The sequence below is a fragment of the Haematobia irritans genome, chromosome 3, assembly GCF_050003625.1.
Source record: "Haematobia irritans isolate KBUSLIRL chromosome 3, ASM5000362v1, whole genome shotgun sequence".
NCBI lineage: Eukaryota > Metazoa > Arthropoda > Insecta > Diptera > Muscidae > Haematobia > Haematobia irritans.
In genome coordinates, this window is record NC_134399.1 from 73,560,463 (window position 1) to 73,704,641 (window position 144,179).

Consider the following 144,179-nt stretch of genomic DNA (forward strand, 5'->3'; position numbering starts at 1 on the left):
CGTGACCACTTCTTTTGCCCATATCTCCTTAAATATGCGTCCTAGTGCGAAAAGGACTTTAATTCGTGACCACCCCCAAAAAATTGAAAAGTCCACTCAAAACCTAAAAAAATTTAAATTTTTATATGAAAAACTTCTTTTGCCCATATCTCCTTAAATATGCGTCCTAGAGCGAAAAGGACTTTAATTCGTGACCACCCTCAAAAAATTGAAAAATCCACCCAAAACCAAAAAAAATTGAAATTTTTATATGAAAAACTTCTTTTGGCTATATCTCCTTAAATATGCGTCCTAGAGCGAAAAGGTCTTTAATTCGTGACCACTTCTTTTGCCCATATCTCCTTAAATATGCGTCCTAGAGCGAAAAGGACTTTAATTCGTGCCCACCCAAAAAAATTGAAAAATCCACCCAAAACCTAAAAAAATTTAAATTTTTATATGAAAAACTTATTTTGCCCATATCTCCTTAAATATGCGTCCTAGAGCGAAAAGGACTTTAATTCGTGACCACCCTCAAAAAATTCAAAAATCCACCCAAAACCTAGAAAAATTTAAATTTTTATATGAAAAACTTCTTTTGAACATATCTCCTTAAATATGCGTCCTAGAGCGAAAAGGACTTTAATTCGCGACCACCCTCAAAAAATTCAAAAATCCACCCAAAACCTAAAAAAATTTAAATTTTTCTATGAAAAACTTCTTTTGCCCATATCTCCTTAAATATGCGTCCTAGAGCAAAAAGGACTTTAATTCGTGACCACCCCAAAAAAATTGAAAAATCCACCCAAAACCTAGAAAAATTTAAATTTGTATATGAAAAACTTCTTTTGCCCATATCTCCTTAAATATGCGTCCTAGAGCGAAAAGGTCTTTAATTCGTGACCACCCCAAAAAACTTTAAAAATCCACCCAAAACCTAAAAAATTGAAATTTTTATATGAAAAACTTCTTTTGCCCATATCTCCTTAAATATGCGTCCTAGAGCGAAAAGGACTTTAATTCGTGACCACCCCCAAAAAATTTGAAAAATCCACCCAAAACCTAAAAAAATTAAATTTTTATATGAAAAACTTCCTTTGGCTATATCTCCTTAAATATGCGTCCTAGAGCGAAAAGGACTTTAATTCGTGACCACCCACAAAAAATTGAAAAATCCGCCCAAAACCTAAAAAAAATTAAATTTTTATATGAAAAACTTCTTTTGGCCATATCTCCTTAAATATGCGTCCTAGAGCGAAAAGGACTTTAATTCGTGACCACCCCCAAAAAATTGAAAAGTCCACACAAAACCTAAAAAAATTTAAATTTTTATATGAAAAACTTCTTTTGCCCATATCTCCTTAAATATGCGTCCTAGAGCGAAAAGGACTTTAATTCGTGACCACACTCAAAAAATTGAAAAATCCACCCAAAACCAAAAAAAATTGAAATTTGTATATGAAAAACTTCTTTTGGCTATATCTCCTTAAATATGCGTCCTAGAGCGAAAAGGACTTTAATTCGTGACCACCCTCAAAAAATTAAAAAATCCACCCAAAACCTAAAAAAATTGAAATGTTTATATGAAAAACTTATTTTGCCCATATCTCCTTAAATATGCGTCCTAGAGCGAAAAGGACTTTAATTCGTGACCACCCTCAAAAAATTGAAAAATCCACCCAAAACCTAACAAAATTGAAATTTTTATATGAAAAACTTCTTTTGCCCATATCTCCTTAAATATGCGTCCTAGAGCGAAAAAGGACTTTACTTCGTGACCACCCTCAAAAAATTCAAAAATCCACCCAAAACCTAAAAAAATTGAAATTTTTATATGAAAAACTTCTTTTGCCCATATCTCCTAAACTAAGCGCCCTAGAGCGAAAAGGACTTTAATTCGTGACCACCCTCAAAAAATTTAAAAATCCAACCAAAACCTAGAAAAATTTAAATTTTTATATGAAAAACTTCTTTTGTCCATATCTCCTTAAATATGCGTCCTAGAGCGAAAAGGACTTTAATTCGTGACCACCCTCAAAAAATTAAAAAATCCACCCAAAACCTAAAAAAATGAAATTTTTATATGAAAAACTTCTTTTGCCCATATCTCCTTAAATATGCGTCCTAGAGCGAAAAGGACTTTAATTCGTGACCACCCACAAAAAATTGAAAAATCCGCCCAAAACCTAAAAAAAATTAAATTTTTATATGAAAAACTTCTTTTGGCCATATCTCCTTAAATATGCGTCCTAGAGCGAAAAGGACTTTAATTCGTGATCACCCCCAAAAAATTGAAAAGTCCACACAAAACCTAAAAAAATTTAAATTTTTATATGAAAAACTTCTTTTGCCCATATCTCCTTAAATATGCGTCCTAGAGCGAAAAGGACTTTAATTCGTGACCACACTCAAAAAATTGAAAAATCCACCCAAAACCAAAAAAAATTGAAATTTGTATATGAAAAACTTCTTTTGGCTATATCTCCTTAAATATGCGTCCTAGAGCGAAAAGGTCTTTAATTCGTGACCACCCTCAAAAAATTCAAAAATCCACCCAAAACCTAGAAAAATTTAAATTTTTATATGAAAAACTTCTTTTGCCCATATCTACTTAAATATGCGTCCTAGAGCGAAAGGGACTTTAATTCGTGACCACCCCAAAAAATTGAAAAATCCACCCAAAACCTAAAAAAATTTAAATTTTTATATGAAAAACTTCTTTTGCCCATATCTCCTAAACTAAGCTTCCTAGAGCGAAAAGGACTTTAATTCGTGACCACCCCAAAAAAATTGAAAAATCCACCCAAAACCTTAAAAAATTGAAATTTTTATATGAAAAACTTCTTTTGCCCATATCTCCTTAAATATTTGTCCTAGAGCGAAAAGGACTTTAATTCGTGACCACACCAAAAAAATTGAAAAATCCACCCAAAACCAAAAAAAAATTGAAATTTTTATATGAAAAACTTCTTTTGGCTATATCTCCTTAAATATGCGTCCTAGAGCGAAAAGGACTTTAATTCGTGACCACCCTCAAAAAATTGAAAAGTCCACTCAAAACCTAAAAAAATTTAAATTTTTATATGAAAAACTTCTTTTGCCCATATCTCCTTAAATATGCGTCCTAGAGCGAAAAGGACTTTAATTCGTGACCACACTCAAAAAATTGAAAAATCCACCCAAAACCTAAAAAAATTGAAATTTTTATATGAAAAACTTCTTTTGCCCATATCTCCTAAACTAAGCGTCCTAGAGCGAAAAGGACTTTAATTCGTGACCACCCCAAAAAAATTGAAAAATCCACCCAAAACCTTAAAAAATTTAAATTTTTATATGAAAAACTTCTTTTGCCCATATCTCCTTAAATATGCGTCCTAGAGCGAAAAGGACTTTAATTCGTGACCACCCTCAAAAAATTGAAAAATCCACCCAAAACCTAAAAAAATTGAAATTTTTATATGAAAAACTTCTTTTGGCTATATCTCCTTAAATATGCGTCCTAAAGCGAAAAGGATGGTAATTCGTGACCACCCTCAAAAAATTTAAAAATCCACCAAAAACCTAAAAAAATTGAAATTTTTATATGAAAAACTTCTTTTGGCCATATCTCCTTAAATATGCATCCTAGAGCGAAAAGGACTTTAATTCGTGACCACCCTCAAAAAATTGCAAAATCCACCCAAAACCTAAAAAAATTGAACTTTTTGTATGAAAAACTTCTTTTGCCCATATCTCCTAAACTATGCGTCCTAGAGCGAAAAGGACTTTATTTCGTGACCACACCAAAAAAATTGAAAAATCCACCCAAAACCTAAAAAAAAATTTTATATGAAAAACTTCTTTTGCCCATATCTCCTTAAATATGCGTCCTAGAGCGAAAAGGACATTAATTCGTGACCACCCCAAAAAAATTGAAAAATCCACCCAAAACCTAAAAAAAATGAAATTTTTATATGAAAAACTTCTTTTGCCCATATCTCCTAAACTATGCGTCCTAGAGCGAAAAGGAATTTATTTCGTGACCAGCCCAAAAAAAATTGAAAAATCCACTCAAAACCTAAAAAAATTGAAATTTTTATATGAAAAACTTCTTTTGCCCATATCTCCTTAAATATGCGTCCTAGAGCGAAAAGGACTTTAATTCGTGACCACCCTAAAAAAAATTGAAAAATCCACCCAAAACCTAAAAAAATTTAAATTTTTATATGAAAAACTTCTTTTGCCCATATCTCCTTAAATATGCGTCCTAGAGCGAAAAGGACTTTAATTCGTGACCACCCTCAAAAAATTGAAAAATCCACCCAAAACCTAAAAAAATTGAAATTTTTATATGAAAAACTTCTTTTGCCCATATCTCCTAAACTAAGCGTTCTAGAGCGAAAAGGACTTTAATTCGTGACTACCCCAAAAAAATTGAAAAATCCACCCAAAACCTAAAAAAATTGAAATTTTTATATGAAAAACTTCTTTTGTCCATATCTCCTTAAATATGCGTCCTAGAGCGAAAAGGACTTTAATTCGTGACCACCCTCAAAAAATTGAAAAGTCCACTCAAAACCTAAAAAAATTTAAATTTTTATATGAAAAACTTCTTTTGCCCATATCTCCTTAAATATGCGTCCTAGAGCGAAAAGGACTTTAATTCGTGACCACCCTCAAAAAATTGAAAAATCCACCCAAAACCTAAAAAACTTGAAATTTTTATATGAAAAACTTCTTTTGCCCATATCTCCTAAACTATGCGTCCTAAAGCGAAAAGGACTTTATTTCGTGACCACCCTCAAAAAATTGAAAAATCCACCCAAAACCTAAAAAAATTGAAATTTTTATATGAAAAACTTCTTTTGCCCATATCTCCTTAAATATGCGTCCTAGAGCGAAAAGGACTTTAATTCGTGACCACCCCCGAAAAATTGAAAAATCCACTCAAAACCTAAAAAAATTTAAATTTTTATATGAAAAACTTCTTTTGCCCATATCTCCTTAAATATGCGTCCTTGAGCGATAAGGACTTTAATTCGTGACCAACCTCAAAAAATTTAAAAATCCACCCAAAACCTAAAAAAATTGAAATTTTTATATGAAAAACTTCTTTTGGCTATATCTCCTTAAATATGCGTCCTAGAACGAAAAGGACTTTAATTCGTGACCACCCTCAAAAAATTGAAAAATCCACCCAAAACCTAGAAAAATTTAAATTTTTATATGAAAAACTTCTTTTGTCCATATCTCCTTAAATATGCGTCCTAGAGCGAAAAGGATGGTAATTCGTGAGCACCTTCACAAAATTAAAAAATTCACCCAAAACCTAAAAAAATTGTCATTTTTATATGAAAAACTAATTTTGCCCACCCAAAACCTAAAAAAAATTAAATTTTTATATGAAAAACTTCTTTTGCCCATATCTCCTTAAATATGCGTCCTAGAGCGAAAAGGACTTTAATTCGTGACCACCCTCAAAAAATTGAAAAATCCACCCAAAACCTAAAAAAATTGAAATTTTTATATGAAAAACTTCTTTTGCCCATATCTCCTAAACTAAGCGTCCTAGAGCGAAAAGTACTTTAATTCGTGACCGCCCCAAAAAAATTGAAAAATCCACCCAAAACCTAAAAAAATTGAAATTTTTATATGAAAAACTTATTTTGCCCATATCTCCTTAAATATGCGTCCTAGAGCGAAAAGGACTTTAATTCGTGACCACCCTCAAAAAATTGAAAAATCCACCCAAAACCTAAAAAAAATTAAATTTTTATATGAAAAACTTCTTTTGGCTATATCTCCTTAAATATGCGTCCTAGAGCGAAAAGGACTTTAATTCGTGACCACCCTCAAAAAATTTAAAAATCCACCCAAAACCTAAAAAAATTGAAATTTTTATATGAAAAACTTCTTTTGGCTATATCTCCTTAAATATGCGTCCTAGAGCGAAAAGGTCTTTAATTCGTGACCACCCTCAAAAAATTGAAAAATCCACCCAAAACATAGAAAAAATTAAATTTTTATATGAAAAACTTCTTTTGCCCATATCTCCTAGAGCGAAAAGGACTTTAATTCGTGACCACCCTCAAAAAATTGAAAAATCCACCCAAAACCTAAAAAAAATTAAATTTTTATATGAAAAACTTCTTTTGCCCATATCTCCTTAAATATGCGTCCTAGAGCGAAAAGGACTTTAATTCGTGACCACCCTCAAAAAATTCAAAAATCCACCCAAAACCTAAAAAAATTTAAATTTTTATATGAAAAACTTCTTTTGCCCATATCTCCTTAAATATGCGTCCTAGAGCGAAAATGACTTTAATTCGTGACCACCCTCAAAAAATTGAAAAATCCACCCAAAACCTAAAAAAATGAAATTTTTATATGAAAAACTTCTTTTGCCCATATCTCCTTAAATATGCGTCCTAGAGCGAAAAGGACTTTAATTCGTGACCACCCTCAAAAAATTGGAAAATCCACCCAAAACCTAAAAAAATGAAATTTTTATATGAAAAACTTCTTTTGCCCATATCTCCTAAACTATGCGTCCTAGAGCGAAAAGGACTTTAATTCGTGACCACCCTCAAAAAATTGAAAAATCCACCCAAAACCTAAACAAATTTAAATTTTTATATGAAAAACTTCTGTTGCCCATATCTCCTTAAATATGCGTCCTAGAGCGAAAAGGACTTTAATTCGTGACCACCCTCAAAAAATTCAAAAATCCACCCAAAACCTAAAAAAATTGAAATTTTTATATGAAAAACTTCTTTTGCCCATATCTCCTTAAATATGCGTCCTAGAGCGAAAAGGACTTTAATTCGTGACCACCCTCAAAAAATTCAAAAATCCACCCAAAACCTAAAAAAATTTAAATTTTTATATGAAAAACTTCTTTTGGCTATATCTCCTTAAATATGCGTCCTAGAGCGAAAGGGCGATGATTCGTGACCACCCTCAAAAAATTGAAAAATCCACCAAAAACCTAACAAATTTGAAATGTTTATATGAAAAACTTCTTTTTGCCATATCTCCTTAAATATGCGTCCTAGTGCGAAAAGGACTTTAATTCGTGACCACCCCCAAAAAATTGAAAAGTCCACTCTAAACCTAAAAAAATTGAAATTTGTATATGAAAAACTTCTTTTGCCCATATCTCCTTAAATATGCGTCCTAGAGCGAAAAGGACTTTAATTCATGACCACCTTCAAAAAAAATGAAAAATCACCCAAAACCTAAAAAAATTGAAATTTTTATATGAAAAACTTCTTTTGCCCATATCTCCTAAACTATGCGTCCTAGAGCGAAAAGGACTTTAATTCGTGACCACCCCCAAAAAGTTGAAAAATCCACCCAAAACCTAAAAAAATTGAAATTTTTATATGAAAAACTTGTTTTGGCTATATCTCCTTAAATATGCGTCCTAGAGCGAAAAGGACTTTAATTCGTGACCACCCTCAAAAAATTAACAAATCCACCCAAAACCTAAAAAAATTGAAATTTTTATATGAAAAACTTCTTTTGCCCATATCTCCTTAAATATGCGTCCTAGAGCGAAAAGGACTTTATTTCGTGACCACCCCAAAAAAATTGAAAAATCCACCCAAAACCTAAAAAAATTGAAATTTTTATATGAAAAACTTCTTTTGCCCATATCTCCTTAAATATGCGTCCTAGAGCGAAAAGGACTTTAATTCGTGACCACCCTCCAAAAATTGAAAAATCCACCCAAAACCTAAAAAATTGAAATTTTTATATGAAAAACTTCTTTTGGCCATATATCCTTAAATATGCGTCCTAGAGCGAAAAGGACTTTAATTCGTGACCACCATAAAAAAATTGAAAAGTCCACTCAAAACCTAAAAAAAATTAAATTTTTATATGAAAAACTTCTTTTGCCCATATCTCCTTCGCTCTAACAAATTTGAAATGTTTATATGAAAAACTTCTTTTTGCCATATCTCCTTAAATATGCGTCCTAGTGCGAAAAGGACTTTAATTCGTGACCACCCCCAAAAAATTGAAAAGTCCACTCAAAACCTAAAAAAATTGAAATTTGTATATGAAAAACTTCTTTTGCCCATATCTCCTTAAATATGCGTCCTAGAGCGAAAAGGACTTTAATTCATGACCACCTTCAAAAAATTGAAAAATCCACCCAAAACCCAAAAAAAATTGAAATTTTTATATGAAAAACTTCTTTTGCCCATATCTCCTAAACTATGCGTCCTAGAGCGAAAAGGACTTTATTTCGTGACCACCCCAAAAAAAATGAAAAATCACCCAAAACCTAAAAAAATTGAAATTTTTATATGAAAAACTTCTTTTGCCCATATCTCCTAAACTATGCGTCCTAGAGCGAAAAGGACTTTAATTCGTGACCACCCCCAAAAAGTTGAAAAATCCACCCAAAACCTAAAAAAATTGAAATTTTTATATGAAAAACTTGTTTTGGCTATATCTCCTTAAATATGCGTCCTAGAGCGAAAAGGACTTTAATTCGTGACCACCCTCAAAAAATTAAGAAATCCACCCAAAACCTAAAAAAATTTAAATTTTTATATGAAAAACTTCTTTTGTCCATATCTCCTTAAATATGCGTCCTAGAGCGAAAAGTACTTTATTTCGTGACCACCCCAAAAAAATTGAAAAATCCACCCAAAACCTAAAAAAATTTAAATTTTTATATGAAAAATTTCTTTTGTCCATATCTCCTTAAATATGCGTCCTAGAGCGAAAAGGATGGTAATTCGTGAGCACCCTCACAAAATTAAAAAATCCACCCAAAACCTAAAAGAATTGTAATTTTTATATAACAAACTACTTTTGCCCACCCAAAACCTAAAAAAAATTTAATTTTTATATGAAAAACTTCTTTTGTCCATATCTCCTTAAATATGCGTCCTAGAGCGAAAAGGATGGTAATTCGTGAGCACCTTCACAAAATTAAAAAATTCACCCAAAACCTAAAAAAATTGTCATTTTTATATGAAAAACTACTTTTGCCCACCCAAAACCTAAAAAAAATTAAATTTTTATATGAAAAACTTCTTTTGCCCATATCTCCTTAAATATGCGTCCTAGAGCGAAAAGGACTTTAATTCGTGACCACCCTCAAAAAATTGAAAAATCCACCCAAAACCTAAAAAAATTGAAATTTTTATATGAAAAACTTCTTTTGCCCATATCTCCTAAACTAAGCGTCCTAGAGCGAAAAGGACTTTAATTCGTGACCGCCCCAAAAAAATTGAAAAATCCACCCAAAACCTAAAAAAATTGAAATTTTTATATGAAAAACTTATTTTGCCCATATCTCCTTAAATATGCGTCCTAGAGCGAAAAGGACTTTAATTCGTGACCACCCTCAAAAAATTGAAAAATCCACCCAAAACCTAAAAAAAATTAAATTTTTATATGAAAAACTTCTTTTGGCTATATCTCCTTAAATATGCGTCCTAGAGCGAAAAGGACTTTAATTCGTGACCACCCTCAAAAAATTTAAAAATCCACCCAAAACCTAAAAAAATTGAAATTTTTATATGAAAAACTTCTTTTGGCTATATCTCCTTAAATATGCGTCCTAGAGCGAAAAGGTCTTTAATTCGTGACCACCCTCAAAAAATTGAAAAATCCACCCAAAACCTAAAAAAAATTAAATTTTTATATGAAAAACTTCTTTTGGCTATATCTCCTTAAATATGCGTCCTAGAGCGAAAAGGACTTTAATTCGTGACCACCCTCAAAAAATTGAAAAATCCACCCAAAACCTAAAAAAAATTAAATTTTTATATGAAAAACTTCTTTTGCCCATATCTCCTTAAATATGCGTCCTAGAGCGAAAAGGACTTTAATTCGTGACCACCCTCAAAAAATTCAAAAATCCACCCAAAACCTAAAAAAAATTAAATTTTTATATGAAAAACTTCTTTTGCCCATATCTCCTTAAATATGCGTCCTAGAGCGAAAATGACTTTAATTCGTGACCACCCTCAAAAAATTGAAAAATCCACCCAAAACCTAAAAAAATGAAATTTTTATATGAAAAACTTCTTTTGCCCATATCTCCTTAAATATGCGTCCTAGAGCGAAAAGGACTTTAATTCGTGACCACCCTCAAAAAATTGAAAAATCCACCCAAAACCTAAAAAAATGAAATTTTTATATGAAAAACTTCTTTTGCCCATATCTCCTAAACTATGCGTCCTAGAGCGAAAAGGACTTTAATTCGTGACCACCCTCAAAAAATTGAAAAATCCACCCAAAACCTAAACAAATTTAAATTTTTATATGAAAAACTTCTGTTGCCCATATCTCCTTAAATATGCGTCCTAGAGCGAAAAGGACTTTAATTCGTGACCACCCTCAAAAAATTCAAAAATCCACCCAAAACCTAAAAAAATTGAAATTTTTATATGAAAAACTTCTTTTGTCCATATCTCCTTAAATATGCGTCCTAGAGCGGAAAGGACTTTAATTCGTGACCACCCTCAAAAAATTCAAAAATCCACCCAAAACCTAAAAAAATTTAAATTTTTATATGAAAAACTTCTTTTGGCTATATCTCCTTAAATATGCGTCCTAGAGCGAAAGGGCGATGATTCGTGACCACCCTCAAAAAATTGAAAAATCCACCAAAAACCTAACAAATTTGAAATGTTTATATGAAAAACTTCTTTTTGCCATATCTCCTTAAATATGCGTCCTAGTGCGAAAAGGACTTTAATTCGTGACCACCCCCAAAAAATTGAAAAGTCCACTCAAAACCTAAAAAAATTGAAATTTGTATATGAAAAACTTCTTTTGCCCATATCTCCTTAAATATGCGTCCTAGAGCGAAAAGGACTTTAATTCATGACCACCTTCAAAAAATTGAAAAATCCACCCAAAACCCAAAAAAAAAATTGAAATTTTTGTATGAAAAACTTCTTTTGCCCATATCTCCTAAACTATGCGTCCTAGAGCGAAAAGGACTTTATTTCGTGACCACCCCAAAAAAAATGAAAAATCACCCAAAACCTAAAAAAATTGAAATTTTTATATGAAAAACTTCTTTTGCCCATATCTCCTAAACTATGCGTCCTAGAGCGAAAAGGACTTTAATTCGTGACCACCCCCAAAAAGTTGAAAAATCCACCCAAAACCTAAAAAAATTGAAATTTTTATATGAAAAACTTGTTTTGGCTATATCTCCTTAAATATGCGTCATAGAGCGAAAAGGACTTTAATTCGTGACCACCCTCAAAAAATTAACAAATCCACCCAAAACCTAAAAAAATTGAAATTTTTATATGAAAAACTTCTTTTGCCCATATCTCCTTAAATATGCGTCCTAGAGCGAAAAGGACTTTATTTCGTGACCACCCCAAAAAAATTGAAAAATCCACCCAAAACCTAAAAAAATTGAAATTTTTATATGAAAAACTTCTTTTGCCCATATCTCCTTAAATATGCGTCCTAGAGCGAAAAGGACTTTAATTCGTGACCACCCTCCAAAAATTGAAAAATCCACCCAAAACCTAAAAAATTGAAATTTTTATATGAAAAACTTCTTTTGGCCATATATCCTTAAATATGCGTCCTAGAGCGAAAAGGACTTTAATTCGTGACCACCATAAAAAAATTGAAAAGTCCACTCAAAACCTAAAAAAAATTAAATTTTTATATGAAAAACTTCTTTTGCCCATATCTCCTTCGCTCTAACAAATTTGAAATGTTTATATGAAAAACTTCTTTTTGCCATATCTCCTTAAATATGCGTCCTAGTGCGAAAAGGACTTTAATTCGTGACCACCCCCAAAAAATTGAAAAGTCCACTCAAAACCTAAAAAAATTGAAATTTGTATATGAAAAACTTCTTTTGCCCATATCTCCTTAAATATGCGTCCTAGAGCGAAAAGGACTTTAATTCATGACCACCTTCAAAAAATTGAAAAATCCACCCAAAACCCAAAAAAAATTGAAATTTTTATATGAAAAACTTCTTTTGCCCATATCTCCTAAACTATGCGTCCTAGAGCGAAAAGGACTTTATTTCGTGACCACCCCAAAAAAAATGAAAAATCACCCAAAACCTAAAAAAATTGAAATTTTTATATGAAAAACTTCTTTTGCCCATATCTCCTAAACTATGCGTCCTAGAGCGAAAAGGACTTTAATTCGTGACCACCCTCAAAAAATTAAGAAATCCACCCAAAACCTAAAAAAATTTAAATTTTTATATGAAAAACTTATTTTGCCCATATCTCCTTAAATATGCGTCCTAGAGCGAAAAGTACTTTATTTCGTGACCACCCCAAAAAAATTGAAAAATCCACCCAAAACCTAAAAAAATTTAAATTTTTATATGAAAAATTTCTTTTGTCCATATCTCCTTAAATATGCGTCCTAGAGCGAAAAGGATGGTAATTCGTGAGCACCCTCACAAAATTAAAAAATCCACCCAAAACCTAAAAAAATTGTAATTTTTATATAACAAACTACTTTTGCCCACCCAAAACCTAAAAAAAATTTAATTTTTATATGAAAAACTTCTTTTGCCCATATCTCCTTAAATATGCGTCCTAGAGCGAAAAGGACTTTAATTCGTGACCACCCTCAAAAAATTGAAAAATCCACCCAAAACCTAACAAAATTGAAATTTTTATATGAAAAACTTCTTTTGCCCATATCTCCTAAACTAAGCGTCCTAGAGCGAAAAGGACTTTAATTCGTGACCGCCCCAAAAAAATTGAAAAATCCACCCAAAACCTAAAAAAATTGAAATTTTTATATGAAAAACTTATTTTGCCCATATCTCCTTAAATATGCGTCCTAGAGCGAAAAGGACTTTAATTCGTGACCACCCTCAAAAAATTGAAAAATCCACCCAAAACCTAAAAAAAATTGAAACTTTTATATGAAAAACTTCTTTTGGCTATATCTCCTTAAATATGCGTCCTAGAGCGAAAAGGACTTTAATTCGTGACTACCCTCAAAAAATTTAAAAATCCACTCAAAACCTAAAAAAATTGAAATTTTTATATGAAAAACTTATTTTGCCCATAAATATGCGTCCTAGAGCGAAAAGGACTTTAATTCGTGACCACCCTAAAAAAATTGAAAAATCCACCCAAAACCTAAAAAAATTTAAATTTTTATATGAAAAACTTCTTTTGCCCATATCTCCTTAAATATGCGTCCTAGAGCGAAAAGGACTTTAATTCGTGACCACCCTCAAAAAATTCAAAAATCCACCCAAAACCTAAAAAAATTTAAATTTTTATATGAAAAACTTCTTTTGCCCATATCTCCTTAAATATGCGTCCTAGAGCGAAAAGGACTTTAATTCGTGACCACCCTCAAAAAAATTGAAAAATCCACCCAAAACCTTAAAAATATGAAATTTTTATATGAAAAACTTCTTTTGCCTATATCTCCTAAACTAAGCGTCCTAGAGCGAAAAGGACTTTAATTCGTGACCACCCCAAAAAAATTGAAAAATCCAGCCAAAACCTAAAAAAATTGAAATTTTTATATGAAAAACTTCTTTTGCCCATATCTCCACCCAAAACCTAGAAAAATTTAAATTTGTATATGAAAAACTTCTTTTGTCCATATCTCCTTAAATATGCGTCCTAGCGCGAAAAGGATGGTAATTCATGACCACCCTCAAAAAATTAAAAAATCCACCCAAAACCTAAAAAAATTGAAATTTTTATATGAAAAACTTCTTTTGCCCATCCAAAACCTAAAAAAAATTAAATTTTTATATGAAAAACTTCTTTTGCCCATATCTCCTTAAATATGCGTCCTAGAGCGAAAAGGACTTTAATTCGTGACCACCCCCAAAAAATTTAAAAGTCCACCCAAAACCTAAAAAAATTTAAATTTTTATATGAAAAACTTCTTTTGGCCATATCTCCTTAAATATGCGTCCTAGAGCGAAAAGGACTTTAATTCGTGACCACACTCAAAAAATTGAAAAATCCACCCAAAACCAAAAAAAATTGAAATTTTTATATTAAAAACTTCTTTTGGCTATATCTCCTTAAATATGCGTCCTAGAGCGAAAAGGTCTTTAATTCGTGACCACCCTCAATCCTTAAATATGCGTCCTAGAGCGAAAAGGACTTTAATTCGTGACCACCCTCAAAAAAATTGAAAAATCCACCCAAAACCTAAAAAAATTGAAATTTTTATATGAAAAACTTCTTTTGCCCATATCTCCTAAACTAAGCGTCCTAGAGCGAAAAGGACTTTAATTCGTGACCACACTCAAAAAATTGAAAAATCCACCCAAAACCTACAAAAATTGAAATTTTTATACGAAAAACTTCTTTTGGCTATATCTCCTTAAATATGCGTCCTAGAGCGAAAACGATGGTAATTCGTGACCACCCTCAAAAAATTGAAAAATCCACCCAAAACCTAAAAAAATTAAAATTTTTATATGAAAAACTTCTTTTGGCCATATCTTCTTAAATATGCATCCTAGAGCGAAAAGGACTTTAATTCGTGACCACCCTCACAAAATTGAAAAATCCACCCAAAACCTAAAAAAATTGATATTTTTGTATGAAAAACTTCTTTTGCCCATATCTCCTAAACTATGCGTCCTAGAGCGAAAAGGACTTTAATTCGTGACCACCCTCAAAAAATTGAAAAATCCACCCAAAACCTAAAAAAATTGAAATTTTTATATGAAAAACTTCTTTTGCCCATATCTCCTTAAATATGCGTCCTAGAGCGAAAAGGACTTTAATTCGTGACCACCCTCCAAAAATTGAAAAATCCACCCAAAACCTAAAAAATTGAAATTTTTATATGAAAAACTTCTTTTGGCCATATATCCTTAAATATGCGTCCTAGAGCGAAAAGGACTTTAATTCGTGACCACCATAAAAAAATTGAAAAGTCCACTCAAAACCTAAAAAACTTTAAATTTTTATATGAAAAACTTCTTTTGCCCATATCTCCTAAACTATGCGTCCAAAAGCGAAAAGGACTTTATTTCGTGACCACCCCAAAAAAATTGAAAAATCCACCCAAAACCTAAAAAAATTGAAATATGAAAAACTTCTTTTGCCCATATCTCCTTAAGTATGCGTCCTAGAGCGAAAAGGACTTTAATTCGTGACCACCCCCAAAAAATTGAAAAATCCACTCAAAACCTAAAAAAATTGAAATTTTTATATGAAAAACTTCTTTTGCCCATATCTCCTTAAATATGCGTCCTTGAGCGACAAGGACTTTAATTCGTGACCAACCTCAAAAAATTTAAAAAGCCACCCAAAACCTAAAAAAATTGAAATTTTTATATGAGAAACTTCTTTTGGCTATATCTCCTTAAATATGCGTCCTAGAACGAAAAGGACTATAATTCGTGACCACCCTCAAAAAATTGAAAAATCCACCCAAAACCTAGAAAAATTTAAATTTTTATATGAAAAATTTCTTTTGTCCATATCTCCTTAAATATGCGTCCTAGAGCGAAAAGGATGGTAATTCGTGAGCACCCTCACAAAATTAAAAAATCCACCCAAAACCTAAAAAAATTGTAATTTTTATATGACAGACTATTTTGCCCACCCAAAACCTAAAAAAAATTAAATTTTTATATGAAAAACTTCTTTTGCCCATATCTCCTTAAATATGCGTCCTAGAGCGAAAAGGACTTTAATTCGTGACCACCCTCAAAAAATTGAAAAATCCACCCAAAACCTAAAAAAATTGAAATTTTTATATGAAAAACTTCTTTTGCCCATATCTCCTAAACTAAGCGTCCTAGAGCGAAAAGGACTTTAATTCGTGACCGCCCCAAAAAAATTGAAAAATCCACCCAAAACCTAAAAAAATTGAAATTTTTATATGAAAAACTTATTTTGCCCATATCTCCTTAAATATGCGTCCTAGAGCGAAAAGGACTTTAATTTGTGACCACCCTCAAAAAATTGAAAAAATCCACCCAAAACCTAAAAAAAATTGAAACTTTTATATGAAAAACTTCTTTTGGCTATATCTCCTTAAATATGCGTCCTAGAGCGAAAAGGACTTTAATTCGTGACTACCCTCAAAAAATTTAAAAATCCACTCAAAACCTAAAAAAATTGAAATTTTTATATGAAAAACTTATTGTGCCCATAAATATGCGTCCTAGAGCGAAAAGGACTTTAATTCGTGACCACCCTAAAAAAATTGAAAAATCCACCCAAAACCTAAAAAAATTTAAATTTTTATATGAAAAACTTCTTTTGCCCATATCTCCTTGAATATGCGTCCTAGAGCGAAAAGGACTTTAATTCGTGACCACCCTCAAAAAATTCAAAAATCCACCCAAAACCTAAAAAAATTTAAATTTTTATATGAAAAACTTCTTTTGCCCATATCTCCTTAAATATGCGTCCTAGAGCGAAAAGGACTTTAATTCGTGACCACCCTCAAAAAAATTGAAAAATCCACCCAAAACCTAAAAAAATTGAAATTTTTATATGAAAAACTTCTTTTGCCCATATCTCCTAAACTAAACGTCCTAGAGCGAAAAGGACTTTAATTCGTGACCACCCCAAAAAAATTGAAAAATCCACCCAAAACCTAAAAAAATTGAAATTTTTATATGAAAAACTTCTTTTGCCCATATCTCCTTAAATATGCGTCCTAGAGCGAAAAGGACTTTAATTCGTGACCACCCTCAAAAAATTGAAAAATCCACCCAAAACCTACAAAAATTGAAATTTTTATATGAAAAACTTCTTTTGGCTATATCTCCTTAAATATGCGTCCTAGAGCGAAAAGGATGGTAATTCGTGACCACCCTCAAAAAATTGAAAAATCCACCCAAAACCTAAAAAAATTAAAATTTTTATATGAAAAACTTCTTTTGGCCATATCTTCTTAAATATGCATCCTAGAGCGAAAAGGACTTTAATTCGTGACCACCCTCACAAAATTGAAAAATCCACCCAAAACCTAAAAAATTGAAATTTTTGTATGAAAAACTTCTTTTGCCCATATCTCCTAAACTATGCGTCCTAGAGCGAAAAGGACTTTAATTCGTGACCACCCTCAAAAAATTGAAAAATCCACCCAAAACCTAAAAAAATTGAAATTTTTATATGAAAAACTTCTTTTGCCCATATCTCCTTAAATATGCGTCCTAGAGCGAAAAGGACTTTAATTCGTGACCACCCTCCAAATATTGAAAAATCCACCCAAAACCTAAAAAATTGAAATTTTTATAAAGGGTGATTCTTTTGAGGTTAGGATTTTCATGCATTAGTATTTGACAGATCACGTGGGATTTCAGACATGGTGTCAAAGAGAAAGATGCTCAGTATGCTTTGACATTTCATCATGAATAAACGAACGATCTGCCACAACGTCGAATTTTCAGTGAATGGGCCCTAGAAAAGTTGGCAGAAAATCCGCTTTTTTATCGACAAATTTTGTTCAGCGATGAGGCTCATTTCTGGTTGAATGGCTACGTAAATAAGCAAAATTGCCGCATTTGGAGTGAAGAGCAACCAGAAGCCGTTCAAGAACTGCCCATGCATCCCGAAAAATGCACTGTTTGGTGTGGTTTGTACGCTGGTGGAATCATTGGACCGTATTTTTTCAAAGATGCTGTTGGACGCAACGTTACGGTGAATGGCGATCGCTATCGTTCGATGCTAACAAACTTTTTGTTGCCAAAAATGGAAGAACTGAACTTGGTTGACATGTGGTTTCAACAAGATGGCGCTACATGCCACACAGCTCGCGATTCTATGGCCATTTTGAGGGAAAACTTCGGAGAACAATTCATCTCAAGAAATGGACCGGTAAGTTGGCCACCAAGATCATGCGATTTGACGCCTTTAGACTATTTTTTGTGGGGCTACGTCAAGTCTAAAGTCTACAAAAATAAGCCAGCAACTATTCCAGCTTTGGAAGACAACATTTCCGAAGAAATTCGGGCTATTCCGGCAGAAATGCTCGAAAAAGTTGCCCAAAATTGGACTTTCCGAATGGACCACCTAAGACGCAGCCGCGGTCAACATTTAAATGAAATTATCTTCAAAAAGTAAATGTCATGGACCAATCTAACGTTTCAAATAAAGAACCGATGAGATTTTGCAAATTTTATGCGTTTTTTTTTAAAAAAAAAGTTATCAAGCTCTTAACAAATCACCCTTTATGAAAAACTTCTTTTGGCCATATATCCTTAAATATGCGTCCTAGAGCGAAAAGGACTTTAATTCGTGACCACCCTCACAAAATTGAAAAATCCACCCAAAACCTAAAAAATTGAAATTTTTGTATGAAAAACTTCTTTTGCCCATATCTCCTAAACTATGCGTCCTAGAGCGAAAAGGACTTTAATTCGTGACCACCCTCAAAAAATTGAAAAATCCACCCAAAACCTAAAAAAATTGAAATTTTTATATGAAAAACTTCTTTTGCCCATATCTCCTAAACTATGCGTCCTAAAGCGAAAAGGACTTTATTTCGTGACCACCCCAAAAAAATTGAAAAATCCACCCAAAACCTAAAAAAATTGAAATATGAAAAACTTCTTTTGCCCATATCTCCTTAAATATGCGTCCTAGAGCGAAAAGGACTTTAATTCGTGACCACCCCCAAAAAATTGAAAAATCTACTCAAAACCTAAAAATATTGAAATTTTATATGAAAAACTTCTTTTGCCCATATCTCCTTAAATATGCGTCCTTGAGCGACAAGGACTTTAATTCGTGACCAACCTCAAAAAATTTAAAAAGCCACCCAAAACCTAAAAAAATTGAAATTTTTATATGAGAAACTTCTTTTGGCTATATCTCCTTAAATATGCGTCCTAGAACGAAAAGGACTATAATTCGTGACCACCCTCAAAAAATTGAAAAATCCAGCCAAAACCTAGAAAAATTTAAATTTTTATATGAAAAATTTCTTTTGTCCATATCTCCTAAATATGCGTCCTAGAGCGAAAAGGATGGTAATTCGTGTAATTTTTATATGACAAACTACTTTTGCCCACCCAAAACCTAAAAAAAAAATTAAATTTTTATATGAAAAACTTCTTTTGGCCATATCTCCTTAAATATGCGTCCTAGAGCGAAAAGGACTTTAATTCGTGACCACCCTCAAAAAATTGAGAAATCCACCCAAAACCTAAAAAAATTTAAATTTTTATATGAAAAACTTCTTTTGCCCATATCTCCTAAACTAAGCGTCCTAGAGCGAAAAGGACTTTAATTCGTGACCGCCCCAAAAAATTGAAAAATCCACCCAAAACCTAAAAAAATTGAAATTTTTATATGAAAAACTTATTTTGTCCATATCTCCTTAAATATGCGTCCTAGAGCGAAAAGGATTTTAATTCGTGACCACCCTCAAAAAATTGAAAAATCCACCCAAAACCTAAAAAAAATTGAAACTTTTATATGAAAAACTTCTTTTGGCTATATCTCCTTAAATATGCGTCCTAGAGCGAAAAGGACTTTAATTCGTGACTACCCTCAAAAAATTGAAAAATCCACTCAAAACCTAAAAAAATTGAAACTTTTATATGAAAAACTTATTTTGCCCATAAATATGCGTCCTAGAGCGAAAAGGACTTTAATTCGTGACCACCCTCAAAAAATTGAAAAAACCACCCAAAACATAAAAAAATTTAAATTATTATATGAAAAACCTATTTTGCCCATATCTCCTTAAATATGCCTCCTAGAGCGAAAAGGACTTTAATTCGTGACCACCCTCAAAAAATTCAAAAATCCACCCAAAACCTAAAAAAAGTGAAATTTTTTATGAAAAACTTCTTTTGCCCATATCTCCTTAAATATGCGTCCTAGAGCGAAAAGGACTTTAATTCGTGACCACCCTAAAAAAAATGAAAAATCCACCCAAAACCTAAAAAAATTGAAATTTTTATATGAAAAACTTCTTTTGCCCATATCTCCTTAAATATGCGTCCTAGAACGAAAAGGACTTTAATTCGTGATCACCCTCAAAAAATTGAAAAATCCACCCAAAACCTAAAAAAATTGAAATTTTTATATGAAAAACTTCTTTTGGCTATATCTCCTTAAATATGCGTCCTAGAGCGAAAAGGACGATAATTCGTGACCACCCTCAAAAAATTGAAAAATCCACCAAAAACCTAAAAAAATTGAAATGTTTATATGAAAAACTTCTTTTGGCCATATCTCCTTAAATATGCGTCCTAGAGCGAAAAGGACTTTAATTCGTGACCACCCCCAAAAAATTGAAAAGTCCACTCAAAACCTAAAAAAATTGAAATTTTTATATGAAAAACTTATTTTGCCCATAAATATGCGTCCTAGAGCGAAAAGGACTTTAATTCGTGACCACCCTAAAAAAATTGAAAAATCCACCCAAAACCTAAAAAAATTTAAATTTTTATATGAAAAACTTCTTTTGCCCATATCTCCTTAAATATGCGTCCTAGAGCGAAAAGGACTTTAATTCGTGACCACTCTCAAAAAATTCAAAAATCCACCCAAAACCTAAAAAAATTTAAATTTTATATGAAAAACTTCCTTAAATATGCGTCCTAGAGCGAAAATGACTTTAATTCGTGACCACCCTCAAGAAATTGAAAAATCCACCCAAAACCTAAAAAAATTGAAATTTTTATATGAAAAACTTCTTTTGCCCATATCTCCTTAAATATGCGTCCTAGAGCGAAAAGGACTTTAATTCGTGACCACCCCAAAAAAATTGAAAAATCCACCCAAAACCTAAAAAAATTGAAATTTTTATATGAAAAACTTCTTTTGCCCATATCTCCTTAAATATGCGTCCTAGAGCGAAAAGGACTTTAATTCGTGACCACCCTCAAAAAATTGAAAAATCCACCCAAAACCTAAAAAAATTGAAATTTTTATATGAAAAACTTCTTTTGCCCATATCTCCTTAAATATGCGTCCTATAGCGAAAAGGATGGTAATTCGTAACCACCCTCAAAAAATTGAAAAATCCACCCAAAACCTAAAAAAATTGAAATTTTTATATGAAAAACTTCTTTTGGCCATATCTCCTTAAATATGCGTCCTAGAGCGAAAAGGACTTTAATTCGTGACCACCCTCAAAAAATTGAAAAATCCACCCAAAACCTAAAAAAATTGAAAATTTTATATGAAAAACTTCTTTTGCCCATATCTCCTAAACTATGCTTCCTAGAGCGAAAAGGATGGTAATTCGTGACCACCCTCAAAAAATTGAAAAATCCACCCAAAACCTAAAAAAATTGAAATTTTTATATGAAAAACTTCTTTTGCCCATATCTCCTTAAATATGCGTCCTAGAGCGAAAAGGACTTTAATTCGTGACCACCCTCAAAAAATTGAAAAAACCACCCAAAACCTAAAAAAATTGAAAATTTTATATGAAAAACTTATTTTGCCCATATCTCCTAAACTATGCTTCCTAGAGCGAAAAGGATGGTAATTCGTGACCACCCTCAAAAAATTGAAAAATCCACCCAAAACTTAAAAAAATTGAAATTTTTATATGAAAAACTTCTTTTGCCCATATCTCCTTAAATATGCGTCCTAGAGCGAAAAGGACTTTAATTCGTGACCACCCTCAAAAAATTGAAAAAACCACCCAAAACATAAAAAAATTTAAATTATTATATGAAAAACCTATTTTGCCCATATCTCCTTAAATATGCCTCCTAGAGCGAAAAGGACTTTAATTCGTGACCACCCTCAAAAAATTCAAAAATCCACCCAAATCCTAAAAAAAGTGAAATTTTTTATGAAAAACTTCTTTTGCCCATATCTCCTTAAATATGCGTCCTAGAACGAAAAGGACTTTAATTCGTGATCACCCTCAAAAAATTGAAAAATCCACCCAAAACCTAAAAAAATTGAAATTTTTATATGAAAAACTTCTCTTTTGGCTATATCTCCTTAAATATGCGTCCTAGAGCGAAAAGGACGATAATTCGTGACCACCCTCCAAAAATTGAAAAATCCACCAAAAACCTAAAAAAATTGAAATGTTTATATGAAAAACTTCTTTTGGCCATATCTCCTTAAATATGCGTCCTAGAGCGAAAAGGACTTTAATCGTGACCACCCCCAAAAAATTGAAAAGTCCACTCAAAACTTAAAAAAATTTAAATTTTTATATGAAAAACTTCTTTTGCCCATATCTCCTTAAATATGCGTCCTAGAGCGAAAAGGACTTTAATTCGTGACCACCTTCAAAAAATTGAAAAATCCACCCAAAACCTAAAAAAATTTAAATTTTTATATGAAAAACTCCTTTTGCCCATATCTCCTTAAATATGCGCCCTAGAGCGAAAAGGATGGTAATTCGTGAGCACCCTCACAAAATTAAAAAATCCACCCAAAACCTAAAAAAATTGTAATTTTTATATGAAAAACTACTTTTGCCCACCCAAAACCTAAAAAAAATTAAATTTTTATATGAAAAACTTCTTTTGCCCATATCTCCTTAAATATGCGTCCTAGAGCGAAAAGGACTTTAATTCGTGACCACCCTCAAAAAATTGAAAAATCCACCCAAAACCTAAAAAAATTGAAATTTTTATATGAAAAACTTATTTTGCCCATATCTCCTTAAATATGCGTCCTAGAGCGAAAAGGACTTTAATTCGTGACCACCCTCAAAAAATTGAAAAATCCACCCAAAACCTAAAAAAATTAAATTTTTATATGAAAAACTTCTTTTGGCTATATCTCCTTAAATATGCGTCCTAGAGCGAAAAGGACTTTAATTCGTGACTACCCTCAAAAAATTGAAAAATCCACCCAAAACCTAAAAAAGTTGAAATTTTTATATGAAAAACTTCTTTTGCCCATATCTCCTTAAATATGCGTCCTAGAGCGAAAAGGACTTTAATTCATGACCACCCTAAAAAAATTGAAAAATCCACCCAAAACCTAAAAAAATTGAAATTTTTATATGAAAAACTTCTTTTGCCCATATCTCCTTAAATATGCGTCCTAGAGCGAAAAGGACTTTAATTCGTGACCACCCTCAAAAAATTCAAAAATTCACCCAAAACCTAAAAAAATTGAAATTTTTATATGAAAAACTTCTTTTGCCCATATCTCCTTAAATATGCGTCCTAGAGCGAAAATGACTTTAATTCGTGACCACCCTCAAAAAATTGAAAAATCCACCCAAAACCTAAAAAAATTGAAATTTTTATATGAAAAACTTCTTTTGCCCATATCTCCTTAAATATGCGTCCTAGAGCGAAAAGGACTTTAATTCGTGACCACCCCAAAAAAAATTGAAAAATCCACCCAAAACCTAAAAAAATTGAAATTTTTATATGAAAAACTTTATTCTTCTCCTTAAATATGCGTCCTAGAGCGAAAAGGACTTTAATTCGTGACCACCCTCAAAAAATTGAAAAATCCACCCAAAACCTAAAAAAATTGAAATTTTTATATGAAAAACTTCTTTTGCCCATATCTCCTTAAATATGCGTCCTAGAGCGAAAAGGACTTTAATTCGTGACCACCCTAAAAAAATTGAAAATTCCACCCAAAACCTAAAAAAATTGAAATTTTTATATGAAAAACTTCTTTTGCCCATATCTCCTTAAATATGCGTCCTAGAGCGAAAAGGACTTTAATTCGTGACCACCCTCAAAAAATTGAAAAATTCACCCAAAACCTAAAAAAATTGAAATTTTTATATGAAAAACTTCTTTTGCCCATATCTCCTTAAATATGCGTCCTATAGCGAAAAGGATGGTAATTCGTAACCACCCTCAAAAAATTGAAAAGTCCACTCAAAACTTAAAAAAATTTAAATTTTTATATGAAAAACTTCTTTTGCCCATATCTCCTTAAATATGCGTCCTAGAGCGAAAAGGACTTTAATTCGTGACCACCTTCAAAAAATTGAAAAATCCACCCAAAACCTAAAAAAATTTAAATTTTTATATGAAAAACTCCTTTTGCCCATATCTCCTTAAATATGCGCCCTAGAGCGAAAAGGATGGTAATTCGTGAGCACCCTCACAAAATTAAAAAATCCACCCAAAACCTAAAAAAATTGTAATTTTTATATGAAAAACTACTTTTGCCCACCCAAAACCTAAAAAAAATTAAATTTTTATATGAAAAACTTCTTTTGCCCATATCTCCTTAAATATGCGTCCTAGAGCGAAAAGGACTTTAATTCGTGACCACCCTCAAAAAATTGAAAAATCCACCCAAAACCTAAAAAAATTGAAATTTTTATATGAAAAACTTATTTTGCCCATATCTCCTTAAATATGCGTCCTAGAGCGAAAAGGACTTTAATTCGTGACCACCCTCAAAAAATTGAAAAATCCACCCAAAACCTAAAAAAATTAAATTTTTATATGAAAAACTTCTTTTGGCTATATCTCCTTAAATATGCGTCCTAGAGCGAAAAGGACTTTAATTCGTGACTACCCTCAAAAAATTGAAAAATCCACCCAAAACCTAAAAAAGTTGAAATTTTTATATGAAAAACTTCTTTTGCCCATATCTCCTTAAATATGCGTCCTAGAGCGAAAAGGACTTTAATTCATGACCACCCTAAAAAAATTGAAAAATCCACCCAAAACCTAAAAAAATTGAAATTTTTATATGAAAAACTTCTTTTGCCCATATCTCCTTAAATATGCGTCCTAGAGCGAAAAGGACTTTAATTCGTGACCACCCTTAAAAAATTCAAAAATTCACCCAAAACCTAAAAAAATTGAAATTTTTATATGAAAAACTTCTTTTGCCCATATCTCCTTAAATATGCGTCCTAGAGCGAAAATGACTTTAATTCGTGACCACCCTCAAAAAATTGAAAAATCCACCCAAAACCTAAAAAAATTGAAATTTTTATATGAAAAACTTCTTTTGCCCATATCTCCTTAAATATGCGTCCTAGAGCGAAAAGGACTTTAATTCGTGACCACCCCAAAAAAAATTGAAAAATCCACCCAAAACCTAAAAAAATTGAAATTTTTATATGAAAAACTTTATTCTTCTCCTTAAATATGCGTCCTAGAGCGAAAAGGACTTTAATTCGTGACCACCCTCAAAAAATTGAAAAATCCACCCAAAACCTAAAAAAATTGAAATTTTTATATGAAAAACTTCTTTTGCCCATATCTCCTTAAATATGCGTCCTAGAGCGAAAAGGACTTTAATTCGTGACCACCCTAAAAAAATTGAAAATTCCACCCAAAACCTAAAAAAATTGAAATTTTTATATGAAAAACTTCTTTTGCCCATATCTCCTTAAATATGCGTCCTAGAGCGAAAAGGACTTTAATTCGTGACCACCCTCAAAAAATTGAAAAATTCACCCAAAACCTAAAAAAATTGAAATTTTTATATGAAAAACTTCTTTTGCCCATATCTCCTTAAATATGCGTCCTATAGCGAAAAGGATGGTAATTCGTAACCACCCTCAAAAAATTGAAAAATCCACCCAAAACCTAAAAAATTGAAATTTTTATATGAAAAACTTCTTTTGGCCATATCTCCTTAAATATGCGTCCTAGAGCGAAAAGGACTTTAATTCGTGACCACCCTCAAAAAATTGAAAAATCCACCCAAAACCTAAAAAAATTGAAATTTTTATATGAAAAACTTCTTTTGCCCATATCTCCTAAACTATGCGTCCTAGAGCGAAAAGGATGGTAATTCGTGACCACCCTCAAAAAATTGAAAAATCCACCCAAAACCTAAAAAAAATGAAATTTTTATATGAAAAACTTCTTTTGCCCATATCTCCTTAAATATGCGTCCTAGAGCGAAAAGGACTTTAATTCGTGACCACCCTCAAAAAATTGAAAAAACCACCCAAAACATAAAAAAATTTAAATTATTATATGAAAAACCTATTTTGCCCATATCTCCTTAAATATGCCTCCTAGAGCGAAAAGGACTTTAATTCGTGACCACCCTCAAAAAATTCAAAAATCCACCCAAAATATGCGTCCTAGAACGAAAAGGACTTTAATTCGTGATCACCCTCAAAAAATTGAAAAATCCACCCAAAACCTAAAAAAATTGAAATTTTTATATGAACAACTTCTTTTGGCTATATCTCCTTAAATATGCGTCCTAGAGCGAAAAGGACGATAATTCGTGACCACCCTCAAAAAATTGAAAAATCCACCAAAAACCTAAAAAAATTGAAATGTTTATATGAAAAACTTCTTTTGGCCATATCTCCTTAAATATGCGTCCTAGAGCGAATAGGACTTTAATTCGTGACCACCCCCAAAAAATTGAAAAGTCCACTCAAAACCTAAAAAAATTGAAATTTTTATATGAAAGACTTATTTTGCCCATAAATATGCGTCCTAGAGCGAAAAGGACTTTAATTCGTGACCACCCTAAAAAAATTGAAAAATCCACCCAAAACCTAAAAAAATTTAAATTTTTATATGAAAAACTTCTTTTGCCCATATCTCCTTAAATATGCGTCCTAGAGCAAAAAGGACTTTAATACGTGACCACTCTCAAAAAATTCAAAAATCCACCCAAAACCTAAAAAAATTTAAATTTTTATATGAAAAACTTCCTTAAATATGCGTCCTAGAGCGAAAAGGACTTTAATTCGTGACCACCCCAAAAAAATTGAAAAATCCACCCAAAACCTAAAAAAATTGAAATTTTTATATGAAAAACTTCTTTTGGCCATATCTCCTTAAATATGCGTCCTAGAGCGAAAAGGACTTTAATTCGTGACCACCCTCAAAAAATTGAAAATCCACCCAAAACCTAAAAAAATTGAAAATTTTATATGAAAAACTTCTTTTGCCCATATCTCCTAAACTATGCTTCCTAGAGCGAAAAGGATGGTAATTCGTGACCACCCTCAAAAAATTGAAAAATCCACCCAAAACCTAAAAAAATTGAAATTTTTATATGAAAAACTTCTTTTGCCCATATCTCCTTAAATATGCGTCCTAGAGCGAAAAGGACTTTAATTCGTGACCACCCTCAAAAAATTGAAAAAACCACCCAAAACATAAAAAAATTTAAATTATTATATGAAAAACCTATTTTGCCCATATCTCCTTAAATATGCCTCCTAGAGCGAAAAGGACTTTAATTCGTGACCACCCTCAAAAAATTCAAAAATCCACCCAAAACCTAAAAAAAGTGAAATTTTTTATGAAAAACTTCTTTTGCCCATATCTCCTTAAATATGCGTCCTAGAACGAAAAGGACTTTAATTCGTGATCACCCTCAAAAAATTGAAAAATCCACCCAAAACCTAAAAAAATTGAAATTTTTATATGAAAAACTTCTCTTTTGGCTATATCTCCTTAAATATGCGTCCTAGAGCGAAAAGGACGATAATTCGTGACCACCCTCAAAAAATTGAAAAATCCACCAAAAACCTAAAAAAATTGAAATGTTTATATGAAAAACTTCTTTTGGCCATATCTCCTTAAATATGCGTCCTAGAGCGAAAAGGACTTTAATTCGTGACCACCCCCAAAAAATTGAAAAGTCCACTCAAAACTTAAAAAAATTTAAATTTTTATATGAAAAACTTCTTTTGCCCATATCTCCTTAAATATGCGTCCTAGAGCGAAAAGGACTTTAATTCGTGACCACCTTCAAAAAATTGAAAAATCCACCCAAAACCTAAAAAAATTTAAATTTTTATATGAAAAACTTCTTTTGCCCATATCTCCTTAAATATGCGCCCTAGAGCGAAAAGGATGGTAATTCGTGAGCACCCTCACAAAATTAAAAAATCCACCCAAAACCTAAAAAAATTGTAATTTTTATATGAAAAACTATTTTTGCCCACCCAAAACCTAAAAAAAATTAAATTTTTATATGAAAAACTTCTTTTGCCCATATCTCCTTAAATATGCGTCCTAGAGCGAAAAGGACTTTAATTCGTGACCACCCTCAAAAAATTGAAAAATCCACCCAAAACCTAAAAAAATTGAAATTTTTATATGAAAAACTTATTTTGCCCATATCTCCTTAAATATGCGTCCTAGAGCGAAAAGGACTTTAATTCGTGACCACCCTCAAAAAATTGAAAAATCCACCCAAAACCTAAAAAAAATTAAATTTTTATATGAAAAACTTCTTTTGGCTATATCTCCTTAAATATGCGTCCTAGAGCGAAAAGGACTTTAATTCGTGACTACCCTCAAAAAATTGAAAAATCCACTCAAAACCTAAAAAAATTGAAATTTTTATATGAAAAACTTATTTTGCCCATAAATATGCGTCCTAGAGCGAAAAGGACTTTAATTCGTGACCACCCTAAAAAAATTGAAAAATCCACCCAAAACCTAAAAAAATTGAAATTTTTATATGAAAAACTTCTTTTGCCCATATCTCCTTAAATATGCGTCCTAGAGCGAAAAGGACTTTAATTCGTGACCACCCTCAAAAAATTCAAAAATCCACCCAAAACCTAAAAAAATTGAAATTTTTATATGAAAAACTTCTTTTGCCCATATCTCCTTAAATATGCGTCCTAGAGCGAAAATGACTTTAATTCGTGACCACCCTCAAAAAATTGAAAAATCCACCCAAAACCTAAAAAAATTGAAATTTTTATATGAAAAACTTCTTTTGCCCATATCTCCTTAAATATGCGTCCTAGAGCGAAAAGGACTTTAATTCGTGACCACCCCAAAAAAAATTGAAAAATCCACCCAAAACCTAAAAAAATTGAAATTTTTATATGAAAAACTTTATTCTTCTCCTTAAATATGCGTCCTAGAGCGAAAAGGACTTTAATTCGTGACCACCCTCAAAAAATTGAAAAATCCACCCAAAACCTAAAAAAATTGAAATTTTTATATGAAAAACTTCTTTTGCCCATATCTCCTTAAATATGCGTCCTATAGCGAAAAGGATGGTAATTCGTAACCACCCTCAAAAAATTGAAAAATCCACCCAAAACCTAAAAAAATTGAAATGTTTATATGAAAAACTTCTTTTGGCCATATCTCCTTAAATATGCGTCCTAGAGCGAAAAGGACTTTAATTCGTGACCACCCCCAAAAAATTGAAAAGTCCACTCAAAACTTAAAAAAATTTAAATTTTTATATGAAAAACTTCTTTTGCCCATATCTCCTTAAATATGCGTCCTAGAGCGAAAAGGACTTTAATTCGTGACCACCTTCAAAAAATTGAAAAATCCACCCAAAACCTAAAAAAATTTAAATTTTTATATGAAAAACTTCTTTTGCCCATATCTCCTTAAATATGCGCCCTAGAGCGAAAAGGATGGTAATTCGTGAGCACCCTCACAAAATTAAAAAATCCACCCAAAACCTAAAAAAATTGTAATTTTTATATGAAAAACTACTTTTGCCCACCCAAAACCTAAAAAAAATTAAATTTTTATATGAAAAACTTCTTTTGCCCATATCTCCTTAAATATGCGTCCTAGAGCGAAAAGGACTTTAATTCGTGACCACCCTCAAAAAATTGAAAAATCCACCCAAAACCTAAAAAAATTGAAATTTTTATATGAAAAACTTATTTTGCCCATATCTCCTTAAATATGCGTCCTAGAGCGAAAAGGACTTTAATTCGTGACCACCCTCAAAAAATTGAAAAATCCACCCAAAACCTAAAAAAAATTAAATTTTTATATGAAAAACTTCTTTTGGCTATATCTCCTTAAATATGCGTCCTAGAGCGAAAAGGACTTTAATTCGTGACTACCCTCAAAAAATTGAAAAATCCACTCAAAACCTAAAAAAATTGAAATTTTTATATGAAAAACTTATTTTGCCCATAAATATGCGTCCTAGAGCGAAAAGGACTTTAATTCGTGACCACCCTAAAAAAATTGAAAAATCCACCCAAAACCTAAAAAAATTGAAATTTTTATATGAAAAACTTCTTTTGCCCATATCTCCTTAAATATGCGTCCTAGAGCGAAAAGGACTTTAATTCGTGACCACCCTCAAAAAATTCAAAAATCCACCCAAAACCTAAAAAAATTGAAATTTTTATATGAAAAACTTCTTTTGCCCATATCTCCTTAAATATGCGTCCTAGAGCGAAAATGACTTTAATTCGTGACCACCCTCAAAAAATTGAAAAATCCACCCAAAACCTAAAAAAATTGAAATTTTTATATGAAAAACTTCTTTTGCCCATATCTCCTTAAATATGCGTCCTAGAGCGAAAAGGACTTTAATTCGTGACCACCCCAAAAAAAATTGAAAAATCCACCCAAAACCTAAAAAAATTGAAATTTTTATATGAAAAACTTTATTCTTCTCCTTAAATATGCGTCCTAGAGCGAAAAGGACTTTAATTCGTGACCACCCTCAAAAAATTGAAAAATCCACCCAAAACCTAAAAAAATTGAAATTTTTATATGAAAAACTTCTTTTGCCCATATCTCCTTAAATATGCGTCCTATAGCGAAAAGGATGGTAATTCGTAACCACCCTCAAAAAATTGAAAAATCCACCCAAAACCTAAAAAAATTGAAATTTTTATATGAAAAACTTCTTTTGGCCATATCTCCTTAAATATGCGTCCTAGAGCGAAAAGGACTTTAATTCGTGACCACCCTCAAAAAATTGAAAATCCACCCAAAACCTAAAAAAATTGAAAATTTTATATGAAAAACTTCTTTTGCCCATATCTCCTAAACTATGCTTCCTAGAGCGAAAAGGATGGTAATTCGTGACCACCCTCAAAAAATTGAAAAATCCACCCAAAACCTAAAAAAATTGAAATTTTTATATGAAAAACTTCTTTTGCCCATATCTCCTTAAATATGCGTCCTAGAGCGAAAAGGACTTTAATTCGTGACCACCCTCAAAAAATTGAAAAAACCACCCAAAACATAAAAAATTTAAATTATTATATGAAAAACCTATTTTGCCCATATCTCCTTAAATATGCCTCCTAGAGCGAAAAGGACTTTAATTCGTGACCACCCTCAAAAAATTCAAAAATCCACCCAAAACCTAAAAAAAGTGAAATTTTTTATGAAAAACTTCTTTTGCCCATATCTCCTTAAATATGCGTCCTAGAACGAAAAGGACTTTAATTCGTGATCACCCTCAAAAAATTGAAAAATCCACCCAAAACCTAAAAAAATTGAAATTTTTATATGAAAAACTTCTCTTTTGGCTATATCTCCTTAAATATGCGTCCTAGAGCGAAAAGGACGATAATTCGTGACCACCCTCAAAAAATTGAAAAATCCACCAAAAACCTAAAAAAATTGAAATGTTTATATGAAAAACTTCTTTTGGCCATATCTCCTTAAATATGCGTCCTAGAGCGAAAAGGACTTTAATTCGTGACCACCCCCAAAAAATTGAAAAGTCCACTCAAAACTTAAAAAAATTTAAATTTTTATATGAAAAACTTCTTTTGCCCATATCTCCTTAAATATGCGTCCTAGAGCGAAAAGGACTTTAATTCGTGACCACCTTCAAAAAATTGAAAAATCCACCCAAAACCTAAAAAAATTTAAATTTTTATATGAAAAACTTCTTTTGCCCATATCTCCTTAAATATGCGCCCTAGAGCGAAAAGGATGGTAATTCGTGAGCACCCTCACAAAATTAAAAAATCCACCCAAAACCTAAAAAAATTGTAATTTTTATATGAAAAACTACTTTTGCCCACCCAAAACCTAAAAAAAATTAAATTTTTATATGAAAAACTTCTTTTGCCCATATCTCCTTAAATATGCGTCCTAGAGCGAAAAGGACTTTAATTCGTGACCACCCTCAAAAAATTGAAAAATCCACCCAAAACCTAAAAAAATTGAAATTTTTATATGAAAAACTTATTTTGCCCATATCTCCTTAAATATGCGTCCTAGAGCGAAAAGGACTTTAATTCGTGACCACCCTCAAAAAATTGAAAAATCCACCCAAAACCTAAAAAAAATTAAATTTTTATATGAAAAACTTCTTTTGGCTATATCTCCTTAAATATGCGTCCTAGAGCGAAAAGGACTTTAATTCGTGACTACCCTCAAAAAATTGAAAAATCCACTCAAAACCTAAAAAAATTGAAATTTTTATATGAAAAACTTACTTTGCCCATAAATATGCGTCCTAGAGCGAAAAGGACTTTAATTCGTGACCACCCTAAAAAAATTGAAAAATCCACCCAAAACCTAAAAAAATTGAAATTTTTATATGAAAAACTTCTTTTGCCCATATCTCCTTAAATATGCGTCCTAGAGCGAAAAGGACTTTAATTCGTGACCACCCTCAAAAAATTCAAAAATCCACCCAAAACCTAAAAAAATTGAAATTTTTATATGAAAAACTTCTTTTGCCCATATCTCCTTAAATATGCGTCCTAGAGCGAAAATGACTTTAATTCGTGACCACCCTCAAAAAATTGAAAAATCCACCCAAAACCTAAAAAAATTGAAATTTTTATATGAAAAACTTCTTTTGCCCATATCTCCTTAAATATGCGTCCTAGAGCGAAAAGGACTTTAATTCGTGACCACCCCAAAAAAAATTGAAAAATCCACCCAAAACCTAAAAAAATTGAAATTTTTATATGAAAAACTTTATTCTTCTCCTTAAATATGCGTCCTAGAGCGAAAAGGACTTTAATTCGTGACCACCCTCAAAAAATTGAAAAATCCACCCAAAACCTAAAAAAATTGAAATTTTTATATGAAAAACTTCTTTTGCCCATATCTCCTTAAATATGCGTCCTATAGCGAAAAGGATGGTAATTCGTAACCACCCTCAAAAAATTGAAAAATCCACCCAAAACCTAAAAAAATTGAAATTTTTATATGAAAAACTTCTTTTGGCCATATCTCCTTAAATATGCGTCCTAGAGCGAAAAGGACTTTAATTCGTGACCACCCTCAAAAAATTGAAAAATCCACCCAAAACCTAAAAAAATTGAAATTTTTATATGAAAAACTTCTTTTGCCCATATCTCCTAAACTATGCCTCCTAGAGCGAAAAGGACTTTATTTCGTGACCACCCCAAAAAAATTGAAAAATCCACCCAAAACCTAAAAAAATTGAAATTTTTATATGAAAAACTTCTTTTGCCCATATCTCCTAAACTAAGCGTCCTAGAGCGAAAAGGACTTTAATTCGTGACCACCCTCAAAAAATTGAAAAATCCACCCAAAACCTAGAAAAATTGAAATTTTTATATGAAAAACTTCTTTTGTCCATATCTCCTTAAATATGCGTCCTAGAGCGAAAAGGACTTTAATTCGTGACCACCCTCAAAAAATTAAAAAAACCACCCAAAACATAAAAAATTTAAATTATTATATGAAAAACCTATTTTGCCCATATCTCCTTAAATATGCCTCCTAGAGCGAAAAGGACTTTAATTCGTGACCACCCTCAAAAAATTCAAAAATCCACCCAAAACCTAAAAAAAGTGAAATTTTTTATGAAAAACTTCTTTTGCCCATATCTCCTTAAATATGCGTCCTAGAGCGAAAAGGACTTTAATTCGTGACCACCCTAAAAAAAAATGAAAAATCCACCCAAAACCTAAAAAAATTGAAATTTTTATATGAAAAACTTCTTTTGCCCATATCTCCTTAAATATGCGTCCTAGAATGAAAAGGACTTTAATTCGTGATCACCCTCAAAAAATTGAAAAATCCACCCAAAATCTAAAAAAATTGAAATTTTTATATGAAAAACTTCTTTTGGCTATATCTCCTTAAATATGCGCCCTAGAACGAAAAGGACGATAATTCGTGACCACCCTCAAAAAATTGAAAAATCCACCCAAAACCTAAAAAAATTGAAATTTTTATATGAAAAACTTCTTTCGGCCATATCTCCTTAAATATGCGTCCTAGAGCGAAAAGGACTTTCATTCGTGACCACCCCCAAAAAATTGAAAAGTCCACTCAAAACCTAAAAAAATTTAAATTTTTATATGAAAAACTTCTTTTGCCCATATCTCCTTAAATATGCGTCCTAGAGCGAAAAGGACTTTAATTCGTGACCACCTTCAAAAAATTGAAAAATCCACCCAAAACCTAAAAAAATTGAAATTTTTATATGAAAAACTTCTTTTGCCCATATCTCCTTAAATATGCGCCCTAGAGCGAAAAGGACTTTAATTCGTGACCACCCTCAAAAAATTGAAAAATCCACCAAAAAGCTAAAAAAATTGAAATGTTTATATGAAAAACTTCTTTTGGCCATATCTCCTTAAATATGCGTCCTAGTGCGAAAAGGACTTTAATTCGTGACCACCCCCAAAAAATTGAAAAGTCCACTCAAAACCTAAAAAAATTTAAATTTTTATATGAAAAACTTCTTTTGCCCATATCTCCTTAAATATGTGTCCTAGAGCGAAAAGGACTTTAATTCGTGACCACCCTCAAAAAATTGAAAAATCAACCCAAAACCTAAAAAAATTGAAATTTTTATATGAAAAACTTCTTTTGCCCATATCTCCTAAACTATGCCTCCTAGAGCGAAAAGGACTTTATTTCGTGACCACCCCAAAAAAATTGAAAAATCCACCCAAAACCTAAAAAAATTGAAATTTTTATATGAAAAACTTCTTTTGCCCATATCTCCTAAACTAAGCGTCCTAGAGCGAAAAGGACTTTAATTCGTGACCACCCTCAAAAAATTGAAAAATCCACCCAAAACCTAGAAAAATTGAAATTTTTATATGAAAAACTTCTTTTGTCAATATCTCCTTAAATATGCGTCCTAGAGCGAAAAGGACTTTAATTCGTGACCACCCTCAAAAAATTAAAAAATCCACCCAAAACCTAAAAAAATTGAAATTTTTATATGAAAAACTTCTTTTGCCCATATCTCCTTAAATATGCGTCCTAGAGCGAAAAGGACTTTAATTCGTGACCACCCTCAAAAAATTGAAAAATCCACCCAAAACCTAAAAAAATTGAAATTTTTATATGAAAAACTTCTTTTGCCCATATCTCCTAAACTATGCCTCCTAGAGCGAAAAGGACTTTATTTCGTGACCACCCCAAAAAAATTGAAAAATCCACCCAAAACCTAAAAAAATTGAAATTTTTATATGAAAAACTTCTTTTGCCCATATCTCCTAAACTAAGCGTCCTAGAGCGAAAAGGACTTTAATTCGTGACCACCCTCAAAAAATTGAAAAATCCACCCAAAACCTAGAAAAATTGAAATTTTTATATGAAAAACTTCTTTTGTCCATATCTCCTTAAATATGCGTCCTAGAGCGAAAAGGACTTTAATTCGTGACCACCCTCAAAAAATTGAAAAATCAACCCAAAACCTAAAAAAATTGAAATTTTTATATGAAAAACTTCTTTTGCCCATATCTCCTAAACTATGCCTCCTAGAATGAAAAGGACTTTAATTCGTGACCACCCTCAAAAAATTGAAAAATCCACCCAAAACCTAGAAAAATTGAAATTTTTATATGAAAAACTTCTTTTGTCCATATCTCCTTAAATATGCGTCCTAGAGCGAAAAGGACTTTAATTCGTGACCACCCTCAAAAAATTGAAAAATCCACCCAAAACCTAAAAAAATTGAAATTTTTATATGAAAAACTTCTTTTGCCCATATCTCCTTAAATATGCGTCCTAGAGCGAAAAGGACTTTAATTCGTGACCACCCTCAAAAAATTGAAAAATCCACCCAAAACCTAAAAAAATTGAAATTTTTATATGAAAAACTTCTTTTACCCATATCTCCTAAACTAAGCGTCCTAGAGTAAAAAGGACTTTAATTCGTGACCACCCCAAAAAAATTGAAAAATCCACCCAAAACCTAAACAAATTGAAATTTTTATATAAAAAACTTATTTTGCCCATATCTCCTTAAATATGCGTCCTAGAGCGAAAAGGACTTTCATTGAAATTTTTATATGAAAAACTTCTTTTGCCCATATCTCCTTAAATATGCGTCCTAGAGCGAAAAGGACTTTAATTCGTGACCACCCTCAAAAAATTCAAAAATCCACCCAAAACCTAAAAAATTGAAATTTTTATATGAAAAACTTCTTTTGCCCATATCTCCTTAAATATGCGTCCTAGAGCGAAAAGGACTTTAATTCGTGACCACCCTAAAAAAATTGAAAAATCCACCCAAAACCTAAAAAAATTTAAATTTTTATATGAAAAACTTCTTTTGCCCATATCTCCTTAAATATGCGTCCTAGAGCGAAAAGGACTTTAATTCGTGACAACCCTCAAAAAATTGAAAAATCCACCCAAAACCTAAAAAAAATTGAAATTTTTATATGAAAAACTTCTTTTGCCCATATCTCCTAAACTAAGCGTCCTAGAGCGAAAAGGACTTTAATTCGTGACCACCCTCAAAAAATTGAAAAATCCACCCAAAACCTAGAAAAATTTAAACTTTTATATGAAAAACTTCTTTTGTCCATATCTCCTTAAATATGCGTCCTAGAGCGAAAAGGACTTTAATTCGTGACCTCCCTCAAAAAATTAAAAAATCCACCCAAAACCTAAAAAAATTGAAATTTTTATATGAAAAACTTCTTTTGCCCATATCTCCTTAAATATGCGTCCTAGAGCGAAAAGGACTTTAATTCGTGACCACCCTCAAAAAATTGAAAAATCCACCCAAAACCTAAAAAAATTGAAATTTTTATATGAAATACTTCTTTTGCCCATATCTCCTTAAATATGCGTCCTAGAGCGAAAAGGACTTTAATTCGTGACCACCCTCAAAAAATTGAAAAATCCACCCAAAACCTAAAAAAATTGAAATTTTTATATGAAAAACTTATTTTGCCCATAAATATGCGTCCTAGAGCGAAAAGGACTTTAATTCGTGACCACCCTAAAAAAATTGAAAAATCCACCCAAAACCTAAAAAAATTTAAATTTTTATATGAAAAACTTCTTTTGCCCATATCTCCTTAAATATGCGTCCTAGAGCGAAAAGGACTTTAATTCGTGACCACCCTCAAAAAATTGAAAAATCCACCCAAAACCTAAAAAAATTGAAATTTTTATATGAAAAACTTCTTTTGGCTATATCTCCTTAAACATGCGTCCTAGAGCGAAAAGGATGGTAATTCGTGACCACCCTCAAAAAATTGAAAAATCCACCCAAAACCTAAAAAAATTTTAATTTTTATATGAAAAACTTCTTTTGGCCATATCTCCTTAAATATGCGTCCTAGAGCGAAAAGGACTTTAATTCGTGACCACCCCAAAAAAATTGAAAAATCCACCCAAAACCTAAAAAAATTGAAATTTTTATATGAAAAACTTCTTTTGCCCATATCTCCTAAACTATGCGTCCTAGAGCGAAAAGGACTTTAATTCGTGACCACCCTCAATAAATTGAAAAATCCACCCAAAACCTAGAAAAATTTAAATTTGTATATGAAAAACTTCTTTTGTCCATATCTCCTTAAATAAGCGTCCTAGAGCGAAAAGGACATTTCATTTTCATTTTTCAAATTCTTCTTTATAAATTTGATTTTTAAATACAATTCATTTAATGAGATTTTATCACAGTAGATATTGCAACAAATGAGACACTGGCTGGCAATATAAGCTATGTTATTTAAGATACATATTATTAAAGGCAAAAACAGGTTAAAGACCTTTATATGAAATTAAACAAAAGTCAAATATTGTTGAAAATTAACATGCATGCAGAAGATTATCTAATTCAATAACCTAAAACAAACATATATTTTCAATTTGATAATTTAATAGTAAAATAAGAAATATTTTAATATACTCGCTCTACACAAGACCTTATCAAACAATAAGGGGAAGTTTCAATTTTGGAAAAATAATTTAAATTTATCCTTTTGATGAAATCACAAATTTTCTCATATCCAGTTTCATTATGAAGTAATGAAGTAGAGTATCTTCAATTCTTTCCATTGATAATTTTTAAACATTTATTTTGTACAATCTGTAACTTCTCCAAATGGGTCTTTGCAGCTTTGTACCAAACTGGACATGCATATGTTAAAATAGGTCTTATGATACCTTTGAACAGTAGATTCTTATTTTTATGATTCAGCAGAGACTTTCTACACAAAAGCGGCCACAACGCCCTTAACGATTTTAGCGATTTGTTACGGATCTCTTCTAAGTGTTTCCCATAAGTTAATTTTTTATCTAACGTGACCCCCAGATACTTGACACTATCAGCAACCGCAATCGTTTCATCTCCAAACTTAAGCCTTCGATTCGGCTTCCTTTTAGGGGATTTATTATAAGGAAAAATAATCGCCTGCGTTTTACTGGGATTTATTTTAATCTTCCATTTCGAAAAATACCTATTGCAAGACGCCAGTCCTTTTTCCATTTTCTTCAAAAGCGCTTTAGTTACCTTACTAGTAGTAATAAGCGCAGTATCATCTGCATAATAAGCAACTTGCATGTACGATGGAGGAGAGAAATCCGATGTGTATATTGAGCAAAGCAAAGGCGAGAGAACGGAACCTTGTGGCAAACCAGTAGAAAGAACTTTTTCGTCCGAGTTGATGTTGTTGACAGATACGATAAAAGATCTCCCATCAAGAAAATCAGAGATAGTTCTGCTGAGATAATTTGGCACGTTTCCTCGAATTAATTTATAAATAAGACCCTTATGCCATACAGTGTCAAAAGCTTTTTCTATATCAAGGAGGACAAGTCCTGTAGATTGTCTATTGCGTCTGTTGTTACCAATAATATTTCCAATTCTAGTGATTTGATGCACACAACTATGACCGCTTCTGAACCCAAACTGCTCATTACATAATATCGAATTGTCCTCCGCGAAACTGAAAAGCTGTGAATGGAGGGTTTTTTCGTATACTTTGGAAAGATTACTCAGTAAGCTGATGGGCCTATAATTTCTCGGGTCAGTTTTCGATTTATTTGGCTTATGAATGGCAATAACCTTAGCTTTTTTAAAACACTCAGGAAAATAATTTTGCGAAAGACAACTGTTGAAGAGCAATACCAAAAGTTTTAGTGCTTTTTCAGGCAACTGCTTTATCAATACATTTGATATGCCATCAAATCCAGGAGATTTAGACGCTTTAAGGCCAGAAATTATGCTCACAATTTCATTAAAAGTGATACGATCAATAGTATCAGGATTGACTTCTTCCTCAAATAGACTTTTAACACACGATTCCACTTCAGCATCAATAGAATGCCTATAACCTGAAGTAATATTATTTGCACTTATAAATGTATCCGCCAGCACTTGAGCCTTCTCCCGATCAGAAATTATTTTATTTGAAAAATCCACCCAAAACCTAAAAAAATTTAAATTTTTATATGAAAAACTTCTTTTGGCTATATCTCCTTAAATATGCGTCCTAGAGCGAAAAGGACTTTAATTCGTGACCACCCCAAAAAAAATTGAAAAATCCACCCAAAACCTAAAAAAATTGAAATTTTTATATGAAAAACTTCTTTTGCCCATATCTCCTTAAATATGCGTCCTAGAGCGAAAAGGACTTTAATTCGTGACCACCCTCAAAAAATTGAAAAATCCACCCAAAACCTAAAAAAATTGAAATTTTTATATGAAAAACTTCTTTTGCCCATATCTCCTAAACTAAGCGTCCTAGAGCCAAAAGGACTTTAATTCGTGACCACCCCAAAAAAATTGAAAAATCCACCCAAAACCTAAAAAAAATGAAATTTTTATATGAAAAACTTCTTTTGCCCATATCTCCTTAAATATGCGTCCTACAGCGAAAAGGACTTTAATTGAAATTTTTACATGAAAAACTTCTTTTGCCAATATCTCCTTAAATATGCGTCCTAGAGCGAAAAGGACTTTAATTCGTGACCACCCTCAAAAAATTCAAAAATCCACCCAAAACCTAAAAAAATTGAAATTTTTATATGAAAAACTTCTTTTGCCCATATCTCCTTAAATATGCGTCCTAGAGCGAAAAGGACTCTAATTCGTGACCACTCTAAAAAAATTGAAAAATCCACCCAAAACCTAAAAAAATTGAAATTTTTATATGAAAAACTTCTTTTGCCCATATCTCCTTAAATATGCGTCCTAGAGCGAAAAGGACTTTAATTCGTGACCACCCTCAAAAAATTGAAAAATCCACCCAAAACCTAAAAAAAATTGAAATTTTTATATGAAAAACTTCTTTTGCCCATATCTCCTAAACTAAGCGTCCTAGAGCGAAAAGGACTTTAATTCGTGACCACCCTCAAAAAATTGAAAAATCCACCCAAAACCTAGAAAAATTTAAACTTTTATATGAAAAACTTCTTTTGTCCATATCTCCTTAAATATGCGTCCTAGAGCGAAAAGGACTTTAATTCGTGACCACCCTCAAAAAATTAAAAAATCCACCCAAAACCTAAAAAAATTGAAATTTTTATATGAAAAACTTCTTTTGTCCATATCTCCTTAAATATGCGTCCTAGAGCGAAAAGGACTTTAATTCGTGACCACCCTCAAAAAATTGCAAAATCCACCCAAAACCTAAAAAAATTGAAATTTTTATATGAAATACTTCTTTTGCCCATATCTCCTTAAATATGCGTCCTAGAGCGAAAAGGACTTTAATTCGTGACCACCCTCAAAAAATTGAAAAATCCACCCAAAACCTAAAAAAATTGAAATTTTTATATGAAAAACTTCTTTTGCCCATATCTCCTTAAATATGCGTCCTACAGCGAAAAGGACTTTAATTCGTGACCACCCTCAAAAAATTGAAAAATCCACCCAAAACCTAAAAAAATTGAAATTTTTATACGAAAAACTTCTTTTGCCCATATCTCCTAAACTATGCGTCCTAGAGCGAAAAGGACTTTATTTCGTGACCACCCCAAAAAAGTGAAAAATCCACCCAAAACCTAAAAAAATTGAAATTTTTATATGAAAAACTTCTTTTGCCCATATCTCCTTAAATATGCGTCATAGAGCGAAAAGGACTTTAATTCGTGACCATTCCCAAAAAATTGAAAAATCCACTCAAAACCTAAAAAATTTGAAATTTTTATATGAAAAACTTCTTTTGCCCATATCTCCTTAAATATGCGTCCTAGAGCGAAAAGGACTTTAATTCGTGACCACCCCTCAAAAAATTGAAAAATCCACCCAAAACCTAAAAAAATTTAAATTTTTATATGAAAAACTTCTTTTGGCTATATCTCCTTAAATATGCGTCCTAGAGCGAAAAGAACTTTAATTCGTGACCACCCTCAAAAAATTCAAAAATCCACCCAAAACCTAAAAAAATTGAAATTTTTATATGAAAAACTTCTTTTGCCCATATGTCCTTAAATATGCGTCCTAGAGCGAAAAGGACTTTAATTCGTGACCACCCTCAAAAAATTCAAAAATCCACCCAAAACCTAAAAAAATTGAAATTTTTATATGAAAAACTTCTTTTGCCCATGTCTCCTAAACTATGCGTCCTAGAGCGAAAAGGACTTTAATTCGTGACCACCCTCAAAAAATTGAAAAATCCACCAAAAACCTAAAAATATTGAAATTTTTATATGAAAAACTTCTTTTGGCCATATCTCCTTATATATGCGTCCTAGAGCGAAAAGGACTTTAATTCGTGACCACCCTCAAAAAATTGAAAAATCCACCCAAAACCTAAAAAAATTTAAATTTTTATATGAAAAACTTCTTTTGCCCATATCTCCTAAACTAAGCGTCCTAGAGCCAAAAGGACTTTAATTCGTGACCACCCCAAAAAAATTGAAAAATCCACCCAAAACCTAAAAAAAATGAAATTTTTATATGAAAAACTTCTTTTGCCCATATCTCCTTAAATATGCGTCCTACAGCGAAAAGGACTTTAATTGAAATTTTTACATGAAAAACTTCTTTTGCCAATATCTCCTTAAATATGCGTCCTAGAGCGAAAAGGACTAAAATTCGTGACCACACTCAAAAAATTCAAAAATCCACCCAAAACCTAAAAAAATTGAAATTTTTATATGAAAAACTTCTTTTGCCCATATCTCCTTAAATATGCGTCCTAGAGCGAAAAGGACTCTAATTCGTGACCACTCTAAAAAAATTGAAAAATCCACCCAAAACCTAAAAAAATTTAAATTTTTATATGAAAAACTTCTTTTGCCCATATCTCCTTAAATATGCGTCCTAGAGCGAAAAGGACTTTAATTCGTGACCACCCTCAAAAAATTGAAAAATCCACCCAAAACCTAAAAAAAATTGAAATTTTTATATGAAAAACTTCTTTTGCCCATATCTCCTAAACTAAGCGTCCTAGAGCGAAAAGGACTTTAATTCGTGACCACCCTCAAAAAATTGAAAAATCCACCCAAAACCTAGAAAAATTTAAACTTTTATATGAAAAACTTCTTTTGTCCATATCTCCTTAAATATGCGTCCTAGAGCGAAAAGGACTTTAATTCGTGACCACCCTCAAAAAATTAAAAAATCCACCCAAAACCTAAAAAAATTGAAATTTTTATATGAAAAACTTCTTTTGTCCATATCTCCTTAAATATGCGTCCTAGAGCGAAAAGGACTTTAATTCGTGACCACCCTCAAAAAATTGCAAAGTCCACCCAAAACCTAAAAAAATTGAAATTTTTATATGAAAAACTTCTTTTGGCCATATCTCCTTATATATGCGTCCTAGAGCGAAAAGGACTTTAATTCGTGACCACCCTCAAAAAATTGAAAAATCCACCCAAAACCTAAAAAAATTGAAATTTTTATATGAAAAACTTCTTTTGCCCATATCTCCATAAATATGCGTCCTAGAGCGAAAAGGACTTTAATTCGTGACCACCCTCAAAAAATTCAAAAATCCACCCAAAACCTAAAAAAATTGAAATTTTTATATGAAAAACTTATTTTGCCCATATCTCCTTAAATATGAGTCCTAGAGCGAAAAGGACTTTAATTCGTGACCACCCTAAAAAATTGAAAAATCCACCCAAAACCTAAAAAAATTGAAATTTTTATATGAAAAACTTCTTTTGCCCATATCTCTTTAAATATGCGTCCTAGAGCGAAAAGGACTTTAATTCGTGACCACCCTCAAAAAATTGAAAAATCCACCCAAAACCTAAAAAAATTGAAATTTTTATATGAAAAACTTCTTTTGGCCATATTTCCTTAAATATGCGTCCTAGAGCGAAAAGGACTTTAAATCGTGACCACCCTAAAAAAATTGAAAAATCCACCCAAAACCTAAAAAATTTGAAATTTTTATATGAAAAACTTCTTTTGCCCATATCTCCTAAACTATGCGTCCTAGAGCGAAAAGGACTTTATTTCGTGACCACCCCAAAAAATTGAAAAATCCACCAAAAACCTAAAAAAATTGAAATTTTTATATGAAAAACTTCTTTTGCCCATATCTCCTAAACTATGCGTCCTAGAGCGAAAAGGACTTTAATTCGTGACCACCCTCAAAAAATTGAAAAATCCACCAAAAACCTAAAAAAATTGAAATTTTTATATGAAAAACTTCTTTTGGCCATATCTCCTTAAATATGCGTCCTAGAGCGAAAAGGACTTTAATTCGTGACCACCCCCAAAAAAATTGAAAAATCCACTCAAAACCTAAAAAAATTGAATTTTTATATGAAAAACTTCTTTTGCCCATATCTCCTTAAATATGCGTCCTAGAGCGAAAAGGACTTTAATTCGTGACCACCCTCAAAAAATTGAAAAATCCACCCAAAACCTAAAAAAATTGAAATTTTTATATGAAAAACTTCTTTTGGCTATATCTCCTTAAATATGCGTCCTAGAGCGAAAAGGACTTTAATTCGTGACCACCCTCAAAAAATTGAAAAATCCACCCAAAGCCTAGAAAAATTTAAATTTGTATATGAAAAACTTCTTTTGTCCATATCACCTTAAATATGCGTCCTAGAGCGAAAAGGACTTTAATTCGTGACCACCCTCAAAAAATTAAAAAATCTACCCAAAACCTTAAAAAATTGAAATTTTTATATGAAAAACTTCTTTTGCCCATATCTCCTTAAATATGCGTCCTAGAGCGAAAAGGACTTTAATTCGTGACCAACCTCAAAAAATTGAAAAATCCACCCAAAACCTAAAAAAATTTAAATTTTTATATGAAAAACTTCTTTTGCCCATATCTCCTTAAATATGCGTCCTAGAGCGAAAAGGACTTTAATTCGTGACCACCCTCAAAAAATTAAAAAATCCACCCAAAACCTAAAAAAATTTAAATTTTTATATGAAAAACTTCTTTTGCCCGTATCTCCTTAAATATGCGTCCTAGAGCGAAAAGGACTTTAATTCGTGACCACCCGCAAAAAATTGAAAAATCCACCTAAAACCTAAAAAAATTTAAATTTTTGTATGAAAAACTTCTTTTGCCCGTACCTCCTTAAATATGCGTCCTAGAGCAAAAAGGACTTTAATTCGTGACCACCCGCAAAAAATTTAAAAATCCACCCAAAACCTAAAAAAATTGAAATTTTTATATGAAAAACTTCTTTTGCCCATATCTCCTTAAATATGCGTCCTAAAGCGAAAAGGACTTTAATTCGTGACCACCCTCAAAAAATTAAAAAATCCACCCAAAACCTAAAAAAATTGAAATTTTTATATGAAAAACTTCTTTTGCCCATATCTCCTAAACTAAGCGTCCTAGAGCCAAAAGGACTTTAATTCGTGACCACCCCAAAAAAATTGAAAAATCCACCCAAAACCTAAAAAAATTGAAATTTTTATATGAAAAACTTCTTTTGCCCATATCTCCTTAAATATGCGTCCTAGAGCGAAAAGGACTTTAATTCGTGACCACCCTCAAAAAATGGAAAAATCCACCCAAAACCTAAAAAAATTGAAATTTTTATATGAAAAACTTCTTTTGCCCATATCTCCTAAACTAAGCGTCCTAGAGCAAAAAGGACTTTAATTCGTGACTACCCCAAAAAAATTGGAAAATCCACCCAAAACCTAAAAAAATTGAAATTTTTATATGAAAAACTTCTTTTGGCTATATCTCCTTAAATATGCGTCCTAGAGCGATAAGGACTTTAATTCGTGACCACCCTCAAAAAATTGAAAAATCCACCCAAAACCTAAAAAAATTGAAATTTTTATATGAAAAACTTCTTTTGGCCATATCTCCTAAAATATACGTCCTAGAGCGAAAAGGACTTTAATTCGTGACCACCCCCAAAAAATTAAAAAATCCACCCAAAACCTAAAAAAATTGAAATTTTTATATGAAAAACTTCTTTTGCCCATATCTCCTTAAATATGAGTCCTAGAGCGAAAAGGACTTTAATTCGTGACCACACTAAAAAAATTGAAAAATCCACCCAAAACCTAAAAAAAATTGAAATTTTTATATGAAAAACTTCTTTTGCCCATATCTCTTTAAATATGCGTCCTAGAGCGAAAAGGACTTTAATTCGTGACCACCCTCAAAAAATTGAAAAATCCACCCAAAACCTAAAAAAATTGAAATTTTTATATGAAAAACTTCTTTTGCCCATATCTCCTTAAATATGCGTCCTAAAGCGAAAAGGACTTTAATTCGTGACCACCCTCAAAAAATTGAAAAAACCACCCAAAACATAAAAAAATTTAAATTATTATATGAAAAACCTATTTTGCCCATATCTCCTAAACTAAGCGTCCTAGAGCCAAAAGGACTTTAATTCGTGACCACCCCAAAAAAATTGAAAAATCCACCCAAAACCTAAAAAAATTGAAATTTTTATATGAAAAACTTCTTTTGCCCATATCTCCTTAAATATGCGTCCTAGAGCGAAAAGGACTTTAATTCGTGACCACCCTCAAAAAATGGAAAAATCCACCCAAAACCTAAAAAAATTGAAATTTTTATATGAAAAACTTCTTTTGCCCATATCTCCCAAACTAAGCGTCCTAGAGCGAAAAGGACTTTAATTCGTGACTACCCCAAAAAAATTGGAAAATCCACCCAAAACCTAAAAAAATTGAAATTTTTATATGAAAAACTTCTTTTGGCTATATCTCCTTAAATATGCGTCCTAGAGCGATAAGGACTTTAATTCGTGACCACCCTCAAAAAATTCAAAAATCCACCCAAAACCTAAAAAAAGTGAAATTTTTTATGAAAAACTTCTTTTGCCCATATCTCCTTAAATATGCGTCCTAGAGCGAAAAGGACTTTAATTCGTGACCACCCTAAAAAAAAAATGAAAAATCCACCCAAAACCTAAAAAAATTGAAATTTTTATATGAAAAACTTCTTTTGCCCATATCTCCTTAAATATGAGTCCTAGAGCGAAAAGGACTTTAATTCGTGACCACCCTAAAAAAATTGAAAAATCCACCCAAAACCTAAAAAAATTGAAATTTTTATATGAAAAACTTCTTTTGCCCATATCTCTTTAAATATGCGTCCTAGAGCGAAAAGGACTTTAATTCGTGACCACCCTCAAAAAATTGAAAAATCCACCCAAAACCTAAAAAAATTGAAATTTTTATATGAAAAACTTCTTTTGCCCATATCTCCTTAAATATGCGTCCTAAAGCGAAAAGGACTTTAATTCGTGACCACCCTCAAAAAATTGAAAAAACCACCCAAAACATAAAAAAAATTAAATTATTATATGAAAAACCTATTTTGCCCATATCTCCTTAAATATGCCTCCTAGAGCGAAAAGGACTTTAATTCGTGACCACCCTCAAAAAATTCAAAAATCCACCCAAAACCTAAAAAAAGTGAAATTTTTTATGAAAAACTTCTTTTGCCCATATCTCCTTAAATATGCGTCCTAGAGCGAAAAGGACTTTAATTCGTGACCACCCTAAAAAAAAAAAATGAAAAATCCACCCAAAACCTAAAAAAATTGAAATTTTTATATGAAAAACTTCTTTTGCCCATATCTCCTTAAATATGCGTCCTAGAATGAAAAGGACTTTAATTCGTGATCACCCTCAAAAAATTGAAAAATCCACCCAAAACCTAAAAAAATTGAAATTTTTATATGAAAAACTTCTTTTGGCTATATCTCCTTAAATATGCGTCCTAGAACGAAAAGGACGATAATTCGTGACCACCCTCAAAAAATTGAAAAATCCACCAAAAACCTAAAAAAATTGAAATTTTTATATGAAAAACTTCTTTTGCCCATATCTCTTTAAATATGCGTCCTAGAGCGAAAAGGACTTTAATTCGTGACCACCCTCAAAAAATTGAAAAATCCACCCAAAACCTAAAAAAATTGAAATTTTTATATGAAAAACTTCTTTTGCCCATATCTCCTTAAATATGCGTCCTAAAGCGAAAAGGACTTTAATTCGTGACCACCCTCAAAAAATTGAAAAAACCACCCAAAACATAAAAAAATTTAAATTATTATATGAAAAACCTATTTTGCCCATATCTCCTAAACTAAGCGTCCTAGAGCCAAAAGGACTTTAATTCGTGACCACCCCAAAAAAATTGAAAAATCCACCCAAAACCTAGAAAAATTGAAATTTTTATATGAAAAACTTCTTTTGCCCATATCTCCTTAAATATGCGTCCTAGAGCGAAAAGGACTTTAATTCGTGACCACCCTCAAAAAATGGAAAAATCCACCCAAAACCTAAAAAAATTGAAATTTTTATATGAAAAACTTCTTTTGCCCATATCTCCTAAACTAAGCGTCCTAGAGCGAAAAGGACTTTAATTCGTGACTACCCCAAAAAAATTGGAAAATCCACCCAAAACCTAAAAAAATTGAAATTTTTATATGAAAAACTTCTTTTGGCTATATCTCCTTAAATATGCGTCCTAGAGCGATAAGGACTTTAATTCGTGACCACCCTCAAAAAATTCAAAAATCCACCCAAAACCTAAAAAAAGTGAAATTTTTTATGAAAAACTTCTTTTGCCCATATCTCCTTAAATATGCGTCCTAGAGCGAAAAGGACTTTAATTCGTGACCACCCTAAAAAAAAAAATGAAAAATCCACCCAAAACCTAAAAAAATTGAAATTTTTATATGAAAAACTTCTTTTGCCCATATCTCCTTAAATATGAGTCCTAGAGCGAAAAGGACTTTAATTCGTGACCACCCTAAAAAAATTGAAAAATCCACCCAAAACCTAAAAAAATTGAAATTTTTATATGAAAAACTTCTTTTGCCCATATCTCTTTAAATATGCGTCCTAGAGCGAAAAGGACTTTAATTCGTGACCACCCTCAAAAAATTGAAAAATCCACCCAAAACCTAAAAAAATTGAAATTTTTATATGAAAAACTTCTTTTGCCCATATCTCCTTAAATATGCGTCCTAAAGCGAAAAGGACTTTAATTCGTGACCACCCTCAAAAAATTGAAAAAACCACCCAAAACATAAAAAAATTTAAATTATTATATGAAAAACCTATTTTGCCCATATCTCCTTAAATATGCCTCCTAGAGCGAAAAGGACTTTAATTCGTGACCACCCTCAAAAAATTCAAAAATCCACCCAAAACCTAAAAAAGTGAAATTTTTTATGAAAAACTTCTTTTGCCCATATCTCCTTAAATATGCGTCCTAGAGCGAAAAGGACTTTAATTCGTGACCACCCTAAAAAAAAAAATGAAAAATCCACCCAAAACCTAAAAAAATTGAAATTTTTATATGAAAAACTTCTTTTGCCCATATCTCCTTAAATATGCGTCCTAGAATGAAAAGGACTTTAATTCGTGATCACCCTCAAAAAATTGAAAAATCCACCCAAAACCTAAAAAAATTGAAATTTTTATATGAAAAACTTCTTTTGGCTATATCTCCTTAAATATGCGTCCTAGAACGAAAAGGACGATAATTCGTGACCACCCTCAAAAAATTGAAAAATCCACCAAAAACCTAAAAAAATTGAAATGTTTATATGAAAAACTTCTTTCGGCCATATCTCCTTAAATATGCGTCCTAGAGCGAAAAGGACTTTAATTCGTGACCACCCCCAAAAAATTGAAAAGTCCACTCAAAACCTAAAAAAATTTAAATTTTTATATGAAAAACTTCTTTTGCCCATATCTCCTTAAATATGCGTCCTAGAGCGAAAAGGACTTTAATTCGTGACCACCTTAAAAAAATTGAAAAATCCACCCAAAACCTAAAAAAATTTAAATTTTTATATGAAAAACTTCTTTTGCCCATATCTCCTTAAATATGCGCCCTAGAGCGAAAAGGACTTTAATTCGTGACCACCCTCAAAAAATTGAAAAATCCACCAAAAAGCTAAAAAAATTGAAATGTTTATATGAAAAACTTCTTTTGGCCATATCTCCTTAAATATGCGTCCTAGAGCGAAAAGGACTTTAATTCGTGACCACCCCCAAAAAATTGAAAAGTCCACTCAAAACCTAAAAAAATTTAAATTTTTATATGAAAAACTTCTTTTGCCCATATCTCCTTAAATATGTGTCCTAGAGCGAAAAGGACTTTAATACGTGACCACCCTCAAAAAATTGAAAAATCAACCCAAAACCTAAAAAAATTGAAATTTTTATATGAAAAACTTCTTTTGCCCATATCTCCTAAACTATGCCTCCTAGAGCGAAAAGGACTTTATTTCGTGACCACCCCAAAAAAATTGAAAAATCCACCCAAAACCTAAAAAAATTGAAATTTTTATATGAAAAACTTCTTTTGCCCATATCTCCTAAACTAAGCGTCCTAGAGCGAAAAGGACTTTAATTCGTGACCACCCTCAAAAAATTGAAAAATCCACCCAAAACCTAGAAAAATTGAAATTTTTATATGAAAAACTTCTTTTGTCCATATCTCCTTAAATATGCGTCCTAGAGCGAAAAGGACTTTAATTCGTGACCACCCTCAAAAAATTAAAAAATCCACCCAAAACCTAAAAAAATGGAAATTTTTATATGAAAAACCTATTTTGCCCATATCTCCTTAAATATGCCTCCTAGAGCGAAAAGGACTTTAATTCGTGACCACCCTCAAAAAATTGAAAAATCCACCCAAAACCTAAAAAAATTGAAATTTTTATATGAAAAACTTCTTTTGCCCATATCTCCATAAATATGCGTCCTAGAGCGAAAAGGACTTTAATTCGTGACCACCCTAAAAAAAAAAAAATGAAAAATCCACCCAAAACCTAAAAAAATTGAAATTTTTATATGAAAAACTTCTTTTGCCCATATCTCCTTAAATATGCGTCCTAGAATGAAAAGGACTTTAATTCGTGACCACCCTCAAAAAATTGAAAAATCCACCCAAAACCTAAAAAAATTGAAATTTTTATATGAAAAACTTCTTTTGGCTATATCTCCTTAAATATGCGTCCTAGCACGAAAAGGACGATAATTCGTGACCACCCTCAAAAAATTGAAAAATCCACCAAAAACCTAAAAAAATTGAAATGTTTATATGAAAAACTTCTTTCGGCCATATCTCCTTAAATATGCGTCCTAGAGCGAAAATGACTTTAATTCGTGACCACCCCCAAAAAATTGAAAAGTCCACTCAAAACCTAAAAAAATTTAAATTTTTATATGAAAAACTTCTTTTGCCCATATCTCCTTAAATATGCGTCCTAGAGCGAAAAGGACTTTAATTCGTGACCACCTTAAAAAAATTGAAAAATCCACCCAAAACCTAAAAAAATTTAAATTTTTATATGAAAAACTTCTTTTGCCCATATCTCCTTAAATATGCGCCCTAGAGCGAAAAGGACTTTAATTCGTGACCACCCTCAAAAAATTGAAAAATCCACCAAAAAGCTAAAAAAATTGAAATGTTTATATGAAAAACTTCTTTTGGCCATATCTCCTTAAATATGCGTCCTAGAGCGAAAAGGACTTTAATTCGTGACCACCCCCAAAAAATTGAAAAGTCCACTCAAAACCTAAAAAAATTTAAATTTTTATATGAAAAACTTCTTTTGCCCATATCTCCTTAAATATGTGTCCTAGAGCGAAAAGGACTTTAATTCGTGACCACCCTCAAAAAATTGAAAAATCAACCCAAAACCTAAAAAAATTGAAATTTTTATATGAAAAACTTCTTTTGCCCATATCTCCTAAACTATGCCTCCTAGAGCGAAAAGGACTTTATTTCGTGACCACCCCAAAAAAATTGAAAAATCCACCCAAAACCTAAAAAAATTGAAATTTTTATATGAAAAACTTCTTTTGCCCATATCTCCTAAACTAAGCGTCCTAGAGCGAAAAGGACTTTAATTCGTGACCACCCTCAAAAAATTGAAAAATCCACCCAAAACCTAGAAAAATTGAAATTTTTATATGAAAAACTTCTTTTGTCCATATCTCCTTAAATATGCGTCCTAGAGCGAAAAGGACTTTAATTCGTGACCACCCTCAAAAAATTAAAAAATCCACCCAAAACCTAAAAAAATGGAAATTTTTATATGAAAAACTTCTTTTGCCCATATCTCCTTAAATATGCGTCCTAGAGCGAAAAGGACTTTAATTCGTGACCACCCTCAAAAAATTGAAAAATCCACCCAAAACCTAAAAAAATTGAAATTTTTATATGAAAAACTTCTTTTACCCATATTTCCTAAACTAAGCGTCCTAGAGTAAAAAGGACTTTAATTCGTGACCACCCCAAAAAAATTGAAAAATCCACCCAAAACCTAAACAAATTGAAATTTTTATATGAAAAACTTCTTTTGCCCATATCTCCTTAAATATGCTTCCTAGAGCGAAAAGGACTTTCATTGAAATTTTTATATGAAAAACTTCTTTTGCCCATATCTCCTTAAATATGCGTCCTAGAGCGAAAAGGACTTTAATTCGTGACCACCTTAAAAAAATTGAAAAATCCACCCAAAACTTAAAAAAATTTAAATTTTTATATGAAAAACTTCTTTTGCCCATATCTCCTTAAATATGCGCCCTAGAGCGAAAAGGACTTTAATTCGTGACCACCCTCAAAAAATTGAAAAATCCACCAAAAAGCTAAAAAAATTGAAATGTTTATATGAAAAACTTCTTTTGGCCATATCTCCTTAAATATGCGTCCTAGAGCGAAAAGGACTTTAATTCGTGACCACCCCCAAAAAATTGAAAAGTCCACTCAAAACCTAAAAAAATTTAAATTTTTATATGAAAAACTTCTTTTGCCCATATCTCCTTAAATATGTGTCCTAGAGCGAAAAGGACTTTAATTCGTGACCACCCTCAAAAAATTGAAAAATCAACCCAAAAATTGAAATTTTTATATGAAAAACTTCTTTTGTCCATATCTCCTTAAATATGCGTCCTAGAGCGAAAAGGACTTTAATTCGTGACCACCCTCAAAAAATTAAAAAATCCACCCAAAACCTAAAAAAATGGAAATTTTTATATGAAAAACTTCTTTTGCCCATATCTCCTTAAATATGCGTCCTAGAGCGAAAAGGACTTTAATTCGTGACCACCCTCAAAAAATTGAAAAATCCACCCAAAACCTAAAAAAATTGAAATTTTTATATGAAAAACTTCTTTTACCCATATTTCCTAAACTAAGCGTCCTAGAGTAAAAAGGACTTTAATTCGTGACCACCCCAAAAAAATTGAAAAATCCACCCAAAACCTAAACAAATTGAAATTTTTATATGAAAAACTTCTTTTGCCCATATCTCCTTAAATATGCTTCCTAGAGCGAAAAGGACTTTCATTGAAATTTTTATATGAAAAACTTCTTTTGCCCATATCTCCTTAAATATGCGTCCTAGAGCGAAAAGGACTTTAATTCGTGACCACCCTCAAAAAATTCAAAAATCCACCCAAAACTTAAAAAAATTGAAATTTTTATATGAAAAACTTCTTTTGCCCATATCTCCTTAAATATGCGTCCTAGAGCGAAAAGGACTTTAATTCGTGACCACCCTAAAAAAATTGAAAAATCCACCCAAAACCTAAAAAAATTGAAATGTTTATATGAAAAACTTCTTTTGGCCATATCTCCTTAAATATGCGTCCTAGAGCGAAAAGGACTTTAATTCGTGACCACCCTCAAAAAATTGAAAAATCCACCAAAAAGCTAAAAAAATTGAAATGTTTATATGAAAAACTTCTTTTGGCCATATCTCCTTAAATATGCGTCCTAGAGCGAAAAGGACTTTAATTCGTGACCACCCCCAAAAAATTGAAAAGTCCACTCAAAACCTAAAAAAATTTAAATTTTTATATGAAAAACTTCTTTTGCCCATATCTCCTTAAATATGTGTCCTAGAGCGAAAAGGACTTTAATACGTGACCACCCTCAAAAAATTGAAAAATCAACCCAAAACCTAAAAAAATTGAAATTTTTATATGAAAAACTTCTTTTGCCCATATCTCCTAAACTATGCCTCCTAGAGCGAAAAGGACTTTATTTCGTGACCACCCCAAAAAAATTGAAAAATCCACCCAAAACCTAAAAAAATTGAAATTTTTATATGAAAAACTTCTTTTGCCCATATCTCCTAAACTAAGCGTCCTAGAGCGAAAAGGACTTTAATTCGTGACCACCCTCAAAAAATTGAAAAATCCACCCAAAACCTAGAAAAATTGAAATTTTTATATGAAAAACTTCTTTTGTCCATATCTCCTTAAATATGCGTCCTAGAGCGAAAAGGACTTTAATTCGTGACCACCCTCAAAAAATTAAAAAATCCACCCAAAACCTAAAAAAATGGAAATTTTTATATGAAAAACCTATTTTGCCCATATCTCCTTAAATATGCCTCCTAGAGCGAAAAGGACTTTAATTCGTGACCACCCTCAAAAAATTGAAAAATCCACCCAAAACCTAAAAAAATTGAAATTTTTATATGAAAAACTTCTTTTGCCCATATCTCCATAAATATGCGTCCTAGAGCGAAAAGGACTTTAATTCGTGACCACCCTAAAAAAAAAAAAAATGAAAAATCCACCCAAAACCTAAAAAAATTGAAATTTTTATATGAAAAACTTCTTTTGCCCATATCTCCTTAAATATGCGTCCTAGAATGAAAAGGACTTTAATTCGTGACCACCCTCAAAAAATTGAAAAATCCACCCAAAACCTAAAAAAATTGAAATTTTTATATGAAAAACTTCTTTTGGCTATATCTCCTTAAATATGCGTCCTAGCACGAAAAGGACGATAATTCGTGACCACCCTCAAAAAATTGAAAAATCCACCAAAAACCTAAAAAAATTGAAATGTTTATATGAAAAACTTCTTTCGGCCATATCTCCTTAAATATGCGTCCTAGAGCGAAAATGACTTTAATTCGTGACCACCCCCAAAAAATTGAAAAGTCCACTCAAAACCTAAAAAAATTTAAATTTTTATATGAAAAACTTCTTTTGCCCATATCTCCTTAAATATGCGTCCTAGAGCGAAAAGGACTTTAATTCGTGACCACCTTAAAAAAATTGAAAAATCCACCCAAAACCTAAAAAAATTTAAATTTTTATATGAAAAACTTCTTTTGCCCATATCTCCTTAAATATGCGCCCTAGAGCGAAAAGGACTTTAATTCGTGACCACCCTCAAAAAATTGAAAAATCCACCAAAAAGCTAAAAAAATTGAAATTTTTATATGAAAAACTTCTTTTGGCCATATCTCCTTAAATATGCGTCCTAGAGCGAAAAGGACTTTAATTCGTGACCACCCCCAAAAAATTGAAAAGTCCACTCAAAACCTAAAAAAATTTAAATTTTTATATGAAAAACTTCTTTTGCCCATATCTCCTTAAATATGTGTCCTAGAGCGAAAAGGACTTTAATTCGTGACCACCCTCAAAAAATTGAAAAATCAACCCAAAACCTAAAAAAATTGAAATTTTTATATGAAAAACTTCTTTTGCCCATATCTCCTAAACTATGCCTCCTAGAGCGAAAAGGACTTTATTTCGTGACCACCCCAAAAAAATTGAAAAATCCACCCAAAACCTAAAAAAATTGAAATTTTTATATGAAAAACTTCTTTTGCCCATATCTCCTAAACTAAGCGTCCTAGAGCGAAAAGGACTTTAATTCGTGACCACCCTCAAAAAATTGAAAAATCCACCCAAAACCTAGAAAAATTGAAATTTTTATATGAAAAACTTCTTTTGTCCATATCTCCTTAAATATGCGTCCTAGAGCGAAAAGGACTTTAATTCGTGACCACCCTCAAAAAATTAAAAAATCCACCCAAAACCTAAAAAAATGGAAATTTTTATATGAAAAACTTCTTTTGCCCATATCTCCTTAAATATGCGTCCTAGAGCGAAAAGGACTTTAATTCGTGACCACCCTCAAAAAATTGAAAAATCCACCCAAAACCTAAAAAAATTGAAATTTTTATATGAAAAACTTCTTTTACCCATATTTCCTAAACTAAGCGTCCTAGAGTAAAAAGGACTTTAATTCGTGACCACCCCAAAAAAATTGAAAAATCCACCCAAAACCTAAACAAATTGAAATTTTTATATGAAAAACTTCTTTTGCCCATATCTCCTTAAATATGCTTCCTAGAGCGAAAAGGACTTTCATTGAAATTTTTATATGAAAAACTTCTTTTGCCCATATCTCCTTAAATATGCGTCCTAGAGCGAAAAGGACTTTAATTCGTGACCACCCTCAAAAAATTCAAAAATCCACCCAAAACTTAAAAAAATTGAAATTTTTATATGAAAAACTTCTTTTGCCCATATCTCCTTAAATATGCGTCCTAGAGCGAAAAGGACTTTAATTCGTGACCACCCTAAAAAAATTGAAAAATCCACCCAAAACCTAAAAAAATTGAAATTTTTATATGAAAAACTTCTCCTTAAATATGCGTCCTAGAGCGAAAAGGACTTTAATTCGTGACCACCCTCAAAAAATTGAAAAATCCACCCAAAACCTAAAAAAAAATTGAAATTTTTATATGAAAAACTTCTTTTGCCCATATCTCCTAAACTAAGCGTCCTAGAGCGAAAAGGACTTTAATTCGTGACCACCCTCAAAAAATTTAAAAATCCACCCAAAACCTAGAAAAATTTAAACTTTTATATGAAAAACTTCTTTTGTCCATATCTCCTTAAATATGCGTCCTAGAGCGAAAAGGACTTTAATTCGTGACCACCCTCAAAAAATTAAAAAATCCACCCAAAACCTAAAAAAATTGAAATTTTTATATGAAAAACTTCTTTTGCCCATATCTCCTTAAATATGCGTCCTAGAGCGAAAAGGACTTTAATTCGTGACCACCCTCAAAAAATTGAAAAACCCACCCAAAACCTAAAAAAATTGAAATTTTTATATGAAATACTTCTTTTGCCCATATCTCCTTAAATATGCGTCCTAGAGCGAAAAGGACTTTAATTCGTGACCACCCTCAAAAAATTGAAAAATCCACCCAAAACCTAAAAAAATTGAAATTTTTATATGAAAAACTTATTTTGCCCATAAATATGCGTCCTAGAGCGAAAAGGACTTTAATTCGTGACCACCCTCAAAAAATTGAAAAATCCACCCAAAACCTAAAAAAATTGAAATTTTTATATGAAAAACTTCTTTTGCCCATATCTCCTAAACTAAGGGTCCTAGAGCGAAAAGGACTTTAATTCGTGACCACCCCAAAAAAATTGAAAAATCCACCCAAAACATAAAAAAAATTGAAATTTTTATATGAACAACTTCTTTTGCCCATATCTCCTTAAATATGCGTCCCAGAGCGAAAAGGACTTTAATTCGTGACCACCCTCAAAAAATTGAAAAATCCACCCAAAACCTAAAAAAATTGAAATTTTTATATGAAAAACTTCTTTTGGCTATATCTCCTTAAATATGCGTCCTAGAGCGAAAAGGATGGTAATTCGTGACCACCCTTAAAAAAATTGAAAAATCCACCCAAAACCTAAAAAAATTTAAATTTTTATATGAAAAACTTCTTTTGGCCATATCTCCTTAAATATGCGTCCTAGAGCGAAAAGGACTTTAATTCGTGACCACCCTCAAAAAATTGAAAAATCCACCCAAAACCTAAAAAAAATTGAAATTTTTATATGAAAAACTTCTTTTGCCCATATCTCCTTAAATATGCGTCCTAGAGCGAAAAGGACTTTAATTCGTGACCACCCTCAAAAAATTGAAAAATCCACCCAAAACCTAGAAAAATTTAAACTTTTATATGAAAAACTTCTTTTGTCCATATCTCCTTAAATATGCGTCCTAGAGCGAAAAGGACTTTAATTCGTGACCACCCTCAAAAAATTAAAAAATCCACCCAAAACCAAAAAAAATTGAAATTTTTATATGAAAAACTTCTTTTGCCCATATCTCCTTAAATATGCGTCCTAGAGCGAAAAGGACTTTAATTCGTGACCACCCTCAAAAAATTGAAAAATCCACCCAAAACCTAAAAAAATTGAAATTTTTATATGAAATACTTATTTTGCCCATATCTCCTTAAATATGCGTCCTAGAGCGAAAAGGACTTTAATTCGTGACCACCCTCAAAAAATTGAAAAATCCACCCAAAACCTAAAAAAATTGAAATTTTTATATGAAAAACTTATTTTGCCCATAAATATGCGTCCTAGAGCGAAAAGGACTTTAATTCGTGACCACCCTAAAAAAATTGAAAAATCCACCCAAAACCTAAAAAAATTTAAATTTTTATATGAAAAACTTCTTTTGCCCATATCTCCTTAAATATGCGTCCTAGAGCGAAAAGGACTTTAATTCGTGACCACCCTCAAAAAATTGAAAAATCCACCCAAAACCTAAAAAAATTGAAATTTTTATATGAAAAACTTCTTTTGCCCATATCTCCTAAACTAAGCGTCCTAGAGCGAAAAGGACTTTAAGTCGGGACCACCCCAAAAAAATTGAAAAATCCACCCAAAACCTAAAAAAATTGAAATTTTTATATGAACAACTTCTTTTGCCCATATCTCCTTAAATATGCGTCCCAGAGCGAAAAGGACTTTAATTCGTGACCACCCTCAAAAAATTGAAAAATCCACCCAAAACCTAAAAAAATTGAAATTTTTATATGAAAAACTTCTTTTGGCTATATCTCCTTAAATATGCGTCCTAGAGCGAAAAGGATGGTAATTCGTGACCACCCTCAAAAAATTGAAAAATCCACCCAAAACCTAAAAAATTTAAATTTTTATATGAAAAACTTCTTTTGGCCATATCTCCTTAAATATGCGTCCTAGAGCGAAAAGGACTTTAATTCGTGACCACCCTCAAAAAATTGAAAAATCCACCCAAAACCTAAAAAAATTGAAATTTTTATATGAAAAACTTCTTTTGCCCATATCTCCTAAACTATGCGTCCTAGAGCGAAAAGGACTTTATTTCGTGACCACCCCAAAAAAGTGAAAAATCCACCCAAAACCTAAAAGAATTGAAATTTTTATATGAAAAACTTCTTTTGCCCATATCTCCTTAAATATGTGTCCTAGAGCGAAAAGGACTTTAATTCGTGACCACCCTCAAAAAATTGAAAAATCCACCCAAAACCTAAAAAAATTGAAATTTTTATATGAAAAACTTCTTTTGCCCATATCTCCTTAAATATGCGTCCTAGAGCGAAAAGGATGGTAATTCGTGACCACCCTCAAAAAATTGAAAAATCCACCCAAAACCTAAAAAAATTGAAATTTTTATATGAAAAACTTCTTTTGGCCATATCTCCTTAAATATGCGTCCTAGAGCGAAAAGGACTTTAATTCGTGACCACCCTCAAAAAATTGAAAAATCCACCCAAAACCTAAAAAAATTGAAATTTTTATATGAAAAACTTCTTTTGCCCATATCTCCTAAACTATGCGTCCTAGAGCGAAAAGGACTTTATTTCGTGACCACCCCAAAAAAGTGAAAAATCCACCCAAAACCTAAAAGAATTGAAATTTTTATATGAAAAACTTCTTTTGCCCATATCTCCTTAAATATGTGTCCTAGAGCGAAAAGGACTTTAATTCGTGACCACTCCCAAAAAATTGAAAAATCCACTCAAAACCTAAAAAATTTGAAATTTTTATATGAAAAACTTCTTTTGCCCATATCTCCTTAAATATGCGTCCTAGAGCGAAAAGGACTTTAATTCGTGACCACCCCTCAAAAAATTGAAAAATCCACCCAAAACCTAAAAAAATTTAAATTTTTATATGAAAAACTTCTTTTGCCCATATCTCCATAAATATGCGTCCTAGAGCGAAAAGGACTTTAATTCGTGACCACCCTCAAAAAATTCAAAAATCCACCCAAAACCTACAAAAATTGAAATTTTTATATGAAAAACTTCTTTTGCCCATATCTCCTTAAATATGAGTCCTAGAGCGAAAAGGACTTTAATTCGTGACCACCCTCAATAAATTGAAAAATCCACCCAAAACCTAGAAAAATTTAAATTTTTATATGAAAAACTTCTTTTGTCCATATCTCCTTAAATATGCGTCCTAGAGCGAAAAGGACTTTAATTCGTGACCACCCTCAAAAAATTAAAAAATCCACCCAAAACCTAAAAAAATTGAAATTTTTATATGAAAAACTTCTTTTGCCCATATCTCCTTAAATATGCGTCCTAGAGCGAAAAGGACTTTAATTCGTGACCACCCTCAAAAAATTGAAAAATCCACCCAAAACCTAAAAAAATTGAAATTTTTATATGAAAAACTTCTTTAGCCCATATCTCCTTAAATATGCGTCCTACAGCGAAAAGGACTTTCATTGAAATTTTTACATGAAAAACTTCTTTTGCCAATATCTCCTTAAATATGCGTCCTAGAGCGAAAAGGACTTTAATTCGTGACCACCCTCAAAAAATTCAAAAATCCACCCAAAACCTAAAAAAATTGAAATTTTTATATGAAAAACTTCTTTTGCCCATATCTCCTTAAATATGCGTCCTAGAGCGAAAAGGACTCTAATTCGTGACCACTCTAAAAAAATTGAAAAATCCACCCAAAACCTAAAAAAATTGAAATTTTTATATGAAAAACTTCTTTTGCCCATATCTCCTTAAATATGCGTCCTAGAGCGAAAAGGACTTTAATTCGTGACCACCCTCAAAAAATTGAAAAATCCACCCAAAACCTAAAAAAAATTGAAATTTTTATATGAAAAACTTCTTTTGCCCATATCTCCTTAAATATGCGTCCTAGAGCGAAAAGGACTTTAATTCGTGACCACCCTCAAAAAATTGAAAAATCCACCCAAAACCTAGAAAAATTTAAACTTTTATATGAAAAACTTCTTTTGTCCATATCTCCTTAAATATGCGTCCTAGAGCGAAAAGGACTTTAATTCGTGACCACCCTCAAAAAATTAAAAAATCCACCCAAAACCTAAAAAAATTGAAATTTTTATATGAAAAACTTCTTTTGTCCATATCTCCTTAAATATGCGTCCTAGAGCGAAAAGGACTTTAATTCGTGACCACCCTCAAAAAATTGAAAAATCCACCCAAAACCTAAAAAAATTGAAATTTTTATATGAAATACTTCTTTTGCCCATATCTCCTTAAATATGCGTCCTAGAGCGAAAAGGACTTTAATTCGTGACCACCCTCAAAAAATTGAAAAATCCACCCAAAACCTAAAAAAATTGAAATTTTTATATGAAAAACTTCTTTTGCCCATATCTCCTTAAATATGCGTCCTAGAGCGAAAAGGACTTTAATTCGTGACCACCCTCAAAAAATTGAAAAATCCACCCAAAACCTAAAAAAATTGAAATTTTTATATGAAAAACTTCTTTTGGCTATATCTCCTAAACTATGCGTCCTAGAGCGAAAACGACTTTATTTCGTGACCACCCCAAAAAAGTGAAAAATCCACCCAAAACCTAAAAAAATTTAAATTTTTATATGAAAAACTTCTTTTGCCCATATCTCCTTAAATATGCGTCCTAGAGCGAAAAGGACTTTAATTCGTGACCATTCCCAAAACAATTGAAAAATCCACTCAAAACCTAAAAAATTTGAAATTTTTATATGAAAAACTTCTTTTGCCCATATCTCCTTAAATATGCGTCCTAGAGCGAAAAGGACTTTAATTCGTGACCCCCCCCAAAAAATTGAAAAATCCACCCAAAACCTAAAAAAATTTAAATTTTTATATGAAAAACTTCTTTTGGCTATATCTCCTTAAATATGCGTCCTAGAGCGAAAAGAACTTTAATTCGTGACCACCCTCAAAAAATTGAAAAATCCACCCAAGACCTAAAAAAATTGAAATTTTTATATGAAAAACTTCTTTTGCCCATATGTCCTTAAATATGCGTCCTAGAGCGAAAAGGACTTTAATTCGTGACCACCCTCAAAAAATTCAAAAATCCACCCAAAACCTAAAAAAATTGAAATTTTTATATGAAAAACTTCTTTTGCCCATGTCTCCTAAACTATGCGTCCTAGAGCGAAAAGGACTTTAATTCGTGACCACCCTCAAAAAATTGAAAAATCCACCAAAAACCTAAAAAAATTGAAATTTTTATATGAAAAACTTCTTTTGGCCATATCTCCTTATATATGCGTCCTAGAGCGAAAAGGACTTTAATTCGTGACCACCCTCAAAAAATTGCAAAATCCACCCAAAACCTAAAAAAATTGAAATTTTTATATGAAAAACTTCTTTTGCCCATATCTTGTAAACTATGCGTCCTAGAGCGAAAAGGACTTTAATTCGTGACCACCCTCAAAAAATTAACAAATCCACCCAAAACCTAAAAAATTGAAATTTTTATATGAAAAACTTCTTTTGCCCATATCTCCTTAAATATGCGTCCTAGAGCGGAAAGGACTTTAATTCGTGACCACCCTCAAAAAATTGAAAAATCCACCCAAAACCTAAAAAAATTGAAATTTTTATATGAAAAACTTCTTTTGCCCATATCTCCATAAATATGCGTCCTAGAGCGAAAAGGACTTTAATTCGTGACCACCCTCAAAAAATTCAAAAATCCACCCAAAACCTAAAAAAATTGAAATTTTTATATGAAAAACTTCTTTTGCCCATATCTCCTTAAATATGAGTCCTAGAGCGAAAAGGACTTTAATTCGTGACCACCCTAAAAAAATTGAAAAATCCACCCAAAACCTAAAAAAATTTAAATTTTTATATGGAAAACTTCTTTTGCCCATATCTCTTTAAATATGCGTCCTAGAGCGAAAAGGACTTTAATTCGTGACCACCCTCAAAAAATTGAAAAATCCACCCAAAACCTAAAAAAATTGAAATTTTTATATGAAAAACTTCTTTTGGCCATATTTCCTTAAATATGCGTCCTAGAGCGAAAAGGACTTTAAATCGTGACCACCCTAAAAAAATTGAAAAATCCACCCAAAACCTAAAAAATTTGAAATTTTTATATGAAAAACTTCTTTTGCCCATATCTCCTAAACTATGCGTCCTAGAGCGAAAAGGACTTTATTTCGTGACCACCCCAAAAAATTGAAAAATCCACCAAAAACCTAAAAAAATTGAAATTTTTATATGAAAAACTTCTTTTGCCCATATCTCTTAAACTATGCGTCCTAGAGCGAAAAGGACTTTAATTCGTGACCACCCTCAAAAAATTGAAAAATCCACCAAAAACCTAAAAAAATTGAAATTTTTATATGAAAAACTTCTTTTGGCCATATCTCCTTAAATATGCGTCCTAGAGCGAAAAGGACTTTAAATCGTGACCACCCTAAAAAAATTGAAAAATCCACCCAAAACCTAAAAAATTTGAAATTTTTATATGAAAAACTTCTTTTGCCCATATCTCCTAAACTATGCGTCCTAGAGCGAAAAGGACTTTATTTCGTGACCACCCCAAAAAATTGAAAAATCCACCAAAAACCTAAAAAAATTGAAATTTTTATATGAAAAACTTCTTTTGCCCATATCTCCTAAACTATGCGTCCTAGAGCGAAAAGGACTTTAATTCGTGACCACCCTCAAAAAATTGAAAAATCCACCAAAAACCTAAAAAAATTGAAATTTTTATATGAAAAACTTCTTTTGGCCATATCTCCTTAAATATGCGTCCTAGAGCGAAAAGGACTTTAATTCGTGACCACCCCCAAAAAAATTGAAAAATCCACTCAAAACCTAAAAAAATTGAATTTTTATATGAAAAACTTCTTTTGCCCATATCTCCTTAAATATGCGTCCTAGAGCGAAAAGGACTTTAATTCGTGACCACCCTCAAAAAATTGAAAAATCCACCCAAAACCTAAAAAAATTGAAATTTTTATATGAAAAACTTCTTTTGTCCATATCACCTTAAATATGCGTCCTAGAGCGAAAAGGACTTTATTTCATGACCACCCTCAAAAAATTAAAAAATCCACCCAAAACCTAAAAAAATTGAAATTTTTATATGAAAAACTTCTTTTGCCCATATCTCCTTAAATATGCGTCCTAGAGCGAAAAGGACTTTAATTCGTGACCACCCTCAAAAAATTGAAAAATCCACCCAAAACCTAAAAAAATTGAAATTTTTATATGAAAAACTTCTTTTGCCCATATCTCCTTAAATATGCGTCCTAGAGCGAAAAGAACTTTAATTCGTGACCACCCTCAAAAAATTAAAAAATCCACCCAAAACCTAAAAAAATTGAAATTTTTATATGAAAAACTTCTTTTGCCCATATCTCCTTAAATATGCGTCCTAGAGCGAAAAGGACTTTAATTCGTGACCACCCTCAAAAAATTGAAAAATCCACCCAAAACCTAAAAAAATTGAAATTTTTATATGAAAAACTTCTTTTGCCCATATCTCCTTAAATATGCGTCCTAGAGCGAAAAGGACTTTAATTCGTGACCACCCTCAAAAAATTGAAAAATCCACCCAAAACCTAAAAAAATTGAAATTTTTATACGAAAAACTTCTTTTGCCCATATCTCCTAAACTATGCGTCCTAGAGCGAAAAGGACTTTATTTCGTGACCACCCCAAAAAAGTGAAAAATCCACCCAAAACCTAAAAAAATTGAAATTTTTATATGAAAAACTTCTTTTGCCCATATCTCCTTAAATATGCGTCCTAGAGCGAAAAGGACTTTAATTCGTGACCATTCCCAAAACAATTGAAAAATCCACTCAAAACCTAAAAAATTTGAAATTTTTATATGAAAAACTTCTTTTGCCCATATCTCCTTAAATATGCGTCCTAGAGCGAAAAGGACTTTAATTCGTGACCACCCCTCAAAAAATTGAAAAATCCACCCAAAACCTAAAAAAATTTAAATTTTTATATGAAAAACTTCTTTTGGCTATATCTCCTTAAATATGCGTCCTAGAGCGAAAAGAACTTTAATTCGTGACCACCCTCAAAAAATTGAAAAATCCACCCAAGACCTAAAAAAATTGAAATTTTTATATGAAAAACTTCTTTTGCCCATATGTCCTTAAATATGCGTCCTAGAGCGAAAAGGACTTTAATTCGTGACCACCCTCAAAAAATTCAAAAATCCACCCAAAACCTAAAAAAATTGAAATTTTTATATGAAAAACTTCTTTTGCCCATGTCTCCTAAACTATGCGTCCTAGAGCGAAAAGGACTTTAATTCGTGACCACCCTCAAAAAATTGAAAAATCCACCAAAAACCTAAAAAAATTGAAATTTTTATATGAAAAACTTCTTTTGGCCATATCTCCTTATATATGCGTCCTAGAGCGAAAAGGACTTTAATTCGTGACCACCCTCAAAAAATTGAAAAATCCACCCAAAACCTAAAAAAATTGAAATTTTTATATGAAAAACTTCTTTTGCCCATATCTTCTAAACTATGCGTCCTAGAGCGAAAAGGACTTTAATTCGTGACCACCCTCAAAAAATTAACAAATCCACCCAAAACCTAAAAAATTGAAATTTTTATATGAAAAACTTCTTTTGCCCATATCTCCTTAAATATGCGTCCTAGAGCGGAAAGGACTTTAATTCGTGACCACCCTCAAAAAATTGAAAAATCCACCCAAAACCTAAAAAAATTGAAATTTTTATATGAAAAACTTCTTTTGCCCATATCTCCATAAATATGCGTCCTAGAGCGAAAAGGACTTTAATTCGTGACCACCCTCAAAAAATTCAAAAATCCACCCAAAACCTACAAAAATTGAAATTTTTATATGAAAAACTTCTTTTGCCCATATCTCCTTAAATATGAGTCCTAGAGCGAAAAGGACTTTAATTCGTGACCACCCTAAAAAAATTGAAAAATCCACCCAAAACCTAAAAAAATTGAAATTTTTATATGGAAAACTTCTTTTGCCCATATCTCTTTAAATATGCGTCCTAGAGCGAAAAGGACTTTAATTCGTGACCACCCTCAAAAAATTGAAAAATCCACCCAAAACCTAAAAAAATTGAAATTTTTATATGAAAAACTTCTTTTGGCCATATTTCCTTAAATATGCGTCCTAGAGCGAAAAGAACTTTAAATCGTGACCACCCTAAAAAAATTGAAAAATCCACCCAAAACCTAAAAAATTTGAAATGTTTATATGAAAAACTTCTTTTGCCCATATCTCCTAAACTATGCGTCCTAGAGCGAAAAGGACTTTATTTCGTGACCACCCCAAAAAATTGAAAAATCCACCAAAAACCTAAAAAAATTGAAATTTTTATATGAAAAACTTCTTTTGCCCATATCTCCTAAACTATGCGTCCTAGAGCGAAAAGGACTTTAATTCGTGACCACCCTCAAAAAATTGAAAAATCCACCAAAAACCTAAAAAAATTGAAATTTTTATATGAAAAACTTCTTTTGGCCATACCTCCTTAAATATGCGTCCTAGAGCGAAAAGGACTTTAATTCGTGACCACCCCCAAAAAAATTGAAAAATCCACTCAAAACCTAAAAAAATTGAATTTTTATATGAAAAACTTCTTTTGCCCATATCTCCTTAAATATGCGTCCTAGAGCGAAAAGGACTTTAATTCGTGACCACCCTCAAAAAATTGAAAAATCCACCCAAAACCTAAAAAAATTGAAATTTTTATATGAAAAACTTCTTTTGTCCATATCACCTTAAATATGCGTCCTAGAGCGAAAAGGACTTTATTTCATGACCACCCTCAAAAAATTAAAAAATCCACCCAAAACCTAAAAAAATTGAAATTTTTATATGAAAAACTTCTTTTGCCCATATCTCCTTAAATATGCGTCCTAGAGCGAAAAGGACTTTAATTCGTGACCACCCTCAAAAAATTAAAAAATCCACCCAAAACCTAAAAAAATTGAAATTTTTATATGAAAAACTTCTTTTGCCCATATCTCCTTAAATATGCGTCCTAGAGCGAAAAGGACTTTAATTCGTGACCACCCTCAAAAAATTAAAAAATCCACCCAAAACCTAAAAAAATTGAAATTTTTATATGAAAAACTTCTTTTGCCCATATCTCCTTAAATATGCGTCCTAGAGCGAAAAGGACTTTAATTCGTGACCACCCTCAAAAAATTAACAAATCCACCCAAAACCTAAAAAATTGAAATTTTTATATGAAAAACTTCTTTTGCCCATATCTCCTTAAATATGCGTCCTAGAGCGGAAAGGACTTTAATTCGTGACCACCCTCAAAAAATTGAAAAATCCACCCAAAACCTAAAAAAATTGAAATTTTTATATGAAAAACTTCTTTTGCCCATATCTCCATAAATATGCGTCCTAGAGCGAAAAGGACTTTAATTCGTGACCACCCTCAAAAAATTCAAAAATCCACCCAAAACCTAAAAAAATTGAAATTTTTATATGAAAAACTTCTTTTGCCCATATCTCCTTAAATATGAGTCCTAGAGCGAAAAGGACTTTAATTCGTGACCACCCTAAAAAAATTGAAAAATCCACCCAAAACCTAAAAAAATTGAAATTTTTATATGGAAAACTTCTTTTGCCCATATCTCTTTAAATATGCGTCCTAGAGCGAAAAGGACTTTAATTCGTGACCACCCTCAAAAAATTGAAAAATCCACCCAAAACCTAAAAAAATTGAAATTTTTATATGAAAAACTTCTTTTGGCCATATTTCCTTAAATATGCGTCCTAGAGCGAAAAGGACTTTAAATCGTGACCACCCTAAAAAAATTGAAAAATCCACCCAAAACCTAAAAAATTTGAAATTTTTATATGAAAAACTTCTTTTGCCCATATCTCCTAAACTATGCGTCCTAGAGCGAAAAGGACTTTATTTCGTGACCACCCCAAAAAATTGAAAAATCCACCAAAAACCTAAAAAAATTGAAATTTTTATATGAAAAACTTCTTTTGCCCATATCTCCTAAACTATGCGTCCTAGAGCGAAAAGGACTTTAATTCGTGACCACCCTCAAAAAATTGAAAAATCCACCAAAAACCTAAAAAAATTGAAATTTTTATATGAAAAACTTCTTTTGGCCATACCTCCTTAAATATGCGTCCTAGAGCGAAAAGGACTTTAATTCGTGACCACCCCCAAAAAAATTGAAAAATCCACTCAAAACCTAAAAAAATTGAATTTTTATATGAAAAACTTCTTTTGCCCATATCTCCTTAAATATGCGTCCTAGAGCGAAAAGGACTTTAATTCGTGACCACCCTCAAAAAATTGAAAAATCCACCCAAACCTAAAAAAATTGAAATTTTTATATGAAAAACTTCTTTTGTCCATATCACCTTAAATATGCGTCCTAGAGCGAAAAGGACTTTATTTCATGACCACCCTCAAAAAATTAAAAAATCCACCCAAAACCTAAAAAAATTGAAATTTTTATATGAAAAACTTCTTTTGCCCATATCTCCTTAAATATGCGTCCTAGAGCGAAAAGGACTTTAATTCGTGACCACCCTCAAAAAATTGAAAAATCCACCCAAAACCTAAAAAAATTGAAATTTTTATATGAAAAACTTCTTTTGCCCATATCTCCTTAAATATGCGTCCTAGAGCGAAAAGGACTTTAATTCGTGACCACCCTCAAAAAATTAAAAAATCCACCCAAAACCTAAAAAAATTGAAATTTTTATATGAAAAACTTCTTTTGCCCATATCTCCTTAAATATGCGTCCTAGAGCGAAAAGGACTTTAATTCGTGACCACCCTCAAAAAATTGAAAAATCCACCTAAAACCTAAAAAAATTGAAATTTTTGTATGAAAAACTTCTTTTGCCCATATCTCCTTAAATATGCGTCCTAGAGCAAAAAGGACTTTAATTCGTGACCACCCGCAAAAAATTGAAAAATCCACCCAAAACCTAAAAAAATTGAAATTTTTATATGAAAAACTTCTCCCAAAACCTAAAAAAATTAAAATTTTTATATGAAAAACTTCTTTTGCCAATATCTCCTTAAATATGCGTCCTAGAGCGAAAAGGACTTTAATTCGTGACCACCCTCACAAAATTAAAAATCCACCCAAAACCTAAAAAAATTGAAATTTTTATATGAAAAACTTCTTTTGCACATATCTCCTTAAATATGCGTCCTAGAGCGAAAAGGACTTTAATTGATATTTTTATATGAAAAACTTCTTTTGCCCCTATCTCCTTAAATATGCGTCCTAGAGCGAAAAGGACTTTAATTCGTGACCACCCTCAAAAAATTGAAAAATCCACCCAAAACCTAAAAAAATTTAAATTTTTATATGAAATACTTCTTTTGCCCATATCTCCTAAACTAAGCGTTCCAGAGCGAAAAGGACTTTAATTCGTGACCACCCCAAAAAAAAAATGGAAAATCCACCCAAAACCTAAAAAAATTGAAATTTTTATATGAAAAACTTCTTTTGGCTATATCTCCTTAAATATGCGTCCTAGATCGAAAAGGATGGTAATTCGTGACCACCCTCAAAAAATTGAAAAATCCACCCAAAACCTAAAAAAATTGAAATTTTTATATGAAAAACTTCTTTTGGGTATATCTCCTTAAATATGCGTCCTAGAGCGAAAAGGACTTTAATTCGTGACCACCCTCAAAAAATTGAAAAATCCACCCAAAACCTAAAAAAATTGAAATTTTTATATGAAAAACTTCTTTTGGCTATATCTCCTTAAATATGCGTCCTAGAGCGAAAAGGATGGTAATTCGTGACCACCCTCAAAAAATTGAAAATCCACCCAAAACCTAAAAAAATTGAAATTTTTATATGAAAAACTTCTTTTGCCCATATCTCCTAAACTAAGCGTCCTAGAGCGAAAAGGACTTTAATTCGTGACCACCCCAAAAAAATTGAAAAATCCACCCAAAACCTAAAAAAATTGAAATTTTTATATGAAAAACTTCTTTTGTCCATATCACCTTAAATATGCGTCCTAGAGCGAAAAGGACTTTATTTCATGACCACCCTCAAAAAATTAAAAAATCCACCCAAAACCTAAAAAAATTGAAATTTTTATATGAAAAACTTCTTTTGCCCATATCTCCTTAAATATGCGTCCTAGAGCGAAAAGGACTTTAATTCGTGACCACCCTCAAAAAATTGAAAAATCCACCCAAAACCTAAAAAAAGTGAAATTTTTATATGAAAAACTTCTTTTGCCCATATCTCCTTAAATATGCGTCCTAGAGCGAAAAGGACTTTAATTCGTGACCACCCTCAAAAAATTAAAAAATCCACCCAAAACCTAAAAAAATTGAAATTTTTATATGAAAAACTTCTTTTGCCCATATCTCCTTAAATATGCGTCCTAGAGCGAAAAGGACTTTAATTCGTGACCACCCTCAAAAAATTGAAAAATCCACCTAAAACCTAAAAAAATTGAAATTTTTGTATGAAAAACTTCTTTTGCCCATATCTCCTTAAATATGCGACCTAGAGCAAAAAAGAACTTTAATTCGTGACCACCCGCAAAAAATTGAAAAATCCACCCAAAAAAATTGAAATTTTTATATGAAAAACTTCTTTTGCCCATATCTCCTTAAATATGCGTCCTAAAGCGAAAAGGACTTTAATTCGTGACCACCCTCAAAAAATTGAAAAATCCACCCAAAACCTAAAAAAATTGAAATTTTTATATGAAAAACTTCTTTTGCCCATATCTCCTAAACTAAGCGTCCTAGAGCCAAAAGGACTTTAATTCGTGACCACCCCAAAAAAATTGAAAAATCCACCCAAAACCTAAAAAAATTGAAATTTTTATATGAAAAACTTCTTTTGCCCATATCTCCTTAAATATGCGTCCTAGAGCGAAAAGGACTTTAATTCGTGACCACCCTCAAAAAATGGAAAAATCCACCCAAAACCTAAAAAAATTGAAATTTTTATATGAAAAACTTCTTTTGGCTATATCTCCTTAAATATGCGTCCTAGAGCGAAAAGGACTTTAATTCGTGACCACCCCCAAAAAATTGAAAAATCCACCTAAAACCTAAAAAAATTGGAATTTTTATATGAAAAATTTCCTTTGGCCATATCTCCTTACATATGCGTCCTAGAGCGAAAATGACTTTAATTCGTGACCACCCCCAAAATATTCAAAAATCCACCCAAAACCTAAAAAAATTTAAATTTTTATATGAAATACTTCTTTTGCCCATATCTCCTTAAATATGCGTCCTAGAGCGAAAAGGACTTTAATTCGTGACCACCCTCAAAAATTGAAAAATCCACCCAAAACCTAAAAAAATTTAAATTTTTATATGAAAAACTTCTTTTGCCCATATCTCCTAAACTATGCGTCCTAGAGCGAAAAGGACTTTATTTCGTGACCACCCCAAAAAAATTGAAAAATCCACCCAAAACCTAAAAAAATTAAAATTTTTATATGAAAAACTTCTTTTGCCAATATCTCCTTAAATATGCGTCCTAGAGCGAAAAGGACTTTAATTCGTGACCACCCTCACAAAATTAAAAATCCACCCAAAACCTAAAAAAATTGAAATTTTTATATGAAAAACTTCTTTTGCACATATCTCCTTAAATATGCGTCCTAGAGCGAAAAGGACTTTAATTGATATTTTTATATGAAAAACTTCTTTTGCCCCTATCTCCTTAAATATGCGTCCTAGAGCGAAAAGGACTTTAATTCGTGACCACCCTCAAAAAATTGAAAAATCCACCCAAAACCTAAAAAAATTTAAATTTTTATATGAAAAACTTCTTTTGGGTATATCTCCTTAAATATGCGTCCTAGAGCGAAAAGGACTTTAATTCGTGACCACCCTCAAAAAATTGAAAAATCCACCCAAAACCTAAAAAAATTGAAATTTTTATATGAAAAACTTCTTTTGGCTATATCTCCTTAAATATGCGTCCTAGAGCGAAAAGGATGGTAATTCGTGACCACCCTCAAAAAATTGAAAATCCACCCAAAACCTAAAAAAATTGAAATTTTTATATGAAAAACTTCTTTTGCCCATATCTCCTAAACTAAGCGTCCTAGAGCGAAAAGGACTTTAATTCGTGACCACCCCAAAAAAATTGAAAAATCCACCCAAAACCTAAAAAAATTGAAATTTTTATATGAAAAACTTCTTTTGTCCATATCACCTTAAATATGCGTCCTAGAGCGAAAAGGACTTTATTTCATGACCACCCTCAAAAAATTAAAAAATCCACCCAAAACCTAAAAAAATTGAAATTTTTATATGAAAAACTTCTTTTGCCCATATCTCCTTAAATATGCGTCCTAGAGCGAAAAGGACTTTAATTCGTGACCACCCTCAAAAAATTGAAAAATCCACCCAAAACCTAAAAAAAGTGAAATTTTTATATGAAAAACTTCTTTTGCCCATATCTCCTTAAATATGCGTCCTAGAGCGAAAAGGACTTTAATTCGTGACCACCCTCAAAAAATTAAAAAATCCACCCAAAACCTAAAAAAATTGAAATTTTTATATGAAAAACTTCTTTTGCCCATATCTCCTTAAATATGCGTCCTAGAGCGAAAAGGACTTTAATTCGTGACCACCCTCAAAAAATTGAAAAATCCACCTAAAACCTAAAAAAATTGAAATTTTTGTATGAAAAACTTCTTTTGCCCATATCTCCTAAACTATGCGTCCTAGAGCGAAAAGGACTTTAATTCGTGACCACCCTCAAAAAATTGAAAAATCCACCAAAAACCTAAAAAATTGAAATTTTTATATGAAAAACTTCTTTTGGCCATACCTCCTTAAATATGCGTCCTAGAGCGAAAAGGACTTTAATTCGTGACCACCCCCAAAAAAATTGAAAAATCCACTCAAAACCTAAAAAAATTGAATTTTTATATGAAAAACTTCTTTTGCCCATATCTCCTTAAATATGCGTCCTAGAGCGAAAAGGACTTTAATTCGTGACCACCCTCAAAAAATTGAAAAATCCACCCAAAACCTAAAAAAATTGAAATTTTTATATGAAAAACTTCTTTTGTCCATATCACCTTAAATATGCGTCCTAGAGCGAAAAGGACTTTATTTCATGACCACCCTCAAAAAATTAAAAAATCCACCCAAAACCTAAAAAAATTGAAATTTTTATATGAAAAACTTCTTTTGCCCATATCTCCTTAAATATGCGTCCTAGAGCGAAAAGGACTTTAATTCGTGACCACCCTCAAAAAATTGAAAAATCCACCCAAAACCTAAAAAAATTGAAATTTTTATATGAAAAACTTCTTTTGCCCATATCTCCTTAAATATGCGTCCTAGAGCGAAAAGGACTTTAATTCGTGACCACCCTCAAAAAATTAAAAAATCCACCCAAAACCTAAAAAAATTGAAATTTTTATATGAAAAACTTCTTTTGCCCATATCTCCTTAAATATGCGTCCTAGAGCGAAAAGGACTTTAATTCGTGACCACCCTCAAAAAATTGAAAAATCCACCTAAAACCTAAAAAAATTGAAATTTTTGTATGAAAAACTTCTTTTGCCCATATCTCCTTAAATATGCGTCCTAGAGCAAAAAGGACTTTAATTCGTGACCACCCGCAAAAAATTGAAAAATCCACCCAAAACCTAAAAAAATTGAAATTTTTATATGAAAAACTTCTCCCAAAACCTAAAAAAATTAAAATTTTTATATGAAAAACTTCTTTTGCCAATATCTCCTTAAATATGCGTCCTAGAGCGAAAAGGACTTTAATTCGTGACCACCCTCACAAAATTAAAAATCCACCCAAAACCTAAAAAAATTGAAATTTTTATATGAAAAACTTCTTTTGCACATATCTCCTTAAATATGCGTCCTAGAGCGAAAAGGACTTTAATTGATATTTTTATATGAAAAACTTCTTTTGCCCCTATCTCCTTAAATATGCGTCCTAGAGCGAAAAGGACTTTAATTCGTGACCACCCTCAAAAAATTGAAAAATCCACCCAAAACCTAAAAAAATTTAAATTTTTATATGAAAAACTTCTTTTGCCCATATCTCCTAAACTAAGCGTTCCAGAGCGAAAAGGACTTTAATTCGTGACCACCCCAAAAAAAAATGGAAAATCCACCCAAAACCTAAAAAAATTGAAATTTTTATATGAAAAACTTCTTTTGGCTATATCTCCTTAAATATGCGTCCTAGAGCGAAAAGGATGGTAATTCGTGACCACCCTCAAAAAATTGAAAAATCCACCCAAAACCTAAAAAAATTGAAATTTTTATATGAAAAACTTCTTTTGGGTATATCTCCTTAAATATGCGTCCTAGAGCGAAAAGGACTTTAATTCGTGACCACCCTCAAAAAATTGAAAAATCCACCCAAAACCTAAAAAAATTGAAATTTTTATATGAAAAACTTCTTTTGGCTATATCTCCTTAAATATGCGTCCTAGAGCGAAAAGGATGGTAATTCGTGACCACCCTCAAAAAATTGAAAATCCACCCAAAACCTAAAAAAATTGAAATTTTTATATGAAAAACTTCTTTTGCCCATATCTCCTAAACTAAGCGTCCTAGAGCGAAAAGGACTTTAATTCGTGACCACCCCAAAAAAATTGAAAAATCCACCCAAAACCTAAAAAAATTGAAATTTTTATATGAAAAACTTCTTTTGTCCATATCACCTTAAATATGCGTCCTAGAGCGAAAAGGACTTTATTTCATGACCACCCTCAAAAAATTAAAAAATCCACCCAAAACCTAAAAAAATTGAAATTTTTATATGAAAAACTTCTTTTGCCCATATCTCCTTAAATATGCGTCCTAGAGCGAAAAGGACTTTAATTCGTGACCACCCTCAAAAAATTGAAAAATCCACCCAAAACCTAAAAAAAGTGAAATTTTTATATGAAAAACTTCTTTTGCCCATATCTCCTTAAATATGCGTCCTAGAGCGAAAAGGACTTTAATTCGTGACCACCCTCAAAAAATTAAAAAATCCACCCAAAACCTAAAAAAATTGAAATTTTTATATGAAAAACTTCTTTTGCCCATATCTCCTAAACTAAGCGTCCTAGAGCCAAAAGGACTTTAATTCGTGACCACCCCAAAAAAATTGAAAAATCCACCCAAAACCTAAAAAAATTGAAATTTTTATATGAAAAACTTCTTTTGCCCATATCTCCTTAAATATGCGTCCTAGAGCGAAAAGGACTTTAATTCGTGACCACCCTCAAAAAATGGAAAAATCCACCCAAAACCTAAAAAAATTGAAATTTTTATATGAAAAACTTCTTTTGGCTATATCTCCTTAAATATGCGTCCTAGAGCGAAAAGGACTTTAATTCGTGACCACCCCCAAAAAATTGAAAAATCCACCTAAAACCTAAAAAATTTGGAATTTTTATATGAAAAATTTCCTTTGGCCATATCTCCTTACATATGCGTCCTAGAGCGAAAATGACTTTAATTCGTGACCACCCCCAAAATATTCAAAAATCCACCCAAAACCTAAAAAAATTTAAATTTTTATATGAAAAACTTCTTTTGCCCATATCTCCTTAAATATGCGTCCTAGAGCGAAAAGGACTTTAATTCGTGACCACCCTCAAAAATTGAAAAATCCACCCAAAACCTAAAAAAATTTAAATTGTTATATGAAAAACTTCTTTTGCCCATATCTCCTAAACTATGCGTCCTAGAGCGAAAAGGACTTTATTTCGTGACCACCCCAAAAAAATTGAAAAATCCACCCAAAACCTAAAAAAATTAAAATTTTTATATGAAAAACTTCTTTTGCCAATATCTCCTTAAATATGCGTCCTAGAGCGAAAAGGACTTTAATTCGTGACCACCCTCACAAAATTAAAAATCCACCCAAAACCTAAAAAAATTAAAATTTTTATATGAAAAACTTCTTTTGCACATATCTCCTTAAATATGCGTCCTAGAGCGAAAAGGACTTTAATTGATATTTTTATATGAAAAACTTCTTTTGCCCCTATCTCCTTAAATATGCGTCCTAGAGCGAAAAGGACTTTAATTCGTGACCACCCTCAAAAAATTGAAAAATCCACCCAAAACCTAAAAAAATTTAAATTTTTATATGAAAAACTTCTTTTGCCCATATCTCCTAAACTAAGCGTTCCAGAGCGAAAAGGACTTTAATTCGTGACCACCCCAAAAAAAAAATGGAAAATCCACCCAAAACCTAAAAAAATTGAAATTTTTATATGAAAAACTTCTTTTGGCTATATCTCCTTAAATATGCGTCCTAGAGCGAAAAGGATGGTAATTCGTGACCACCCTCAAAAAATTGAAAAATCCACCCAAAACCTAAAAAAATTGAAATTTTTATATGAAAAACTTCTTTTGGGTATATCTCCTTAAATATGCGTCCTAGAGCGAAAAGGATGGTAATTCGTGACCACCCTCAAAAAATTGAAAAATCCACCCAAAACCTAAAAAATTGAAATTTTTATATGAAAAACTTCTTTTGGCTATATCTCCTTAAATATGCGTCCTAGAGCGAAAAGGATGGTAATTCGTGACCACCCTCAAAAAATTGAAAATCCACCCAAAACCTAAAAAAATTGAAATTTTTATATGAAAAACTTCTTTTGCCCATATCTCCTAAACTAAGCGTCCTAGAGCGAAAAGGACTTTAATTCGTGACCACCCCAAAAAAATTGGAAAATCCACCCAAAACCTAAAAAAATTGAAATTTTTATATGAAAAACTTCTTTTGGCTATATCTCCTTAAATATGCGTCCTAGAGCGAAAAGGATATTAATTCGTGACCACCCTCAAAAAATTGAAAAATCCACCCAAAACCTAAAAAAATTGAAATTTTTATATGAAAAACTTCTTTTGGCCATATCTCCTAAAATATACGTCCTAGAGCGAAAAGGACTTTAATTCGTGACCACCCCAAAAAAATTGAAAAATCCATCCAAAACCTAAAAAAATTGAAATTTTTATATGAAAAACTTCTTTTGCCCATATCTCCTAAACTATGCGTCCTAGAGCGAAAAGGACTTTAATTCGTGACCACCCTCAAAAAATTGAAAAATCCACCAAAAACCTAAAAAATTGAAATTTTTATATGAAAAACTTCTTTTGGCCATACCTCCTTAAATATGCGTCCTAGAGCGAAAAGGACTTTAATTCGTGACCACCCCCAAAAAAATTGAAAAATCCACTCAAAACATAAAAAAATTGAATTTTTATATGAAAAACTTCTTTTGCCCATATCTCCTTAAATATGCGTCCTAGAGCGAAAAGGACTTTAATTCGTGACCACCCTCAAAAAATTGAAAAATCCACCCAAAACCTAAAAAAATTGAAATTTTTATATGAAAAACTTCTTTTGTCCATATCACCTTAAATATGCGTCCTAGAGCGAAAAGGACTTTATTTCATGACCACCCTCAAAAAATTAAAAAATCCACCCAAAACCTAAAAAAATTGAAATTTTTATATGAAAAACTTCTTTTGCCCATATCTCCTTAAATATGCGTCCTAGAGCGAAAAGGACTTTAATTCGTGACCACCCTCAAAAAATTGAAAAATCCACCCAAAACCTAAAAAAATTGAAATTTTTATATGAAAAACTTCTTTTGCCCATATCTCCTTAAATATGCGTCCTAGAGCGAAAAGGACTTTAATTCGTGACCACCCTCAAAAAATTAAAAAATCCACCCAAAACCTAAAAAAATTGAAATTTTTATATGAAAAACTTCTTTTGCCCATATCTCCTTAAATATGCGTCCTAGAGCGAAAAGGACTTTAATTCGTGACCACCCTCAAAAAATTGAAAAATCCACCTAAAACCTAAAAAAATTGAAATTTTTGTATGAAAAACTTCTTTTGCCCATATCTCCTTAAATATGCGTCCTAGAGCAAAAAGGACTTTAATTCGTGACCACCCGCAAAAAATTGAAAAATCCACCCAAAACCTAAAAAAATTGAAATTTTTATATGAAAAACTTCTCCCAAAACCTAAAAAAATTAAAATTTTTATATGAAAAACTTCTTTTGCCAATATCTCCTTAAATATGCGTCCTAGAGCGAAAAGGACTTTAATTCGTGACCACCCTCACAAAATTAAAAATCCACCCAAAACCTAAAAAAATTGAAATTTTTATATGAAAAACTTCTTTTGCACATATCTCCTTAAATATGCGTCCTAGAGCGAAAAGGACTTTAATTGATATTTTTATATGAAAAACTTCTTTTGCCCCTATCTCCTTAAATATGCGTCCTAGAGCGAAAAGGACTTTAATTCGTGACCACCCTCAAAAAATTGAAAAATCCACCCAAAACCTAAAAAAATTTAAATTTTTATATGAAAAACTTCTTTTGCCCATATCTCCTAAACTAAGCGTTCCAGAGCGAAAAGGACTTTAATTCGTGACCACCCCAAAAAAAAAATGGAAAATCCACCCAAAACCTAAAAAAATTGAAATTTTTATATGAAAAACTTCTTTTGGCTATATCTCCTTAAATATGCGTCCTAGAGCGAAAAGGATGGTAATTCGTGACCACCCTCAAAAAATTGAAAAATCCACCCAAAACCTAAAAAAATTGAAATTTTTATATGAAAAACTTCTTTTGGGTATATCTCCTTAAATATGCGTCCTAGAGCGAAAAGGATGGTAATTCGTGACCACCCTCAAAAAATTGAAAAATCCACCCAAAACCTAAAAAAATTGAAATTTTTATATGAAAAACTTCTTTTGGCTATATCTCCTTAAATATGCGTCCTAGAGCGAAAAGGATGGTAATTCGTGACCACCCTCAAAAAATTGAAAATCCACCCAAAACCTAAAAAAATTGAAATTTTTATATGAAAAACTTCTTTTGCCCATATCTCCTAAACTAAGCGTCCTAGAGCGAAAAGGACTTTAATTCGTGACCACCCCAAAAAAATTGAAAAATCCACCCAAAACCTAAAAAAATTGAAATTTTTATATGAAAAACTTCTTTTGTCCATATCACCTTAAATATGCGTCCTAGAGCGAAAAGGACTTTATTTCATGACCACCCTCAAAAAATTAAAAAATCCACCCAAAACCTAAAAAAATTGAAATTTTTATATGAAAAACTTCTTTTGCCCATATCTCCTTAAATATGCGTCCTAGAGCGAAAAGGACTTTAATTCGTGACCACCCTCAAAAAATTGAAAAATCCACCCAAAACCTAAAAAAATTGAAATTTTTATATGAAAAACTTCTTTTGCCCATATCTCCTTAAATATGCGTCCTAGAGCGAAAAGGACTTTAATTCGTGACCACCCTCAAAAAATTAAAAAATCCACCCAAAACCTAAAAAAATTGAAATTTTTATATGAAAAACTTCTTTTGCCCATATCTCCTTAAATATGCGTCCTAGAGCGAAAAGGACTTTAATTCGTGACCACCCTCAAAAAATTGAAAAATCCACCTAAAACCTAAAAAAATTGAAATTTTTGTATGAAAAACTTCTTTTGCCCATATCTCCTTAAATATGCGTCCTAGAGCAAAAAGGACTTTAATTCGTGACCACCCGCAAAAAATTGAAAAATCCACCCAAAAAAATTGAAATTTTTATATGAGAAACTTCTTTTGCCCATATCTCCTTAAATATGCGTCCTAAAGCGAAAAGGACTTTAATTCGTGACCACCCTCAAAAAATTGAAAAATCCACCCAAAACCTAAAAAAATTGAAATTTTTATATGAAAAACTTCTTTTGCCCATATCTCCTAAACTAAGCGTCCTAGAGCCAAAAGGACTTTAATTCGTGACCACCCCAAAAAAATTGAAAAATCCACCCAAAACCTAAAAAAATTGAAATTTTTATATGAAAAACTTCTTTTGCCCATATCTCCTTAAATATGCGTCCTAGAGCGAAAAGGACTTTAATTCGTGACCACCCTCAAAAAATGGAAAAATCCACCCAAAACCTAAAAAAATTGAAATTTTTATATGAAAAACTTCTTTTGGCTATATCTCCTTAAATATGCGTCCTAGAGCGAAAAGGACTTTAATTCGTGACCACCCCCAAAAAATTGAAAAATCCACCTAAAACCTAAAAAAATTGGAATTTTTATATGAAAAATTTCCTTTGGCCATATCTCCTTACATATGCGTCCTAGAGCGAAAATGACTTTAATTCGTGACCACCCCCAAAATATTCAAAAATCCACCCAAAACCTAAAAAAATTTAAATTTTTATATGAAAAACTTCTTTTGCCCATATCTCCTTAAATATGCGTCCTAGAGCGAAAAGGACTTTAATTCGTGACCACCCTCAAAAATTGAAAAATCCACCCAAAACCTAAAAAAATTTAAATTTTTATATGAAAAACTTCTTTTGCCCATATCTCCTAAACTATGCGTCCTAGAGCGAAAAGGACTTTATTTCGTGACCACCCCAAAAAAATTGAAAAATCCACCCAAAACCTAAAAAAATTAAAATTTTTATATGAAAAACTTCTTTTGCCAATATCTCCTTAAATATGCGTCCTAGAGCGAAAAGGACTTTAATTCGTGACCACCCTCACAAAATTAAAAATCCACCCAAAACCTAAAAAAATTGAAATTTTTATATGAAAAACTTCTTTTGCACATATCTCCTTAAATATGCGTCCTAGAGCGAAAAGGACTTTAATTGATATTTTTATATGAAAAACTTCTTTTGCCCCTATCTCCTTAAATATGCGTCCTAGAGCGAAAAGGACTTTAATTCGTGACCACCCTCAAAAAATTGAAAAATCCACCCAAAACCTAAAAAAATTTAAATTTTTATATGAAAAACTTCTTTTGCCCATATCTCCTAAACTAAGCGTTCCAGAGCGAAAAGGACTTTAATTCGTGACCACCCCAAAAAAAAAAATGGAAAATCCACCCAAAACCTAAAAAAATTGAAATTTTTATATGAAAAACTTCTTTTGGCTATATCTCCTTAAATATGCGTCCTAGAGCGAAAAGGATGGTAATTCGTGACCACCCTCAAAAAATTGAAAAATCCACCCAAAACCTAAAAAAATTGAAATTTTTATATGAAAAACTTCTTTTGGGTATATCTCCTTAAATATGCGTCCTAGAGCGAAAAGGATGGTAATTCGTGACCACCCTCAAAAAATTGAAAAATCCACCCAAAACCTAAAAAAATTGAAATTTTTATATGAAAAACTTCTTTTGGCTATATCTCCTTAAATATGCGTCCTAGAGCGAAAAGGATGGTAATTCGTGACCACCCTCAAAAAATTGAAAATCCACCCAAAACCTAAAAAAATTGAAATTTTTATATGAAAAACTTCTTTTGCCCATATCTCCTAAACTAAGCGTCCTAGAGCGAAAAGGACTTTAATTCGTGACCACCCCAAAAAAATTGGAAAATCCACCCAAAACCTAAAAAAATTGAAATTTTTATATGAAAAACTTCTTTTGGCTATATCTCCTTAAATATGCGTCCTAGAGCGAAAAGGATATTAATTCGTGACCACCCTCAAAAAATTGAAAAATCCACCCAAAACCTAAAAAAATTGAAATTTTTATATGAAAAACTTCTTTTGGCCATATCTCCTAAAATATACGTCCTAGAGCGAAAAGGACTTTAATTCGTGACCACCCCAAAAAAATTTAAAAATCCATCCAAAACCTAAAAAATTGAAATTTTTATATGAAATACTTCTTTTGCCCATATCTCCTTAAATATGCGTCTTAGAGCGTAAAGGACTTTAATTCCTGACCACTCTCAAAAAATTGAAAAATCCACCCAAAACCTAAAAAAATTGAAATTTTTATATGAGAAACTTATTTTGCCCATATCTCCTAAACTATGCATCCTAGAGCGAAAAGGACTTTATTTCGTGACCACCCCAAAAAATTTAAAAATCCACCCAAAACCTAAAAAAATTGAAATTTTTATATGAAAAACTTCTTTTGCCCATATCTCCATAAATATGCGTCCTAGAGCGAAAAGGACTTTAATTCGTGACCACTCCCAAAAAATTGAAAAATCCACTCAAAACCTAAAAAATTTGAAATTTTTATATGAAAAACTTCTTTTGCCCATATCTCCTTAAATATGCGTCCTAGAGCGAAAAGGACTTTAATTCGTGACCACCCCAAGATAATTGAAAAATCCACCCAAAACCTAAAAAAATTCAAATTTTTATATGAAAAACTTCTTTTGCCCATATCTCCTAAACTAAGCGTCCTAGAGCCAAAAGGACTTTAATTCGTGACCACCCCAAAAAAATAGAAAAATCCACCCAAAACCTAAAAAAATTGAAATTTTTATACGAAACACTTCTTTTGCCCATATCTCCTTAAATATGCGTCATTGAGCGAAAAGGACTTTAATTCGTGACCACCCTCAAAAAATTGAAAAATCCACCCAAAACCTAAAAAAATTGAAATTTTTATATGAAAAACTTCTTTTGCCCATATCTCCTTAAATATGCGTCCTAGAGCGAAAAGGACTTTAATTCGTGACCACCCTCACAAAATTAAAAATCCACCCAAAACCTAAAAAAATTGAAATTTTTATATGAAAAACTTCTTTTGCACATATCTCCTTAAATATGCGTCCTAGAGCGAAAAGGACTTTAATTGATATTTTTATATGAAAAACTTCTTTTGCCCCTATCTCCTTAAATATGCGTCCTAGAGCGAAAAGGACTTTAATTCGTGACCACCCTCAAAAAATTGAAAAATCCACCCAAAACCTAAAAAAATTGAAATTTTTATATGAAAAACTTCTTTTGGCCATATCTCCTTAAATATGCGTCCTAGAGCGAAAATGACTTTAATTCGTGACCACCCCCAAAAAATTGAAAAGTCCACTCAAAACCTAAAAAAATTTAAATTTTTATATGAAAAACTTCTTTTGCCCATATCTCCTTAAATATGCGTCCTAGAGCGAAAAGGACTTTAATTCGTGACCACCCTCAAAAATTGAAAAATCCACCCAAAACCTAAAAAAATTTAAACTTTTATATGAAAAACTTCTTTTGCCCATATCTCCTAAACTATGCGTCCTAGAGCGAAAAGGACTTTAATTCGTGACCACCCCAAAAAAATTGGAAAATCCACCCAAAACCTAAAAAATTGAAATTTTTATATGAAAAACTTCTTTTGCCCATATCTCCTTAAATATGCGTCCTAGAGCGAAAAGGACTTTAATTCGTGACCACCCTCAAAAAATTGAAAAATCCACCCAAAACCTAAAAAAATTGAAATTTTTATATGAAAAACTTCTTTCGTCCATATCTCCTTAAATATGCGTCCTAGAGCGAAAAGGACTTTAATTCGTGACCACCCTCAAAAAATTAAAAAATTCACCCAAAACCTAAAAAAATTGAAATTTTTATATGAAAAACTTCTTTTGCCCATATCTCCTTAAATATGCGTCCTAGAGCGAAAAGGACTTTAATTCGTGACCACCCTCAAAAAATTGAAAAATCCACCCAAAACCTAAAAAAAATGAAATTTTTATATGAAAAACTTCTTTTGCCCATATCTCCTAAACTAAGCGTCCTAGAGCGAAAAGGACTTTAATTCGTGACCACCCCAAAAAAATTGAAAAATCCACCCAAAACCTAAAAAAATTAAAATTTTTATATGAAAAACTTCTTTTGCCAATATCTCCTTAAATATGCGTCCTAGAGCGAAAAGGACTTTAATTCGTGACCACACCCAAAAAATTGAAAAGTCCACTCAAAACCTAAAAAAATTGAAATTTTTATATGAAAAACTTCTTTTGGCCATATCTCCTTAAATATGCGTCCTAGAGCGAAAAGGACTTTAATTCGTGACCACCCTCACAAAATTAAAAATCCACCCAAAACCTAAAAAAAATGAAATTTTTATATGAAAAACTTCTTTTGCACATATCTCCTTAAATATGCGTCCTAGAGCGAAAAGGACTTTAATTGATATTTTTATATGAAAAACTTCTTTTGCCCCTATCTCCTTAAATATGCGTCCTAGAGCGAAAAGGACTTTAATTCGTGACCACCCTCAAAAAATTGAAAAATCCACCCAAAACCTAAAAAAATTGAAATTTTTATATGAAAAACTTCTTTTGGCCATATCTCCTTAAATATGCGTCCTAGAGCGAAAATGACTTTAATTCGTGACCACACCCAAAAAATTGAAAAGTCCACTCAAAACCTAAAAAAATTTAAATTTTTATATGAAAAACTTCTTTTGCCCATATCTCCTTAAATATGCGTCCTAGAGCGAAAAGGACTTTAATTCGTGACCACCCTCAAAAATTGAAAAATCCACCCAAAACCTAAAAAAATTTAAATTTTTATATGAAAAACTTCTTTTGCCCATATCTCCTAAACTATGCGTCCTAGAGGGAAAAGGACTTTAATTCGTGACCACCCCAAAAAAATTGGAAAATCCACCCAAAACCTAAAAAAATTGAAATTTTTATATGAAAAACATCTTTTGGCTATATCTCCTTAAATATGCGTCCTAGAGCGAAAAGGATGGTAATTCGTGACCACCCTCAAAAAATTGAAAAATCCACCCAAAACCTAAAAAAATTGAAATTTTTATATGAAAAACTTCTTTTGGCCATATCTCCTAAACTATGCGTCCTGGAGCGAAAAGGACTTTAATTCGTGACCACCCCAAAAAAATTGAAAAATCCATCCAAAACCTAAAAAAATTGAAATTTTTATATGAAATACTTCTTTTGCCCATATCTCCTTAAATATGCGTCCTAGAGCGAAAAGAACTTTAATTCGTGACCACTCTCAAAAAATTGAAAAATCCACCCAAAACCTAAAAAAATTGAAATTTTTATATGAAAAACTTATTTTGCCCATATCTCCTAAACTATGCATCCTAGAGCGAAAAGGACTTTAATTCGTGAGCACTCCCAAAAAATTGAAAAATCCACGCAAAACCTAAAAAAATTTAAATTTTTATACGAAACACTTCTTTTGCCCATATCTCCTTAAATATGCGTCCTGGAGCGAAAAGGACTTTAATTCGTGACCACCCTCAAAAAATTGAAAAATCCACCCAAAACCTAAAAAAATTGAAATTTTTATATGAAAAACTTCTTTTGCCCATATCTCCTTAAATATGCGTCCTAGAGCGAAAAGGACTTTAATTCGTGACCACCCTCACAAAATTAAAAATCCACCCAAAACCTAAGAAAATTGAAATTTTTATATGAAAAACTCCTTTTGCACATATCTCCTTAAATATGCGTCCTAGAGCGAAAAGGACTTTAATTGATATTTTTATATGAAAAACTTCTTTTGCCCCTATCTCCTTAAATATGCGTCCTAGAGCGAAAAGGACTTTAATTCGTGACCACCCTCAAAAAATTGAAAAATCCACCCAAAACCTAAAAAAATTGAAATTTTTAAATGAAAAACTTCTTTTGGCCATATCTCCTTAAATATGCGTCCTAGAGCGAAAATGACTTTAATTCGTGACCACCCCCAAAAAATTGAAAAGTCCACTCAAAACCTAAAAAAATTTTAATTTTTATATGAAAAACTTCTTTTGCCCATATCTCCTTAAATATGCGTCCTAGAGCGAAAAGGACTTTAATTCGTGACCACCCTCAAAAATTGAAAAATCCACCCAAAACCTAAAAAAATTTAAATTTTTATATGAAAAACTTCTTTTGCCCATATCTCCTAAACTATGCGTCCTAGAGCGAAAAGGACTTTAATTCGTGACCACCCCAAAAAAATTGGAAAATCCACCCAAAACCTAAAAAAATTGAAATTTTTATATGAAAAACATCTTTTGGCTATATCTCCTTAAATATGAGTCCTAGAGCGAAAAGGATGGTAATTCGTGACCACCCTCAAAAAATTGAAAAATCCACCCAAAACCTAAAAAAATTGAAATTTTTATATGAAAAACTTCTTTTGGCCATATCTCCTTAAATATGCGTCCTAGAGCGAAAAGGACTTTAATTCGTGACCACCCCCAAAAAATTGAAAAGTCCACTCAAAACCTAAAAAAATTGAAATTTTTATATGAAAAACTTCTTTTGCCCATATCTCCTAAACTATGCATCCTAGAGCGAAAAGGACTTTATTTCGTGACCACCCCAAAAAAATTGAAAAATCCACCCAAAACCTAAAAAAATTGAAATTTTTATATGAAAAACTTCGTTTGCCCATATCTCCTTAAATATGCGTCCTAGAGCGAAAAGGACTTTAATTGATATTTTTATATGAAAAACTTCTTTTGCCCCTATCTCCTTAAATATGCGTCCTAGAGCGAAAAGGACTTTAATTCGTGACCACCCTCAAAAAATTGAAAAATCCACCCAAAACCTAAAAAAATTGAAATTTTTAAATGAAAAACTTCTTTTGGCCATATCTCCTTAAATATGCGTCCTAGAGCGAAAATGACTTTAATTCGTGACCACCCCCAAAAAATTGAAAAGTCCACTCAAAACCTAAAAAAATTTAAATTTTTATATGAAAAACTTCTTTTGCCCATATCTCCTTAAATATGCGTCCTAGAGCGAAAAGGACTTTAATTCGTGACCACCCTCAAAAATTGAAAAATCCACCCAAAACCTAAAAAAATTTAAATTTTTATATGAAAAACTTCTTTTGCCCATATCTCCTAAACTATGCGTCCTAGAGCGAAAAGGACTTTAATTCGTGACCACCCCAAAAAAATTGGAAAATCCACCCAAAACCTAAAAAAATTGAAATTTTTATATGAAAAACATCTTTTGGCTATATCTCCTTAAATATGCGTCCTAGAGCGAAAAGGATGGTAATTCGTGACCACCCTCAAAAAATTGAAAAATCCACCCAAAACCTAAAAAAATTGAAATTTTTATATGAAAAACTTCTTTTGGCCATATCTCCTTAAATATGCGTCCTAGAGCGAAAAGGACTTTAATTCGTGACCACCCCCAAAAAATTGAAAAGTCCACTCAAAACCTAAAAAAATTGAAATTTTTATATGAAAAACTTCTTTTGCCCATATCTCCTAAACTATGCATCCTAGAGCGAAAAGGACTTTATTTCGTGACCACCCCAAAAAAATTGAAAAATCCACCCAAAACCTAAAAAAATTGAAATTTTTATATGAAAAACTTCGTTTGCCCATATCTCCTAAACTAAGCGTCCTAGAGCGAAAAGGACTTTAATTCGTGACCACCCCAAAAAAATTGAAAAATCCACCCAAAACCTAGGAAAATTTAAATTTTTATATGAAAAACTTCTTTCGTCCATATCTCCTTACATATGCGTCCTAGAGCGAAAAGGACTTTAATTCGTGACCACCCTCAAAAAATTAAAAAATCCACCCAAAACCTAAAAAAATTGAAATTTTTATATGAAAAACTTCTTTTGCCCATATCTCCTTAAATATGCGTCCTAGAGCGAAAAGGACTTTAATTCGTGACCACTCCCAAAAAATTGAAAAATCCACTCAAAACCTAAAAAAATTTAAATTTTTATATGAAAAACTTCTTTTGCCCATATCTCCTTAAATATGCGTCCTAGAGCGAAAAGGACTTTAATCGTGACCACCCTCAAAAAATTGAAAAATCCACCCAAAACCTAAAAAAATTTAAATTTTTATATGAAAAACTTCTTTTGGCTATATCTCCTTAAATATGCGTCCTAGAGCGAAAAGGACTTTAATTCGTGACCACCCTCAAAATATTTAAAAATCCACCCAAAACCTAAAAAAATTGAAATTTTTATATGAAAAACTTCTTTTGCCCATATCTCTTTAAATATGCGTCCTAGAGCGAAAAGGACTTTAATTCGTGACCACCCTCAAAAAATTGAAAAATCCACCCAAAACCTAAAAAAAATGAAAATTTTATATGAAAAACTTCGTTTGCCCATATCTCCTAAACTAAGCGTCCTAGAGCCAAAAGGACTTTAATTCGTGACCACCCCAAAAAAATTGAAAAATCCACCCAAAACCTAAAAAAATTTAAATTTTTATACAAAAAACTTCTTTTGCCCATATCTCCTTAAATATGCGTCCTAGAGCGAAAAGGACTTTAATTCGTGAACGCCCTCAAAAAATTCAAAAATCCACCCAAAACCTAAAAAAATTGAAATTTTTATATGAAAAACTTCTTTTGGCCATATCTCCTTAAATATGCGTCCTAGAGCGAAAAGAACTTTAATTGAAATTTTTATATGAAAAACTTCTTTTGCCCATATCTCCTTAAATATGCGTTCTAGGGCGAAAAGGACTTTAATTCGTGACCACCCTCAAAAAATTTAAAAATCCACCCAAAACCTAAAAAAATTGAAATTTTTATATGAAAAACTTCTTTTGCCCATATCTCTTTAAATATGCGTCCTAGAGCGAAAAGGACTTTAATTCGTGACCACCCTCAAAAAATTGAAAAATCCACCTAAAACCTAAAAAAATTGAAATTTTTATATGAAAAACTTCTTTTGCCCATATCTCCTAAACTAAGCGTCCTAGAGCCAAAAGGACTTTAATTCGTGACCACCCCAAAAAATTGAAAAATCCACCCAAAACCTAAAAAAATTGAAATTTTTATACAAAAAACTTCTTTTGCCCATATCTCCTTAAATATGCGTCCTAGAGCGAAAAGGACTTTAATTCGTGACCACCCTCAAAAAATTCAAAAATCCACCCAAAACCTAAAAAAATTGAAATTTTATATGAAAAACTTCTTTTGCCCATATCTCCTTAAATATGCGTCCTAGAGCGAAAAGGACTTTAATTGATATTTTTATATGAAAAACTTCTTTTGCCCCTATCTCCTTAAATATGCGTCCTAGAGCGAAAAGGACTTTAATTCGTGACCACCCCAAAAAAATTGAAAAATCCACCCAAAACCTAAAAAAATTGAAATTTTTATATGAAAAACTTCTTTTGCCGATATCTCCTTAAATATGCGTCCTAGAGCGAAAAGGACTTTAATTCGTGACCACCCCAAAAAATTGAAAAATTCACCCAAAACCTAAAAAAATTGAAATTTTTATATGAAAAACTTCTTTTGCCCATATCTCTTTAAATATGCGTCCTAGAGCGAAAAGGACTTTAATTCGTGACCACCCTCAAAAAATTGAAAAATCCACCCAAAACCTAAAAAAATTGAAATTTTTATATGAAAAACTTCTTTTGCCCATATCTCCTTAAATATGCGTCCTAGAGCGAAAAGGACTTTAATTCGTGACCACCCTCAAAAAATTGAAAAATCCACCCAAAACCTAAAAAAATTGAAATTTTTATATGAAAAACTTCTTTTGGCCATATCTCCTTAAATATGCGTCCTAGAGCGAAAATGACTTTAATTCGTGACCACCCCCAAAAAATTGAAAAGTCCACTCAAAACCTAAAAAAATTTAAATTTTTATATGAAAAACTTCTTTTGCCCATATCTCCTTAAAATATGCGTCCTAGAGCGAAAAGGACTTTAATTCGTGACCACCCTCAAAAAATTGAAAAATCCACCCAAAACCTAAAAAAAATGAAATTTTTATATGAAAAACTTCTTTTGCCCATATCTCCTAAACTAAGCGTCCTAGAGCCAAAAGGACTTTAATTCGTGACCACCCCAAAAAAATTGAAAAATCCACCCAAAACCTAAAAAAATTTAAATTTTTATACAAAAAACTTCTTTTGCCCATATCTCCTTAAATATGCGTCCTAGAGCGAAAAGGACTTTAATTCGTGACCGCCCTCAAAAAATTCAAAAATCCACCCAAAACCTAAAAAAATTGAAATTTTTATATGAAAAACTTCTTTTGGCCATATCTCCTTAAATATGCGTCCTAGAGCGAAAAGAACTTTAATTGAAATTTTTATATGAAAAACTTCTTTTGCCCATATCTCCTTAAATATGCGTTCTAGGGCGAAAAGGACTTTAATTCGTGACCACCCTCAAAAAATTTAAAAATCCACCCAAAACCTAAAAAAATTGAAATTTTTATATGAAAAACTTCTTTTGCCCATATCTCTTTAAATATGCGTCCTAGAGCGAAAAGGACTTTAATTCGTGACCACCCTCAAAAAATTGAAAAATCCACCTAAAACCAAAAAAAATTGAAATTTTTATATGAAAAACTTCTTTTGCCCATATCTCCTAAACTAAGCGTCCTAGAGCCAAAAGGACTTTAATTCGTGACCACCCCAAAAAAATTGAAAAATCCACCCAAAACCTAAAAAAATTGAAATTTTTATACAAAAAACTTCTTTTGCCCATATCTCCTTAAATATGCGTCCTAGAGCGAAAAGGACTTTAATTCGTGACCACCCTCAAAAAATTCAAAAATCCACCCAAAACCTAAAAAAATTGAAATTTTATATGAAAAACTTCTTTTGCCCATATCTCCTTAAATATGCGTCCTAGAGCGAAAAGGACTTTAATTGATATTTTTATATGAAAAACTTCTTTTGCCCCTATCTCCTTAAATATGCGTCCTAGAGCGAAAAGGACTTTAATTCGTGACCACCCCAAAAAAATTGAAAAATCCACCCAAAACCTAAAAAAATTGAAATTTTTATATGAAAAACTTCTTTTGCCGATATCTCCTTAAATATGCGTCCTAGAGCGAAAAGGACTTTAATTCGTGACCACCCCAAAAAATTGAAAAATTCACCCAAAACCTAAAAAAATTGAAATTTTTATATGAAAAACTTCTTTTGCCCATATCTCTTTAAATATGCGTCCTAGAGCGAAAAGGACTTTAATTCGTGACCACCCTCAAAAAATTGAAAAATCCACCCAAAACCTAAAAAAATTGAAATTTTTATATGAAAAACTTCTTTTGGCTATATCTCCTTAAATATGCGTCCTAGAGCGAAAAGGACTTTAATTCGTGACCACCCTCAAAAAATTGAAAAATCCACCCAAAACCTAAAAAAATTGAAATTTTTATATGAAAAACTTCTTTTGGCCATATCTCCTTAAATATGCGTCCTAGAGCGAAAATGACTTTAATTCGTGACCACCCCCAAAAAATTGAAAAGTCCACTCAAAACCTAAAAAAATTTAAATTTTTATATGAAAAACTTCTTTTGCCCATATCTCCTTAAAATATGCGTCCTAGAGCGAAAAGGACTTTAATTCGTGACCACCCTAAAAAAATTGAAAAATTCACCCAAAACCTAAAAAAATTTAAATTTTTATATGAAAAACTTCTTTTGCCCATATCTCTTTAAATATGCGTCCTAGAGCGAAAAGGACTTTAATTCGTGACCACCCTCAAAAAATTGAAAAATCCACCCAAAACCTAAAAAAAATTGAAATTTTTATATGAAAAACTTCTTTTGCCCATATCTCCTTAAATATGCGTCCTAGAGCCAAAAGGACTTTAATTCGTGACCACCCCAAAAAAATTGAAAAATCCACCCAAAACCTAAAAAAATTGAAATTTTTATATGAAAAACTTCTTTTGGCCATATCTCCTTAAATATGCGTCCTAGAGCGAAAATGACTTTAATTCGTGACCACCCCCAAAAAATTGAAAAGTCCACTCAAAACCTAAAAAAATTAAATTTTTATATGAAAAACTTCTTTTGCCCATATCTCCTTAAATATGCGTCCTAGAGCGAAAAGGACTTTAATTCGTGACCACCCTCAAAAATTGAAAAATCCACCCAAAACCTAAAAAAATTTAAATTTTTATATGAAAAACTTCTTTTGCCCATATCTCCTAAACTATGCGTCCTAGAGCGAAGAGGACTTTAATTCGTGACCACCCCAAAAAAATTGGAAAATCCACCCAAAACCTAAAAAAATTGAAATTTTTATATGAAAAACATCTTTTGGCTATATCTCCTTAAATATGCGTCCTAGAGCGAAAAGGACTTTAATTCGTGACCACCCCCAAAAACTTCTTTTGCCCATATCTCCTTAAATATGCGTCCTAGAGCGAAAAGGACTTTAATTCGTGACCACCCTCAAAAAATTGAAAAATCCACCCAAAACCTAAAAAAATTGAAATTTTTATATGAAAAACTTCTTTTTCCCATATCTCCTAAACTATGCGTCCTAGAGCGAAAAGGACTTTATTTCGTGACCACCCTCAAAAAATTGAAAAATCCACCCAAAACCTAGAAATATTTAAATTTTTATATGAAAAACTTCTTTCGTCCATATCTCCTTAAATATGCGTCCTAGAGCGAAAAGGACTTTAATTCGTGACCACCCTCAAAAAATTGAAAAATCCACCCAAAACCTAGAAATATTTAAATTTTTATATGAAAAACTTCTTTCGTCCATATCTCCTTAAATATGCGTCCTAGAGCGAAAAGGACTTTAATTCGTGACCACCCTCAAAAAATTGAAAAATCCGCCCAAAACCTAAAAAAATTGAAATTTTTATATGAAAAACTTCTTTTGTCCATATCTCCTTAAATATGCGTCCTAGAGCGAAAAGGACTTTAATTCGTGACCACCCTCAAAAAATTGAAAAATCCACCCAAAACCTAAAAAAAATTGAAATTTTTATATGAAAAACTTCTTTTGCCCATATCTCCTTAAATATGCGTCCTAGAGCGAAAAGGACTTTAATTCGTGACCACCCTCAAAAAATTGAAAAATCCACCCAAAACCTAAAAAAATTGAAATTTTTATATGAAAAACTTCTTTCGTCCATATCTCCTTAAATATGCGTCCTAGAGCGAAAAGGACTTTAATTGATATTTTTATATGAAAAACTTATTTTGCCCCTATCTCCTTAAATATGCGTTCTAGAGCGAAAAGGACTTTAATTCGTGACCACCCTAAAAAAATTCAAAAATCCACCCAAAACCTAAACAAATTGAAATTTTTATACGAAAAACTTCTTTTGCCGATATCTCCTTAAATATGCGTCCTAGAGCGAAAAGGACTTTAATTCGTGACCGCCCTGAAAAAATTGAAAAATTCACCCAAAACCTAAAAAAATTGAAATTTTTATATGAAAAACTTCTTTTGCCCATATCTCTTTAAATATGCGTCCTAGAGCGAAAAGGACTTTAATTCGAGACCACCCTCAAAAAATTGAAAAATCCACCCAAAACCTAAAAAAATTGAAATTTTTATATGAAAAACTTCTTTTGCCCATATCTCCTAAACTAAGCGTCCAAGAGCCAAAAGGACTTTAATTCGTGACCACCCCAAAAAAATTGAAAAATCCACCCAAAACCTAAAAAAATTAAAATTTTTATATGAAAAACTTCTTTTGCCCATATCTCCTTAAATATGCGTCCTAGAGCTAAAAGGACTTTAATTCGTGACCACCCTCAAAAAATTGAAAAATCCACCCAAAACCTAAAAAAATTGAAATTTTTATATGAAAAACTTCTTTTGGCTATATCTCCTTAAATATGCGTCCTAGAGCGAAAAGGACTTTAATTCGTGACCACCCTCAAAAAATTGAAAAATCCACCCAAAACCTAAAAAAAGTTAAATTTTTATATGAAAAACTTCTTTTGCCCATATCTCCTAAACTATGCGTCCTAGAGCGAAAAGGATTTTAATTCGTGACCACCCTCAAAAAATTGAAAAATCCACCCAAAACCTAAAAAAATTGAAATTTTTATATGAAAAACATCTTTTGGCTATATCTCCTTAAATATGCGTCCTAGAGCGAAAAGGATGGTAATTCGTGACCACCCTCAAAAAATTGAAAAATCCACCCAAAACCTAAAAAAATTGAAATTTTTATATGAAAAACTTCTTTTGGCCATATCTCCTTAAATATGCGTCCTAGAGCGAAAAGGACTTTAATTCGTGACCACCCCCAAAAAATTGAAAAGTCCACTCAAAACCTTAAAAAATTTTAAATTTTTATATGAAAAACTTCTTTTGCCCATATCTCCTTAAATATGCGTCCTAGAGCGAAAAGGACTTTAATTCGTGACCACCCTCAAAAAATTGAAAAATCCACCCAAAACCTAAAAAAATTGAAATTTTTATATGAAAAACTTCTTTTGCCCATATCTCCTAAACTATGCGTCCTAGAGCGAAAAGGATGGTAATTCGTGACCACCCTCAAAAAATTGAAAAATCCACCCAAAACCTAAAAAAATTGAAATTTTTATATGAAAAACTTCTTTTGCCCATATCTCCTTAAATATGCGTCCTAGAGCGAAAAGGACTTTAATTCGTGACCACCCTCAAAAAATTGAAAAATCCACCCAAAACCTAAAAAAATTGAAATTTTTATATGAAAAACTTCTTTTGCCCATATCTCCTAAACTAAGCGTCCTAGAGCGAAAAGGACTTTATTTCGTGACCACCCCAAGATAATTGAAAAATCCACCCAAAACCTAAAAAAATTGAAATTTTTATATGAAAAACTTCTTTTGCCCATATCTCCTTAAATATGCGTCCTAGAGCGAAAAGGACTTTAATTCGTGACCACCCTCAAAAAATTGAAAAATTCACCCAAAACCTAAAAAAATTGAAATATTTATATGAAAAACTTCTTTTGCCCATATCTCCTTAAATATGCGTCCTAGAGCGAAAAGGACTTTAATTCGTGACCACCCTCAAAAAATTGAAAAATCCACCCAAAACCTAAAAAAATTGAAATTTTTATATGAAAAACTTCTTTTGCCCATATCTCCTAAACTAAGCGTCCAAGAGCCAAAAAGACTTTAATTCGTGACCACCCCAAAAAAATTGAAAAATCCACCCAAAACCTAAAAAAATTAAAATTTTTATATGAAAAACTTCTTTTGCCCATATCTCCTTAAATATGCGTCCTAGAGCTAAAAGGACTTTAATTCGTGACCACCCTCAAAAAATTGAAAAATCCACCCAAAACCTAAAAAAAATTGAAATTTTTATATGAAAAACTTCTTTTGGCTATATCTCCTTAAATATGCGTCCTAGAGCGAAAAGGACTTTAATTCGTGACCACCCTCAAAAAATTGAAAAATCCACCCAAAACCTAAAAAAATTGAAATTTTTATATGAAAAACTTCTTTTGGCCATATCTCCTTAAATATGCGTCCTAGAGCGAAAATGACTTTAATTCGTGACCACCCCCAAAAAATTGAAAAGTCCACTCAAAACCTAAAAAAATTTAAATTTTTATATGAAAAACTTCTTTTGCCCATATCTCCTTAAATATGCGTCCTAGAGCGAAAAGGACTTTAATTCGTGACCACCCTCAAAAATTGAAAAATCCACCCAAAACCTAAAAAATTTAAATTTTTATATGAAAAACTTCTTTTGCCCATATCTCCTAAACTATGCGTCCTAGAGCGAAGAGGACTTTAATTCGTGACCACCCCCAAAAAAATTGGAAAATCCACCCAAAACCTAAAAAAATTGAAATTTTTATATGAAAAACATCTTTTGGCTATATCTCCTTAAATATGCGTCCTAGAGCGAAAAGGACTTTAATTCGTGACCACCCTCAAAAAATTGAAAAATCCACCCAAAACCTAAAAAAATTGAAATTTTTATATGAAAAACTTCTTTTGGCTATATCTCCTTAAATATGCGTCCTAGAGCGAAAAGGATGGTAATTCGTGACCACCCTCAAAAAATTGAAAAATCCACCCAAAACCTAAAAAAATTGAAATTTTTATATGAAAAACTTCTTTTGGCCATATCTCCTTAAATATGCGTCCTAGAGCGAAAAGGACTTTAATTCGTGACCACCCCCAAAAAATTGAAAAGTCCACTCAAAACCTTAAAAAATTTTAAATTTTTATATGAAAAACTTCTTTTGCCCATATCTCCTTAAATATGCGTCCTAGAGCGAAAAGGACTTTAATTCGTGACCACCCTCAAAAAATTGAAAAATCCACCCAAAACCTAAAAAAATTGAAATTTTTATATGAAAAACTTCTTTTGCCCATATCTCCTAAACTATGCGTCCTAGAGCGAAAAGGATGGTAATTCGTGACCACCCTCAAAAAATTGAAAAATCCACCCAAAACCTAAAAAAATTGAAATTTTTATATGAAAAACTTCTTTTGCCCATATCTCCTTAAATATGCGTCCTAGAGCGAAAAGGACTTTAATTCGTGACCACCCTCAAAAAATTGAAAAATCCACCCAAAACCTAAAAAAATTGAAATTTTTATATGAAAAACTTCTTTTGCCCATATCTCCTAAACTAAGCGTCCTAGAGCGAAAAGGACTTTATTTCGTGACCACCCCAAGATAATTGAAAAATCCACCCAAAACCTAAAAAAATTGAAATTTTTATATGAAAAACTTCTTTTGCCCATATCTCCTTAAATATGCGTCCTAGAGCGAAAAGGACTTTAATTCGTGACCACCCTCAAAAAATTGAAAAATTCACCCAAAACCTAAAAAAATTGAAATATTTATATGAAAAACTTCTTTTGCCCATATCTCCTTAAATATGCGTCCTAGAGCGAAAAGGACTTTAATTCGTGACCACCCTCAAAAAATTGAAAAATCCACCCAAAACCTAAAAAAATTGAAATTTTTATATGAAAAACTTCTTTTGCCCATATCTCCTAAACTAAGCGTCCAAGAGCCAAAAAGACTTTAATTCGTGACCACCCCAAAAAAATTGAAAAATCCACCCAAAACCTAAAAAAATTAAAATTTTTATATGAAAAACTTCTTTTGCCCATATCTCCTTAAATATGCGTCCTAGAGCTAAAAGGACTTTAATTCGTGACCACCCTCAAAAAATTGAAAAATCCACCCAAAACCTAAAAAAAATTGAAATTTTTATATGAAAAACTTCTTTTGGCTATATCTCCTTAAATATGCGTCCTAGAGCGAAAAGGACTTTAATTCGTGACCACCCTCAAAAAATTGAAAAATCCACCCAAAACCTAAAAAAATTGAAATTTTTATATGAAAAACTTCTTTTGGCCATATCTCCTTAAATATGCGTCCTAGAGCGAAAATGACTTTAATTCGTGACCACCCCCAAAAAATTGAAAAGTCCACTCAAAACCTAAAAAAATTTAAATTTTTATATGAAAAACTTCTTTTGCCCATATCTCCTTAAATATGCGTCCTAGAGCGAAAAGGACTTTAATTCGTGACCACCCTCAAAAATTGAAAAATCCACCCAAAACCTAAAAAATTTAAATTTTTATATGAAAAACTTCTTTTGCCCATATCTCCTAAACTATGCGTCCTAGAGCGAAGAGGACTTTAATTCGTGACCACCCCCAAAAAAATTGGAAAATCCACCCAAAACCTAAAAAAATTGAAATTTTTATATGAAAAACATCTTTTGGCTATATCTCCTTAAATATGCGTCCTAGAGCGAAAAGGACTTTAATTCGTGACCACCCTCAAAAAATTGAAAAATCCACCCAAAACCTAAAAAAATTGAAATTTTTATATGAAAAACTTCTTTTGGCTATATCTCCTTAAATATGCGTCCTAGAGCGAAAAGGATGGTAATTCGTGACCACCCTCAAAAAATTGAAAAATCCACCCAAAACCTAAAAAAATTGAAATTTTTATATGAAAAACTTCTTTTGGCCATATCTCCTTAAATATGCGTCCTAGAGCGAAAAGGACTTTAATTCGTGACCACCCCCAAAAAATTGAAAAGTCCACTCAAAACCTTAAAAAATTTTAAATTTTTATATGAAAAACTTCTTTTGCCCATATCTCCTTAAATATGCGTCCTAGAGCGAAAAGGACTTTAATTCGTGACCACCCTCAAAAAATTGAAAAATCCACCCAAAACCTAAAAAAATTGAAATTTTTATATGAAAAACTTCTTTTGCCCATATCTCCTAAACTATGCGTCCTAGAGCGAAAAGGATGGTAATTCGTGACCACCCTCAAAAAATTGAAAAATCCACCCAAAACCTAAAAAAATTGAAATTTTTATATGAAAAACTTCTTTTGCCCATATCTCCTTAAATATGCGTCCTAGAGCGAAAAGGACTTTAATTCGTGACCACCCTCAAAAAATTGAAAAATCCACCCAAAACCTAAAAAAATTGAAATTTTTATATGAAAAACTTCTTTTGCCCATATCTCCTAAACTAAGCGTCCTAGAGCGAAAAGGACTTTATTTCGTGACCACCCCAAGATAATTGAAAAATCCACCCAAAACCTAAAAAAATTGAAATTTTTATATGAAAAACTTCTTTTGCCCATATCTCCTTAAATATGCGTCCTAGAGCGAAAAGGACTTTAATTCGTGACCACCCTCAAAAAATTGAAAAATTCACCCAAAACCTAAAAAAATTGAAATATTTATATGAAAAACTTCTTTTGCCCATATCTCCTTAAATATGCGTCCTAGAGCGAAAAGGACTTTAATTCGTGACCACCCTCAAAAAATTGACAAATCCACCCAAAACCTAAAAAAATTGAAATTTTTATATGAAAAACTTCTTTTGCCCATATCTCCTAAACTAAGCGTCCAAGAGCCAAAAAGACTTTAATTCGTGACCACCCCAAAAAAATTGAAAAATCCACCCAAAACCTAAAAAAATTAAAATTTTTATATGAAAAACTTCTTTTGCCCATATCTCCTTAAATATGCGTCCTAGAGCTAAAAGGACTTTAATTCGTGACCACCCTCAAAAAATTGAAAAATCCACCCAAAACCTAAAAAAAATTGAAATTTTTATATGAAAAACTTCTTTTGGCTATATCTCCTTAAATATGCGTCCTAGAGCGAAAAGGACTTTAATTCGTGACCACCCTCAAAAAATTGAAAAATCCACCCAAAACCTAAAAAAATTGAAATTTTTATATGAAAAACTTCTTTTGGCCATATCTCCTTAAATATGCGTCCTAGAGCGAAAATGACTTTAATTCGTGACCACCCCCAAAAATTTGAAAAGTCCACTCAAAACCTAAAAAAATTTAAATTTTTATATGAAAAACTTCTTTTGGCTATATCTCCTTAAATATGCGTCCTAGAGCGAAAAGGACTTTAATTCGTGACCACCCTCAAAAAATTGAAAAATCCACCCAAAACCTAAAAAAAGTTAAATTTTTATATGAAAAACTTCTTTTGCCCATATCTCCTAAACTATGCGTCCTAGAGCGAAAAGGATTTTAATTCGTGACCACCCTCAAAAAATTGAAAAATCCACCCAAAACCTAAAAAAATTGAAATTTTTATATGAAAAACATCTTTTGGCTATATCTCCTTAAATATGCGTCCTAGAGCGAAAAGGATGGTAATTCGTGACCACCCTCAAAAAATTGAAAAATCCACCCAAAACCTAAAAAAATTGAAATTTTTATATGAAAAACTTCTTTTGGCCATATCTCCTTAAATATGCGTCCTAGAGCGAAAAGGACTTTAATTCGTGACCACCCCCAAAAAATTGAAAAGTCCACTCAAAACCTTAAAAAATTTTAAATTTTTATATGAAAAACTTCTTTTGCCCATATCTCCTTAAATATGCGTCCTAGAGCGAAAAGGACTTTAATTCGTGACCACCCTCAAAAAATTGAAAAATCCACCCAAAACCTAAAAAAATTGAAATTTTTATATGAAAAACTTCTTTTGCCCATATCTCCTAAACTATGCGTCCTAGAGCGAAAAGGATGGTAATTCGTGACCACCCTCAAAAAATTGAAAAATCCACCCAAAACCTAAAAAAATTGAAATTTTTATATGAAAAACTTCTTTTGCCCATATCTCCTTAAATATGCGTCCTAGAGCGAAAAGGACTTTAATTCGTGACCACCCTCAAAAAATTGAAAAATCCACCCAAAACCTAAAAAAATTGAAATTTTTATATGAAAAACTTCTTTTGCCCATATCTCCTAAACTAAGCGTCCTAGAGCGAAAAGGACTTTATTTCGTGACCACCCCAAGATAATTGAAAAATCCACCCAAAACCTAAAAAAATTGAAATTTTTATATGAAAAACTTCTTTTGCCCATATCTCCTTAAATATGCGTCCTAGAGCGAAAAGGACTTTAATTCGTGACCACCCTCAAAAAATTGAAAAATTCACCCAAAACCTAAAAAAATTGAAATATTTATATGAAAAACTTCTTTTGCCCATATCTCCTTAAATATGCGTCCTAGAGCGAAAAGGACTTTAATTCGTGACCACCCTCAAAAAATTGAAAAATCCACCCAAAACCTAAAAAAATTGAAATTTTTATATGAAAAACTTCTTTTGCCCATATCTCCTAAACTAAGCGTCCAAGAGCCAAAAAGACTTTAATTCGTGACCACCCCAAAAAAATTGAAAAATCCACCCAAAACCTAAAAAAATTAAAATTTTTATATGAAAAACTTCTTTTGCCCATATCTCCTTAAATATGCGTCCTAGAGCTAAAAGGACTTTAATTCGTGACCACCCTCAAAAAATTGAAAAATCCACCCAAAACCTAAAAAAAATTGAAATTTTTATATGAAAAACTTCTTTTGGCTATATCTCCTTAAATATGCGTCCTAGAGCGAAAAGGACTTTAATTCGTGACCACCCTCAAAAAATTGAAAAATCCACCCAAAACCTAAAAAAATTGAAATTTTTATATGAAAAACTTCTTTTGGCCATATCTCCTTAAATATGCGTCCTAGAGCGAAAATGACTTTAATTCGTGACCACCCCCAAAAAATTGAAAAGTCCACTCAAAACCTAAAAAAATTTAAATTTTTATATGAAAAACTTCTTTTGCCCATATCTCCTTAAATATGCGTCCTAGAGCGAAAAGGACTTTAATTCGTGACCACCCTCAAAAATTGAAAAATCCACCCAAAACCTAAAAAATTTAAATTTTTATATGAAAAACTTCTTTTGCCCATATCTCCTAAACTATGCGTCCTAGAGCGAAGAGGACTTTAATTCGTGACCACCCCCAAAAAAATTGGAAAATCCACCCAAAACCTAAAAAAATTGAAATTTTTATATGAAAAACATCTTTTGGCTATATCTCCTTAAATATGCGTCCTAGAGCGAAAAGGACTTTAATTCGTGACCACCCTCAAAAAATTGAAAAATCCACCCAAAACCTAAAAAAATTGAAATTTTTATATGAAAAACTTCTTTTGGCTATATCTCCTTAAATATGCGTCCTAGAGCGAAAAGGATGGTAATTCGTGACCACCCTCAAAAAATTGAAAAATCCACCCAAAACCTAAAAAAATTGAAATTTTTATATGAAAAACTTCTTTTGGCCATATCTCCTTAAATATGCGTCCTAGAGCGAAAAGGACTTTAATTCGTGACCACCCCCAAAAAATTGAAAAGTCCACTCAAAACCTTAAAAAATTTTAAATTTTTATATGAAAAACTTCTTTTGCCCATATCTCCTTAAATATGCGTCCTAGAGCGAAAAGGACTTTAATTCGTGACCACCCTCAAAAAATTGAAAAATCCACCCAAAACCTAAAAAAATTGAAATTTTTATATGAAAAACTTCTTTTGCCCATATCTCCTAAACTATGCGTCCTAGAGCGAAAAGGATGGTAATTCGTGACCACCCTCAAAAAATTGAAAAATCCACCCAAAACCTAAAAAAATTGAAATTTTTATATGAAAAACTTCTTTTGCCCATATCTCCTTAAATATGCGTCCTAGAGCGAAAAGGACTTTAATTCGTGACCACCCTCAAAAAATTGAAAAATCCACCCAAAACCTAAAAAAATTGAAATTTTTATATGAAAAACTTCTTTTGCCCATATCTCCTAAACTAAGCGTCCTAGAGCGAAAAGGACTTTATTTCGTGACCACCCCAAGATAATTGAAAAATCCACCCAAAACCTAAAAAAATTGAAATTTTTATATGAAAAACTTCTTTTGCCCATATCTCCTTAAATATGCGTCCTAGAGCGAAAAGGACTTTAATTCGTGACCACCCTCAAAAAATTGAAAAATTCACCCAAAACCTAAAAAAATTGAAATATTTATATGAAAAACTTCTTTTGCCCATATCTCCTTAAATATGCGTCCTAGAGCGAAAAGGACTTTAATTCGTGACCACCCTCAAAAAATTGAAAAATCCACCCAAAACCTAAAAAAATTGAAATTTTTATATGAAAAACTTCTTTTGCCCATATCTCCTAAACTAAGCGTCCAAGAGCCAAAAAGACTTTAATTCGTGACCACCCCAAAAAAATTGAAAAATCCACCCAAAACCTAAAAAAATTAAAATTTTTATATGAAAAACTTCTTTTGCCCATATCTCCTTAAATATGCGTCCTAGAGCTAAAAGGACTTTAATTCGTGACCACCCTCAAAAAATTGAAAAATCCACCCAAAACCTAAAAAAAATTGAAATTTTTATATGAAAAACTTCTTTTGGCTATATCTCCTTAAATATGCGTCCTAGAGCGAAAAGGACTTTAATTCGTGACCACCCTCAAAAAATTGAAAAATCCACCCAAAACCTAAAAAAATTTAAATTTTTATATGAAAAACTTCTTTTGGCCATATCTCCTTAAATATGCGTCCTAGAGCGAAAATGACTTTAATTCGTGACCACCCCCAAAAAATTGAAAAGTCCACTCAAAACCTAAAAAAATTTAAATTTTTATATGAAAAACTTCTTTTGCCCATATCTCCTTAAATATGCGTCCTAGAGCGAAAAGGACTTTAATTCGTGACCACCCTCAAAAATTGAAAAATCCACCCAAAACCTAAAAAATTTAAATTTTTATATGAAAAACTTCTTTTGCCCATATCTCCTAAACTATGCGTCCTAGAGCGAAGAGGACTTTAATTCGTGACCACCCCCAAAAAAATTGGAAAATCCACCCAAAACCTAAAAAAATTGAAATTTTTATATGAAAAACATCTTTTGGCTATATCTCCTTAAATATGCGTCCTAGAGCGAAAAGGACTTTAATTCGTGACCACCCTCAAAAAATTGAAAAATCCACCCAAAACCTAAAAAAATTGAAATTTTTATATGAAAAACTTCTTTTGGCCATATCTCCTTAAATATGCGTCCTAGAGCGAAAAGGACTTTAATTCGTGACCACCCCCAAAAAATTGAAAAGTCCACTCAAAACCTTAAAAAAATTTAAATTTTTATATGAAAAACTTCTTTTGCCCATATCTCCTAAACTATGCGTCCTAGAGCGAAGAGGACTTTAATTCGTGACCACCCCAAAAAAATTGGAAAATCCACCCAAAACCTAAAAAAATTGAAATTTTTATATGAAAAACATCTTTTGGCTATATCTCCTTAAATATGCGTCCTAGAGCGAAAAGGATGGTAATTCGTGACCACCCTCAAAAAATTTAAAAATCCACCCAAAACCTAAAAAAATTGAAATTTTTATATGAAAAACTTCTTTTGGCCATATCTCCTTAAATATGCGTCCTAGAGCGAAAATGACTTTAATTCGTGACCACCCCCAAAAAATTGAAAAGTCCACTCAAAACCTAAAAAAATTTAAATTTTTATATGAAAAACTTCTTTTGGCTATATCTCCTTAAATATGCGTCCTAGAGCGAAAAGGACTTTAATTCGTGACCACCCTCAAAAAATTGAAAAATCCACCCAAAACCTAAAAAAAGTTAAATTTTTATATGAAAAACTTCTTTTGCCCATATCTCCTAAACTATGCGTCCTAGAGCGAAAAGGATTTTAATTCGTGACCACCCTCAAAAAATTGAAAAATCCACCCAAAACCTAAAAAAATTGAAATTTTTATATGAAAAACATCTTTTGGCTATATCTCCTTAAATATGCGTCCTAGAGCGAAAAGGATGGTAATTCGTGACCACCCTCAAAAAATTGAAAAATCCACCCAAAACCTAAAAAAATTGAAATTTTTATATGAAAAACTTCTTTTGGCCATATCTCCTTAAATATGCGTCCTAGAGCGAAAAGGACTTTAATTCGTGACCACCCCCAAAAAATTGAAAAGTCCACTCAAAACCTTAAAAAAATTTAAATTTTTATATGAAAAACTTCTTTTGCCCATATCTCCTTAAATATGCGTCCTAGAGCGAAAAGGACTTTAATTCGTGACCACCCTCAAAAAATTGAAAAATCCACCCAAAACCTAAAAAAATTGAAATTTTTATATGAAAAACTTCTTTTGCCCATATCTCCTAAACTATGCGTCCTAGAGCGAAAAGGACTTTATTTCGTGACCACCCCAAAAAAATTGAAAAATCCACCCAAAACCTAAAAAAATTGAAATTTTTATATGAAAAACTTCTTTTGCCCATATCTCCTTAAATATGCGTCCTAGAGCGAAAAGGACTTTAATTCGTGACCACCCTCAAAAAATTGAAAAATCCACCCAAAACCTAAAAAAATTGAAATTTTTATATGAAAAACTTCTTTTGGCTATATCTCCTTAAATATGCGTCCTAGAGCGAAAAGGACTTTAATTCGTGACCACCCTCAAAAAATTGAAAAATCCACCCAAAACCTAGAAAAATTTAAATTTTTATATGAAAAACTTCGTTTGTCCATATCTCCTTAAATATGCGTCCTAGAGCGAAAAGGACTTTAATTCGTGACCACCCTCAAAAAATTAAAAAATTCACCCAAAACCTAAAAAAATTGAAATTTTTATATGAAAAACTTCTTTTGGCTATATCTCCTTAAATATGCGTCCTAGAGCGAAAAGGATGGTAATTCGTGAGCACCCTCAAAAAATTGAAAAATCCACCCAAAACCTAAAAAAAATTGAAATTTTTATATGAAAAACTTCTTTTGGCCATATATCCTTAAATATGCGTCCTAGAGCGAAAAGGACTTTAATTCGTGACCACCCTCAAAAAATTCAAAAATCCACCCAAAACCTAAAAAAATTGAAATTTTTATATGAAAAACTTCTTTTGGCTTTATCTCCTTAAATATGCGTCCTAGAGCGAAAAGGATGGTAATTCGTGAGCACCCTCAAAAAATTGAAAAATCCACCCAAAACCTAAAAAAAATTTAAATTTTTATATGAAAAACTTCTTTTGGCCATATATCCTTAAATATGCGTCCTAGAGCGAAAAGGACTTTAATTCGTGACCACCCTCAAAAAATTCAAAAATCCACCCAAAACCTAAAAAAATTGAAATTTTTATATGAAAAACTTCTTTTGGCTTTATCTCCTTAAATATGCGTCCTAGAGCGAAAAGGACTTTAATTCGTGACCACCCTCAAAAAATTGAAAAATCCACCCAAAACCTAGAAAAATTTAAATTTTTATATGAAAAACTTCGTTTGTCCATATCTCCTTAAATATGCGTCCTAGAGCGAAAAGGACTTTAATTCGTGACCACCCTCAAAAAATTAAAAAATTCACCCAAAACCTAAAAAAATTGAAATTTTTATATGAAAAACTTCTTTTGCCCATATCTCCTTAAATATGCGTCCTAGAGCGAAAAGGACTTTAATTCGTGACCACCCTCAAAAAATTGAAAACTCCACCCAAAACCTAAAAAAATTGAAATTTTTATATGAAAAACTTCTTTTGCCCATATCTCCTAAACTAAACGTCCTAGACCGAAAAGGACTTTAATTCGTGACCACCCCAAAAAAATTGAAAAATCCACCCAAAACCTAAAAAAAATTGAAATTTTTATATGAAAAACTTCTTTTGCCCATATCTCCTTAAATATGCGTCCTAGAGCAAAAAGGACTTTAATTCGTGACCACCCTCAAAAAATTGAAAAATCCACCCAAAACCTAAAAAAATTGAAATTTTTATATGAAAAACTTCTTTTGGCTATATCTCCTTAAATATGCGTCCTAGAGCGAAAAGGACTTTAATTCGTGACCACCCTAAAAAAATTGAAAAATTCACCCAAAACCTAAAAAAATTTAAATTTTTATATGAAAAACTTCTTTTGCCCATATCTATTTAAATATGCGTCCTAGAGCGAAAAGGACTTTAATTCGTGACCACCCTCAAAAAATTGAAAAATACACCCAAAACCTAAAAAAATTGAAATTTTTATATGAAAAACTTCTTTTGCCCATATCTCCTTAAATATGCGTCCTAGAGCTAAAAGGACTTTAATTCGTGACCACCCTCAAAAAATTGAAAAATCGACCCAAAACCTAAAAAAATTGAAATTTTTATATGAAAAACTTCTTTTGGCTATATCTCCTTAAATATGCGTCCTAGAGCGAAAAGGACTTTAATTCGTGACCACCCTCAAAAAATTGAAAAATCCACCCAAAACTTAAAAAAATTGAAATTGTTATATGAAAAACTTCTTTTGGCCATATCTCCTTAAATATGCGTCCTAGAGCGAAAATGACTTTAATTCGTGACCACCCCCAAAAAATTGAAAAGTCAACTCAAAACCTAAAAAAAATTAAATTTTTATATGAAAAACTTCTTTTGCCCATATCTCCTTAAATATGCGTCCTAGAGCGAAAAGGACTTTAATTCGTGACCACCCTCAAAAATTGAAAAATCCACCCAAAACCTAAAAAAATTTAAATTTTTATATGAAAAACTTCTTTTGCCCATATCTCCTAAACTATGCGTCCTAGAGCGAAGAGGACTTTAATTCGTGACCACCCCAAAAAAATTGGAAAATCCACCCAAAACCTAAAAAAATTGAAATTTTTATATGAAAAACATCTTTTGGCTATATCTCCTTAAATATGCGTCCTAGAGCGAAAAGGATGGTAATTCGTGACCACCCTCAAAAAATTTAAAAATCCACCCAAAACCTAAAAAAATTGAAATTTTTATATGAAAAACTTCTTTTGGCCATATCTCCTTAAATATGCGTCCTAGAGCGAAAAGGACTTTAATTCGTGACCACCCCCAAAAAATTGAAAAGTCCACTCAAAACCTAAAAAAATTTAAATTTTTATATGAAAAACTTCTTTTGCCCATATCTCCTTAAATATGCGTCCTAGAGCGAAAAGGACTTTAATTCGTGACCACCCTCAAAAAATTGAAAAATTCACCCAAAACCTAAAAAAATTGAAATTTTTATATGAAAAACTTCTTTTGGCTATATCTCCTTAAATATGCGTCCTAGAGCGAAAAGGACTTTAATTCGTGACCACCCTCAAAAAATTGAAATTTTTATATGAAAAACTTCTTTTGCCCATATCTCCTTAAATATGCGTCCTAGAGCGGAAAGGACTTTAATTCGTGACCACCCTCAAAAAATTGAAAAATCCACCCAAAACCTAAAAAAATTTAAATTTTTATATGAAAAACTTCTTTTGGCTATATCTCCTTAAATATGCGTCCTAGAGCGAAAAGGACTTTAATTCGTGACCACCCCCAAAAAATTGAAAAGTCAACTCAAAACCTAAAAAAAATTAAATTTTTATATGAAAAACTTCTTTTGCCCATATCTCCTTAAATATGCGTCCTAGAGCGAAAAGGACTTTAATTCGTGACCACCCTCAAAAATTGAAAAATCCACCCAAAACCTAAAAAAATTTAAATTTTTATATGAAAAACTTCTTTTGCCCATATCTCCTAAACTATGCGTCCTAGAGCGAAGAGGACTTTAATTCGTGACCACCCCAAAAAAATTGGAAAATCCACCCAAAACCTAAAAAAATTGAAATTTTTATATGAAAAACATCTTTTGGCTATATCTCCTTAAATATGCGTCCTAGAGCGAAAAGGATGGTAATTCGTGACCACCCTCAAAAAATTTAAAAATCCACCCAAAACCTAAAAAAATTGAAATTTTTATATGAAAAACTTCTTTTGGCCATATCTCCTTAAATATGCGTCCTAGAGCGAAAAGGACTTTAATTCGTGACCACCCCCAAAAAATTGAAAAGTCCACTCAAAACCTAAAAAAATTTAAATTTTTATATGAAAAACTTCTTTTGCCCATATCTCCTTAAATATGCGTCCTAGAGCGAAAAGGACTTTAATTCGTGACCACCCTCAAAAAATTGAAAAATTCACCCAAAACCTAAAAAAATTGAAATTTTTATATGAAAAACTTCTTTTGGCTATATCTCCTTAAATATGCGTCCTAGAGCGAAAAGGACTTTAATTCGTGACCACCCTCAAAAAATTGAAATTTTTATATGAAAAACTTCTTTTGCCCATATCTCCTTAAATATGCGTCCTAGAGCGGAAAGGACTTTAATTCGTGACCACCCTCAAAAAATTGAAAAATCCACCCAAAACCTAAAAAAATTTAAATTTTTATATGAAAAACTTCTTTTGGCTATATCTCCTTAAATATGCGTCCTAGAGCGAAAAGGACTTTAATTCGTGACCACCCTCAAAAATTTGAAAAATCCACCCAAAACCTAAAAAAATTTAAATTTTTATATGAAAAACTTCTGTTGCCCATAGCTCCTAAACTATGCGTCCTAGAGCGAAAAGGATGGTAATTCGTGACCACCCTCAAAAAATTGAAAAATCCACCCAAAACCTAAAAAAATTGAAATTTTTATATGAAAAACTTCTTTTGGCCATATCTCCTTAAATATGCGTCCTAGAGCGAAAAGGACTTTAATTCGTGACCACCCTCAAAAAATTGAAAAATCCACCCAAAACCTAAAAACATTTAAATTTTTATATGAAAAACTTCTTTTGCCCATATCTCCTAAACTATGCGTCCTAGAGCGAAAAGGACTTGAATTCGTGACCACCCCAAAAAAATTGGAAAATCCACCCAAAACCTAAAAAAATTGAAATTTTTATATGAAAAACTTCTTTTGGCTATATCTCCTTAAATATGCGTCCTAGAGCGAAAAGGATGGTAATTCGTGACCACCCTCAAAAAATTAAAAAATCCACCCAAAACCTAAAAAAATTTAAATTTTTATATGAAAAACTTCTTTTGTCCATATCTCCTTAAATATGCGTCCTAGAGCGAAAAGGATGGTAATTCGTGACCACCCTCAAAAAATTGAAAAATCCACCCAAAACCTAAAAAAATTGAAATTTTTATATGAAAAACTTCTTTTGGCCATATCTCCTTAAATATGCGTCCTAGAGCGAAAAGGACTTTAATTCGTGACCACCCTCAAAAAATTGAAAAATCCACCCAAAACCTAAACAAATTGAAATTTTTATATGAAAAACTTCTTTTGCCCATATCTCCTAAACTATGCATCCTAGAGCGAAAAGGACTTTATTTCGTGACCACCCCAAAAAAATTTAAAAATCCACCCAAAACCTAAAAAAATTGAAATTTTTATATGAAAAACTTCTTTTGCCCATATCTCCTAAACTATGCATCCAGAGCGAAAAGGACTTTAATTCGTTACCACTCTCAAAAAATTGAAAAATCCACCCAAAACCTAAAAAAAATGAAATTTTTATATGAAAAACTTCTTTTGCCCATATCTCCTTAAATATGCGTCCTAGAGCGAAAAGGACTTTAATTCGTGACCACCCTCAAAAAATTGAAAAATCCACCCAAAACCTAAAAAAATTGAAATTTTTATATGAAAAACTTCTTTTGCCCATATCTCCTAAACTATGCGTCCTAGAGCGAAAAGGAATTTATTTCGTGACCACCCCAAAAAAATTGAAAAATCCACCCAAAACCTAAAAAAATTGAAATTTTTATATGAAAAACTTCTTTTGCCCATATCTCCTTAAATATGCGTCCTAGAGCGATAAGGACTTTAATTCGTGACCACCCCCAAAAAATTGAAAAGTCCACTCAAAACCTAAAAAAATTTAAATTTTTATATGAAAAACTTCTTTTGCCCATATCTCCTTAAATATGCGTCCTAGATCGACAAGGACTTTAATTCGTGACCACCCTCAAAAATTGAAAAATCCACCCAAAACCTAAAAAAATTGAAATTTTTATATGAAAAACTTCTTTTGCCCATATCTCCTAAACTAAGCGTCCTAGAGCGAAAAGGACTTTAATTCGTGACCACCCTCAAAAAATTGAAAAATCCACCCAAAACCTAAAAAAATTGAAATTTTTATATGAAAAACTTCTTTTGGCCATATCTCCTTAAATATGCGTCCTAGAGCGAAAAGGATGGTAATTCGTGACCACCCTCAAAAAATTGAAAAATCCACCCAAAACCTAAAAAAATTGAAATTTTTATATGAAAAACTTCTTTTGCCCATATCTCCTAAACTAAACGTCCTAGACCGAAAAGGACTTTAATTCGTGACCACCCCAAAAAAATTGAAAAATCCACCCAAAACCTAAAAAAAATTGAAATTTTTATATGAAAAACTTCTTTTGCCCATATCTCCTTAAATATGCGTCCTAGAGCAAAAAGGACTTTAATTCGTGACCATCCTCAAAAAATTGAAAAATCCACCCAAAACCTAAAAAAATTGAAATTTTTATATGAAAAACTTCTTTTGGCTATATCTCCTTAAATATGCGTCCTAGAGCGAAAAGGACTTTAATTCGTGACCACCCTAAAAAAATTGAAAAATTCACCCAAAACCTAAAAAAATTTAAATTTTTATATGAAAAACTTCTTTTGCCCATATCTATTTAAATATGCGTCCTAGAGCGAAAAGGACTTTAATTCGTGACCACCCTCAAAAAATTGAAAAATACACCCAAAACCTAAAAAAATTGAAATTTTTATATGAAAAACTTCTTTTGCCCATATCTCCTTAAATATGCGTCCTAGAGCTAAAAGGACTTTAATTCGTGACCACCCTCAAAAAATTGAAAAATCGACCCAAAACCTAAAAAAATTGAAATTTTTATATGAAAAACTTCTTTTGGCTATATCTCCTTAAATATGCGTCCTAGAGCGAAAAGGACTTTAATTCGTGACCACCCTCAAAAAATTGAAAAATCCACCCAAAACTTAAAAAAATTGAAATTGTTATATGAAAAACTTCTTTTGGCCATATCTCCTTAAATATGCGTCCTAGAGCGAAAATGACTTTAATTCGTGACCACCCCCAAAAAATTGAAAAGTCAACTCAAAACCTAAAAAAAATTAAATTTTTATATGAAAAACTTCTTTTGCCCATATCTCCTTAAATATGCGTCCTAGAGCGAAAAGGACTTTAATTCGTGACCACCCTCAAAAATTGAAAAATCCACCCAAAACCTAAAAAAATTTAAATTTTTATATGAAAAACTTCTTTTGCCCATATCTCCTAAACTATGCGTCCTAGAGCGAAGAGGACTTTAATTCGTGACCACCCCAAAAAAATTGGAAAATCCACCCAAAACCTAAAAAAATTGAAATTTTTATATGAAAAACATCTTTTGGCTATATCTCCTTAAATATGCGTCCTAGAGCGAAAAGGATGGTAATTCGTGACCACCCTCAAAAAATTTAAAAATCCACCCAAAACCTAAAAAAATTGAAATTTTTATATGAAAAACTTCTTTTGGCCATATCTCCTTAAATATGCGTCCTAGAGCGAAAAGGACTTTAATTCGTGACCACCCCCAAAAAATTGAAAAGTCCACTCAAAACCTAAAAAAATTTAAATTTTTATATGAAAAACTTCTTTTGCCCATATCTCCTTAAATATGCGTCCTAGAGCGAAAAGGACTTTAATTCGTGACCACCCTCAAAAAATTGAAAAATCCACCCAAAACCTAAAAAAATTGAAATTTTTATATGAAAAACTTCTTTTGCCCATATCTCCTTAAATATGCGTCCTAGAGCGAAAAGGACTTTAATTCGTGACCACCCTCAAAAAATTGAAAAATTCACCCAAAACCTAAAAAAATTGAAATTTTTATATGAAGAACTTCTTTTGGCTATATCTCCTTAAATATGCGTCCTAGAGCGAAAAGGACTTTAATTCGTGACAACCCTCAAAAAATTGAAATTTTTATATGAAAAACTTCTTTTGCCCATATCTCCTTAAATATGCGTCCTAGAGCGGAAAGGACTTTAATTCGTGACCACCCTCAAAAAATTGAAAAATCCACCCAAAACCTAAAAAAATTTAAATTTTTATATGAAAAACTTCTTTTGGCTATATCTCCTTAAATATGCGTCCTAGAGCGAAAAGGACTTTAATTCGTGACCACCCTCAAAAATTTGAAAAATCCACCCAAAACCTAAAAAAATTTAAATTTTTATATGAAAAACTTCTGTTGCCCATAGCTCCTAAACTATGCGTCCTAGAGCGAAAAGGATGGTAATTCGTGACCACCCTCAAAAAATTGAAAAATCCACCCAAAACCTAAAAAAATTGAAATTTTTATATGAAAAACTTCTTTTGGCCATATCTCCTTAAATATGCGTCCTAGAGCGAAAAGGACTTTAATTCGTGACCACCCTCAAAAAATTGAAAAATCCACCCAAAACCTAAAAACATTTAAATTTTTATATGAAAAACTTCTTTTGCCCATATCTCCTAAACTATGCGTCCTAGAGCGAAAAGGACTTGAATTCGTGACCACCCCAAAAAAATTGGAAAATCCACCCAAAACCTAAAAAAATTGAAATTTTTATATGAAAAACTTCTTTTGGCTATATCTCCTTAAATATGCGTCCTAGAGCGAAAAGGATGGTAATTCGTGACCACCCTCAAAAAATTAAAAAATCCACCCAAAACCTAAAAAAATTTAAATTTTTATATGAAAAACTTCTTTTGTCCATATCTCCTTAAATATGCGTCCTAGAGCGAAAAGGATGGTAATTCGTGACCACCCTCAAAAAATTGAAAAATCCACCCAAAACCTAAAAAAATTGAAATTTTTATATGAAAAACTTCTTTTGGCCATATCTCCTTAAATATGCGTCCTAGAGCGAAAAGGACTTTAATTCGTGACCACCCTCAAAAAATTGAAAAATCCACCCAAAACCTAAACAAATTGAAATTTTTATATGAAAAACTTCTTTTGCCCATATCTCCTAAACTATGCATCCTAGAGCGAAAAGGACTTTATTTCGTGACCACCCCAAAAAAATTTAAAAATCCACCCAAAACCTAAAAAAATTGAAATTTTTATATGAAAAACTTCTTTTGCCCATATCTCCTAAACTATGCATCCAGAGCGAAAAGGACTTTAATTCGTTACCACTCTCAAAAAATTGAAAAATCCACCCAAAACCTAAAAAAAATGAAATTTTTATATGAAAAACTTCTTTTGCCCATATCTCCTTAAATATGCGTCCTAGAGCGAAAAGGACTTTAATTCGTGACCACCCTAAAAAAATTGAAAAATCCACCCAAAACCTAAAAAAATTGAAATTTTTATATGAAAAACTTCTTTTGCCCATATCTCCTAAACTATGCGTCCTAGAGCGAAAAGGAATTTATTTCGTGACCACCCCAAAAAAATTGAAAAATCCACCCAAAACCTAAAAAAATTGAAATTTTTATATGAAAAACTTCTTTTGCCCATATCTCCTTAAATATGCGTCCTAGAGCGATAAGGACTTTAATTCGTGACCACCCCCAAAAAATTGAAAAGTCCACTCAAAACCTAAAAAAATTTAAATTTTTATATGAAAAACTTCTTTTGCCCATATCTCCTTAAATATGCGTCCTAGATCGACAAGGACTTTAATTCGTGACCACCCTCAAAAATTGCAAAATCCACCCAAAACCTAAAAAAATTGAAATTTTTATATGAAAAACTTCTTTTGCCCATATCTCCTAAACTAAGCGTCCTAGAGCGAAAAGGACTTTAATTCGTGACCACCCTCAAAAAATTGAAAAATCCACCCAAAACCTAAAAAAATTGAAATTTTTATATGAAAAACTTCTTTTGGCCATATCTCCTTAAATATGCGTCCTAGAGCGAAAAGGATGGTAATTCGTGACCACCCTCAAAAAATTGAAAAATCCACCCAAAACCTAAAAAAATTGAAATTTTTATATGAAAAACTTCTTTTGCCCATATCTCCTAAACTATGCATCCTAGAGCGAAAAGGACTTTATTTCGTGACCACCCCAAAAAAATTGAAAAATCCACCCAAAACCTAAAAAAAATGAAATTTTTATATGAAAAACTTCGTTTGCCCATATCTCCTAAACTAAGCGTCTTAGAGCGAAAAGGACTTTAATGCGTGACCACCCCAAAAAAATTGAAAAATCCACCCAAAACCTAAAAAAATTGAAATTTTTATATGAAAAACTTCTTTTGCCCATATCTCCTTAAATGTGCGTCCTAGAGCGAAAAGGACTTTAATTCGTGACCACCCTCAAAAAATTGAAAAATCCACCCAAAACCTAAAAAAATTTAAATTTTTATATGAAAAACTTCTTTTGCCCATATCTCCTAAACTAAGCGACCTAGAGCGAAAAGGACTTTATTTCGTGACCACCCAAAAAAAATTGAAAAATCCACCCAAAACCTAAAAAAATTGAAGTTTTTATATGAAAAACTTCTTTTGGCTATATCTCCTTAAATATGCGTCCTAGAGCGAATAGGATGGTAATTCGTGACTACCCTCAAAAAATTGAAAAATCCACCCAAAACCTAAAAAAATTGAAATTTTTATATGAAAAACTTCTTTTGGCCATATCTCCTTAAATATGCGTCCTAGAGCGAAAAGGACTTTAATTCGTGACCACCCTCAAAAAATTTAAAAATCCACCCAAAACCTAGAAAAATTTAAATTTTTATATGAAAAACTTCTTTTGCCCATATCTCCTAAACTATGCATACTAGAGCGAAAAGGATGGTAATTCGTGACCACCCTCAAAAAATTGAAAAATCCACCCAAAACCTAAAAAAATTGAAATTTTTATATGAAAAACTTCTTTTGGCCATATCTCCTTAAATATGCGTCCTAGAGCGAAAAGGACTTTAATTCGTGACCACCCTCAAAAAATTGAAAAATCCACCCAAAACCTAAAAAAATTGAAATTTTTATATGAAAAACTTCTTTTGCCCATATCTCCTAAACTATGCGTCCTAGAGCGAAAAGGAATTTATTTCGTAACCACCCCAAAAAAATTGAAAAATCCACCCAAAACCTAAAAAAATTGAAATTTTTATATGAAAAACTTCTTTTGCCCATATCTCCTAAACTATGCGTCCTAGAGCGAAAAGGAATTTATTTCGTGACCACCCCAAAAAAATTGAAAAATCCACCCAAAACCTAAAAAAATTGAAATTTTTATATGAAAAACTTCTTTTGCCCATATCTCCTTAAATATGCGTCCTAGAGCGAAAAGGACTTTAATTCGTGACCACCCCCAAAAAATTGAAAAGTCCACTCAAAACCTAAAAAAATTTAAATTTTTATATGAAAAACTTCTTTTGCCCATATCTCCTTAAATATGCGTCCTAGATCGACAAGGACTTTAATTCGTGACCACCCTCAAAAAATTGAAAAATCCACCCAAAACCTAAAAAAATTTAAATTTTTATATGAAAAACTTCTTTTGGCTATATCTCCTTTAATATGCGTCCTAGAGCGAAAAGGATGGTAATTCGTGAGCACCCTCAAAAAATTGAAAAATCCACCCAAAACCTAAAAAAATTGAAATTTTTATACGAAAAACTTCTTTTGGCCATATATCCTTAAATATGCGTCCTAGAGCGAAAAGGACTTTAATTCGTGACCACCCTCAAAAAATTGAAAAATCCACCCAAAACCTAAAAAAATTGAAATTTTTATATGAAAAACTTCTTTTGGCTATATCTCCTTAAATATGCGTCCTAGAGCGAAAAGGACTTTAATTCGTGACCACCCTCAAAAAATTGAAAAATCCACCCAAAAACCTAGAAAAATTTAAATTTTTATATGAAAAACTTCGTTTGTCCATATCTCCTTAAATATGCGTCCTAAAGCGAAAAGGACTTTAATTCGTGACCACCCTCAAAAAAATTTAAAATCCACCCAAAACCTAAAAAATTTTAAATTTTTATATGAAAAACTTCTTTTGCCCATATCTCCTTAAATATGCGTCCTAGAGCGAAAAGGACTTTAATTCGTGACCACCCTCAAAAAATTGAAAAATCCACCCAAAACCTAAAAAAATTGAAATTTTTATATGAAAAACTTCTTTTGCCCATATCTCCTTATATATGCGTCCTAGAACGAAAAGGACTTTAATTCGTGACCACCCCCAAAAAATTTAAAAATCCACCCGAAACCTAAAAAAATTGAAATTTTTATATGAAAAACTTCTTTTGCCCATATCTCCTTAAATATGCGTCCTAGAGCGAAAAGGACTTTAATTCGTGACCACCCTCAAAAAATTGAAAAATCCACCCAAAACCTAAAAAAATTGAAATTTTTATATGAAAAACTTCTTTTGGCTATATCTCTTTAAATATGCGTCCTAGAGCGAAAAGGACTTTAATTCGTGACCACCCTCAAAAAATTGAAAAATCCACCCAAAACCTAAAAAAATTGAAATTTTTATATGAAAAACTTCTTTTGGCCATATCTCCTTAAATATGCGTCCTAGAGCGAAAAGGATGGTAATTCGTGACCACCCACCAAAAATTGAAAAATCCACCCAAAACCTAAAAAAATTAAAATTTTTATATGAAAAACTTCTTTTGCCCATATCTCCTAAACTATGCATCCTAGAGCGAAAAGGACTTTATTTCGTGACCACCCCAAAAAAATTGAAAAATCCACCCAAAACCTAAAAAAAATGAAATTTTTATATGAAAAACTTCGTTTGCCCATATCTCCTAAACTAAGCGTCTTAGAGCGAAAAGGACTTTAATGCGTGACCACCCCAAAAAAATTGAAAAATCCACCCAAAACCTAAAAAAATTGAAATTTTTATATGAAAAACTTCTTTTGCCCATATCTCCTTAAATGTGCGTCCTAGAGCGAAAAGGACTTTAATTCGTGACCACTCTCAAAAAATTGAAAAATCCACCCAAAACCTAAAAAAATGAAATTTTTATATGAAAAACTTTTTTGCCCATATCTCCTTAAATATGCGTCCTAGAGCGAAAAGGACTTTAATTCGTGACCACCCTCAAAAAATTGAAAAATCCACCAAAAACCTAAAAAAATTGAAATTTTTATATGAAAAACTTCTTTTGCCCATATCTCCTAAACTATGCGTCCTAGAGCGAAAAGGAATTTATTTCGTGACCACCCCAAAAAAATTGAAAAATCCACCCAAAACCTAAAAAAATTGAAATTTTTATATGAAAAACTTCTTTTGCCCATATCTCCTTAAATATGCGTCCTAGAGCGAAAAGGACTTTAATTCGTGACCACCCCCAAAAAATTGAAAAGTCCACTCAAAACCTAAAAAAATTTAATTTTTTATATGAAAAACTTCTTTTGCCCATATCTCCTAAACTAAGCGTCCTAGAGCGAAAAGGACTTTAATTCGTGACCACCCCAAAAAAAAAATGGAAAATCCACCCAAAACCTAAAAAAATTGAAATTTTTATATGAAAAACTTCTTTTGGCTATATCTCCTTTAATATGCGTCCTAGAGCGAAAAGGATGGTAATTCGTGAGCACCCTCAAAAAATTGAAAAATCCACCCAAAACCTAAAAAAATTGAAATTTTTATATGAAAAACTTCTTTTGGCCATATATCCTTAAATATGCGTCCTAGAGCGAAAAGGACTTTAATTCGTGACCACCCTCAAAAAATTGAAAAATCCACCCAAAACCTAAAAAAATTGAAATTTTTATATGAAAAACTTCTTTTGGCTATATCTCCTTAAATATGCGTCCTAGAGCGAAAAGGACTTTAATTCGTGACCACCCTCAAAAAATTGAAAAATCCACCCAAAAACCTAGAAAAATTGAAATTTTTATATGAAAAACTTCGTTTGTCCATATCTCCTTAAATATGCGTCCTAGAGCGAAAAGGACTTTAATTCGCGACCACCCTCAAAAAATTTAAAATCCACCCAAAACCTAAAAAAATTTAAATTTTTATATGAAAAACTTCTTTTGCCCATATCTCCTTAAATATGCGTCCTAGAGCGAAAAGGACTTTAATTCGTGACCACCCTCAAAAAATTGGAAAATCCACACAAAACCTAAAAAAATTGAAATTTTTATATGAAAAACTTCTTTTGCCCATATCTCCTAAACTAAGCGTCCTAGAGCGAAAAGGACTTTAATTCGTGACCACCCCAAACAAATTGAAAAATCGACCCAAAACCTAAAAAAATTGAAATTTTTATATGAAAAACTTCTTTTGCCCATATCTCCTTAAATATGCGTCCTAGAGCGAAAAGGACTTTAATTCGTGACCACCCTCAAAAAATTGAAAAATCCACCCAAAACCTAACAAAATTGAAATTTTTATATGAAAAACTTCTTTTGGCTATATCTCCTTAAATATGCGTCCTAGAGCGAAAAGGACTTTAATTCGTGACCACCCCAAAAAAATTTAAAAATCCACCCAAAACCTAAGAAAATTGAAATTTTTATATGAAAAACTTCTTTTGGCCATATCTCCTTAAATATGCGTCCTAGAGCGAAAAGGATGGTAATTCGTGACCACCCTCAAAAAATTGAAAAATCCACCCAAAACCTAAAAAAATTGAAATTTTTATATGAAAAACTTCTTTTGCCCATATCTCCTAAACTATGCATCCAGAGCGAAAAGGACTTTATTTCGTGACCACCCCAAAAAATTGAAAAATCCACCCAAAACCTAAAAAAATTAAAATTTTTATATGAAAAACTTCTTTTGCCCATATCTCCTTAAATATGCGTCCTAGAGCGAAAAGTACTTTAATTCGTGACCACTCCCAAAAAATTGAAAAATCCACTCAAAACCTAAAAAATTTGAAATTTTTATATGAAAAACTTCTTTTGCCCATATCTCCTTAAATATGCGTCCTAAAGCGAAAAGGACTTTAATTCGTGACCACCCTCAAAAAATTAAAAAATCCACCCAAAACCTAAAAAAATTGAAATTTTTATATGAAAAACTTCTTTTGCCCATATCTCCTAAACTAAGCGTCCTAGAGCCAAAAGGACTTTAATTCGTGACCACCCCAAAAAAATTGAAAAATCCACCCAAAACCTAAAAAAATTGAAATTTTTATATGAAAAACTTCTTTTGCCCATATCTCCTTAAATATGCGTCCTAGAGCGAAAAGGACTTTAATTCGTGACCACCCTCAAAAAATGGAAAAATCCACCCAAAACCTAAAAAAATTGAAATTTTTATATGAAAAACTTCTTTTGCCCATATCTCCTAAACTAAGCGTCCTAGAGCGAAAAGGACTTTAATTCGTGACCACCCCAAAAAAATTGGAAAATCCACCCAAAACCTAAAAAAATTGAAATTTTTATATGAAAAACTTCTTTTGGCTATATCTCCTTAAATATGCGTCCTAGAGCGATAAGGACTTTAATTCGTGACCACCCTCAAAAAATTGAAAAATCCACCCAAAACCTAAAAAAATTGAAATTTTTATATGAAAAACTTCTTTTGGCCATATCTCCTAAAATATACGTCCTAGAGCGAAAAGGACTTTAATTCGTGACCACCCCCAAAAAATTAAAAAATCCACCCAAAACCTAAAAAAATTGAAAATTTTATATGAAAAACTTCTTTTGCCCATATCTCCTTAAATATGAGTCCTAGAGCGAAAAGGACTTTAATTCGTGACCACCCTAAAAAAATTGAAAAATCCACCCAAAACCTAAAAAAATTGAAATTTTTATATGAAAAACTTCTTTTGCCCATATCTCTTTAAATATGCGTCCTAGAGCGAAAAGGACTTTAATTCGTGACCACCCTCAAAAAATTGAAAAATCCACCCAAAACCTAAAAAAATTGAAATTTTTATATGAAAAACTTCTTTTGCCCATATCTCCTTAAATATGCGTCCTAAAGCGAAAAGGACTTTAATTCGTGACCACCCTCAAAAAATTGAAAAAACCACCCAAAACATAAAAAAATTTAAATTATTATATGAAAAACCTATTTTGCCCATATCTCCTAAACTAAGCGTCCTAGAGCGAAAAGGACTTTAATTCGTGACCACCCTCAAAAAATTGAAAAATCCACCCAAAACCTAAAAAAATTGAAATTTTTATATGAAAAACTTCTTTTGGCCATATCTCCTTAAATATGCGTCCTAGAGCGAAAATGACTTTAATTCGTGACCACCCCCAAAAAATTGAAAAGTCCACTCAAAACCTAAAAAAATTTAAATTTTTATATGAAAAACTTCTTTTGCCCATATCTCCTTAAATATGCGTCCTAGAGCGAAAAGGACTTTAATTCGTGACCACCCTCAAAAATTGAAAAATCCACCCAAAACCTAAAAAAATTGAAATTTTTATATGAAAAACTTCTTTTGCCCATATCTCCTAAACTATGCGTCCTAGAGCGAAAAGGACTTTATTTCGTGACCACCCCAAAAAAATTGAAAAATCCACCCAAAACCTAAAAAAATTTAAATTTTTATATGAAAAACTTCTTATGCCCATATCTCCTAAACTAAGCGTCCTAGAGCGAAAAGGACTTTAATTCGTGACCACCCCAAAAAAAAATGGAAAATCCACCCAAAACCTAAAAAAATTGAAATTTTTATATGAAAAACTTCTTTTGCCCATATCTCCTTAAATATGCGTCCTAGAGCGAAAAGGATGGTAATTCGTGACCACCCTCAAAAAAGTGAAAAATCCACCCAAAACCTAAAAAAATTGAAATTTTTATATGAAAAACTTCTTTTGGCCATATCTCCTTAAATATGCGTTCTAGAGCGAAAAGGACTTTAATTCGTGACCACCCTCAAAAAATTGAAAAATCCACCCAAAACCTAAAAAAATTTAAATTTTTATATGAAAAACTTCTTTTGCCCATATCTCCTAAACTATGCGTCCTAGAGCGAAAAGGACTTTAATTCGTGACCACCCCAAAAAAATTGGAAAATCCACCCAAAACCTAAAAAAATTGAAATTTTTATATGAAAAACATCTTTTGGCTATATCTCCTTAAATATGCGTCCTAGAGCGAAGAGGATGGTAATTCGTGACCACCCTCAAAAAATTGAAAAATCCACCCAAAACCTAAAAAAATTGAAATTTTTATATGAAAAACTTCTTTTGGCCATATCTCCTTAAATATGCGTCCTAGAGCGAAAAGGACTTTAATTCGTGACCACCCCCAAAAAATTGAAAAGTCCACTCAAAACCTAAAAAAATTTAAATTTTTATATGAAAAACTTCTTTTGCCCATATCTCCTTAAATATGCGTCCTAGAGCGAAAAGGACTTTAATTCGTGACCACCCTCAAAAAATTGAAAAATCCACCCAAATCCTAAAAAAATTTAAATTTTTATATGAAAAACTTCTTTTGCCCATATCTCCTAAACTATGCGTCCTAGAGCGAAAAGGACTTTATTTCGTGACCACCCCAAAAAAATTGAAAAATCCACCCAAAACCTAAAAAAATTTAAATTTTTATATGAAAAACTTCGTTTGCCCATATCTCCTAAACTAAGCGTCCTAGAGCGAAAAGGACTTTAATTCGTGACCACCCCAAAAAAATTGAAAAATCCACCCAAAACCTAGGAAATTTAAATTTTTATATGAAAAACTTCTTTCGTCCATATCTCCTTACATATGCGTTCTAGAGCGAAAAGGACTTTAATTCGTGACCACCCTCAAAAAATTAAAAAATCCACCCAAAACCTAAAAAAATTGAAATTTTTATATGAAAAACTTCTTTTGCCCATATCTCCTTAAATATGCGTCCTAGAGCGAAAAGGACTTTAATTCGTGACCACCCTCAAAAAATTGAAAAATCCACCCAAAACCTAAAAAAATTGAAATTTTTATATGAAAAACTTCTTTTGCCCATATCTCCTAAACTAAGCGTCCTAGAGCGAAAAGGACTTTAATTCGTGACCACCCCAAAAAAATTGAAAAATCCACCCAAAACCTAAAAAAAATGAAATTTTTATATGAAAAACTTCTTTTGGCTATATCTCCTTAAATATGCGTCCTAGAGCGAAAAGGATGGTAATTCGTGACTACCCTCAAAAAATTGAAAAATCCACCCAAAACCTAAAAAAATTTAAATTTTTATATGAAAAACTTCTTTTGGCCATATCTCCTTAAATATGCGTCCTAGAGCGAAAAGGACTTTAATTCGTGACCACCCTCAAAAAATTTAAAAATCCACCCAAAACCTAGAAAAATTTAAATTTTTATATGAAAAACTTCTTTCGTCCATATCTCCTTAAATATGCGTCTTAGAGCGAAAAGGACTTTACTTCGTGACCACCCTCAAAAAATTAAAAAATCCACCCAAAACCTAAAAAAATTGAAATTTTTATATGAAAAACTTCTTTTGCCCATATCTCCTTAAATATGCGTCCTAGAGCGAAAAGGACTTTAATTCGTGACCACCCTCAAAAAATAGAAAAATCCACCCAAAACCTAAAAAAATTGAAATTTTTATATGAAAAACTTCTTTTGGCTATATCTCCTTAAATATGCGTCCTAGAGCGAAAAGGATGGTAATTCGTGACCACCCTCAAAAAATTGAAAAATCCACCCAAAACCTAAAAAAATTGAAATTTTTATATGAAAAACTTCTTTTGGCCATATCTCCTTAAATATGCGTCCGAGAGCGAAAAGGACTTTAATTCGTGACCACCCCCAAAAAATTGAAAATTCCACTCAAAACCTAAAAAAATTTAAATTTTTATATGAAAAACTTCTTTTGCCCATATCTCCTAAACTATGCGTCCTAGAGCGAAAAGGACTTTAATTCGTGACCACCCCCAAAAAATTGAAAAGTCCACCCAAAACCTAAAAAAATTGAAATTTTTATATGAAAAACTTCTTTTGCCCATATCTCCTTAAATATGCGTCCTAGAGCGAAAAGGACTTTAATTCGTGACCACCCTCAAAAAATTGAAAAATCCACCCAAAACCTAAAAAAATTGAAATTTTTATATGAAAAACTTCTTTTGGCTATATCTCCTTAAATATGCGTCCTAGAGCGAAAAGGATGGTAATTCGTGACCACCCTCAAAAAATTGAAAAATCCACCCAAAACCTAAAAAAATTGAAATTTTTATATGAAAAACTTCTTTTGCCCATATCTCCTAAACTATGCATCCAGAGCGAAAAGGACTTTATTTCGTGACCACCCCAAAAAATTGAAAAATCCACCCAAAACCTAAAAAAATTGAAATTTTTATATGAAAAACTTCTTTTGCCCATATCTCCTTAAATATGCGTCCTAGAGCGAAAAGTACTTTAATTCGTGACCACTCCCAAAAAATTGAAAAATCCACTCAAAACCTAAAAAATTTGAAATTTTTATATGAAAAACTTCTTTTGCCCATATCTCCTTAAATATGCGTCCTAGAGCGAAAAGGACTTTAATTCGTGACCACCCCTCAAAAAATTGAAAAATCCACCCAAAACCTAAAAAAATTGAAATTTTTATATGAAAAACTTCTTTTGCCCATATCTCCTTAAATATGTGTCCTAGAGCGAAAAGGACTTTAATTCGTGACCACCCTCAAAAAATTGAAAAATCCACCCAAAACCTAAAAATATTGAAATTTTTATATGAAAAACTTCTTTTGGCCATATATCCTTAAATATGCGTCCTAGAGCGAAAATGACTTTAATTCGTGACCACCCCCAAAAAATTGAAAAGTACACTCAAAACCTAAAAAAATTTAAATTTTTATATGAAAAACTTCTTTTGCCCATATCTCCTTAAATATGCGTCCTAGAGCGAAAAGGACTTTAATTCGTGACCACCCTCAAAAATTGAAAAATCTACCCAAAACCTAAAAAAATTTAAATTTTTATATGAAAAACTTCTTTTGCCCATATCTCCTAAACTATGAGTCCTAGAGCGAAAAGGACTTTATTTCGTGACCACCCCAAAAAAATTTAAAAATCCACCCAAAACCTAAAAAAATTTAAATTTTTATATGAAAAACTTCTTTTGCCCATATCTCCTAAACTAAGCGTCCTAGAGCGAAAAGGACTTTAATTCGTGACCACCCCAAAAAAAATGGAAAATCCACCCAAAACCTAAAAAAATTGAAATTTTTATATGAAAAACTTCTTTTGCCCATATCTCCTTAAATATGCGTCCTAGAGCGAAAAGGATGGTAATTCGTGACCACCCTCAAAAAAGTGAAAAATCCACCCAAAAAATTTTTATATGAAAAACTTCTTTTGCCCATATCTCCTTAAATATGCGTCCTAGAGCGAAAAGGATGGTAATTCGTGACCACCCTCAAAAAAGTGAAAAATCCACCCAAAACCTAAAAAAATTGAAATTTTTATATGAAAAACTTCTTTTGGCCATATCTCCTTAAATATGCGTTCTAGAGCGAAAAGGACTTTAATTCGTGACCACCCTCAAAAAATTGAAAAATCCACCCAAAACCTAAAAAAATTGAAATTTTTATATGAAAAACTTCTTTTGCACATATCTCCTAAACTATGCGTCCTAGAGCGAAAAGGACTTTATTTCGTGACCACCCCAAAAAAAATTGAAAAATCCACCCAAAACCTAAAAAAATTGAAATTTTTATATGAAAAACTTCTTTTGCCCATATCTCCTTAAATATGCGTCCTAGAGCGAAAAGGACTTTAATTCGTGACCACCCCAAAAAAATTGGAAAATCCTCCCAAAACCTAAAAAAATTGAAATTTTTATATGAAAAACATCTTTTGGCTATATCTCCTTAAATATGCGTCCTAGAGCGAAAAGGATGGTAATTCGTGACCACCCTCAAAAAATTGAAAAATCCACCCAAAACCTAAAAAAATTGAAATTTTTATATGAAAAACTTCTTTTGGCCATATCTCCTTAAATATGCGTCATAGAGCGAAAAGGACTTTAATTCGTGACCACCCCCAAAAAATTGAAAAGTCCACTCAAAACCTAAAAAAATTTAAATTTTTATATGAAAAACTTCTTTTGCCCATATCTCCTTAAATATGCGTCCTAGAGCGAAAAGGACTTTAATTCGTGACCACCCTCAAAAAATTGAAAAATCCACCCAAATCCTAGAAAAATTGAAATTTTTATATGAAAAACTTCTTTTGCCCATATCTCCTAAACTATGCGTCCTAGAGCGAAAAGGACTTTATTTCGTGACCACCCCAAAAAAAAAAATTGAAAAATCCACCCAAAACCTAAAAAAATCGAAATTTTTATATGAAAAACTTCTTTTGCCCATATCTCCTTAAATATGCGTCCTAGAGCGAAAAGGACTTTAATTCGTGACCACCCTCAAAAAATTGAAAAATCCACCCAAAACCTAAAAAAATTGAAATTTTTATATGAAAAACTTCTTTTGGCTATATCTCCTTAAATATGCGTCCTAGAGCGAAAAGGACTTTAATTCGTGACCACCCTCAAAAAATTGAAAAATCCACCCAAAACCTAGAAATATTTAAATTTTTATATGAAAAACTTCTTTCGTCCATATCTCCTTAAATATGCGTCCTAGAGCGAAAAGGACTTTAATTCGTGACCACCCTCAAAAAATTAAAAAATTCACCCAAAACCTAAAAAAATTGAAATTTTTATATGAAAAACTTCTTTTGCCCATATCTCCTTAAATATGCGTCCTAGAGCGAAAAGGACTTTAATTCGTGACCACCCTCAAAAAATTGAAAAATCCACCCAAAACCTAAAAAAATTGAAATTTTTATATGAAAAACTTCTTTTGCCCATATCTCCTAAACTAAGCGTCCTAGAGCGAAAAGGACTTTAATTCGTGACCACCCCAAAAAAATTGAAAAATCCACCCAAAACCTAAAAAAATTAAAATTTTTATATGAAAAACTTCTTTTGCCCATATCTCCTTAAATATGCGTCCTAGAGCGAAAAGGACTTTAATTCGTGACCACCCTCAAAAAATTGAAAAATCCACCCAAAACCTAAAAAAATTTAAATTTTTATATGAAAAACTTCTTTTGGCTATATCTCCTTAAATATGCGTCCTAGAGCGAAAAGGACTTTAATTCGTGACCACCCTCAAAAAATTGAAAACTCCACCCAAAACCTAGAAATATTTCAATTTTTATATGAAAAACTTCTTTCGTCCATATCTCCTTAAATATGCGTCCTAGAGCGAAAAGGACTTTAATTCGTGACCACCCTCAAAAAATTAAAAAATTCACCCAAAACCTTAAAAAATATGAAATTTTTATATGAAAAACTTCTTTTGCCCATATCTCCTTAAATATGCGTCCTAGAGCGAAAAGGACTTTAATTCGTGACCACCCTCAAAAAATTGAAAAATCCACCCAAAACCTAAAAAAATTGAAATTTTTATATGAAAAACTTCTTTTGGCTATATCTCCTTAAATATGCGTCCTAGAGCGAAAAGGATGGTAATTCGTGACCACCCTCAAAAAATTGAAAAATCCACCCAAAACCTAAAAAAATTGAAATTTTTATATGAAAAACTTCTTTTGGCCATATCTCCTTAAATATGCGTCCTAGAGCGAAAAGGACTTTAATTCGTGACCACCCTCAAAAAATTGAAAAATCCACCCAAAACCTAAAAAAATTTAAATTTTTATATGAAAAACTTCTTTTGCCCATATCTCCTAAACTATGCGTCCTAGAGCGAAAAGGACTTTAATTCGTGACCACCCTCAAAAAATTGAAAAATCCACCCAAAACCTAAAAAAATTGAAATTTTTATATGAAAAACTTCTTTTGCCCATATCTCCTTAAATATGCGTCCTAGAGCGAAAAGGACTTTAATTCGTGACCACCCTCAAAAAATTGAAAAATCCACCAAAACCTAAAAAAATTGAAATTTTTGTATGAAAAACTTCTTTTGCCCATATCTCCTAAACTAAGCGTCCTAGAGCGAAAAGGACTTTAATTCGTGACCACCCCAAACAAATTGAAAAATCGACCCAAAACCTAAAAAAATTGAAATTTTTATATGAAAAACTTCTTTTGCCCATATCTCCTTAAATATGCGTCCTAGAGCGAAAAGGACTTTAATTCGTGACCACCCTCAAAAAATTGAAAAATCCACCCAAAACCTAAAAAAATTGAAATTTTTATATGAAAAACTTCTTTTGGCTATATCTCCTTAAATATGCGTCCTAGAGCGAAAAGGATGGTAATTCGTGACCACCCTCAAAAAATTGAAAAATCCACCCAAAACCTAAAAAAATTGAAATTTTTATATGAAAAACTTCTTTTGGCCATATCTCCTTAAATATGCGTCCTAGAGCGAAAAGGACTTTAATTCGTGACCACCCTCAAAAAATTGAAAAATCCACCCAAAACCTAAAAAAATTTAAATTTTTATATGAAAAACTTCTTTTGCCCATATCTCCTAAACTATGCGTCCTAGAGCGAAAAGGACTTTAATTCGTGACCACCCTCAAAAAATTGAAAAATCCACCCAAAACCTAAAAAAATTGAAATTTTTATATGAAAAACTTCTTTTGCCCATATCTCCTTAAATATGCGTCCTAGAGCGAAAAGGACTTTAATTCGTGACCACCCTCAAAAAATTGAAAAATCCACCAAAACCTAAAAAAATTGAAATTTTTGTATGAAAAACTTCGTTTGCCCATATCTCCTAAACTAAGCGTCTTAGAGCGAAAAGGACTTTAATGCGTGACCACCCCAAAAAAATTGAAAAATCCACCCAAAACCTAAAAAAATTGAAATTTTTATATGAAAAACTTCTTTTGCCCATATCTCCTTAAATGTGCGTCCTAGAGCGAAAAGGACTTTAATTCGTGACCACCCTCAAAAAATTGAAAAATCCACCCAAAACCTAAAAAAATTTAAATTTTTATATGAAAAACTTCTTTTGCCCATATCTCCTAAACTAAGCGACCTAGAGCGAAAAGGACTTTATTTCGTGACCACCCAAAAAAAATTGAAAAATCCACCCAAAACCTAAAAAATTGAAGTTTTTATATGAAAAACTTCTTTTGGCTATATCTCCTTAAATATGCGTCCTAGAGCGAATAGGATGGTAATTCGTGACTACCCTCAAAAAATTGAAAAATCCACCCAAAACCTAAAAAAATTGAAATTTTTATATGAAAAACTTCTTTTGGCCATATCTCCTTAAATATGCGTCCTAGAGCGAAAAGGACTTTAATTCGTGACCACCCTCAAAAAATTTAAAAATCCACCCAAAACCTAGAAAAATTTAAATTTTTATATGAAAAACTTCTTTTGCCCATATCTCCTAAACTATGCATACTAGAGCGAAAAGGATGGTAATTCGTGACCACCCTCAAAAAATTGAAAAATCCACCCAAAACCTAAAAAAATTGAAATTTTTATATGAAAAACTTCTTTTGGCCATATCTCCTTAAATATGCGTCCTAGAGCGAAAAGGACTTTAATTCGTGACCACCCTCAAAAAATTGAAAAATCCACCCAAAACCTAAAAAAATTGAAATTTTTATATGAAAAACTTCTTTTGCCCATATCTCCTAAACTATGCGTCCTAGAGCGAAAAGGAATTTATTTCGTAACCACCCCAAAAAAATTGAAAAATCCACCCAAAACCTAAAAAAATTGAAATTTTTATATGAAAAACTTCTTTTGCCCATATCTCCTAAACTATGCGTCCTAGAGCGAAAAGGAATTTATTTCGTGACCACCCCAAAAAAATTGAAAAATCCACCCAAAACCTAAAAAAATTGAAATTTTTATATGAAAAACTTCTTTTGCCCATATCTCCTTAAATATGCGTCCTAGAGCGAAAAGGACTTTAATTCGTGACCACCCCCAAAAAATTGAAAAGTCCACTCAAAACCTAAAAAAATTTAAATTTTTATATGAAAAACTTCTTTTGCCCATATCTCCTTAAATATGCGTCCTAGATCGACAAGGACTTTAATTCGTGACCACCCTCAAAAAATTGAAAAATCCACCCAAAACCTAAAAAAATTTAAATTTTTATATGAAAAACTTCTTTTGGCTATATCTCCTTTAATATGCGTCCTAGAGCGAAAAGGATGGTAATTCGTGAGCACCCTCAAAAAATTGAAAAATCCACCCAAAACCTAAAAAAATTGAAATTTTTATACGAAAAACTTCTTTTGGCCATATATCCTTAAATATGCGTCCTAGAGCGAAAAGGACTTTAATTCGTGACCACCCTCAAAAAATTGAAAAATCCACCCAAAACCTAAAAAAATTGAAATTTTTATATGAAAAACTTCTTTTGGCTATATCTCCTTAAATATGCGTCCTAGAGCGAAAAGGACTTTAATTCGTGACCACCCTCAAAAAATTGAAAAATCCACCCAAAAACCTAGAAAAATTTAAATTTTTATATGAAAAACTTCGTTTGTCCATATCTCCTTAAATATGCGTCCTAAAGCGAAAAGGACTTTAATTCGTGACCACCCTCAAAAAAATTTAAAATCCACCCAAAACCTAAAAAATTTTAAATTTTTATATGAAAAACTTCTTTTGCCCATATCTCCTTAAATATGCGTCCTAGAGCGAAAAGGACTTTAATTCGTGACCACCCTCAAAAAATTGAAAAATCCACCCAAAACCTAAAAAAATTGAAATTTTTATATGAAAAACTTCTTTTGCCCATATCTCCTTATATATGCGTCCTAGAACGAAAAGGACTTTAATTCGTGACCACCCCCAAAAAATTTAAAAATCCACCCGAAACCTAAAAAAATTGAAATTTTTATATGAAAAACTTCTTTTGCCCATATCTCCTTAAATATGCGTCCTAGAGCGAAAAGGACTTTAATTCGTGACCACCCTCAAAAAATTGAAAAATCCACCCAAAACCTAAAAAAATTGAAATTTTTATATGAAAAACTTCTTTTGGCTATATCTCTTTAAATATGCGTCCTAGAGCGAAAAGGACTTTAATTCGTGACCACCCTCAAAAAATTGAAAAATCCACCCAAAACCTAAAAAAATTGAAATTTTTATATGAAAAACTTCTTTTGGCCATATCTCCTTAAATATGCGTCCTAGAGCGAAAAGGATGGTAATTCGTGACCACCCACCAAAAATTGAAAAATCCACCCAAAACCTAAAAAAATTAAAATTTTTATATGAAAAACTTCTTTTGCCCATATCTCCTAAACTATGCATCCTAGAGCGAAAAGGACTTTATTTCGTGACCACCCCAAAAAAATTGAAAAATCCACCCAAAACCTAAAAAAAATGAAATTTTTATATGAAAAACTTCGTTTGCCCATATCTCCTAAACTAAGCGTCTTAGAGCGAAAAGGACTTTAATGCGTGACCACCCCAAAAAAATTGAAAAATCCACCCAAAACCTAAAAAAATTGAAATTTTTATATGAAAAACTTCTTTTGCCCATATCTCCTTAAATGTGCGTCCTAGAGCGAAAAGGACTTTAATTCGTGACCACTCTCAAAAAATTGAAAAATCCACCCAAAACCTAAAAAAATGAAATTTTTATATGAAAAACTTTTTTGCCCATATCTCCTTAAATATGCGTCCTAGAGCGAAAAGGACTTTAATTCGTGACCACCCTCAAAAAATTGAAAAATCCACCAAAAACCTAAAAAAATTGAAATTTTTATATGAAAAACTTCTTTTGCCCATATCTCCTAAACTATGCGTCCTAGAGCGAAAAGGAATTTATTTCGTGACCACCCCAAAAAAATTGAAAAATCCACCCAAAACCTAAAAAAATTGAAATTTTTATATGAAAAACTTCTTTTGCCCATATCTCCTTAAATATGCGTCCTAGAGCGAAAAGGACTTTAATTCGTGACCACCCCCAAAAAATTGAAAAGTCCACTCAAAACCTAAAAAAATTTAATTTTTTATATGAAAAACTTCTTTTGCCCATATCTCCTAAACTAAGCGTCCTAGAGCGAAAAGGACTTTAATTCGTGACCACCCCAAAAAAAAAATGGAAAATCCACCCAAAACCTAAAAAAATTGAAATTTTTATATGAAAAACTTCTTTTGGCTATATCTCCTTTAATATGCGTCCTAGAGCGAAAAGGATGGTAATTCGTGAGCACCCTCAAAAAATTGAAAAATCCACCCAAAACCTAAAAAAATTGAAATTTTTATATGAAAAACTTCTTTTGGCCATATATCCTTAAATATGCGTCCTAGAGCGAAAAGGACTTTAATTCGTGACCACCCTCAAAAAATTGAAAAATCCACCCAAAACCTAAAAAAATTGAAATTTTTATATGAAAAACTTCTTTTGGCTATATCTCCTTAAATATGCGTCCTAGAGCGAAAAGGACTTTAATTCGTGACCACCCTCAAAAAATTGAAAAATCCACCCAAAAACCTAGAAAAATTGAAATTTTTATATGAAAAACTTCGTTTGTCCATATCTCCTTAAATATGCGTCCTAGAGCGAAAAGGACTTTAATTCGCGACCACCCTCAAAAAATTTAAAATCCACCCAAAACCTAAAAAAATTTAAATTTTTATATGAAAAACTTCTTTTGCCCATATCTCCTTAAATATGCGTCCTAGAGCGAAAAGGACTTTAATTCGTGACCACCCTCAAAAAATTGGAAAATCCACACAAAACCTAAAAAAATTGAAATTTTTATATGAAAAACTTCTTTTGCCCATATCTCCTAAACTAAGCGTCCTAGAGCGAAAAGGACTTTAATTCGTGACCACCCCAAACAAATTGAAAAATCGACCCAAAACCTAAAAAAATTGAAATTTTTATATGAAAAACTTCTTTTGCCCATATCTCCTTAAATATGCGTCCTAGAGCGAAAAGGACTTTAATTCGTGACCACCCTCAAAAAATTGAAAAATCCACCCAAAACCTAACAAAATTGAAATTTTTATATGAAAAACTTCTTTTGGCTATATCTCCTTAAATATGCGTCCTAGAGCGAAAAGGACTTTAATTCGTGACCACCCCAAAAAAATTTAAAAATCCACCCAAAACCTAAGAAAATTGAAATTTTTATATGAAAAACTTCTTTTGGCCATATCTCCTTAAATATGCGTCCTAGAGCGAAAAGGATGGTAATTCGTGACCACCCTCAAAAAATTGAAAAATCCACCCAAAACCTAAAAAAATTGAAATTTTTATATGAAAAACTTCTTTTGCCCATATCTCCTAAACTATGCATCCAGAGCGAAAAGGACTTTATTTCGTGACCACCCCAAAAAATTGAAAAATCCACCCAAAACCTAAAAAAATTAAAATTTTTATATGAAAAACTTCTTTTGCCCATATCTCCTTAAATATGCGTCCTAGAGCGAAAAGTACTTTAATTCGTGACCACTCCCAAAAAATTGAAAAATCCACTCAAAACCTAAAAAATTTGAAATTTTTATATGAAAAACTTCTTTTGCCCATATCTCCTTAAATATGCGTCCTAAAGCGAAAAGGACTTTAATTCGTGACCACCCTCAAAAAATTAAAAAATCCACCCAAAACCTAAAAAAATTGAAATTTTTATATGAAAAACTTCTTTTGCCCATATCTCCTAAACTAAGCGTCCTAGAGCCAAAAGGACTTTAATTCGTGACCACCCCAAAAAAATTGAAAAATCCACCCAAAACCTAAAAAAATTGAAATTTTTATATGAAAAACTTCTTTTGCCCATATCTCCTTAAATATGCGTCCTAGAGCGAAAAGGACTTTAATTCGTGACCACCCTCAAAAAATGGAAAAATCCACCCAAAACCTAAAAAAATTGAAATTTTTATATGAAAAACTTCTTTTGCCCATATCTCCTAAACTAAGCGTCCTAGAGCGAAAAGGACTTTAATTCGTGACCACCCCAAAAAAATTGGAAAATCCACCCAAAACCTAAAAAAATTGAAATTTTTATATGAAAAACTTCTTTTGGCTATATCTCCTTAAATATGCGTCCTAGAGCGATAAGGACTTTAATTCGTGACCACCCTCAAAAAATTGAAAAATCCACCCAAAACCTAAAAAAATTGAAATTTTTATATGAAAAACTTCTTTTGGCCATATCTCCTAAAATATACGTCCTAGAGCGAAAAGGACTTTAATTCGTGACCACCCCCAAAAAATTAAAAAATCCACCCAAAACCTAAAAAAATTGAAAATTTTATATGAAAAACTTCTTTTGCCCATATCTCCTTAAATATGAGTCCTAGAGCGAAAAGGACTTTAATTCGTGACCACCCTAAAAAAATTGAAAAATCCACCCAAAACCTAAAAAAATTGAAATTTTTATATGAAAAACTTCTTTTGCCCATATCTCTTTAAATATGCGTCCTAGAGCGAAAAGGACTTTAATTCGTGACCACCCTCAAAAAATTGAAAAATCCACCCAAAACCTAAAAAAATTGAAATTTTTATATGAAAAACTTCTTTTGCCCATATCTCCTTAAATATGCGTCCTAAAGCGAAAAGGACTTTAATTCGTGACCACCCTCAAAAAATTGAAAAAACCACCCAAAACATAAAAAAATTTTAATTATTATATGAAAAACCTATTTTGCCCATATCTCCTAAACTAAGCGTCCTAGAGCGAAAAGGACTTTAATTCGTGACCACCCTCAAAAAATTGAAAAATCCACCCAAAACCTAAAAAAATTGAAATTTTTATATGAAAAACTTCTTTTGGCCATATCTCCTTAAATATGCGTCCTAGAGCGAAAATGACTTTAATTCGTGACCACCCCCAAAAAATTGAAAAGTCCACTCAAAACCTAAAAAAATTTAAATTTTTATATGAAAAACTTCTTTTGCCCATATCTCCTTAAATATGCGTCCTAGAGCGAAAAGGACTTTAATTCGTGACCACCCTCAAAAATTGAAAAATCCACCCAAAACCTAAAAAAATTGAAATTTTTATATGAAAAACTTCTTTTGCCCATATCTCCTAAACTATGCGTCCTAGAGCGAAAAGGACTTTATTTCGTGACCACCCCAAAAAAATTGAAAAATCCACCCAAAACCTAAAAAAATTTAAATTTTTATATGAAAAACTTCTTATGCCCATATCTCCTAAACTAAGCGTCCTAGAGCGAAAAGGACTTTAATTCGTGACCACCCCAAAAAAAAATGGAAAATCCACCCAAAACCTAAAAAAATTGAAATTTTTATATGAAAAACTTCTTTTGCCCATATCTCCTTAAATATGCGTCCTAGAGCGAAAAGGATGGTAATTCGTGACCACCCTCAAAAAAGTGAAAAATCCACCCAAAACCTAAAAAAATTGAAATTTTTATATGAAAAACTTCTTTTGGCCATATCTCCTTAAATATGCGTTCTAGAGCGAAAAGGACTTTAATTCGTGACCACCCTCAAAAAATTGAAAAATCCACCCAAAACCTAAAAAAATTTAAATTTTTATATGAAAAACTTCTTTTGCCCATATCTCCTAAACTATGCGTCCTAGAGCGAAAAGGACTTTAATTCGTGACCACCCCAAAAAAATTGGAAAATCCACCCAAAACCTAAAAAAATTGAAATTTTTATATGAAAAACATCTTTTGGCTATATCTCCTTAAATATGCGTCCTAGAGCGAAGAGGATGGTAATTCGTGACCACCCTCAAAAAATTGAAAAATCCACCCAAAACCTAAAAAAATTGAAATTTTTATATGAAAAACTTCTTTTGGCCATATCTCCTTAAATATGCGTCCTAGAGCGAAAAGGACTTTAATTCGTGACCACCCCCAAAAAATTGAAAAGTCCACTCAAAACCTAAAAAAATTTAAATTTTTATATGAAAAACTTCTTTTGCCCATATCTCCTTAAATATGCGTCCTAGAGCGAAAAGGACTTTAATTCGTGACCACCCTCAAAAAATTGAAAAATCCACCCAAATCCTAAAAAAATTTAAATTTTTATATGAAAAACTTCTTTTGCCCATATCTCCTAAACTATGCGTCCTAGAGCGAAAAGGACTTTATTTCGTGACCACCCCAAAAAAATTGAAAAATCCACCCAAAACCTAAAAAAATTTAAATTTTTATATGAAAAACTTCGTTTGCCCATATCTCCTAAACTAAGCGTCCTAGAGCGAAAAGGACTTTAATTCGTGACCACCCCAAAAAAATTGAAAAATCCACCCAAAACCTAGGAAATTTAAATTTTTATATGAAAAACTTCTTTCGTCCATATCTCCTTACATATGCGTTCTAGAGCGAAAAGGACTTTAATTCGTGACCACCCTCAAAAAATTAAAAAATCCACCCAAAACCTAAAAAAATTGAAATTTTTATATGAAAAACTTCTTTTGCCCATATCTCCTTAAATATGCGTCCTAGAGCGAAAAGGACTTTAATTCGTGACCACCCTCAAAAAATTGAAAAATCCACCCAAAACCTAAAAAAATTGAAATTTTTATATGAAAAACTTCTTTTGCCCATATCTCCTAAACTAAGCGTCCTAGAGCGAAAAGGACTTTAATTCGTGACCACCCCAAAAAAATTGAAAAATCCACCCAAAACCTAAAAAAAATGAAATTTTTATATGAAAAACTTCTTTTGGCTATATCTCCTTAAATATGCGTCCTAGAGCGAAAAGGATGGTAATTCGTGACTACCCTCAAAAAATTGAAAAATCCACCCAAAACCTAAAAAAATTTAAATTTTTATATGAAAAACTTCTTTTGGCCATATCTCCTTAAATATGCGTCCTAGAGCGAAAAGGACTTTAATTCGTGACCACCCTCAAAAAATTTAAAAATCCACCCAAAACCTAGAAAAATTTAAATTTTTATATGAAAAACTTCTTTCGTCCATATCTCCTTAAATATGCGTCTTAGAGCGAAAAGGACTTTACTTCGTGACCACCCTCAAAAAATTAAAAAATCCACCCAAAACCTAAAAAAATTGAAATTTTTATATGAAAAACTTCTTTTGCCCATATCTCCTTAAATATGCGTCCTAGAGCGAAAAGGACTTTAATTCGTGACCACCCTCAAAAAATAGAAAAATCCACCCAAAACCTAAAAAAATTGAAATTTTTATATGAAAAACTTCTTTTGGCTATATCTCCTTAAATATGCGTCCTAGAGCGAAAAGGATGGTAATTCGTGACCACCCTCAAAAAATTGAAAAATCCACCCAAAACCTAAAAAAATTGAAATTTTTATATGAAAAACTTCTTTTGGCCATATCTCCTTAAATATGCGTCCGAGAGCGAAAAGGACTTTAATTCGTGACCACCCCCAAAAAATTGAAAATTCCACTCAAAACCTAAAAAAATTTAAATTTTTATATGAAAAACTTCTTTTGCCCATATCTCCTAAACTATGCGTCCTAGAGCGAAAAGGACTTTAATTCGTGACCACCCCCAAAAAATTGAAAAGTCCACCCAAAACCTAAAAAAATTGAAATTTTTATATGAAAAACTTCTTTTGCCCATATCTCCTTAAATATGCGTCCTAGAGCGAAAAGGACTTTAATTCGTGACCACCCTCAAAAAATTGAAAAATCCACCCAAAACCTAAAAAAATTGAAATTTTTATATGAAAAACTTCTTTTGGCTATATCTCCTTAAATATGCGTCCTAGAGCGAAAAGGATGGTAATTCGTGACCACCCTCAAAAAATTGAAAAATCCACCCAAAACCTAAAAAAATTGAAATTTTTATATGAAAAACTTCTTTTGCCCATATCTCCTAAACTATGCATCCAGAGCGAAAAGGACTTTATTTCGTGACCACCCCAAAAAATTGAAAAATCCACCCAAAACCTAAAAAAATTGAAATTTTTATATGAAAAACTTCTTTTGCCCATATCTCCTTAAATATGCGTCCTAGAGCGAAAAGTACTTTAATTCGTGACCACTCCCAAAAAATTGAAAAATCCACTCAAAACCTAAAAAATTTGAAATTTTTATATGAAAAACTTCTTTTGCCCATATCTCCTTAAATATGCGTCCTAGAGCGAAAAGGACTTTAATTCGTGACCACCCCTCAAAAAATTGAAAAATCCACCCAAAACCTAAAAAAATTGAAATTTTTATATGAAAAACTTCTTTTGCCCATATCTCCTTAAATATGTGTCCTAGAGCGAAAAGGACTTTAATTCGTGACCACCCTCAAAAAATTGAAAAATCCACCCAAAACCTAAAAATATTGAAATTTTTATATGAAAAACTTCTTTTGGCCATATATCCTTAAATATGCGTCCTAGAGCGAAAATGACTTTAATTCGTGACCACCCCCAAAAAATTGAAAAGTACACTCAAAACCTAAAAAAATTTAAATTTTTATATGAAAAACTTCTTTTGCCCATATCTCCTTAAATATGCGTCCTAGAGCGAAAAGGACTTTAATTCGTGACCACCCTCAAAAATTGAAAAATCTACCCAAAACCTAAAAAAATTTAAATTTTTATATGAAAAACTTCTTTTGCCCATATCTCCTAAACTATGAGTCCTAGAGCGAAAAGGACTTTATTTCGTGACCACCCCAAAAAAATTTAAAAATCCACCCAAAACCTAAAAAAATTTAAATTTTTATATGAAAAACTTCTTTTGCCCATATCTCCTAAACTAAGCGTCCTAGAGCGAAAAGGACTTTAATTCGTGACCACCCCAAAAAAAATGGAAAATCCACCCAAAACCTAAAAAAATTGAAATTTTTATATGAAAAACTTCTTTTGCCCATATCTCCTTAAATATGCGTCCTAGAGCGAAAAGGATGGTAATTCGTGACCACCCTCAAAAAAGTGAAAAATCCACCCAAAAAATTTTTATATGAAAAACTTCTTTTGCCCATATCTCCTTAAATATGCGTCCTAGAGCGAAAAGGATGGTAATTCGTGACCACCCTCAAAAAAGTGAAAAATCCACCCAAAACCTAAAAAAATTGAAATTTTTATATGAAAAACTTCTTTTGGCCATATCTCCTTAAATATGCGTTCTAGAGCGAAAAGGACTTTAATTCGTGACCACCCTCAAAAAATTGAAAAATCCACCCAAAACCTAAAAAAATTGAAATTTTTATATGAAAAACTTCTTTTGCACATATCTCCTAAACTATGCGTCCTAGAGCGAAAAGGACTTTATTTCGTGACCACCCCAAAAAAAATTGAAAAATCCACCCAAAACCTAAAAAAATTGAAATTTTTATATGAAAAACTTCTTTTGCCCATATCTCCTTAAATATGCGTCCTAGAGCGAAAAGGACTTTAATTCGTGACCACCCCAAAAAAATTGGAAAATCCTCCCAAAACCTAAAAAAATTGAAATTTTTATATGAAAAACATCTTTTGGCTATATCTCCTTAAATATGCGTCCTAGAGCGAAAAGGATGGTAATTCGTGACCACCCTCAAAAAATTGAAAAATCCACCCAAAACCTAAAAAAATTGAAATTTTTATATGAAAAACTTCTTTTGGCCATATCTCCTTAAATATGCGTCATAGAGCGAAAAGGACTTTAATTCGTGACCACCCCCAAAAAATTGAAAAGTCCACTCAAAACCTAAAAAAATTTAAATTTTTATATGAAAAACTTCTTTTGCCCATATCTCCTTAAATATGCGTCCTAGAGCGAAAAGGACTTTAATTCGTGACCACCCTCAAAAAATTGAAAAATCCACCCAAATCCTAGAAAAATTGAAATTTTTATATGAAAAACTTCTTTTGCCCATATCTCCTAAACTATGCGTCCTAGAGCGAAAAGGACTTTATTTCGTGACCACCCCAAAAAAAAAAATTGAAAAATCCACCCAAAACCTAAAAAAATCGAAATTTTTATATGAAAAACTTCTTTTGCCCATATCTCCTTAAATATGCGTCCTAGAGCGAAAAGGACTTTAATTCGTGACCACCCTCAAAAAATTGAAAAATCCACCCAAAACCTAAAAAAATTGAAATTTTTATATGAAAAACTTCTTTTGGCTATATCTCCTTAAATATGCGTCCTAGAGCGAAAAGGACTTTAATTCGTGACCACCCTCAAAAAATTGAAAAATCCACCCAAAACCTAGAAATATTTAAATTTTTATATGAAAAACTTCTTTCGTCCATATCTCCTTAAATATGCGTCCTAGAGCGAAAAGGACTTTAATTCGTGACCACCCTCAAAAAATTAAAAAATTCACCCAAAACCTAAAAAAATTGAAATTTTTATATGAAAAACTTCTTTTGCCCATATCTCCTTAAATATGCGTCCTAGAGCGAAAAGGACTTTAATTCGTGACCACCCTCAAAAAATTGAAAAATCCACCCAAAACCTAAAAAAATTGAAATTTTTATATGAAAAACTTCTTTTGCCCATATCTCCTAAACTAAGCGTCCTAGAGCGAAAAGGACTTTAATTCGTGACCACCCCAAAAAAATTGAAAAATCCACCCAAAACCTAAAAAAATTAAAATTTTTATATGAAAAACTTCTTTTGCCCATATCTCCTTAAATATGCGTCCTAGAGCGAAAAGGACTTTAATTCGTGACCACCCTCAAAAAATTGAAAAATCCACCCAAAACCTAAAAAAATTTAAATTTTTATATGAAAAACTTCTTTTGGCTATATCTCCTTAAATATGCGTCCTAGAGCGAAAAGGACTTTAATTCGTGACCACCCTCAAAAAATTGAAAACTCCACCCAAAACCTAGAAATATTTCAATTTTTATATGAAAAACTTCTTTCGTCCATATCTCCTTAAATATGCGTCCTAGAGCGAAAAGGACTTTAATTCGTGACCACCCTCAAAAAATTAAAAAATTCACCCAAAACCTTAAAAAATATGAAATTTTTATATGAAAAACTTCTTTTGCCCATATCTCCTTAAATATGCGTCCTAGAGCGAAAAGGACTTTAATTCGTGACCACCCTCAAAAAATTGAAAAATCCACCCAAAACCTAAAAAAATTGAAATTTTTATATGAAAAACTTCTTTTGGCTATATCTCCTTAAATATGCGTCCTAGAGCGAAAAGGATGGTAATTCGTGACCACCCTCAAAAAATTGAAAAATCCACCCAAAACCTAAAAAAATTGAAATTTTTATATGAAAAACTTCTTTTGGCCATATCTCCTTAAATATGCGTCCTAGAGCGAAAAGGACTTTAATTCGTGACCACCCTCAAAAAATTGAAAAATCCACCCAAAACCTAAAAAAATTTAAATTTTTATATGAAAAACTTCTTTTGCCCATATCTCCTAAACTATGCGTCCTAGAGCGAAAAGGACTTTAATTCGTGACCACCCTCAAAAAATTGAAAAATCCACCCAAAACCTAAAAAAATTGAAATTTTTATATGAAAAACTTCTTTTGCCCATATCTCCTTAAATATGCGTCCTAGAGCGAAAAGGACTTTAATTCGTGACCACCCTCAAAAAATTGAAAAATCCACCAAAACCTAAAAAAATTGAAATTTTTGTATGAAAAACTTCTTTTGCCCATATCTCCTAAACTAAGCGTCCTAGAGCGAAAAGGACTTTAATTCGTGACCACCCCAAACAAATTGAAAAATCGACCCAAAACCTAAAAAAATTGAAATTTTTATATGAAAAACTTCTTTTGCCCATATCTCCTTAAATATGCGTCCTAGAGCGAAAAGGACTTTAATTCGTGACCACCCTCAAAAAATTGAAAAATCCACCCAAAACCTAAAAAAATTGAAATTTTTATATGAAAAACTTCTTTTGGCTATATCTCCTTAAATATGCGTCCTAGAGCGAAAAGGATGGTAATTCGCTACCACCCTCAAAAAATTGAAAAATCCACCCAAAACCTAAAAAAATTGAAATTTTTATATGAAAAACTTCTTTTGGCCATATCTCCTTAAATATGCGTCCTAGAGCGAAAAGGATGGTAATTCGTGACCACCCTCAAAAAATTGAAAAATCCACCCAAAACCTAAAAAAATTGAAATTTTTATATGAAAAACTTCTTTTGCACATATCTCCTAAACTATGCGTCCTAGAGCGAAAAGGACTTTATTTCGTGACCACCCCAAAAAAATTGAAAAATCCACCCAAAACCTAAAAAAATTTAAATTTTTATATGAAAAACTTCTTTTGCCCATATCTCCTTAAATATGCGTCCTAGAGCGAAAAGGACTTTAATTCGTGACCACCCCAAAAAAATTGGAAAATCCACCCAAACCCTAAAAAAATTGAAATTTTTATATGAAAAACATCTTTTGGCTATATCTCCTTAAATATGCGTCCTAGAGCGAAAAGGATGGTAATTCGTGACCACCCTCAAAAAATCGAAAAATCCACCCAAAACCTAAAAAAATTGAAATTTTTATATGAAAAACTTCTTTTGGCCATATCTCCTTAAATATGCGTCATAGAGCGAAAAGGACTTTAATTCGTGACCACCCCCAAAAAATTGAAAAGTCCACTCAAAACCTAAAAAAATTTAAATTTTTATATGAAAAACTTCTTTTGCCCATATCTCCTTAAATATGCGTCCTAGAGCGAAAAGGACTTTAATTCGTGACCACCCTCAAAAAATTGAAAAATCCACCCAAATCCTAAAAAAATTGAAATTTTTATATGAAAAACTTCTTTTGCCCATATCTCCTAAACTATGCGTCCTAGAGCGAAAAGGACTTTATTTCGTGACCACTCCAAAAAAATTGAAAAATCCACCCAAAACCTAAAAAATTGAAATTTTTATATGAAAAACTTCTTTTGCCCATATCTCCTTAAATATGCGTCCTAGAGCGAAAAGGACTTTAATTCGTGACCACCCTCAAAAAATTGAAAAATCCACCCAAAACCTAAAAAAATTGAAATTTTTATATGAAAAACTTCTTTTGGCTATATCTCCTTAAATATGCGTCCTAGAGCGAAAAGGACTTTAATTCGTGACCACCCTCAAAAAATTGAAAAATCCACCCAAAACCTAGAAATATTTAAATTTTTATATGAAAAACTTCTTTCGTCCATATCTCCTTAAATATGCGTCCTAGAGCGAAAAGGACTTTAATTCGTGACCACCCTCAAAAAATTAAAAAATTCACCCAAAACCTAAAAAAATTGAAATTTTTATATGAAAAACTTCTTTTGCCCATATCTCCTTAAATATGCGTCCTAGAGCGAAAAGGACTTTAATTCGTGACCACCCTCAAAAAATTGAAAAATCCACCCAAAACCTAAAAAAATTTAAATTTTTATATGAAAAACTTCTTTTGCCCATATCTCCTAAACTATGCGTCCTAGAGCGAAAAGGACTTTAATTCGTGACCACCCCAAAAAAATTGGAAAATCCACCCAAAACCTAAAAAAATTGAAATTTTTATATGAAAAACTTCTTTTGGCTATATCTCCTTAAATATGCGTCCTAGAGCGAAAAGGATGGTAATTCGTGACCACCCTCAAAAAATTGAAAAATCCACCCAAAACCTAAAAAAATTGAAATTTTTATATGAAAAACTTCTTTTGGCTATATCTCCTTAAATATGCGTCCTAGAGCGAAAAGGACTTTAATTCGTGACCACCCTCAAAAAATTTAAAATCCACCCAAAACCTAAAAAAATTTAAATTTTTATATGAAAAACTTCTTTTGCCCATATCTCCTTAAATATGCGTCCTAGAGCGAAAAGGACTTTAATTCGTGACCACCCTCAAAAAATTGAAAAATCCACCCAAAACCTAAAAAAATTGAAATTTTTATATGAAAAACTTCTTTTGCCCATATCTCCTAAACTAAGCGTCCTAGAGCGAAAAGGACTTTAATTCGTGACCACCCCAAACAAATTGAAAAATCGACCCAAAACCTAAAAAAATTGAAATTTTTATATGAAAAACTTCTTTTGCCCATATCTCCTTAAATATGCGTCCTAGAGCGAAAAGGACTTTAATTCGTGACCACCCTCAAAAAATTGAAAAATCCACCCAAAACCTAAAAAAATTGAAATTTTTATATGAAAAACTTCTTTTGGCTATATCTCCTTATATATGCGTCCTAGAGCGAAAAGGATGGTAATTCGTGACCACCCTCAAAAAATTGAAAAATCCACCCAAAACCTAAAAAAATTGAAATTTTTATATCAAAAACTTCTTTTGGCCATATCTCCTTAAATATGCGTCCTAGAGCGAAAAGGATGGTAATTCGTGACCACCCTCAAAAAATTGAAAAATCCACCCAAAACCTAAAAAAATTGAAATTTTTATATGAAAAACTTCTTTTGCCCATATCTCCTAAACTATGCATCCAGAGCGAAAAGGACTTTATTTCGTGACCACCCCAAAAAATCGAAAAATCCACCCAAAACCTAAAAAAATTGAAATTTTTATATGAAAAACTTCTTTTGCCCATATCTCCTTAAATATGCGTCCTAGAGCGAAAAGTACTTTAATTCGTGACCACTCCCAAAAAATTGAAAAATCCACTCAAAACCTAAAAAATTTGAAATTTTTATATGAAAAACTTCTTTTGCCCATATCTCCTTAAATATGCGTCCTAGAGCGAAAAGGACTTTAATTCGTGACCACCCCTCAAAAAATTGAAAAATCCACCCAAAACCTAAAAAAATTGAAATTTTTATATTAAAAACTTCGTTTGCCCATATCTCCTTAAATATGTGTCCTAGAGCGAAAAGGACTTTAATTCGTGACCACCCTCAAAAAATTGAAAAATCCACCCAAAACCTAAAAAAATTGAAATTTTTATATGAAAAACTTCTTTTGGCTATATCTCCTTAAATATGCGTCCTAGAGCGAAAAGGACTTTAATTCGTGACCACCCTCAAAAAATTAAAAAATCCACCCAAAACCTAAAAAAATTGAAATTTTTATATGAAAAACTTCTTTTGGCCATATCTCCTTAAATATGCGTCCTAGAGCGAAAAGGACTTTAATTCGTGACCACCCTCAAAAAATTGAGAAATCCACCCAAAACCTAAAAAAATTTAAATTTTTATATGAAAAACTTCTTTTGCCCATATCTCCTAAACTAAGCGTCCTAGAGCGAAAAGGACTTTAATTCGTGACCACCCCAAAAAAAATGAAAAATCCACCCAAAACCTAAAAAAATTAAAATTTTTATATGAAAAACTTCTTTTGGCTATATCTCCTTAAATATGCGTCCTAGAGCGAAATGGATGGTAATTCGTGACCACCCTCAAAAAATTGAAAAATCCACCCAAAACCTAAAAAAATTTCAATTTTTATATGAAAAACTTCTTTTGGCTATATCTCCTTAAATATGCGTCCTAGAGCGGAAAGGACTTTAATTCGTGACCACCCCCAAAAAATTGAAAAATCCACCCAAAACCTAAAAAAATTGAAATTTTTATATGAAAAACTTCTTTTGCCCATATCTCCTTAAATATGCGTCCTAGAGCGAAAAGGTCTTTAATTCGTGACCACCCTCAAAAAATTGAAAAATCCACCCAAAACCTAAAAAAATTGAAATTTTTATATGAAAAACTTCTTTTGCCCATATCTCCTAAACTAAGCGTCCTAGAGCGAAAAGGACTTTAATTCGTGACCACCCCAAACAAATTGAAAAATCGACCCAAAACCTAAAAAAATTGAAATTTTTATATGAAAAACTTCGTTTGCCCATATCTCCTTAAATATGCGTCCTAGAGCGAAAAGGACTTTAATTCGTGACCACCCTCAAAAAATTGAAAAATCCACCCAAAACCTAAAAAAATTGAAATTTTTATATGAAAAACTTCTTTTGGCTATATCTCCTTAAATATGCGTCCTAGAGCGAAAAGGACTTTAATTCGTGACCACCCTCAAAAAATTAAAAAATCCACCCAAAACCTAAAAAAATTGAAATTTTTATATGAAAAACTTCTTTTGGCCATATCTCCTTAAATATGCGTCCTAGAGCGAAAAGGACTTTAATTCGTGACCACCCTCAAAAAATTGAAAAATCCACCCAAAACCTAAAAAAATTGAAATTTTTATATGAAAAACTTCTTTTGCCCATATCTCCTAAACTAAGCGTCCTAGAGCGAAAAGGACTTTAATTCGTGACCACCCCAAACAAATTGAAAAATCGACCCAAAACCTAAAAAAATTGAAATTTTTATATGAAAAACTTCGTTTGCCCATATCTCCTTAAATATGCGTCCTAGAGCGAAAAGGACTTTAATTCGTGACCACCCTAAAAAAATTGAAAAATCCACCCAAAACCTAAAAAAATTTAAATTTTTATATGAAAAACTTCTTTTGGCTATATCTCCTTAAATATGCGTCCTAGAGCGAAAAGGACTTTAATTCGTGACCACCCTCAAAAAATTGAAAAATCCACCCAAAACCTAAAAAAATTGAAATTTTTATATGAAAAACTTCTTTTGGCTATATCTCCTTATATATGCGTCCTAGAGCGAAAAGGATGGTAATTCGTGACCACCCTCAAAAAATTGAAAAATCCACCCAAAACCTAAAAAAATTGAAATTTTTATATCAAAAACTTCTTTTGGCCATATCTCCTTAAATATGCGTCCTAGAGCGAAAAGGATGGTAATTCGTGACCACCCTCAAAAAATTGAAAAATCCACCCAAAACCTAAAAAAATTGAAATTTTTATATGAAAAACTTCTTTTGCCCATATCTCCTAAACTATGCATCCAGAGCGAAAAGGACTTTATTTCGTGACCACCCCGAAAAATCGAAAAATCCACCCAAAACCTAAAAAAATTGAAATTTTTATATGAAAAACTTCTTTTGCCCATATC